This window comes from Aplidium turbinatum, chromosome 5, assembly GCF_918807975.1.
Source record: "Aplidium turbinatum chromosome 5, kaAplTurb1.1, whole genome shotgun sequence".
In the NCBI taxonomy this organism is placed as follows: Eukaryota; Metazoa; Chordata; class Ascidiacea; order Aplousobranchia; family Polyclinidae; genus Aplidium; species Aplidium turbinatum.
The window spans coordinates 22,417,126-22,544,768 of NC_137476.1; the positions used below are offsets into that span (position 1 = coordinate 22,417,126).

The window sequence follows — 127,643 nt, forward strand, 5'->3', positions numbered from 1 at the left end:
CAGTGATCCTCTTCTTAACTCGTTTTTCCAGAGTAGGCCTACTATTTTCTCTTGAAATCCTCTTTTCTTGTCAGAACATGTCAGTATGTTTTCACCGTTGCCTTGCATTTTAATATTAAGTTCATTCAAGTATTCAAATATGTCGGCTATGCATGCAAGTTTGGCAATTCAATAATTATCTTCAAGATGTTATATACAAATCATGGTTGTTCTGATTTAATAAGAATTGACTTATTTCATGCTGTAGCTCAAAAAGTCTTGCGAGATCTTTTCCCCGAGAAAGCCAACGCACAGAAATGTAGTCTAAATTAGCAGGGATTGATGTTCTGATCGCAGTTCTTCGCATAGCAATGAAAAAATTCTTAAATTCAAAGCTCTTGCTTTAATAAAGTTGACAAATTTGGATACAGTCATTCATAGTTTCTGTCAGCTCCGTTGGCAAATTTTTGACCATCAGGCTTCCCTGCGTAAGTGTGTAAGCAGCAATGCGTAAGTTGAATGGCTGAATTTGGACATTTTACCCATGCAGCACAACCTTTTCCTTCGCCCACCATTGCTGAAGCACCATCTGTGCAAACGTTGATGCAGTTATTCCAATGGATACCATGGGTTATGAAAAACTCGTTGGTCACTCTAAAAATTTCTTGGCCAGTCGTTCGATCTGGAAGTTCTTTGCAAAATAAATACTCGTTTGTTATGGAACAAACCATTGACAAAACGTACTACACAACAAAAACACACTAACCACCTTAACCAGCCTTTTTTAAAACTAGGGCGTAGTCTTCTCATTGCGAAAACTTCAATTGTGACTGTGGGTCAAAAACATCATAAATGCACTGTGGAAGTTTAGCTAGAGTTTGAGTTGTCTTGCAGTGGTAAAGGGTGAATTTTTAAAACATAAAAACTCCTTTTCAAAAAGTATGTTCTGATGACAGTTATCCCGCGGCACACCTAGCATCGCCTCGCGGCACAGTGGTGTGCCGCGGCACACCGGTTGCGGAGCACTGCTCTAAACGATCAAACGACAGTCATAATACAATGATATTTTCGCACTGGACAGTCGGACCAGTGCGAAACGATTCGTACTGGTCCGCGAGAACTCGCACTAGACATTGGCCAGAGGACCAGCGCTAAGATTGAACCCTGTACACATAGACCCTACATAAAACTCGCAACTAATAACAAATGGTAGGCATATTGTTTAATTGCCACTTTACTTCTGCTAAGGTTTTTCAAAACTGCACAGTTATGAATTATACTTAGCCAGCAAAGTGACTGCATAATCAGTTGACCAACTTCTTGTAAGAAAAAACACAATTTGTATCGCTTTCAAAGCACTTGGTACCGGTACAAATCATTAAGATCAAATCAAGTTTACCAGGAGAGGTAAAGAAGACACTAGCCACAAAGGGGACAATGTTTCGAAAAAATAAAAATAGTAAAATGACCTTCGGGAATCAAGGAATCATGTCCAATATTCAAAATAGGTGCCCCAATGCGTTTTATAGACAAATTTTAAATTTTAAAATTGCAATGAAAAAAACTCTGAAATAGCACAAAATACTGTAATTTAGTGATCAAATTCAAACATGAAAAGTTTTTACAATTTTTCATACAGTTTTTACAAGTTTTTTACAACTCATTGGGGCACCTATTTTGAATATTGGACATGATTCCTTGATTCCTGAAGGTCATTTTCCTATTTTTATTTTTTTGAAACATCATCCCCTTTTCGGAAGGCACGCGCTTGAAATGGGTCACTTTTGAAAATAAAATCCCAGTTATGACCCATTTGCAAGTCATTTTTGCTTAATTTGACCTCATTTTTGAATTCTACACCCTCAAAAATTGTACATTACCAGTTTTCGCCACATTCCTAGCATTAGAACTGCGAATTTTATCAATATTTGTATTTTTACCATATCGCGCACAGCGCCTCTAGTGGTACAATCAAATCAGTGTAGCTCCGCCATGTCTCGATGGATTTCACTGAAATTTCTTTTATCAGATTTAGCTCATTCAAGTGCACCTTATATCAAAAATTCATGAGTTTTTGAGACATTGGGTTACACCCCTTGTTGAATTATAATGATTTGACCCGGTACAAATTAGGTTGCACCTGCTATTGGATGCTAATATAGTAATATGTTAGGCCTACCAACACAATATGCCTTTAATTAGCCGAACTTCTCCACCACAAGATCTCTGCTCTCCCAAACGAGCACCCCCGTCAACTGAAATCAAAACACCCATTTGTACCAGCCGCTCAACTTCTTATCAACGAAGCTGATGTACAAGACATCTCTGCGGCTGCTTGGGCGGACCATAAATGGAGTTCTGAATGGAAGTCAACCGCCACCAGACTCTATTCGTTCATCCCCGACGCCGACACACGCCCCATCGGTCTAACACTACCAAGACAGGTATGGGTGCGCCTCAACCGTCTCCGTACAGGCGTCGAACTTTTCCGCTCAACCATGCACCAATGGGGAATGGCCTCTTACTCCTCCTGTGAATGTGGTGCCGAGGAACAGACTGCAGACCACATCATCAATGACTGCTCCATCTTCAAGCCACCTAACATAGTGGAAGATCTGCGTGTCATGGATGATGAAACCAAAGACTGGCTGCTCTCTAGCAGCCTTCCAGTGTAGTCCGGGAACATCGTGAATCTGGGGTGGTAAAAGGATAGACCCTCGGCCCCAGACGCTCACACGACGACGAGCCGAACTACGTATACCGTACTGTACTTGTTCAAAACCTTAAACTCTCTGTTACTTTGTTGTGTAGAATTGTTTGACAAGAGTAGGCTACTACAACAATGAAGCTGTAACACTCTACAGCAGTTTAAATGGAAATGCATTTGAAAAAAGACTGTGGCTATATTTACACTATATAGTGTAATAATAGCCTCAATAAAGTTGCCAGATAAGGAATTCTGCCCTAATTTGAGAAAAGTTTAAAGCTGTTGCAAACAAAAATTTGTGTACTTTAGAAATTTGTTTTAGTCTTGGGCAAAGATCAAAACCCTAATCTTATTCCTAACTCTAACCCTTACCTTGACCCTTCCTAACTTTAATCCTAACTCTGGCAACACATGATTGTAACCATGGCATTAAGTGTGGAACAATAGCCACTTCCTTTATTTTAAAACGAAACACTGGACATAGTTTTTTAAGCTCAGCGCTGTACGTTTATGCCACAGACATCTTATTATAACTAGACTGCGCTTCTCGTATTTCGATTGAAGAAATTGAAAAAAGGCGGCGGCCATTGTTAGTGTCTCAAACTCGCGTGAAAGCTGCGCTGTTAACGATAACATTTCTGAGCTGGTTGCGCTTCTGCAGAAAACTAACTTGTTAACTATAATTTAGAACTTTGGTGTAATAGAGGTTTTATTCATCTATGAAATGAATAAAAGCATGTGTTAAATTGCACAGAATTATACATACAGTCTATAATATGAAGCAAAAACACTGCGATGCGAGAGCACGTATACGATACACTGAATGCATCATTTCCAGCAGTTCAGCAGAACTCTTACCGTATTCAATTTGGCGTTACAGCTGAGCTGATGATTAGCCTATTGTAAAAACAGCAACAAACAGTTTATTACATCAAACCTAAGCAAATGATACGCTATATTATAGCGGCTATAACGTAGGCCTATAGCTCAACAAAATCAAAACAAATTAAATATTCACCAATACTGATGTGATGTCGAAAGGAAGTGGTTTATTGGTGTTTGAAAAGTACTGTTTTGTTAAGCGTTTTACGAACCAATTTAGCTTGTATTTGCTTGCAGGTTTCCTTACCAATGCTGTAAAACCTAATTTTTAAATAACATTTGGACACAGTTTTGACTAGCGTAAAAATGTGATTATCGGTAACGGTGCATTCAAACACAAGATCCGTGAGATTAGTAAATATCTTGGAATGGTTTATATTTCCAAGCACAGCTACCGCAATAGCTTCCACAATGCCTGGATGAAGAGGTAATCTCCCAGCTGTGGTAGTTAGTAACCGTTTAATGCATAATTCAGTTTCTTCACAAATATATACAACACTGAAAGAAGGTTTAAAAAGTCCACTTCTATCTTTAAATGATAAGAAGCTGGGTTGAACAGGTAAAGTGTGTGAACTCAGTTCAAAGCGGCACCTTGCACATAACGTTATCTTTGCGCACATTTTGGCAGCATAAATTAACAAATTCTAACAATATGTTTGCGATTGTAGAACAGCAAAGGTGAAATCATATAAAGATTTCGTCATACTAGGTGAATTGCGGAGATATTTATTAGTTGTTATTTCACAGCAACTTGAAACTGAAGCTATTTCTTTAAAAGTTATTGTTGATGAAATCACACGAATTTACGTCATAATGCAACGTTTTGCTACAACGGAGAAAATCGAAAGCCATCAATCTCTATTGAACAGAATCCTGGTAAAAGCTGCGGTTGTGTTGTTGCATAGAAAACTATTTGTTTTGTCAATTATTTGTTCACAACAACTGAGTTTTTTAAGAAACGCAAATATTATAGGAGAATTACATTTTGTAGAAAGTTAAGTTGTGTTCAGTCGTGTTCTCATTGCTTTAAGAATTGGCGCTCCAGTTGTTTCAGGAACGAGGAGGCGACTGATTCTTAACTAATTAATTCATCTACTTCTACTTGTTTTAAAGTATCAGGTTTGGTGGCCGTGCTTAACTACTGTATATTTATCGATTCATATACCGCAATATTAAATCCGTTCATGCACGTCTTAAACCATAATAGTTTTGCCACCTTTTCCTTTTGTTGGTTTTGTTCCTGTATTTCTTTTTCACAATATCATTTGTTTTGCATTCTGACAAGGAAAAATAAATTGAATTGAATTCAAAACAATGAAAATTCATTACGGGTCCCTACAAAAGCATTGGCAAACGCGCGGAATAGGTACACTAATAATGGCTGACGTCTGAACCTGCTTTCTTCAAAAATCGTAAACGAGAGAAGTGACGATGCGCGGTCTAGTTATAATAAGATGTCTATGGTTTATGCTCGTGTTTTTCATTTGGCTATGTAGCGTTGCCAGATAAGGAATTCTTCCCTAATTTGAAAAAAAGTTGAAAGCTGTTGAAAACAAAAACTTGTATTTTGGATATTTTTCAGTCCTGGGCAAAGATCAAAACCTTAACCTTATTCCTAACTCTCTGGAATAACTCCTAACTCTAACCCTTGGTAAAAACAGCCTATTTGTCTTCATTTTTTGTATTGGTTGTGGCTTGTAAGGTTCAGTCGTCCTCGCATAGCTTTATCAATGGCACACCTCGAGTTGATCACATAGGCTACTTCACTGCTGCCCGACTTTTACTCCACCAAGAACAGCTGGTCTGCCAACGCTGTGGCTGCTCGAGGAATACCGGAACGTTTCACACGGATGAAACGTAGTCTAAAACAACTTTCTATACAAAAGAAAAACTGGCATATTTCAAACACGCATCCTTCTGCTCCTGACAAATAAACCAGTGATTGGTTGAATTTTTCTGCAAAAACGTGTTGACATTTGAAACCTGTCAGGCTTTTCAAAAATTTGCCAGTAACACTGACAAACTTGATTCCTGCATTTTGCTCAGCTTTAATGTTTGGTCGATTGCCAAAAGACCAATGTCCACTGTTATGTAACTAGCAAGAATTGCCCGGAGGTCATTCCCTCGTTGTGTTGTCAACAGCGTGGACCAATGGACGCGATGATGATTGATGCCAATGCGCCGCGCGGAGTTTTCGCTGTGTGAATGTAGGCCTACACCTCGCCGGCAGGAGGGGGGCAGGCGGGGCAGCTGCCCCCCCAATGTTTTGGGCAACATCTTTTTTATTTTTTTTTTATTAATACATATTAATATTATTTTTTTAATATTTGGATCCCAACCTCAAGTAAGTCAACTGAAGTTGCAAGGGGGGGGGAGGGGGGTAAAAGCTCTTTCTTTAAAAAAAAGTATGGAAAACCTTGATGACTAAATTATACAGTAGGCCAGTGGTTCTCAAACTTTTTTTTGTTGCGACGCCTCTGGAAAAGTTTTCTGGACTTGCGACGCACCAGCAAATAAAAGTTAATGAGGAAACATATGATTAAAGTTTTGTTTATTGATACAACAACAAAAAGCAATGCATATTATTTAATGTGACGTGCGGGCTTGTTTGCTTTCACAAAGTTCATTGAATCTTGGGAGAATTTTTGAAATTGCCCCCCTCATTTCTCTTTCACTGTTTATACGTGATCGATATTTGGTTTTATCACCGCCAAGGCAGAAAATTTTGCTTCACATAAATACGACGTAGGGAATGGGATAATAATTCGCAGTACTTTCTTTCACCAAGCCTGGATAATCGTCATTTATTGAATTCAAAAATTTGCCAGATTTCAAACTACGAAAGGATCACGAATCCATTCGTAGTTTGGAAATTTTTCCGGAAAGTTTATTACAAATTTCAACTCGAGCTTAGACAAATGTAAATAAATATGCTTCGCAAATTTGAAGGGAAAAAAACGCACTTGCAACCTCAACTCTTTACTGTTTTCAAACTGAAATAACACCAAGAAAAATGATTCAGAGTTTTCATTTTTTTTAAAGGATAGACATCCAATACTACGTTAAGGTATCAGGCCAGCAGTGGCAATTTTTTTGGTTAATTGCGGTGTAATCGGCTAAGTGCATGGGACACATGTGTCCCAGCGGTCCTCAAAGAGCTAACCTCATTTTCATAATCTCAAACTGAGTTCAGCCACGAAACGGAACTATTCTGCGACGCCCTTGGAAAAGTGAAACGACGCACCAGGGCGTCGCGACGCACAGTTTGAGAACTACTGCAGTAGGCTAAATAAAAAGATTTTCTACAGAAGCAAAGATATAGACTTTTTAAAGTTTTAACTAACGTCACATTGATGTAGACAAATAACAACCTGTTAAATTTTTGATACCTCACACTCCCATGACTTCTTCCGCGCGCATTTTGGCATTGGTTGCTTGCAGTGATTCTTTCACTACAAAACGTTTCGTTTCAGCAGTTTTGAGTTGTTCGACTCTTAAGTTGTAAAGGAGACTCAATTTCTTCAATATTTATCATTTATGTTTCTTCTTTAATCTCAGCAGAGTATAAAACTTGTAAAGGTTTTTCATCCATACGACGTCATGAATGAAATTATATCTCAAATCGGCGTAATGACGTGACATCATCTAAACATTTTATCGAATAATAAATTAAAAAATTCGATTGTCAAAAGTGGTTTGGTGGTGGTAAATATTACGTAGTGAAAAAAATGTGATAAGGCTGGAAGACATTACGTCATGTATTTTCAATACAAATTAAAGTTTAAAATTTATTCTTTTGTTCATAGTCGTAATCCACCTTCAAAGCGGTAGCCTACTACAAAAAACAATTTTCGATAAGGGGGGCATCAAGTATAAGTCGACATGACTTTTAACCCTTAGAAGGTTGGGCTCCTGGAGTCTTGCTCAGTTTGGGGGGGGGCTATCGATTCTTCTTATGCTTTAGGAGTGATATCTCTGTTATTTTGGCACGGTTTCAAAATTTGGGATTCACTTTGTAAAATTATTCACGCTGAGCATATCCGAAAATTAAAACTATGTGAATTTTAGGACTGCTCATATACGTTGAAATGTTGAGGTCACTTTTGAATGTAATTTAGGAATAAGATCGCTTTTTGAATCAACCAAGTAGAAAATTGATAAATAATAAAACTGTAATAATCTCGCAAAAAAAAAAGCAATCAACCTATGTCTCTAAAACAAAGTTTGCCTAATTTTAAACGAAACTGCATTAAAAGAGCGAGTTTTGCCAATACCAAACATTCAAATATCTCAGTCTGGAATTAGCAACAAGAAAACATAGAGACTTAGCTTTATTTCCGAAAAATGCCGAAGAAAACATGATCTTATCGTTTTGCTATGCCACCGGACAGCACCATTTAACAGAAATATTCATACCCACAATTTTGTTGAAAATGCTCTCAGAATGCACCAAACTGAATATAATTTTTCAAAATTTTCTGGGGGAGGCCCCCCACACCCCCCGCCACTAAGTGTCGCCTTCGGCGAACACGCCGGCTGTCAACACCCCCCTTTCAAAATTTTTGATTACGCTACTGTCTTGCACTGTCAATATTTTGCCCCCCCATTGTTGAAGGTCTGGCGGCGCCACTGCTCGCCGCAGATAGCCTACAGCACAGACAAAATCGGGGAAAATACAAAACTGTAAAAAGGTTGTTTTTAATAGACAATATGGTCAAACGATGCTTGAAGTGACTGTATCAGTGTCTCTCGGTCGACGGGCATTGGAACCCAACCACCTCACCATTCCAAGATCTCTGCTCCCCCAAGACATCACTCCCGTCGACTGAAATCAAAACACTCATTTCTGCCAGCCGCTCAACTTCTGATCAACGAAGCTGCTGGACAAAATATCTCTGCGGCTATTTGGGCGGACTATAGGCTAGGCCAGGGCTACTCAACTGGCGGACCGCGGTCTGATTCCGGACCTTCTGGGTGTTAATGGTGGACCTTGAGCTTTTGGAAAAATAGCCTCATTGTTACGTTTCAGGGCTTAAACAGATTTCTACTGGGAGGAAGCAATTTTTACTGTGATTATCCTAGTTGCTGGGGGGCTTCGACTCCCAGACTCCCCAAAACTTTTTCAGAAATCCAATTCAAGTTAGGCTACATTTTACCTAAAACAGTGGTTTGGTACAGACAGGGCCGTTGACAGGATTTCTCGGGCCCGGTAACAATTTATTTTTGGGCCCCCTTCATCGACAATGTTATGAAAATAAAGGTTGTGTACAAACTTTTATTGATGTCGTTAAGCAAGGTCATTTATCAAATCTTGCGCAATCTTAAAATGTCTTGAACCTCAAAACTTACTATCTTCACCTAGCGGTTGCTTTTTTGAACTTTTATTTGTCACATGGCGCTAGAGTAGGCTATTACTTCTCGATTCCATTGATGTTTCACTGGTCATTCTTGACTCACCAGAAGAGAATTTGCAGCAAAGGGTGCAGACGGTCAGAAAGTTTTCAATTTGATTTGGAAAAGATGTTTGGGCCTCGGTCAAACATTTGCTTATTGCTGCAATCTGAAAAGCAGTTTTCGTCTAATTTTTAGAGCAGAAATAGGGAGAGCAATCTTCTTACCTGTGCCATTTCAGTTTTTGAGTTTGAGCAAATATTAGCCTGTTTATTTTGAAATTTGCGGTTAGGGAAATCACTATAGCCTACTAGACTAAATTCTTATTTTACTGTTTGGTGGGTAAAGTGGCTATTTTACCAACAGAAAGTTGAAGTGGGCTCGGTAGCCTATTGTTTGTTTGTTTTTCTTATCTTTATCCTGCATTGCGGGAAAGTGGACTTGAGCGCTATGCATCGGTGTACGGCTTCCGACGTAGCCTACACCTGACCCACGCTGCAGCCGACTGCAATGTCTGTTTACGGTTGTCTACTCTAGCCTACGTAGGCTATGACTTAAATTTGGTAGGGCAAAGTGGGGCGTGTTGTCACAATTTTTACAAATCAGCATATATCTCGTTCTGTGCCAATGGTATCGAGATGCCATATAACTTAGTGCAATTGAAAGAGGTAGGCTATCATTCGACTTCTTTTAGCTACAGCTAAAGTTTTTCTACATTATTTCGTTTTTACATAAATGCATATTTCATGCAAGTAAATGGGCTGCGACTGTGACAATACGCCCCACCCCGGGGCGTGTTGTCGCAGAGCACGGGGCGTGTTGTCACAAAATTTCTGCACATGCTTTATGATTAAAATATGACAGAAACCAATAAAAAAATGGTTTTAAGACAGGCTGAACGAATAAACAAATATGCGAAATGCAAAGAAATTGATTTACAACATATTGGTAAAGAGTTTATGCCCATTGTCAAAAGCAATAAAAATATCATCTTTAGAATTATGTGTCACTATCGAATATATGTGTGGATCATATATCTAATATTAATTTTTTTTCTAAAAAAGCGTTGTATTTTAACAAATACGCATACTAGCCTACCTTGTTGTATAAACAAAAATATTTTTTTTATGTTTCTTAACATCAAAAATGCACACCATGGGGCGTGTAGTCACAGCTGTGACAACACGCCCCGTGGTATGAAATCACGTGGTTTCAACAACCATGTGTACATCTCTACTTGCATGTCTTATCTGTTTGGTATGATGAAAAGAGCAGGCTTAAAGCAAACGAATGGTATCTTTCCTGATCAGTTATGATCATACCTTAGTTTGCCAGACCATTTTTTAGTTTAGATATAAAACCTGATTTTGCCCAAAATTCATTGGCACTCCTCATAATTTCTGCTGTGGTGACAAATTTATTAACCTTCACTGCTTGTACGAAAGAGAACTGAAAACTATGCCTTCCATTGAAAACTCGTAGTTATAGCCTACGCTTGGGTTATCACATGGAAATCGTGCTGTGACAACACGCCCCTGTGACAACACGCCCCACTTTGCCTTACTACCCATTATTACTCGAAATCGATCACTGGGTTGAGGCAATTATCGTAAAGTTTCTTGCCCAGAGAAACAACAGCAAGTGCGGGTGGCTGGAGTCGAAAGTACCGAGCCCCAGAAATAGGCCCGGTACTTTACCATCTGACAGCTGTTTTAACCAGCTGTGATGGCAATTCCTTCAGATCTGATTATATCAAGATCTTGATAATGCTTGAAGTCGAGGGGAACAATAACCGTTACAATAATTGTAAAGTTTATTTACGAGGACATAAGAAATAGTTACAGCTATCAAATGGTAGCCACTTTAACAAGTCGAAATTCTGCCACTGAAATTGACTAGAATGAAACCGCCAACCAATCATAAGCTGCGGTTTAAGTGACGTAAAAAATGGCGAAAAGAAGATCATAGAAAGCAAATTAAGTGATGGATTTTTTGTCAGCTGGTTGGCTTAGGGGTTAGGGTTAGGGCTAGAAAGTAGTCATTTCATTGACGCGTGTTCGATTCTCACCTCTGCTATTGCTCTTTTTCTTCTGTAATTTCCAAATAAAGTTCAAAACAAGCATTAACTCTCTGGATGAGTGCTATAAGGGTCACAATTGGACGGTAGCCTCTTATAACACGTTCTGATTGGTTGGCGGTTGCATTGTAGTCAATTTCAGTGGCAGAATTTCGACTTGTTAAAGTGGCTACCCTATCAAATAGAGTAAGACGAGGCTACCAAATTTTTTTTCTAGCTTTCGTCAAAGCAAAATTATGCAAAAGTTCATCAAAATTTATCTGTTTAAGTTTGTCACTCTCAATGCTCAGTGCGGACAACCTTTCTTGAGACATTGTCGACCTCAGTTTATTTTTGATGTTTTTTAGCTTTGAGAAAGATCTCTCTCCTGAGCAGTTATAGTGACCATTAGGGGAGACTGGGGTAAAGTGTGCAATGGGGTAAGATGAGCAACCCCTGTTTTTGGAAAAACGAGTCGGCGGAATTTTTTTATTTTTATTCTGGATGTATCACTCATAATGCTACTTCATTCAATGTATTTGTTATGTCCACTGAGAATCGCATTTTACAATGGCACGCAATTTTATCAGATTATATTGCTTATGTCAAAAATTCGAAATTTTTATTTTTTTGCCAAAAACTGAATAACTTTATTGTTACACTATGTAAATCAAATCTGTTTTTTTGTATTGGTAAGCATAAAGTGTGAGGATATTCAATAAAACGTTCAGGTTGGTTAGTCTTGTAGTTTTTTAAATATTCGTAATTTTGTCACAAAAATCAGGATGGGGTAAAGTGTGCATTGCTAGTTGAAGTACTGCATGTTGGAGCAGTTGCTCAACTTACCCCAAAAGAAATAGCCTTAGCTTATTTAATGTTTGAACTGTTGAATTTGTGTCTTTTTAGGTTCGTATTGGATAAAAAAACAGTGTTGTGTTGTGCAGCATAATGCCTCGCAATTATACAAACAAACTGACAGGGGAATGCTTCAACTTAATCGAATTGCTCAACTTACCCCAGGTCATTGCTCAATTTACCCCATACAATTCATGCCGGGGTAAGTTGAGCAACACGCGAATAAGTATCAATATAAAAAAATATAAAAATCGCAAGGTGATAAAACTCAATCTAAAATGTAGCTGATTCACTAGTGCTTTAAGTTCACCCAATTAAAATTTTCCAAAACAAACCGTTCTTTTGTAAAAGCGACTTAAGCAAAAAGGTGCTCATCTTACCCCACCCTCCCCTAAGCTTAGAAACAGTCTTAATATTGCTTCCACATTAGGAAAGACAGTGTTATTTTTTTCCTGGCACATAATTTCGTAAAAGGTCTCCATGAGACAAAGAAACAGATTGCTCTTCTGTAGGCCTACCGGTAAGCCCTTGGTTTTGTGTTTGTCTCACGTACAAATGAAAATGTAGAAGTTAATCAATACAAGTTTCTTGTAAAACCTACTGTTGGACGGCACCATAAGGCGAGATTGACCAATCAGTCAGCAGCAAGCGATTCACACTTCTCCTAGGAGGAGAAAATATCTCCTTAGGAGAATGAAGTTTCTCTAACCAATCGGAAGGCAGCAGTGAAAAGTTGTCGGCGCGAAAAGCAGTGGTTGAAAACTGTTCTCTGTTGAATGCGTCTCTCTGTTGAATGCGTCCTGAACAGAAAGTGCAACAGCTTTTGAGGGTTTTTTGCATGAAACATGTCATTTGGCTATGGAAATTGTGTAGTTTTGAGCGACAATAAGGATTCGAGGGAGGTACGAGTAGAGGCAAAATCGGAAGAGGAGTGGAAATGTTGGTTGCAGGAGTACAGTAAAAGCTCAAACACTGCATGGAATGTTAGGACAACGTATCCTAATGTTAAAAGATTTGCGTTTAGAAAAGACTACATATGTCATCACAACCAGGCGTTCAACAAAGGAATGCAAAAAGTCAACACAAAGTAAGTTGTTGCAGTTAACCTATATAATATAGTTCTGTAGGCTATTATCACTTGTGTATCCTTGGCTATTTTTTAGTGTTGAATGATTGAATCTTTATCCTCGGACTGGGAAAGCTTCTTGCAGAGCTTAATCTTGGAAGTTTCGCATACTTGTAAAGGCTTTGAATCATTGATGCAGGCCCGGTCCAATTGTTGAAGTCTTGTTGCCGGGGAATTATTTCATTTTCATCCATTAGATGCCGCTGAATGGAGAGCAGTCCTTAACGTGCGTTGCTCAAGCGCCCGCCCTGAGAGTCAAACCAGCGTCGCTTGATCTTGAAGCTTCTTCGTTCCAGAAGTGATGTGCTAAACAATTGAGCTATCACGGCGGAGTTTTGAGTTTTGTTACAATAGTTTTTAGAGTCTTCACAATCAAAGATCAAAAAACCTGCACTGAATTTGAATAGCTTGCAATAGAATAGCCTAGAATAAAAAGTATGTAAAAATTCAGTTTATGAAGATAATTGCAAGGGAATTTATCCTACCCTGCTTCCATTTCATTTAAATTTCATGTGTAATATGCTCCATTTTTGTTTATTTTAATAGGTGCCCTGCAAAGATGAGTGTTAAGATCAAGCGCATCACAACTGATACCAAAAAGAAAGATCCAATGGTGGCCTCTTTTCCTTGTTTTGTTACTTTTAAGGAAAAACACAACCACACTTTGGAGTCATGTGCTGCATTAGAGCAACTTACAATTTTGCCTGATACGAAAGCAACTTTTTTTAGATATTTTCAAAGTGGATTTACTGCTGCTGAAGCTTTGTCAATAGAGCAGTCAAAGCTTTCTGCAGCAGGAAATTTGTCTGACATAGCAAATAGCCGCATGAACCCAAAGCGTGACTCCGTGTATTACTGGTGGAGGTTATGGCGCCAACAATCATGTGGTACATACACAGGCGAGAAAATGTTTCAATGCATCAAAGACTTTGCACAAACATTACAATCAAAAGTACAATTAAAGGAATTTGGGAATGGTTCATTTGTTTGTGTGATTGTTACCCCTTTGAAGGAACGTGTTCATGGAATGCAACAATCTTGTGAAATGGTTTTTGTGGACTCCACATCTCATTTAGGCAAGTAAAATCTATGTATCTTCAGTTGATGCAAAGTTGGCCGTCTGTATATATCAGGTGTTCCCAACGTTTTTTACCCAAACTATACTACACTTTGAATCTGTTAATTGCATACCTAATTGTTAATGATTAAACAATTTCGACTGCACTTAATTCATTCCACTTTTTTCCAAATTCATTTTGATGACATCACATGTTGTCTTGTACGTTTCATTACAAGATTTTTTTTCATTTGTAGACCAAACAAACGCCACTCTTACTGTTTTATTGTGTGGAAGTCCTATGGGTGCTCTTCCATTGGCCGTGATCATTTCCAGTGGTCAAGATGAGGAATGCTACACAATTGGTAAACATGGTAGTGATGATACTACCACAATCATTTCTTTGCAAGAACTGTTAAAAAGTTTCAAATTTTGATAGACCTGGGGCTATATGGTACTTAATTATATGCTTATAATTAGAGGCCTATAATTTATTCCATTTATTGTATCAAGTATATACAATTAAAATGAAATTGCATAAGGAAAAATGTTGCAACACGGTGTCTTTTTAGGTTTTACAACTCTCAAAGATATGCTTGGAAACAATGCATTTTATGGGAAAAAAATTTACTAGTTTAAGAAATTTCAGGGTTAAATCAGTCAACCCCTTTGTGAATTGTGATTTCTCTTCATTTAGGTATTTAGATACCAATCTGTTCATGAGAAGAGAGCAATGGTGTCATGCCTTTCGTCAAGATAGCTGCATCACCAGGGGAAGCAACACAAACAACTGTTGTGAAGCAACAATTAAAATCATCAAAGATGTTGTCTTCAATAGGTATGTTTCCAATGGTTGTGTAACTTGAAGTGTAAAAACGAAAAGAAATGTTCATAGTAGCAAACAGCTCTGTCTACATCTAGCTGCCATACAACTAATTAATGCAATCGCATGTGTTTTCAGGTGCAAAGCATACAACCCTTGTCAACTGTTGCAATTCGTTGTTGAGATTTACAGCACTTACTTCTCAAATAGAATACTGAGCCTTGTTTTTAATAAGGCAAAACGACCTACCTTAAAACTGACAGTCCTTCCAGCCAGTAGCATCACAAAAGTACACACCGCTTCTGGACTATACGAAGTTGGAAGTGAAACTACGGAAGGGCGTTCCTACATTGTAGATGCTTTGGTAGGTACTTGCTCTTGTCCTATTGGCATATGTGGAAAATTATGCAAGCATCAGTCCAGTGTTATTTTGCATGAACAACTGACTCCAAATCATATGTATAGAGGCACGCCTGAAGAAAAGAAACGGTATGTGTATATTGCCCTTGGAGATACACACAACATCAGTTCGAGTTTCTTCGAAAGCTCAATGTTGTGTGGTGGTGACAATTCTTTGGAAGAAAGTAGTGAAGCTGTTTCTGAAGGTAGTTCGACTGCTATTCAAGCTGAACACTCCTCTGGGCAGGAACTTGCATTCGAAGAAGGTGATGCAGTACGTAGGCCAACGTGCGTGGATGCTACTGTCGTGAATGAGGAAAGTCTTGAGCGAACGATGTCACTACTGAAGAAAAAATTAGGCTATGCACTTTCCTCCAAAGAAGCAACAGAAGCTATCCAGAAATTCAATTCTACACTGGAAAAGATTAAAACTCCTGTATGGCGTATTGAGTGGCGTAGCGGTCAGTGGAGTGGTCCCTCACTCTACCGGCCCGCGTTCAATACTCGGTGCGTCACGGGAAGCCTCACTTAACTTTCTTGTTTTCTTTCCCGCGCTTTTATAAAGTAAACAGCAAAGATTTTGCTCTCCAGGTCTAAATATATAAATTGGACTCAAGAAAAACTAAGACCTGGAGAATAACTAAATTCGGTCAAATTAAGAAAGGAATTTAATTGTGATCATTTCAGTAGCAAAACTTTCGAAATTGAAAAAGAATTCGTAGAAAGAGGTCACTATAAAGAAACCTTGATTTAGGCTAGCGAGAAGCTATCAGTGAATTTGTCAGCCATTCAGTTAGTTGCATTTTCTGAGTTGGATTGCTTAGAGTTAATTGAACTTTGAAGAAAAGTAACAAGAAATCTTTTCGAACGTCTTTATATTTTACCTAACTGTTGTCAACCTTCATTCTCACCCAGAACAAGAGAAAACCCTGTCCAGGCTTGGTGCTGTAACCATTGACTCAGAAAAAGGTTGTTTATGTCTACCAAATCAAATTTCTAAAGGATTAAATCTGGACTGTTCATTGTAGGCCTACTGTATGTTACAACTCTGCTTTTTCTTTAATTTTGTTTTGTTGGCCAATAGTTTGTATTTCACCACTAACTTTTTATTGCAAATTTCTACTTAAAAACACTAACTTGGTACGTACGGTAGAAGGCTGATGTTTTAACTTCCTTGTTAAACTTTTTTATTATGACGTATTAATAGTGATTTTGTTTCTAACTTTTTTTTTCTCACACTACTTCGACTTGATTTGCTGTACTTTCTATTTAGTCTTAATTAATTACAAGTTCTTGCATTAAATTGTCTCTTTTGTCACCCATAGCCTAAGTAATTTCTCAGTTCTGTTATATTGATTATAAGCTATAAATGCAGGTGTTGGTGGTTTATTCACTTATTTGTTTTGTTGTACAATCATTCCGTTATCTTTTGTATCCTATATCATTGGTTGTTTATTTGTCTATTGGAAACATTTTCTTTCTTGCAATGTCTGCTGACTACGTAAATTCTTACTCAAAAAACTCCCTCTCTAGTAACAAAACATATTCTCATGACCAGAACACATTTACTACGCCTGCAAATTTTGCCACTGAAAACATGTCAAAAAAAACCATCGTCACCACCTCTGAGTATGCAGACGTTGCTGAAATACGTACAAGTCAAGTCAAGTCAATTTATTTTGTTTTAACAGCGCCATATATTAACAAACAATCAGAGTAAAATGTAGTTGTCAAAACAATGCATTGTACAACTGTTGGTTAGATTATGGCGCAATCAGGATGGTAGCGAAAGACCATAAGCAGTCATCTAGTCAGCCACCACCCCGTCACAGTAAATCTAAAACTAAAGCATGGATCAAAAAAAAATTTCTCAATATTTCACTTCAACATGGTTAGCTTAATAAAAAACAAATTTAAATTAGAAGAATTAATGACTCAGTTGGATTTTAAACCTAACATACTGTGCATAACGGAAACAAAATTAAAAATGGAAAATCCATTAGTTAATATTGCTGAATACAAATTCATACAAGCTGATTCTCCAACCACTGCTGGTGGCGTTGGAATGTACCTTAATAACTCAATCATTTACTCTGAAAGACAAGATTTACAATTTATAATCGAAGACTGTGAAAACATGTGGATTGAGCTGTCTCATTCCAATTCTAAAAAAATTATTATAGGCGTTGTATACAGACATCCATCTTACAGAAATTATGAAGTTTTCTTGGATAAATTCAGTGATACTTTACACATGATTCAAAAAGAACGTTGTGACTTCTTCGTTTTGGGTGATTTCAACATTGATTTAGCCAAATGTAATAAAGAATCCAGAATTTCTTCTTATTTGCAAGCTGTAACTGCTTTGGGATGCTCTAACTTGATTAATGTGCCTACCAGAATTACCGAAAGTTCGTCAACATTACTTGATCACATTTATACTAATAACAGTGAAAGTGCACAAACTAATGTATTGACTTATGATATATCTGATCACTTACCAACATTTTTATTAATCAAAACTGTACCACGCAAAATGAAAAAACGTCCGTATTTGACAAGAAAAATTGAAGAAAATAAAATTGATGCTTTTTTGAGTGAACTTTCAGATCAACTTGAAAACCTAAAACTAACCACAAGCTATAAAAATATTAACGACAGCACTAATAAATTGATACTTATTTTGCAAACATTAATCAACTCTCATTTCCCATTAAAAAAACTCAGTAGGAAAAAGTCTGGATTGTACAACAAGCCATGGATCACAAAAGGAATTCTGGTTTCAATCAAACACCAAAATAAATTATTCAAACTTTGCTACAAAAAAAATTGTCCTGAAAAAGTATCTTTTTACAAGAAATATAGAAACAAATTAACTCACATTAAACAAATGTCAAAACAAAACTACTTCAAACAACGCTTCAATGAATCGAGACACAACTCATCAAAAACATGGAAATCTATCAATGAACTTCTTCAAAGAAAGAAAGCTAAAACGAATACACTTCCCAATGAACTTATTGCAGAAAACATTTCATACAAAAAACATGAACAAATATGCAACCAACTTAACTACCACTTTACACATATTGGCGAAAAATTAACTTCACACTTAAAGCAAAAGTCAAACTTTGATTCATTCATGGGGCCTGCTTTAAAACAAACATGTGCGGTATATGAAACTGATGAAAATGAAGTCGAATGCCTAATAAACAAACTAGATGTTAAAAAATCGGATGGACCAGATGACATCTCTTCTCGAATGTTAAAGTTATCAAAAAGTATTATTGCACCTCATTTAACTAAACTTTTTAATGCATGCTTGAAACAAGGAATATTTCCTGACGCTCTAAAAATTGCAAAAGTTATTCCTATTTTCAAGAAAAACGCAAAAGCAGATCCAACTAATTACCGTCCTATTTCCTTGCTTTCAAATATCAGCAAACTTTTAGAAAAAATTATTTACAAACGCTTGATGAGCTTTCTTGACAAATTCAACGTGATTAATGATCAACAATTTGGATTTAGGGAAGGTCATTCTACAACGTTAGCATTAAGTAATCTTCATGAAAGACTAATTGAACTCAAAGAAAAACATCATTACGTTTACCTGTTATTTCTTGATTTAGCAAAAGCGTTTGACACCGTTAACCACCAAATACTTCTAAAAAAGCTTGAGTTTTATGGCCTGAGAGGTTTAATGGGAGGCCTTATAAAATCTTACTTACACAACCGCCAACAATATGTTTCTGCTGATGGCTTCAAATCAAAGCATGAAAATATCACATGTGGTGTTCCTCAAGGATCTATACTTGGACCATTGCTTTTTCTGCTTTACATAAATGATTTGCCTCTGATAACAACTTTCGATTCTCAGCTATTTGCTGATGACACTGTTTTTTTTACTTCAGCCACATCTATTTTGCAATTGCAGCAAAACACTGAAATTGAGATGCAGCGTATCACTGATTGGTTCAATGCAAACAAATTATGTATCAACTACTCCAAGACATTTTACATGTTACTTGAACGAAAAGGAGGGTCAACTTCAAAACTAAATGTAGTCTTAAACAACACAAAAATTCAAAAAACAAACAACATCAAATATCTTGGCATATTTCTTGATGACAAACTGAGTTGGAATTATCACATTGAAGATCTATCTGGGAGATTGGCAAAAATATCTGGAATATTTTATAAAATTAGAAACTACACAAACAAACAAAGCATGTTAACACTGTACTATGCTCTTGCACGATCAATAATACAATATGGCATTTTATGCTGGGGTTCAAGCACACAAAAACTGCTCAAGAAAATTTCGACAATGCAAAATCGAATCATTCGCACAATAACCTTTAGCAACAGAAGAGCAAAACTTTCACTACTGTACCAATATCTTGACATACTTCCCATCACTAACTTGCATCAATTAGAAATTTCTAAATTTGTCTTTAAATTTAAAAATATGCTATTGCCAAGCTACTTTGAACCTTACTTTAAGGAAATTACTGAAGTACATTGCCATGGCACGAGAGCTTCTCAAAAAAATAACTTTCACTTACGTAGTGTCAGCTTAAGAAAAGGCCAAGGCAGTTTGAAATTCTTAGGCCCAAAAATATGGAATGATTTACCTTCAGAAGTAGTAGGGGCTACGAGTATAAAAACTTTCACAAAAAAATGTAAAATTTATTATATGAAAAAACTTTGTCTGTGACTGTTTTTATTGCCACAACATTGACGAGTGTTATCGCAAATTTTTCGGATTGAACATTGTTGATACTACGTAGACCTAGGCCTACTACTCACAAACTGGTGCTAAGTACTATTTATTAACGGCTGTCATCTTATTAACTGTTTTCAAGTCGGCTCATAAACTGACTGATTTTGTTAAGGTTTAAAGTTATATACTATGATTAAAGTTATTAAAGTTATATACCAGCATAATTCTTACTTTTAGTGTTTCTGTTTCGTCTTTTATGCTAGCAGTTAGAAGTTGTTGTTTATGCATAGTTTTTTTTTTTTTTTTTTTCTCATAACTTACTACTTTTGTAGGGCATGATATTTTTTGATATTTGAATAAAATCACAGGAATTCACTTGACTGTCGCAGCAGTAAACAACTTTTTGTTTTCATCTTTTACGGAACTTAAGCTTATCCTGTTTTAACGCATATCTTGGTTTCAACGTAATGCCGATGTTTGACATTTGTCACATTAAAAACACGGGAAGCAGCTGACTCGATGACTAATATAGTCTTTCGCTGCTTCCTGTCTGTTGTAGATTCTAGTTATGGTGCTATTTTATTTGCATTGTCTATATTTTGTACCGTATACTTTTCTCGCAACAGACAAAATAAAAGGTTTCTCTCTCTCTCTCTCTCTCTCTCCCTCTCAGCTACTTTCGCTGTTGCATTCTTCACATGCCAATGCCGTCCCGTTTAAAAATTCAGGAAGAAAAATTCAGTGCCAACCTGCCTCCATATCTCGACGTCCACAGGGAGCCCCAAGAGGAGCTGCTCCACTTGGAAAAGGACGAAAGCCTTCATGTCTTGCATGTCCACCTTCCAAACGTCCTAGAAATCTGTCATTTAACATTAGGAAAAACCAGCCAAATGCCACCGGACATTAATTTTTACGCTTTCCATCAAACCAGGCAACAATGAGCGACTGGCAATCGCGACACCCTCCTTTACAGGGATAATATGCGTGTCTGTGACCGCAGGGGACCTGGAGCCAGCTTATATAGTGTACATGACGTTCTACTGTATATACACCCCCCTAACACCACATTATCGGCATCTTATAAGGAACTGACTGCATCAGTTCGTTAAAAAAACAACTAAACTGAGTGCACCAGTTCCAAGACATTGAAACATTACAATGTGCTTTTTGCGGTCGGAGGTTCTCGTGGGTTTCGTTTCGAGTTGCTATTCTTAATTGGAAATAGAACGAAAACAAGATAGAATTGTTGTTTCATAAGCAAATGTTTAAACATTGAACATGTTTTAGCCGGAACAAACGCAAAGTTGTTTAATAATTTTGTCAAGACGCAGCATTGCTAGGCCTATAAAACGTGGCCGAAGACCAAATTGGTATTTCAGACGTGTGCTGTATTTTAGATCAGTGCTTCCCAACCTTTTTCAGTTCGCGACCCATTTTTGATGCAAGTTTTATTGCGCGACCCACTTTCAATTCAAGTCTTATTGTGCGACCCACAATCAGTTACATTGTATGACATCTTTATTATGGGCGTACGTACTTTCTTACTATTCTTTATTATGGCATCTTTACTACTGGCGTACGTACTGAAATAGTTAATGCAACATAACACATCTAATTGTTAAGTATTTGTTACATTGTTGCATAATTGTTACGTAATGATAATGCAATAATTTCCCGATCTAGTAGAAAACAGGGTGCACAATTCATGAAAAGTCAACAAATGAAGTGAAGATTAGTGATGGCGAAGTAACCTACTGTTCAAGACCAAACTGCGGCTTGCTGTGAGTTCCATAGCAACGTCGGTATTTTTTAGAAAATGTTAACATTCAGCAACATTTAGAAATGCTTCGCGACCCACCATTTGGGAAGCACTGTTTTAGATGACCTTCAGTAAGTAGCTACTAGGAGGCTATAGGCTACTTTCAAGCCTTAAATGGATTTGAAATTCGCACGTAGGCTGTAAGCCAGTGATTCTCAACGTGGTCCAGGTGGTCCACCTGGAATTTCTGTTGGTCCACAGAGAGTTCTATAAATCCTTGATAAAAACGTTCTTTAAAATTGTATCTTTTACTACAGTAAATTATGCAAGGACTGCATAGTGCATACAGGTGAAAGAAAGTTATGTAGCATGTACGATTGTATGTCAGCGTGACGTAATAATCATGTTTACTTCGTGATTTTTGATCAATTTTTCTGGAAGTGCTAGATAAGCAAAAGCTCAGCAGTTTTTGAACTTATTTTACTACTTAACGAGTAGGCTATTGAACTGTTCAAGGCATCAGTGAAGTGCTGACAGGCCTAATCAATACATCAAATGTTGCCGTAATTGTTGTCGGTGCACGAAGATTCATGGTACAAAGTTTCTTCAGGGAGAGTGGAGCTATTCGCTGTTCCAATGAATGTCAATTAAATTATCTTCAACGTCACATGTTACATTTTTTCAGACGCTAAATGAAGAACTGCATTCTGCAGTGTTTTCAAAGCAACCAAATGTTAGAAGCTCCTGTTGCTAAGAAGGCAAAACTGAGACATTACCATGACAGCACCAGACACATACTTGTGCATGATGTTTTGTTATAATTACATTTGAAAATAAAATTATGTGTATTCAAGTAGGCTATTTAAGGTTGAGTGTGCAAACTAAGAGGGTTTGCTTATAATTAGTTCATCACGTATTACTTTATTAAAGAACTAAGGTTGAACACGCCCTTGAGTTTTTTTACCTATGTGCATTGTGCAATACAGTTTTGACTAGTGGCGTTCATGAGGCGTCAACATAACAAAGTGGTGGATTGGATAATTTTTTTTAAATATGGTCCATGGGCTAAAAAAGGTTGAGAGTCACTGCTGTAAGCTACATTGGATAAGTAATAAGTTGACAAACATTGCACTTGCAGCATTAGGCGTAGGCCTCCGCCCATTCTGGAAACTTGTAAGGAAAGCTACTTTTACGTTTCGGCAGCAAACAACACTTCAAACTTACTGCAAAAGTCAGGACTAACATGGGTATTGACAGTTGATGGGCAGGCAAATAATAGGCCTAATTTTAAGTGTTTCACAATTCATCCACGGTTGCCAGGTATTCTTCAAATTCTCAGATATATTGCGATAAGATTTAGCTCAATACTTGCACGTTCAAATTAGGCCAGGATTTCCAAAATTATGATCCATCAATAACAAAAAAGTAGCATTGTTTCAAACAAAAACCATGCCAATCGAAGCAAAATTTGTTGTTTTGGATTTGTTTCAAAGTATATTCTTCGTGCACCTGGCAACTTACTTCAGACTCAAACATCACTCTTTCTCGGAGAAATTTTCTCCTCCTGGGAGAAGTGTGAATCGCTTGCTGCTTTCTGATTGGTCAATTTTGCTTATGGTGCCGTCTAACAGTAGGTTTTACAAATACGCTACCGGTAAGCCCTTGGTTTTGTGTTTGTCTCACGTACAAATGAAAATGTAGAAGTTAATCAATACAAGTTTCTTGTCAACATCTTCCGGATACGCTAGCTTTACAAGTTCCACGCCTCGTACAATTTCTACCTCAGTTGCTTTCAGATTAGCAAGCAAAAGGAACATTTCTGCAATGTCACTGTACGTGTACACATTAGCTCTTCTTCTTAAATTGGCTTCAAGTGCGTCGAGCATAGGGATAAAGGAATTTATTTTAAACCTTTCATTTGAAGAGAGTTCACTTAAAGCGTCAGGTGCATTTCTTTGTCTCCTAGTGACAGCTCTGGAGTTAATATTCGGCAAGGTTGCTTTTGCTTGCTGATAAAACTCGTCAAACTCATCTCTAATTTCGCATAGAAAGTCTACAAGTGAACTGTAGCCTACAATTCGGCATAAGTAGGCTACTTAACGACAATTCAGATTTGAGATTTCTGAAGGGCTTTGCTAACCGTGTGAAAACGAATTAGCACTCTGGACCAAAAATGCAACATGAACACAAATTCCAATTTTTCCATTTTTTGCAAAAGATTGTTAGCATTAAGTCTGGTATCACTCTTCTCACTTAGGCTACATTGGAGTGCAAATGACTGAGAGCCTTGGTGATGGCACTGTAACTTTCCAAAATAGCTTCCGTGGCTTTTGCAAGTGCATCGCACCTACTATCTGACAAATGTTTAGGCACTTTTGATTGAGGTTGCAAAAATGATTTTAGAACTGCCCAGTGCCCACCTCTTTGTGGAAGCTGAAAAAAAGGTGTAAATTTCATTGATAATGCCAAAACAGTTCACTGCATCAAGACAGCAATCAACAGCTGAGCGGCCTACCAAATTTAAGAAGTGCCTTGCGCATGGAACAAATTTTGCAAATTTATTTCTTTCTAGGATTTTTTGCTGCATAGCCTACCGTTGTACCTACCAGCCATGTCATAAGACTGCCCTCGGCATTTATTAAAATCAAGCTGAAGCTCAGTAGTGAAATATTTATGCACTAAACCTGCCATGCCTACCCCTGAGTGGTCTTTCAACTCAAGGAAAGTTATAAACTACTTTAGGTAGGGTTTAAACTTGTCAAATTTTTCAAAGAATTACAAGCTTCAAAACCGAATTTCGAGGCCCCTGGCTTCAGCCTGCTGAGCCTTGGTAAATCCGGCCCTGGGCATAGGCAAGTTATGGTGAAGCAGACAAGAACTCATGAGCCTTTCTCAGCACTGCGGGCAGAAAATTCTCACGGACATCTAAAGAAAAGGATACGAAGGCTTTTACAACTGACAACAGAAGGGCTTCTGTTAATCCGCTTTTCTTATTGCCATTGTGCTAAAGAATTACAAACTTCAAAACCGAATTTCGAGGCCCCATTGCCATTTGACCGGCATTGCCACATTTACAAAAATCGTATTGAAGTGTCCACCATACACCAGTATTTTTCTTTATCGTAAAATGACAATAGTTTAATAATCTTATGATATTGCATTGCATTACGCTAATAGCATCAGGCCTGGATATTCACTGCATGCGCATGGTTGCTTAATTGTTAATTCAACTACGGTACCCGTGTAGGCTACGTACTTATTCGAAATCTAGCCCACAGCAAAGGCTTTAAGACAGCGAACTGGTAACCTTTCAACTGTCCTCCAAAACAAGTAGTGTATTCTTTAAATATGCTCTACGTAACATTTGCTAACTGTCTTCTGTCGCTGACTGTAGGCCAGCGTTTCTTAACCGGGGGTGCTAGCACCCCTTGGGGGTGCTGGAATAGACTGTAGGGGGTGCTAAATGCATGCAGTATAATATCAAAAAATGCCATTTTAATTTTCTGCATTTTTTTGTTATTCTGCCAGTATCAGCAGTTGTCATATCAATGATTGCTGTTTCGAAGTAGCCTACATGATTTGCTGTCATTGTAAGGAGGGAGGAAGGAAGTTTTCTTAGAAAGGCACTAGATCTAAAGGTGGATGGGAAGAGGAAACGCGGTCGTCCAAGAAGAACGTGGAAACAACAAGTGAAGGATGAATTTAAAAAAGTCGGACTGAAGGAGGAAGATGCAAGGGACAGGGTGAAATGGAGAAAAGGGATTAAAACAATTGCTGCGCGGAAACAATCGGCCACCCCCACTAGTGGGGAACAAACCGACGATGGATTATGATGATGTAGTCATCTCCCAGTCAAATACTCAAATTGATCCTGAGTAGATTGTGCGAACTTATAATATCTGGTGGGTGTTTTGTTGTAATATTGTTGCTCACCTCTCGCTTCTAGAAACCACCATGGCAAAGTATCCAGAGTGGATACAGCAGCCTTCTTGGCAGACATGAGTGATCATAGGCTAATAGACTAAAGGAGAAGCTATGATTGACATGCAGGTGAATCAGAGTTGTGGGACAAACTTTCGTCCTTCCGCTTGCTGATTTCTGGTGTGACCAGTTGACAGCACATCCTGCATTGGCACGAGCAGCAATGGAATTGGTCGTCCCATTTCCGACTAACTACCTGTGTGAAAAGGCGTTCTCCACCATGCTCCAAATCAAAACAATGGGCCGGAGCCGCCTTCAACATGGGTTGCTCCACGATATGAGAGTGGCTTTGACAAACACGAAGCCTCGAATAGAGAAATTGGTCACACATAGCCTAACAACATAAATCATATTGATACATGTGTAACTAGATACCCAGCTGGGTAACTTAAATATGCTTAAGTTTGTCCATGTTCTTTTACTATTCTCGGGTTTTCCTATTTCTTTTATCACCAATGACGACAGTAGTTTTGAAGGATAAACAAAATGATCAATTTGTACTTCGCTTTCCTTTCAATAGTGCAGGCCAAAGTTTAATGGCGGCGTCGAAATTTTGACATGTTATTTGATCACTGGCGGTATATTTTGTATATTTTGTCGCCTAACAAACGGTGCTGTTGTTTTAAGAGAGTTGATTCACTTACATATGGTAATAATTGAATTTCTGTTGGTGAATGAAAGCCAGATACCAAATCCTGAATCAACTTCGTTAAAACAACTGCTCAGTTTGTTAAACAACAAGAGACTTCATTACAAAATATATCTCCAGCGATCTGAAGGCATGTTAAAATTTCGGCCTGTACGAAACTTTTGGTCGGTATTGGTACTGTAGTAGTCTTATGTCAATGATAGTTAGGGGGTGCTAGACTGGTCAGGCATGTTTACAGGGGTGCTAAAGTCAGAAAAGGTTAAGAAACGCTGCTGTAGGCAGAGGTGGGCAAAGTTACTTTCAAAAGTAACTGAGTTACAGTAACCGATTTCAAAAAAATAACTAGTTACAGTTACTAGTTACTCATAAATCTCAACATAAAGTTCTACACCTGGCCAGCTCTGCATGTAAGTCCAGTTTAACCGCAATGTTTGATATATAGTCTATTAGGCAAGTGTTTGAGCCATCCATGCTAACATAACAGCACAAGTACAAAACCAACAATGTTTTATTTAAAAAAATTACTCAGTAGGCTATAAATATGCTTATTTCCTTTGAGAAATACGAGCATGTCAAAGTGCTCGTCACTTAGGCCTGTCCTTTTGGCTTTAAAATATCCTTGCCCAATGAAAACAACCTTTCCACTGCAGCACTTGACGGAATGGGAATGTTATGTTCAGTGCTGTAATCGTAAAAAAAAGCACAGGGTATACTGTCTCAGATTTGATCAAAATGATAAATAGTTACACAACTTGCAAAATACTAATCTTTATTCTACCATAACATGAACAGTGCTGTGTTTGTAAAAAAAGCACAAAGTATACTGTCAGATTTTCCAAAATGATCAATAATATACAACTTGCAAAATAATAACCTTTATTGTACCATAACTTGAATTATCAACATCAAAGTTGGACGAGAGGAAGGCCTACAAAACTGTTTATTTTTCTATGAATACATTCCAAACAGCCTGCCGAGAGGAATCTAATCTTTATCCTCTTTACAAATTTGGGATCTAGTCTCCTTAGCTGATCGGTGGTATAGCAGCCAGGATCTTACATATTTTTAGCGGTAAATTGAGCCACAGGTGGTCCATTGCAAATTGCAATTAATAAACATCAAACAGCTCACATTATCAATGAGCAAAGATGCTTTTAAACCTGTGATAATATTGTTCATTAAACTGAAACCACGTTCACATTCTGCTGTCGAACAAGGTAAAGTTGAAATAGCTGTCATTTTTCAGATTGCAAAGCAATATCAACCATTAGCTGACCATTGTCAGTGTCAGCAATAGCGCAAAGTCTCATTTGCATTCTGCTAACAATGCTCTGAATGAATTGATTCGCGTTAATTGGCACCATTTTAGAGTTCTGTAGTAGGCCTAGTTGTCAAGAACCAGCAAGGATAGCATACGCATTCTCTTTAGAAAAGCAGAGGGTATACTAAAATTGCTCGAAAAAGCAGAGGGTATACTGCGTATACCGCCGTATACCCTCGAATACAGCACTGGTTATGTTTTAAAAACAGTTTTTTCATCGGTCCGCTTGTGAATCTGGAACCGCTTAACTTGGGCTCAGGGTCAGCTTCCAAATACTCCTGCAACAGATTCAACGCGCATTGCTTTCCTCTTCTTGGTTTTTGCATAAAGTGGTGCAAAAAAGTCCTCTGTGGCTCTATCACTATCCACTTCAGTGTCGCTGCTGCTCTCCTCTTCAGCAGAGCAGTTTGCTTCTTCAATTGCTTGAAGCATGTTTTGTTTTATTGTGGTCTTCAATTCAACAGTGTCGCTTGTCAGCCATTGGACACAGGTAAGTCTAAATTGTGAGTGGAAAGCAGTAGCAAGCTGAAAGTCGCTGTCCTCGAACCAATGACCAAATCTGGTTTGTATTGCTTCCACAAGAACGTCCACCAACGGCAAGCACACAGCAATGCTGTTGCTGGTTTTGATGTCAGACAACCTTTGCCAATGTCAGAGAACCGAGCACCAATGTCAGAGAACCGAGCACGTGCACAATGTTTTTGAAAGTGCGGAACTGCGGATGGTGTCAGTGCAAAGAAAAAGTGAGTAAACCACACTTTTTTTCAGTTCACTGTCTCCAGCTGACAGCTTGCACAAGACTTTTAGAGTCATTGCAAGCGTGTGATTTTTAGAGTCATTGCAAGCGTGTGGGTAGCAATACCCCCAGGTATGCCTTCTCCTCTGCTTGGAGCACATCCAATGCTTGGCATACTGGGCCCATCACTTTGTGATATTCTTTCAAGAACGTCACATCACCTGAAAAGTGCCATCAAAGACCATATCATGGAGTGTTTGCACAGCTAAAAAATTCTCTACTGACTCATTTAAAATTTTACGCAAAAGCAAATCCCAATTTGAAACAAAAATTCTGGAAGCGCTATTATCAAACGCTGCAATCCAAATTTAAACAAACAATTATTTGCGGGAGGCGCCTCCATTCTCCTCAACATTTATTAGATGTGCTTATAGTCAGTTAGTTAGTTACTTTTAAGTTTTAAATTTATTGCAATTTATACATATTTTCAATTAGCTACTCCAAAACTACGGCTCCTATACACCTCTGGCAGCTATACGACAAACATGAACTGAGCTATCAAGTGTTGCCAAACACTTTTGCTAAACATTGCATAGAAAGTCACATATTGATCAATTACCAAAAGCAATTAATTTAGCCAAATCAGTTCTCAAAAAGCGCCAAAAAAGAGCCAAATCGCCAAACGTCTTAAAAAATTGCCAGATTTCTGGATTTTGGCGATGAATTCGCCAATATGGCAATCCTGCTCCATAAGATCACAAAACAAGAGCGCCGCGCATGGGCAGTGCTGCTCCGATACAGCTGCGAGAAGAATGCATTATTGCGCAACGCGCAGCAAACACGCATAAAGCATGACACAAACATGTGCAGAGAAATGGACGGCAATTAGAAACAGAAATTTCAATACAAAAGTAACTTGTAAGTGTTAAAAAAGAGCTAGAATAGGAACTAGTTACCGCGTTTCGTTACTTTTGGAAAATAGTAACGAAGTTACCGTTACAGTTACTCAAAAAGTAACTAGTTACTGCCCTCCAGGGCCTCCAAGAGCCCTGTCGGGCCCCGGTGCAGATGTTGCTGCCGGGCCCCCCAGCGCAATATGTCACCAATCACAAGCAAAATTTGCGATGCGCGTTCTTACAAAGGATAAATTAGGTTAAAGTATTAACACTCCAGTATTTCACAAACAATGCACTATTGTAAGTATAACTGTAAATTTACAGATACACACTAGTAGTAGTTTTACACAAAGATAAAATGCTAAAACACTACATAGTGTAAATATAGCCTCAATAGCGTTGTCAGATGTGGAATTCTGCCCTAATTTGAGGAAAAGTTTATAGCTGTTCAAAACAAAAACTTGTATTTTGGATATTTTTTTTTTAGTCCTGGGCAAAGATCAAAACCCTAACCTTTCCTAAATCTAACCCTTCCTAACTCTGGCAACACCTGATTGTAAAAAGTGGGTAAAATCAGCAATTTTAAACTCAAAAATTGCAATACTATCCGACATGGCTGACATAGCATTGCATTTGTGTGCTTACAGCTTTACATTAACATACAATACCATTTCTGACCTTGAAATCTGCAGAGACTAGGGCAGTAAACTTAGGATGAATGCATTGCTAATGTTCATGACATTAAGAAATACCAACTTCAATATAAGAAATACCAACTTCATATAAGAAATACCAACTTTAAAATATTAAAAAAAATTTAAAAATTGACCTTAACACCAAATTTAAACATTTTGTCGGGGCCCCCTAAACTCAAAAAATTGAAAATTCTGTAATTTTAAAAAAGGGCATAGCCTAAGCTACCCATAAGGGGGCCCCATTCGACATACGGAACTAATATAAAAACAATATTTTATGCAAAATCGTTGAAATCAATCTTTTTATGGCGTGAATTTAGACATTTTGTCGGGCCCCCTTGAACTCACCGGGCCCCGGTGCAATGCACCGGTTGTCCCCCCCTCTTGTGGGCCCTGCTGCCCTCCTCTGACTGTAGGCTACCAGCGGCACTACAAAACTGCAACTTAAAGAAAACCGCATGCTCAACGCGCTACAAACTACCGCCCTGGTAGTGTCGTGAGAATAAGGCAATGGCTACGAGCCTTCGTATCATCTTCTTTAGGTAGGCTATCTTTGAAAATTCTGCTCGCGTTTTTTTCTTAAAATGCATCGCCCAGTGAACAGTGAAACGAGTAAGAAACAAAATAAAGAGTGTGGAAACACTTGACAACAAAAAAGCAGCAAAAACGTCGTTATTTCAATTTAATAGACTATTAACCTTTAACGCGTTCATAGCCTACTGTTATTGGTTTTGGTAAAACTTCGTTAACGCCTGAAAAAGATTCTATTTGAATAAAAACATTCTCCAGCAATCGGCTCTAAGATAAAAGTCATCTTTCGTACAATTTTGATAACAGCCGTTCCAATGGTCACAAAATCTGAAACATCTATCTATAGGAATTAGGAAGCACGTTCGATCAAATAATACAGTGAAGGAACCAAGCAAGTATGAAGTAGGGTGCATCATCTCCCCCTTATTTTGGAAATTGAATTTGTTCCATTGATAAATGGTGTCCATTTAAGGTAAAATAACACCAAAAAAATTTTGGTGGTCAGGGGACTCTCCCTACCACCACCTCCTGACCCCCCTAAATCGGCTTTTCAAAAATCGCCATAACTCAAAAACCAAACAAGATAGACATATGTTGTTTGGTACCAAATTTGTTGTAACTACTTGATTTAATTCAAATCTGCAGAAAAAAACTACATTTAAAAAGTCTCACCCATTAGTTTCTTAGGAGGCTACCAGCACAGATGTGTAAATAATTGTAGTGTACCAAGAAAACTCACATGCAACAAGCAGTTGATAACTCGTGCTATTTACTTTGAGGTTTGTGCTAATTTACAGCAGACACAGTGACCATAATTACTGACATAATTTCTCCATAATGCAATTTCCATTGATGTGATTAGCTAAGTGATAGGGCAGTGATATCATTTCAGTCCTCCCACATTTCAGTTGGAATTATTTCTTCACTTTGTATTTTGTTCTCCCAGCAGTAAGCCATGTTGTTAACATAAAGTTAAATTCCAGTCAGTTAGATTTTCATGTTAATCAGTGATGTTTAGGTATATACCAGTACTAGTTATTTAGAAAGTAGTATAACAATACAGTATAATATAACGTTTTTTCATTAACAGAACTAGTTGCTATAAAGTATCTTATTATCTAATTGCTATAAAGTACCCTATTTCTAGTGATTAGTTCAGTACAGACTTAAGTGTTTGCTTAGTTAAGCTGTGCATCATGGCTTCTATGAGAGCATCAGCTGTTGATATGAATGCACTCGGTGGGACTATTGGGAGCTCTTTATAGTCTTCTCTAGGTATGTCATTGTTATCTTTTTTTTGTAAGCAGCTGAGTAGCAAGATCTGTGGCATCTTTTTTTAATACATTTAGAAAATTTATTCCGTCAGGTGAAATACAGTCAGGTTCATTTAAGCAAGGAGGAAGGCACAAACTGTTCTTGAGACACATGACTAATTGACTAAAGTAAGTTCGAAAATTTTTAAGCATTGTAATTTCTGGAGACCTGGAGGTTTTGATTCACAATACGTCAAACACACTGCCAACAATCAGCTCTCCAATGTGCTTTCTGCAGGCACACCATAGCAGTGGCTTGTCTAATCTGTTTTGCAGCTCCACACAGCCTCCTGACCACAGACCAGTGTTTGTAGATGTGGTATCGAAAACCATACTTACAGCCCCATCTAAAGAACAGTTCCGGTCAATTAGTAAGTCAGAAGTGAAGTCCCCAACAATACTCCCAACTGACTGCTCATCGTCGGGGCTAAACGTTGGCACACCAAGCCGTTTGGTCTCAAGATCTGTTGATATCAAAACTGGCATTATTTCATCCTTCTTATACTTGTCTTGAAATTGTGGAAGCAGCTTGAAATCCCAATGTATGTTATACAACAACAGTGGTGTCCAGTCTTCTTTGACGATTTCCGACATGCTATAATTCTTTTGTATCAATTACATGCCATGTATGACAATGCAAATTTTGAAAGCAACTGTGAATCAGTGAGCTCTTCTGTTCCTGCGTATGTGCATTCCATTCATGAAGCTTTGTAGAAAAGCTGATCCAGCTGCTGGTGAAATCCCGCATCTCGCCATAACTTCAACAACTGAATTTCTTGCCAGGATATTATAAGGCACATCCAGAAGTGCACCAGTTTTCAATGTTCTCCTGTGTGCATCTGATTCTGTCCTACAGCTTTGCACATTATCATCCCCTGATGTTGCACTGTCAGACGTTTATGATGACCAGGAAAAAATGTCTGAAGGCACCTTTTCAAACTGACTTCTCAGTGCATTAACTGCAGCATTCCTTCTTTGATTTAGTTAGTCTTTTTGTGCTGTTTTCGCTTACTTTTTACAAAATTTGATCTGTCATAACTTCCAATAGTTACTGACCGATCCCCAAACATCGAAATCAAGAAATTTCTATCAGCATCAAATGGAAATGGCTTGGTTAATGCATCAGCTGTTGTAATAATGAAAGTTTTGTTGAAAAAGTCTTCATGCTGTTTCAAATGGCTTGTAAATTTTACGGTTTTTCAGACTGCTGATTTGGGTTTCTTGTTAAGTTATCCTGTTTTACATAATAACGAATTATTTTTTTCTTTGCGTATATGTCTGTTATGAGTTTTTCTGACAAGTTTGCTTTGGCATAGAATACTTTAGCTTGCTTCAGTACACCTTCCGCACATGTCCCATTGATTTAAAGCTTCAATTGTTGGTGATACCTCATACAGCGAATGACTTGTTTATTGTTGGAAGCTTAGCTCCTTTCAAAACTTTGTCATCAAATCCAATCGTCCCACCGAGTGCATTCATATCAACAGCCGATGCTCTCGTAGAAGCCATGATGCACAGCTTAACTAAGCAAACACTCAAGCCTGTACTGAACTAATCACTAGAAATAGGATACTTTATAGCAATTAGGTAATAAGATACTTTATAGCAACTAGTTCTGTTAATGAAAAAACGTAATACTATACTGTACGGTATTGTTATAATACTTTCTAAATAACTAGTACTGGTATTATACCTAAACTTCACTGATTTACATGAAAATCTAACTGACTGGAGTTTAACTTTAAAATGTTAACAACATGGCTTACTGCTGGGAGAACAAAATACAAAGTGAAGAAATAATTCCAACTGAAATGTGGGAGGACTGAAATGATATCACTGCCCTATCACTCAGCTAATCACATCAATGGAAATTGCATTATGGAGAAATTATGTCAGTAATTATGGTCACTGTGTCTGCTGTAAATTAGCACAAACCTCAAAGTAAATAGCACGAGTTATCAACTGCTTGTTGCATGTGAGTTTTCTTGTACACTACAATTATTTACACATCTGTGCTGGTAGCCTCCTAAGAAACTAATGGGTGAGACTTTTTAAATGTAGTTTTTTTCTGCAGATTTGAATTAAATCAAGTAGTTACAACAAATTTGGTACCAAACAACATATGTCTATCTTGTTTGGTTTTTGAGTTATGGCGATTTTTGAAAAGCCGATTTAGGGGGGTCAGGAGGTGGTGGAAGGGAGGGTCCCCTGACCACCAAAATTTTTTTGGTGTCATTTTACCTTAAATGGACACCATTTATCAATGGAACAAATTCAATTTCCAAAATAAGGGGGAGATGATGCACCCTAGTATGAAGCTGTGCACAAACTGCACATTTAATCTAAAACAGCAATAAGTGACTTTGCCGTGACAAAGCCGCGTGCTTTAGAGCGGTGTCGAACCCACGACCTTTCGAACGTGGAGCAGACGTGTTCACCACTCGCCCAAAAATCACGGAAGGGTGAGATAGTTGTCCACATTAATTAGAAGGAGCCTATATCCGTCTATCCAACAATCTGCCGCGATAATAATCATGTCTCAAGTAAACCACTGTAACCAATATATCAGTTACTATACAATCGATGCCGAGGCAGATCCGTATGCCAGGCAACTGGTGTTCTTCCACTTTTTTTTGAAGAACTAAGTTACACACTGAAGCCCTAAACTGAAGAAAACAAACTTTCTTTTATCGGGTCAATGTTATGTGTTTCAGACGCTGCCAAATGTTTGTCACATAGCTTTACACAAACATTTTAACTCTCAATCAATCTCAATTTGAAGAAAGTGACAAACCATAAAAACATAAATGATATTGGAATGCAGCCAAGCTGAACTTTTTCATAGTCAGTAAGTTTAATAAAAATATACTAGTTTCTTTTTGATATACAGCGAAATGATCGGTGCTTACGGTTCCTTTGGCACTGGATTCCTTTAGCACTGGATTTCAGCTACCGATCTACAGCTATGAGTGGTTAAAATCATAAATAAGTTGGCGAAAAAAGTCACATTTGGAGCCATCCTGGAGAAAAATGAAGCTCAAAAACGACATCACATGATATTTAAATAACTCCTTCGGCTGTGATTCTTTCCAGGCCAAGCGCTGCACTCACTTATAAAGTATTGAAGTACAAAGGATTGTCTCAATCAGCCATCAGCATATGTTAAGTTCGAACACTCCAGCAGCACCAACAATCTTCTCCTGATATTTTAAAAGCCCTAAACGCAACAAACGCAATTTGAACAAAAGCGATCTATCGACTCCAACCAGTAGTTACTCTGCAAACTTATTATGCTCATAACTATTTTAAACAGTGAACATCTGGTAGGGACTTTTTGCACTGTTGCGGTACAAAAGATAATTGATCATCATGAGATTCGTCCAGGCGGTTAAACCTGCCTGCAATCTGCATGCGTCAAGTGGAGCTAATCTCTCTTGTCTGTGATTTCTGTTTGAAATTGGTCTCACCATCACAGGTTCTGGGGTGAGTTTCGATCAGTCTTTATTTTGATTTCCAGAGCACTTGCAAATGACGAGGAAACCGCAAGCGATAAAAATTGCATAAGAGTTTGCTGAAATCGGAATGGCCCGTTTCGGTGAGTCCGATCCCTTAACCGGGGATTTTTTCAATTTTTTTTTTAAATTATCGGGTACCGTAGCCTAATTATCATTGCCGTTTTAGGGTTAGAGGTTAGGAACTCACGGAATCAGACTCACCGAATCGGACTCATCGAATCGGACTCACCGAATAGTAGCAGACCCTGCTGAAATATGGTGACAAATACGACAGTTCTGATTCCCTCGAGAACGTCATGTGACTTTTGAACCACATCAAATAGTTTGAAATATTCAACGTACAATACAGTCACATATAATTACATATACTACCGCAATGCCACAAAAACAAAACCAGTACTAATTATCGTGCACTTCGCTCAGCTATAATTGCGGAAACGCAAACTACAGTAGCTTGATTCCAACGCTTTCATCGTAATCAATACAAGCAGCTTTCATGTAAAAAGGAATGCCAGCGCTACAAGGCGGTAGATCAACGCCTTTTTTAATGCTAAGTATCTTGTCGCCAAGTCACCTCTACCTCGTCCGTACGAAAACGTTGCGTACACCAGGAGTCGTTAAACAATTCAGTGGGGTCTGCGTCTTTGAGACCGGATTTAAACATTTCGTATCCAGCTTGAGCAATCATTGCTCCGTTATCTATGCAGAATCTTTCGTCTGTGGCGTAAAGTTTGGCATCACGTTCTTTTGCCATTATGTCCATCATCTCCTACAAACACCAAAATTGCAATCAGTGGAATTGCCCACTCGTTTACGAAAATGTAAGTTTACGAAATTCTGTTTATATAAAACGTTGGAGAAAGAAATTGGTTTTCGCTACTACCACCATTTCTTCACTGTATTTTCAATGTACATTGCACATACAAGGAAGGCTACAACCCAAGAGAGTAATTTATAAGTTCTAAGAGTAACTGCATCCAGGCCTCCGCAGTGGTTGGCAATTGAGTTACTTCTTCATACGCAAAATTTAAGTACTTGTGTCAATGACACAGCGTGATAAGTTCCCACCGCACTTGATGAACTGCTTTGATTCTAATATAATCGAAGTTATAACGGTTTCAGTCACATTGAATCTTGGATAAAACGTCAAGAGATATTTATTCACTGCCTACGAGGCACGTTTAGATTCAACTAAGTCTGGACCAAAATTATAGCATAAGTGCCTTCAGCTGTAGCTTTACCTGTAGTCTGAGGTTGCACCCAACACCGCCTACTATTAGAACCTCTTGCGATCGGCAGTGCGCCATAGCTCGCTCTGTGATTTCAACCAACATTGCAAATAGGGTTTCTTGCAATGAAAAGCACAAATCCGCTGCGGTATACTTCATCATTGTTTTTTTATTCTTAGCGGCTTCTTCAATGAATGATAGAATGCCTAAAAAGCAATCACAAAACGAAAAATTAGTGAGCAGTCTGATTGATCTGATTTGGCAAGTTGGTGCTTCAATCTGGAAGACTTACAGGCCATATAAAGGCTTGCTTTGTTTACAGTAATTTCTGACAAATGATAAATCCTAAGAGGTTTGAACAGATGAAAGCAATCGGTTTCTGACATAAGCTTAAAACGACAAAGAACGAATGTATAACACGCAAAAAACATATGAGTTTCATAGAAGAAAAATTATATTTTATAGCTTTCACAAACAGTCCACCATAGTAAGCGGCTTCAAGTTTGTCAGCATGTTCAAATAGACGAAACGGATAAAGAATTAGAAATAAAAAGTTCAATATTCAATTACACGGCCACAAACAATGATAAGTTAATATTTTCATTGTAGCTACTGGCCTGGTCTTTGGCACTTAGGAGCACAAAGTGGCCAGTCCTTTGTCCTCGATCGCCCTTTTTTTTAGAAACTACGACCACTCATTTCATCACATTTCAGGCAAAGGCGTGCAGTGTTTTTTCAACAACCAGGTTTATCCAGGTTTCTATTCAGCAGCTGCGTCTGCCTAATTTACGACATCGTGGGTACAGATGAACAAGGTCAAGCCTGGAATCGAACCAGAATCACATGATTGGCAAGCGAGCGTCTCATAAGCAGCGCAATCCCACCTGGCGTCCTAAATATGTTTGGTGTATTTTCAATTATTGACGGATATTTCAATTTGTATTTTCAGTTACTGACACTTTGCGTATAGCAGCCTCAGCCCTTGTCTACCCATCAACAAAGTACTGTTCACCCCTTTGATGCCGCAGTGCTCACTGCCACTGTGCCACAACATCGACACTGCCATTAACAGCGCCCTGCGTACAGTGACCGGATGCATTCGTCCCACACCCAGGCCTCCGAAACTACCGTGCCGGTAGACCATGTTTGGTCGCCGGCTTTATCTTTCGAATTTGGTGTCGGCAATTGCCGAGGTAAATACTGAAGCAATCGAAGACCAAAGTGTGAATTTTGTCAGCAGAAAAGTGCCGACGCAAATTTTGAACACGTGTGGATTACAGAAACCCGGTCAGCAAATCAGACTGTAGACGTTAAATCAATGTTACAAACGACTGGTTTGCTGTCTGGGTCTCCACTCTATTAGTATTTGAATCTTTCTTTTCTCCACTCGCGTTCATTCGTGCTCTACATCTACTTAGGAAGCAGTGCATTTAAATACAACTGCAAATATAGTAACGGAATTTTAAAACACGAATTTTTAACTGACTTTTTATTTTGGCTGCCTGGCGTGAGAATTTGGTCGCCAGTAAGAAGCTCTGGTAGGCCATGCTTGGTCGCCAGAAAAATAAAGGAGCATAGAGGCCTGCGTCCCACATCATTGGACAACCTCCACATTCTTGCTGGCATCCAACCTGCTGAGCTTCGTCGCAAAGAAGCCACTCTGTCTCTCAGTCGACGAACATGAAACCCTAACCACCTTCACTCCAAGATCTTTGCTCCTTCTAACGAGCACCTCCGTCAACTGAAATCAAGACACCCATTCGTAGCAGCCGCTCAACTTCTGATCAACGAAGCTGACGAACAAGACATCTCTGCGGCCAATTGGGCGGACCATGAATGAAAGTCAAGTATCACCAGACTCCATTTGTTTATCTCCAAGGCCGACACACGCCCCATTGACCTGACACTTCAAAGACAGGCGTGGGTGCGCTTCAACCGTCTTCGTACGGGCGTCGGACCTTTCTGCTTAACCATGCACCAATGGGGAATGGCTTCTTCCTGAGAATGTGGTGCTGAGGAACAAAACGCCGACCACATCATCAATGACTGCACAATCTTCAAGCCACTTAACGGTGTGGTTGGTTTGCATGTATTGGATGATGAAACCAAAAACTACCTGCTTTCTAGTAGCCTTCCAGTGTAGTCCGGGAACATCGTGAATCTGGGATAGTAAAAGCATAGACCCTCGGCCCCAGAAGCTCACACGACGAAGAGAAGAATTACTGACGGTGATATGTAATTAATAGCGGCAAAAGCTCAAAACACAATTTTTTATGTTAATAAATTTGATGTTCTATTCCTTGAAACTGGACAAGTAGACAGGCGGGCTACATATGAAATATGAGTCTTTATTTGTCTTAAGTGTTTTTATCCCACAAATCAGAGCTGAGGAATCATATTTATTATTTTTTTACTTAGAAAAAAAAAAAACGAAGCATGAACAGTAACCTACTATTGTTCATGTCGGAATGGCCCGTTTCGGTGAGTCCGATCCCTATTCAGTGATTTTTTTCAATTTTTTTTTAAATCATCGGGTACCGTAACCTAATTATCATTGCCGTTTTATTGTTAGGGGTTAGAGGTTAGGAACTCACCGAATCGGACTCACCGAATAGTAGCAGACCCGTTCATGTAGCTTACCCACAACCAGGTATTCAGCATTGCAAGTTATTTTGTTTTCACCTAACACAAACTTATTACAAAATGATATTATATATAGCAATATAATCAATGGAAATGACATTGATGAAGACCATTACCTGAAAAAGACACATCCATTCCTTTTACAGTGTAAGGTAACTGAAAAAATTTAGTCCCATTTTTAGCCAGTTGTTCAATGTTGTATCCTGGACTTGGGTCATTTGAGATGTTTATGATCCTTGCAAAACGATCTAAGCAGTTTCCAATCGCTATATCAATGGTTTCACCAAAGATGCGATACCTTTTTTCAGAGTAAGCAATTACCTAAAAAAAGTTAAAAAATTACATATGATGCAGAAAATGTTCATTAACAAACAAGTTGAAACAACACACTAACCGCAAAATGTAAAGCAAAAGTATACTAGACTTAATGCTTCTATACATGATGCTACAGCCATCTTAGCATAAAAACGTTTTTTAAGAATAAAACGCATCTCACAACAACATGAGATCCTCATCTACAGAGTTACCGTAAGAAATATGAAAACCAATATATTTAAATTTTAAATCGCGTTGATGATCATGGTAAACAGTGCTTGAAAGATGGGAAACCATAAACGAAAGCGGATCAATACACAATGCTACATTAAGACATAATTGCTCAAAGACAACTAGTAAAGTAGCCTACAATGGTAGGCTACTAATTTTACTTGCAAATTGTTGCAATTAATTTCAGAGTTGTAAGGTAGACCTATCCCACATATAACTATCGTACCTGTGTATTACCACCTGACACGTAAAGAACAGTCGGATTGTCTGCTGATGTTACGAGCCGACCCATTTCAATGTGTGCAATACAGTGATTAACTCCAAGAAGTGGTTTATTCCATAACTGAGCTACAGTCCTTGCACCGACTGCTACAGATACAAGTGGAGCCCCCATGCCTGGTCCTTTAGTGTAAGCAACACAATCTATTTCCTTCCATGTAATCTTTGCTTCACTCAGAGCTTGACTGTAAAGCAAAATAAATGCTACTAGAAATGCAACAGTGGTCTTTATCAATATGCACCAAAATACCTAAGAGATACGGTGGGACAAAGAGTAAGGTATTCACTTTCCAATTGTACAATTCTGGTCTGATTCCCAGCTTTAGCTGTTTGTTGAAAGAACACTGCTCACCTGTACCCATGATGTGATAAATTGAGCAGGCATAGTTGCTGAAAGGAAAGCACATAAGAAAAAAAAACTGGCTACAGTAACATTGTTGATGCCGAAAGTTTAATTTCATCGGAACCATATTCTCTGATTCCCTACTAATGCTTAGCAAGAAGAATGGGACCATCTTTTACTGCTACAGACAAAACCAAACTATTGCATAATTTTCAACTTTTCAAAGATTTTTATACGTTCTACTGAGAAATGTGATTCTCTAAAATAAATCATCTGATTTTGGAATATCTTAGCTGAATTTGGCTGTCACGAATACTACAATTTTTTACCCAAAACAAAAATTCCCAAGAAAGCAACACTTGATAAAACAAGATGAGCAATGAAAACTACTATTTTATGAAACTAGCCTATTCATGCAGTAGGGTAAAAAGGTGGTAAAAGTGAGTCCCATACTTGAATCCAAGCATCGGGGGATGAGAAGATAAGGTTCTCATTATACTAAGCCTTTGGCACTAACAAGAGTAGGGTGGCCAGTTCCTTTCTCTCGGCCGCCTTTACTTCAGCAACTACGCCCACCCAATTTATTACACCCTGGGTAGAGGTGAGTAGTGATGCAGTAGGGTACGTACCATAAAACTTTCAAAAACCATTCTCTGTGATGCTTTGCTGTTTCTCGAGGTTGAAATCCTTGTCCAGGTGGCGTTATGTATGTGTGTCTTGGATTGGATAAAACCACACCATCCCTTATGATACCAATGCCCAATTTGTTTGCAGAGCCTTCAAATCCAATGACAGTTAATGGCATTGTTAGTTAGAATACATTAGCATCTGCACAAAATTACAGTGCTCTGAAAAATCAAACAATAAGTTGGCAATATTACATCGAGCATGAATTTTAGACCTGCTAGTTATACACCCACAATGTTGAGCCAAAATGTTTAAGTTCTGCCTCACTGCGATGCCAAGCAATTTAGACGTTACTCTAAGGACAGTGCATTTTACTAGACTCTCTTTGTTTATACATTATTAGGATATTTTATTTATATACATTGTATATACATCAAATGCAGTTCTCAGTTCAATTGCTGTTTAGTTTTTATGTATCATATATAACTGAATTTGATATAATTCGCTCTGCTTGGTTTATTTCCTTGGCATTGAGCACCTTTTTGTAGCACATAGTCTCCACTTCTTAAGCCCACCTCAGAACTGGACGATATTGAACTAATTAAGCGAGTGGGCCTATGAGGCGGGGGATAAATTTCCACCATTGCCATACACATAATTGACTATGGCCAACTGAACGATGGCTAGAAGTTGTTAAATCTGTTAACAATTGTACACAATAATCGATTATATGTGGTAATTGTATTTTTTGAAAATTGTGTCAGCAACGAGCCATGTTTTGTACATTGAACAACCCAGAGAAATGAGATCCAGATTAAACAGTTTGTGACAAAACAGTTGAATTAAGAACTGAGAACATTATTGAGCATGAAATCATCCACAGCAAGATAAAAAATAGTAATTTGTGACTACACAAATTCAAGCAAATGCAATCAAAAATAGGGCAAAGCTTATTAAGCAAATATATAAGCGAGTTTTGGTCTTAAAAAGCGGCATTTCTTGTTACAGAAATGAATGGGAGTAATTCTGGACCAGACCAAATGGGGCTTTTAAACATGGCCAATCATATTTATTATTGATGTTACAGGCCTCGAAATTCGTTTTTGTTGACGGCGGACAAACGTGTCCGGTCTGAGCAGCTATCTCGGCGGACAAATTAAGTCTCATGGCGGACACACGAGTTTTAGCATCGATCGTCATGCTTAATCAGTTTATCTTGATAATTCTTCGCCATTTGAGATCAACGACGTGCGTTTGAAGAGTCAAAGCGCCGTGTGTCTGCTTAATATGCCGCATATCTGATTAACTTCTATCGAACGAGGTCGTGTAGCTTCTTGCGTCACAATGCTCTGGGCACGAGTCGGAAAACTTCTACACTAACGCTACTATTTTCTGCTGTGCAAAGTTTCACTAGGATTTTTTCTTTAGGTTCATTTTTGCGTGTCATGTGAGCGAAAGTGAATTTTCCCTGGACCTTTTCTTTCTTACTGTAATATCAAAACTTAACAAATTTTGCTGCATCTTGCTGTAATAGCCTACTTGTATAATCTAATTTTGTAACCAACCTTGTCTTATCATTATTACTCGGAGATCAAAGCCAGATATGGTGACGTAAGACTTGGACTAAGTTGCACGTGATTGCTGTAGAAAAACCGTACTCCTATCGATTCTTAGCAAAGAATTCACCTTTGTTACGCTGATTCGATGTCATCAATCGTTGAAGCAACGTAAAAATCGAAAGTTTTCCTGCTTGAATGGAAGCTAAGGATATCATACAGTATTTACATTTTCTAGATGCACTCTAGAATGCGCGGGAAATTATATTCTCGCAACAATATTGTTCGTGCAATGCAATGACAATTTGTATTGCTAGTTCCTGTGTTATTTCTCGGCGGACAAATATGACCGATCTAGATGGTACTTCCCGCGGACATCACATGCTGTGACGGCGGACATGACCGACATGAATTTCGAGGCCTGATGTTATATGTTTTAGGCCTTACCCTTACATAATGAATCCACGTAATGTAAGAATTTACAGGACGTATGGTATTGACAATAAAAATAAGCCTAACAAACACTAAGCAATAGACCTTTTCATTCTTGCTTAAACTGTTTATCATTAACATTAAAAATAACAACCAAAACATTTAGTCCAAATTCACCCAACTAAAAATAGCTTAGGATTATGGAACATGAATAAACTGAATCTCATGATTAAAGTAGCATTAAAATCTCGGCAGCGAGACAAAGTAGCTTCTTCACCACAATCAAGTATTTCTGATGATTATAATTTGACCCACCGAGTAGCAACTAATTTGACCCATAGTGCGTGCACCTATTTGGCAAACATCTAACTGTCTGCGCCTAAAAGACGTGGACCCCTGCAATATGCATTTCCAAGAATAAAATTAAAGAACATTTTTTGAGAAAATAAGTTAAACGTAGGCTATCAATTAGATAATCATATTTAAACATCTGGCAAATACGATAGATGATACAATCAACTGATTTTGTCTGTATATTAAAGTTTGGTGGTTTAAAACCTACAAGACTTGTATGAAACAAAACATGTACAATGTATGAATGAAAACACTACCATGTATGAAAAAAACACAAACCAAAATTGAGACATCATAAACCTCTCCGTGCAGCAATACGTAAATAGTAATCAACTGATAATTTTTAGTCCATTTCGTCAATGTCTAACATATCATCCAAAGCTAAATTTGTGTCTTCATCAAGAGATGCTTTTTTATCGTCATCTATAGAGTTCAATAAAGTTTCTGAATTAGAAGAAACTGAACCAGAAGCAATGGCTTTCATTCCATATTTTGACATAAATCGTTCTGCAGCATAATGGATTTGTGACTCTGCTTCAATTTGCTTCTTGTGGATATCCCAACATTCTTCCATAGATATGACAACAGTTTTCTTCTTTGGATCTGAAATAGTGGCAGATGATAACACTTGAGTAGACGTTTGCTTGTACTTTTTAGGTGAGGCAGATACTTCTTTGTCATCGCTAAAGTCAGGAATGTTTTGTGATAATGTGATCTCAGAAAGGTTAACACTTTTTTTTGCAGTTCTAGACCTATCATCCTTTTCTTGCTTCCTGTTAAGGGTAAATTTTGATTTCTTTTGCCTTTCAGCTGCTTTCTTAATGACATGATAGTGTGGTCCTTCATGAATTTCTAAATTGCTAAAATCCCTTTCCATTATGGAAAGATTGGCTTCTGAAAACGTTTCAGCTGATGTTTCATCATCATTGTTAACTTCATGTTTGTCAGACATGTCATCGTCAATTACATGTTGAACAGATTCATTTCCTTTTTTCTTGTCTTCAGGAATACTGAAATTACTAATATTTTCAGCTTCTTCAATTTTATTTAATCGTTTTCGAAGACTAGAAGAAAACCGAATTAATTTTGCTCCTTGATCAGGAAGTTTTGCAATGAAGGTTTTATTTGACAAAAGTTTTTCTTGTCTTTGAAGTAAATCTTCTAACTCTATTTTACTTTTAGTGTTTAAGTCACCAACGTGACCTTGTTGAAATGAAGGTTTGTGTGTTGGTAATAAATTTGAAAATAAAGATTCCTGTCGCTTTTTACCATTTCTTGGCTCCATGTCATGTCAGATAAAATTCATTAGCCTACTTGGTAAGCTAATCATTTAAAGATCAAAAGAAAAACATAATTTTAAGTGATATTGAATCTACATAAATTTCAGAGATTTATCATACCGAGGCCGTTAGATTCATGGTTAAGAAAATCTTTGCACATTTCTGTGCTTATATTATCATATTTTGCCTGCACTGTGTAACATTACTACATTACATTTTTAAGAGTAGCAACCAGCTTTCAGGATTCGTCCTGAGTGATCGCAATAATTAATGCATTGGGCGAAAGCTTCGTTGGGGGCTGTCTTCGAACAACGATTGCTCGCATATTAAATAAGATATAAACATGAAAGTTAGTACTTCAATGCACAGTAACATGTTCTTTTATTTGGCTGTCCTTTAACGTTTTAATCATTTAAAGTAAACTTTTGATAATGGTTTGAATTTGGTCAAGTTTAAGTGGCCACCAGATGGAGCTAGTAGTATTTTGGGACTTACCGTAGTATTAACTTAGTTGGTTAGATCTATGCTTGTGCTTTCCAACGATAACGAATTTGTTAAAATTGAACTACAAATCAATAAATGGGAGACAATTTCCTTCAGGTGTTTTTCATTGCATTTCCACACTTTACTTTTTTATAATAGTTCATTCCAACGTGTGTGACGTATGAAGACGTCTTCATTATGTCCAGTTGACCAATGACCAACAGGGCGTATACTGAAAGAGCACCGCTTTCTCTATATTGAACAATGAACAACTGTCAAAAGGTAGTAGGCTAGGCTGGCTAGCCTACATGATGTTATTATACTTGATTCTAAAGTAACCGATCACATCAATAGGGTAGGCTAAGAAAATTTCTTCCAAGATGTATTATACATAACGAGTAATCTCTTTTCATAAGGACAAGTTTACATTTTGTCAACAACGCATTAAGTTTGCTGGATGCGAATTATCCCAAGAAGGTTATAAAGTTGATAGATCCCTGTGCAATACAGTTAGGGAGCTGGTGTACAAGCTCCCCACTTGGTTAAAAAAGCGATGACGTCACGGAGGAGGTATCCACCAAAAAAATAGTACAAAAGTGGGGTGAAATCAGTCAACCCTGACGATAAAAAGCATGCAAGTGTCCGCCTTTAGTAAATTAGTTGTGATTTGTTTGTTTCTGCTTCAATTTTTACAATTGAACCAGCCCTGCAAAGCAGAAAATCTCACCTATGCAAAGCAATGTAACACAGGCCCGAAAAACACCACATATCTCCTTAGAAAAGAGTTAAACTTGACCAAGTTTAACTATTTATCCAAAGAAAACTTCTAAAGATACCAGCATTTAATCAAGAACATATCTCTGTCGTTTCTGCTTCGATTTTTACAATTGAACCATTGCTGGTAAGCATAAGCTATCGTCTATAGGCCTATAAATGAAGGTGAGCCAGACCCTAAAAGGTAAAAATATTTCTTAGGTAAAGAGTTGAACTTGACCGAGTTTAACCATTTATCCCACAAATATTTTTAAAGATACCAGCATTTAATAAACGCTAATGTAAAGAGCATATCTCTGTCTATTTACAAGCAAAAGTTGAGGTTGATAGCTTTTTCACAAAGTGAGCAACCGGGCTTCAAACACAAGCAAATAACGCCCGATGACTCGTTGCATTTCCGAATCGAAGCAAGTAGGCTATAGGCTACAAGTTTTCCTCGGTCCTCGATCATTATATGGCTTTATTAAATTAGTTGTAAGTTGCTTGTTTCTGCTTCGATTTTTACAATTGAACCATTGCTGGAAAGCAGAAGCTATCGTCTACCCAAATAAAGCTAAGCCAGACTCTAAAAGGTAAAAATATTTCCTAGGTAAAGAGTTGAACTTGACCGAGTTTAACCATTAATACGAAAAATACCTTCAAAGATACTAGCATTTAATAAACGCTAATTTAAAGAACATATCTTTGTCTATTTACAAGCAAAAGTTGAGGTTGATAGCTTTTTCACAAAGGGAGCAACCGGGCTTCAAACACAAGCAAATAGCGCCCGATGACTCGTTGCATTTCCGAATATAGCCTATCACGAAGAGACTTTATAGCCTACTCGAGCTCATTGAATGTTTGTGCCACCAACTACAAAACAACACAACTATTGTCATGACACCTGAGTCAAGTAAACGCAGGAAATGCTATAGATTCTAGAACATAGTATAGAAGAGGCTGTAACAATGCAACGACATTTACGTGTTCCAAGTGTCAGAATCCTACATGTGGAAAGTGTTCTCAAAATGATTAGAAAGTTATTTTCCTGAAATTCAGCGGGTGTTGCAAATGATACTGTGATGCATTATATATATGGCTGGTCACAAGTGTACTCATTTATGTTTCTTTTACATCTGTAGGCTAGTCAAAGATTGCTAAACCGTGTCCCATGGAGTGCTTATTTCTTATGCTTTTTTGTTCGAAATAGGTTTTCAACAATACCAGTTGCATGCAAATGTGTTTCTTAGGAAACTGCATTCATTTAGAATGCATAATAATAGTTAAAACACTAGCAGTTAGACAGAAAAACGCTGCAATACTGAAGGTGTCCTATAGGACACCGTGGTGGTAATTCTAGGGTGTAAAAAATCCTGGTAATTCTAGTGTTAATACAATGTGGCCCAAAACACTGGTCACAATTTTTTTATTTTACTTTTTGTGCTTTCCGATTTCTTTCAATGAAAAGAAATTGAATATGTGAATTCAAAAAGGGCCCTCCAGTTGTTTTTTTTTATTTCACTATTTGTGCTTTCCAATTTCTTTCTATGTCTTCTAAATGATACTTAAAAAAAAACAGCCAGATTTTTCAAACATATCGGTAAACACATAAAAAATACCCTATCAATTTTTCCATTGATTTTGAAATGGGCCCAACTACAGCAATTGCACTTCAACTTCTCTATAGTTTCTCCACAGAATCCTCACTGAATGAACTTTGTAGGTATGATGCTTCTTACCAGTATGTTTAAGCATAGAATCATTATCGAAGTTTCACCACAAAAGTAAATGACCAAAATAATTAAAACAGTTGTGCCAAAAACAATTTGTGGCAATTGGGCCCTTTTTGAATTCATATATTCAATTGCATCCAACCTGTTATAATATATGTTAAATACATTTCTGCAGATCATGTTACTAACGTTATCGTATTTTAACTTTGTTTTTAGGTAGTAATGGTGTTTTTAGAGATGTTTCAGTGTAGTTAGGGCCCAAATTTGTATAATAGGCCCCAAATTTGAGATGTTTTAGTATAATAAGGGCCTAAATCATATTCTTAATGGACAAGTACATGCAGTGAACTTTAGCAACTCAAAAAACACTTTTCTGAAATGCAAAAATGTATTATTTGTGGGCCCCTTGAGATGGTGGGCCTGGGATCTGGGCCCTCCTTGACACGGCACTGCTTGAAACCTATAAAAGTATTGACGCCTACGGTACCAATGTAAAAAAAATTGGGGGCCCCCAAAACCAGGGGGCCTGAGGCCTGTGCCTCGTGTGCCTCATGGTTAATCGGGCCCTGGCCTACTACACATAACACACAAAAGACCCGCACTAAGGGGAAGGAAGCAAACGTTGGTGAATGTTCATGCCATTAAACAGGATACAGACAACCATGAGATCAGCAATGCGAAGTAAATATTGATTTTCGGAAATTTTCTGAATCGGTTCAAAACTAAAAACAAAAAATAAAATTTTTGGAAATTTTCCACTTTTTCTGATATTTCAACTTCTTTGGGGCACCCCAAAATATTAAAATTTTTGAAATTTTTTTTTGTGTTGTGCTTACAATGTCAGTGCACAACTTTTCCGCACTATTAATAAGCGATTAAGAAAAAAAGTTGAAAAACGATCCACCCTATTGTATAGGTAGCCTACTTGCTTCGATTCGGAAATGCAACGAGTCATCGGGCGTTATTTGCTTGTGTTTGAAGCCCGGTTGCTCGCTTTGTAAAAAAGCTATCAACCTCAACTTTTGCTTGTAAATAGACAGAGATATGTTCTATTGTTCCAGACAATTGTTCACCTAATCAAACGTCATATATAAACCGTTCAGGTCTACTGAATCTTAGCGTATTACGTCATGAAATTTTTCCTAAAAATGAGCCAAAATTGCACCATCGTTCGTAAGACTTGTGTCAAACCTGTTTAAATATGAAACATTGGATCAACAGCTTTGAACACCTGTTTGAATGACTTCATAATTGTCTTTCATTATTGTGTCACAGTACTGCGTACGTGAGTTTGAGATATTGATATCTATTCTGGTCATTCGTGAAATGGTTGCTTGAGAGTTAGTCGCACATTTAACTGTTTGCTTAGTGCTTGCTAGCTGGACAAAAATTCCGTCTTTATCTAAGTAGTTTGTATTGTAGCGACAGGTTTTAGTGGCGTACCGTGTTGCGTCCCATTTCGACAGCCAGGTGGCTAATTTTACAGAAATACAATTTTGAATAGACGTTTCAGAAGAATGTTTCTCTTTCGGTCATTACATACAGATGAACGGATTCGGGAATCTTATGTTACAATTTTCCCACGAAGAGATTATGGTTTACCGCTGTGACCATCTATAAATTAGCGTTTATTAAATGCTGGTATCTTTGAAGATATTTTTCGTATAAATGGTTCAAGTCGGTCAAGTTCAACTCTTTACCTAGGAAATATTTTTAACTTTTAGAGTCTGGCTCACCTTCATTTGGATAGACGATAGCTTCTGCTTTCCAGCAATGGTTCAATTGTAAAAATCGAAGCAGAAACAAGCAACTTACAACTAATTTAATAAAGACATATAATGATCGCAGACCGAGGGAGACTTGTATAGGTACTTGCTTCGATTCGGAAATGCAACGCTTGCTTGTGTTTGAAGCCCGGTTGCTCGCTTTGTGAAAAAGCTATCAACCTCAACTTTTGCTTGTAAATAGACAGAGATATGTTTTTGGCGTATGGGTTGTAGGTGGTCGAATAGTGTACGCTAAGTACTACCGACATGCGACTCCTAGCTCAGAAGGGGCGATGTTCTAACCTTATCTCTTCTAGAGTGCACTGTCTATTAATACCACACTAAAGTAAGCATTGTAGAAGTAGTATAATAATTCAAAGTAAACACAATAACATTAATTAACAATGGTAAAAGCTAATACGAATGAAGGTCACCAGGGCAGACCAGGTTACACACACAGTAATATTACTTAATAGAATAAATGTCCTTAATCAATAGTCCGGGTTCAACCTTGTAGCCATGTTCCGATTTCCGAATGTCATTTCTTTATTGTCTTTTGTGCATCGCTTTCCTTCACGTCCGATCGCTGAGTTGTTGTTTTCAAAAGTCTCTGTTTAGTATTCATCCGCGGCCACGTTCTAACCTTGGCGCCTCTAGCGGACAGAACTATTCAGACGCAGGCAGAATTGTAAAGGGGAACGCCACATCACTTGGCGCCAGATGATTAGATCATGAGTTGATGAAATGATCAAACATCGACATGCTTCTTGGTGTGACTTCTCGATGAGGATGCCGGTGGCTCGGACTGATGCGTTTGCAGGAATCTTTATAACAGTCTTGTTTGTAGCACTAGTTTTCTTTCAAATTATGCGGCCAAAACTATGTGTTGTCGGTTGATCATTAAACGTGCACAAGATAGGTAAACAAATGCAATTATCGACGGGGTTGCTGCCCAAGTCTACCCTGGTAATGACGTAGTAGTTAACTTCGAATGGTTCAAACATAAAACAATGACTTATCATACCATAATAAAAATGATGCTCACAAACTTACTCAAAACATAACAGCATGACGGCTGCTGGGTTAACAATTATTGCGGTTGCTTAGAGTGAAAACTACTCCAACACAGAAGTGTTGCAAACATACAAAAAAATAAACGAATCAACTGCTACAACATGATGCGTGACAGTGTGTGTTCCATGTCAATGAAATGTAATATGTGTACAATGATTAGGTAATTGTACGTGCGAATAGACAAAAGAAAAACAAGGCAAGATTCTGTCAAGATGAGGTTACTCAGTCAAGATACTTCTGGATGAACGGTTCTCAAACAATCGTCAAAATGGAGTATGGCTTGTACACGAAAAAAATGGAAGAAAACAATGTGGAAGGGAGAACTTGATGCCTATTGAGGATCTTAGTACTCTCCAAACGTCGAATGGAACTCCGGATGTACCAAACAACACCACAGACATGCAGAGTGGTACAATTATGCTCAAGTACATGAGTGAGTACAACAGAGGACATAATGATATCATCACTACGAATGGTTGAATGCATTGTGTGCACCGTTAAAGAGTTTAGGAAAGTTACATGCTTGACTTAGCCCACAGACAGATGTCATGGCTGCGTTGGCCACAATCCTCTGCAAAGAAAACTAGAAATAACATGCAGCTATCAGACACAAAGTGTATATAAAACAAGTGAACTGTGTATGCAGTCCTGTTATATACAACACATGTTGAGTCTTTAGAGAATTGGTCATCCAGAATAAATACCTGCTGAAAGAGAATCTACAACTGCCTGAAAAGAAAAGAGCTGATATATTCCTCGCACTGGTTCTAATCTAGTTCCTACTACAAGCAAAGAAACTATGGCATGTAAAAACATACGATGGGAGGACAGACTTTACACTTGCACATAATCATTGAGGTGTGCAGGAATACTTACATTACGACCACACCTTGTGCGACGAACTGTCGTTGCAGTCGGTGTCACTGGAGTCAGAGGTGGTGAAGATTTAGGTGTAGGCTGATTGTTCAGCTCTGGCATATGTGCAGCTTTTAAGCGATCAATGGATACAGTTTTCCTATTGTCTTTAATGTCTAAAGTAAAATATTTTTCATTTCTAGAGATCACCCGGTAAGGACCTGTGTAACGTGATTGCAGAGGAAATGCATTTGCATCTCTTCTAATCCACACATACTCACATAACATAAGCTCTGGGTCAATATGGCTTTTGTGTTGTGGGTGGGGTCGAGTTGGTGAAGGCTGAATGTCTTTAAAATGATTTTTCAGCGTCTTTACAAACTCATGCTGAGGAACAGCAGCAGCAGTTCCTTCAACCTGAAAATCTCCTGGCATGGCCACGGAGGCACCATAAAGAAGCTCTGCTGGAGAACATTTCAACTCTTGTTTGACTGTATTGCGCATAGAGAGTAGCACAAGGGGTAGATTATGGTACCAATCACCTGGGTTGTTACAACTACGTAGAGCATCTTTCAGTCGTCTATGCATGTTCTCTACTAGGCCATTGCATTGCGGATGGTAGCTAGTAGTTCTATTTCGACGACAACCAAGAAAATTCATGAGCTGACCCCACAAATTTGATTCCAACTGAGCTCCTCTGTCAGAAGTGACAGTTTTGGGCACTCCCATCTGTGAAACAAAACCATACATATGTTCTTCAAGGGTACTGCCACTGGCCAACGAGTAAAACGATCTACTGCTGTAAATAGGTATTTATAGCCGCTTGATTCCGGTAAGGGACCTACCAAGTCAATGTGAATGTGTTCAAACCGTGACTGAGGCATTTTGAAATCCTTTAACCCTTTGAGGACCGTTGGTACATATGTGTACCATGAACTTTTTCCACGATGTCTAATCATTTTCTTGTAGTTATCAAAAAGTATTTGTCTCTAAACGTTTCTTAAATAGATAATCTATTTATAAATAAAAAAAATTTGGAAATTGTATTTTGTTTAAGCTTTGTTTTAACTGGTTTTGTATGGTGAATTCGTCAGGGTTTGAAGCGGTAAACTTTGAAAGATCAACAAGACAAGAAAAAAATGTAAAAAAAATATAATTTTTATTCTACATCAATATTTAGTGAATCTGACTTATCCCATCAGTAAAACTATAAAAAAAATTGAAAAAAATGTTGCTAGACAATGCTAAACTTTTGTGGTACACATATGTACCAAAGGTCCTGAAGGTAAATTCTATTAGTCTAATAGGGGGATATAGTGATGTGGGAAAAACATAAAAATTAAGACTGTTGTTGTGAAATTTTAATATAAATAACGTAATATTTTAGGAATGTATTTTAGATCTACATACAAAGGTAAATTTAACTGATAGCATTACTTCCGGTTGAAAATTTTTGAATAATTTGGCACGAATTATGTCAATACTGTATATACAAGCAATTATGATTTTCATCGTCGTCGTCGCCGTGTGAGCCTCTGAAAACAGTCCCACCTAACCAAATAACTTTACAGACTTTTTGAAGTTAGTTTTTATTTTGCAGAAGTAGCGATGAGCCATGAATGTAGAAGTGTTAGCTGTAAATTTAGGGTATTCAACAGGTTATGGGAAGTGCTAGTCCAGCCTAGGGCATCTCAAAATCAATTGAACCTTGTATGCAACGGCTAGGCTAGTCAAGACTAAGCTCAATACTAGTAAAGTTTGTCTCCAAAGCAATACTGTTGGGTTTTTTTAAAATACAGCTTGAAATATCAACTTTTCAACAAAGTTTGTAAGCATTTTTTCAAAATTTGGGGTAAAAACATGCTCAGAACGCACCAAATTTAATGCGATTTTTCAAATTTTTCTGGGAGGAGACCCCAAGACCCCCCGCGAAGTCGTTCGCCTTCGGCGAACTCAGTGGCGGGCTTCGCCCCCCCTCCACTATTCATTGCAGCCCACTGCTCACAAACAGCACCAGCCGCCACTGTGTAAAACCATACCAGCAATGATGCTAAACACATTACCCTTAAGGACCAATGGTACACATATGTACCACAGCGTAACTTCTATTTGAAATAAAAAAAAATTAATTTTTTTTCAAATACCTCTTTAACCCATTAAAAGCCGCCACGAGTTCCCGTTGCTCTTTTTAGGAAATATTTCAGCCACAAAGTTGTATTGTCATAACTTTTGAATTAGTTTAAAAAAATTTGATGATTTTTACTTTTTTGATGCATTTTTTTGTTTGCCTTTTAAAAGGACACCGGCCACATAGTCAAATGTAAATCTCGCGATACCTTAACATAAGAAGGTGTTTGTTTCGGTAGAAATTTGTCAGATCTTACTTGAAGGACGTTTCAAAGTTATTGTATGAACATATTATATTCACGGTAACCATCGGCGTAGCTAGTGGGGGGGTGTCCCCCCCAGTGGGCAGTCTCCCCCTCGGTCGTAAGCTTGTGGCAGTAGAATATTTTTAAACGTAAACGAAAAAGCATAGTCAAAATCTTTTTTGAAATGGATTTGGCTCGTATTCTAATTGCTGGTTCCTACTTCACGCGTTCAGGGGTGTAAAATCATGGTCCACCGCGGGCGGCACAAACCATAGCGATACGCCACTGACAGTCGTCGGCTCCAGCTCGTGTCTGAGCATTGGTTTCGTCATCAAATCGAATTTGGCTTTGGATGGTGATGTCATATATGGCTTTGGAGGCCAGTGTATGATGGAAAAGACGTGGGCAAAAGTCACATTGTATGAGGGGTAAGGATTGTATGGAGGGAGGGACGTGGTAGTTTTAACTTTTCTAGTGTTCGTTTTTCTTGGGCTTTTTGTATCCTTTTTTTCGAAAATTTCCGTGCCTTCCTTAGATCTTTTTCTGCAGAGTAATCTGTCACTAGCAAGGTTTTCCCATGAATCCAGATCAATGTTTGCATGGTTGAGGGAGACTTTCAGCTAATCTTTGTATCTCATTTTTGGTCTTCTGGAGGGGGGTTTCCTGTCTCTAGTTGTCCCTCCTCGTTGTTCCTTCTCATGACATGTCCTGTCCAGCGAAGGCAGTGTTGCAATATGGTGACTTCTGAACTGGGTAACCTAGCGCGATCAAGGATTGCATCTTTGGTGAGACAATCTTCCCAACGAGTGCCTAGCATTTGACCCAGTTTCCTCTGCTGAAAATTTTCAAGACTTTTGATGTAACGGCGGTATAATGTCCAGGTTTCACAAGCATAGAGAAGAGTGGATAGAACGACTGCCCGGAGGACCATAATTTTTGTGCGGATAAATATAGCATGGTTGTTGAAAACACGATGGTTAAGTCTTCCATAGGCATAATGTGCTGCTTTTACACGATGTTCAATATTCTTTGACAGTGTTATAAACAACCAAAAAAATGTGGCCATGTGGCCGGTGTCCTTTTAAAAGGCAACAATAAATATAAAGCAAAATAAACAAATAAAAGAAGCAAAACCTTACACAAATTAGAGTGTAGTAGGAAGCACAATATTACAGAGTGTCAAACTATGAAGAAACATAATTCATATCTATTACCAATAGGCAATAAAACATACATGTTCCTCCTCACTTCACTTTATCGGGCTCTTCTCATTTTTCAACAATTTTCAAACTTTCACAAAATTCAGAAAAAGTACGTTGTTTGCAAATATTTATCAACACCTTCCAAAACAGACCCTAAACAACTACTAGCAAGTCCAAAATGATTCAATCAAAATAAGATGATGCAATACTGATGCATTCAAGACGATGTCCTTTTAAAAGGACACCGGCCATGAATGGGTTAAAGTGATAAACTTGTAGTAAAAATCATCAATATTTCAATAAAACATGTCTCAAAAGTTTATGGTCCTCAAAGGGTTAATGGAGCAATGTTGTGGCGAATGACTTTGCTTCGTTGACAAGACTGACACTCTTTTACCCAGCTGGCAATCTCTTTTCGCATGCCTGGCCACACAAAACGCCGCGAAATAAGATCATGAGTAGCCCTTACTCCAGGGTGACTTAATGAATGCAACTGGTCAAAGACCATCTTTCTATATTTTAGTGGAATTACCGGTCGAACCACAGCAGTTGAAGTGTCACACCATATGAGTTTATCTTGAACACCTGGAATAGCATACTGGTCTAAGAACAGCCCAGATGCCTGTGGATTGTTGAGCATGCTCTGAACAGCTTCATCACACTCTTGGGCTGCAGCCACTTCGGAGAAATTAATGCCACTTTGCACATGCAGCACACCATTAATTTCAATTCGAGAAAGAGCATCAGCAGTAAAATTTACAGACCCTTGAATGTGTTTGATGTTTGAAGTAAATTCTGTGATGTAGCTCATCTGTCTGACTCGCCTCAAGATAGATTGATTAGATTTGGAAAGGAATGCACTTACTAAAGGTTTGTGATCAGTGAAAAGAGTAAAATCCTTTCCTTCTACATAATGATGGAAATGTTTAAGAGTACTGTAGGCCGCTAATAACTCCCTATCAAAGGCAGAATAAGATTTCTGTGTCTTATCCAGTCGTCTCGAAAAGAAAGCTACAGGAGACCAGGACCCATCAATTTTCACTTGCAACACACCACCTATTGCTGTGTCACTGGCATCAACCATCATACTTAAAGGAGCATTTTCCAGTGGATACACCAAAATTGATGCTTCAGCCAAAACTACTTTGCTGTCGAAAAAAGCTTTTTCTGCACATTTAGTCCAAACAATCTTTTTATCCGCACGTGTTTTACCAGAAATCAAGTCATTGAGAGGTGCTAAGCATTGAGCTGCATGTGGTATGAATCTGTGGTAGTAGTTTACCATGCCCAGATAACGTCTTAATTGTTTTGTTGTTTCAGGCAAGGGAAATTCAGAAATTGCCTTGACCTTGTCAGGGGTGGGTCGCACACCATCCTTAGACACCAGATGCCCTAAAAACAGTAATTCACTCTTACCAAATTCAGATTTTGTAGGATTGATGATTATTCCATACTCATCCAGCCTGCGGAATAACTTATGTAAATGCATTTTGTGGTCTTCCTCATTTTCAGAAAATATAATTATGTCATCTACATATGCCATTACGTTGGTTAAACCATGACAGACATGATCAATGAAGCGTTGAAAGGTGCTGGAAGCATTTCTTAATCCGAAAGGCATAAAATTATATTCAAACAGACCTAAAGGACATGTGATGGCAGTCTTATGTCTTGACTCGGACAACAAAGGGATTTGGTGGTAAGCTCGAACTAAGTCTATTTTACTGAAGATAGAAGAACCTTGCAATCTGTGCAACAACTGATTGATCGAAGGTGTATATGATATTGCAAATCAAGAGCTTGTATGCATAGATCAATGGCTATCAACAAATCGATTGTCTCTAAATGTCACCAAAACCAAACATGTATTATTTTCAAGTCAAGGAAGCAAGACACTATCAAGCCACCCACCCTTAAATATTCGAAAAAGCAACATAGAACAAGTTGCCTCAATAAAGTTTCTGGGAATAATTGTAAACGAGCATTTGTCATGGAAATCTCATATGGAAATCTTGCTTCAAAAAATAAGATCAACACTTTGCGTGACAAAAAAAATTAAGCCTTTCCTAAACAAACAAGCACTTCTCTCCATTTACCATTCTCTAGTTGAGAGTCAGATATTATATTGTATCTCAACATGGTGTCATGAAAACAAAACTACATTGCAAAAGCTACAACGTACATGCAATAACTTTCTTCGTACTGTATTTAACATTGACCGCAGAGAAAGCGTAAAAGGTGTAATGGAACTCAACAATTTAAAATCAATTAACCACATGAAAACTACAGAGATTGCAACTTTCATGTTTAAATATTCAAAAAGGCTACTTCCCACAACATTCAATGATATAATTATGTGTAAACAATCAAGTAGCCTAACAACAAGAAGTAATTCTCCTTATATTCCGATATATTGTAGAATTAACACTTGCAAACAATCAATACGGTACATGGGGCCAACAGTTTGGAACAATCTTCCCCCTACTATAAGAAATGAATGCAAAACTGTAAAAGGCTTTAAATTAAAAATGAACAAGCTAAATCTTTCTTAAAATGATCCTATCTAAGTATTACATGCACCAAACATACTAATATTATTTTTTTTTGCCCAGAAATGATAGGCCAATGTGTGTAGATTCATTAGCAAAATAGTAAGGTTGTAAGTACTCCTACTGGCCTTCTGGTTCTTGTGTTTTTTGTCCACAGAAGTTCTACAGAGTCTTCAGAAGTTTCTCCATCCTCTTCGACCAATCGCCATCTTTCGGTGAAGCGGTGGCCATGTGCTCCAACCAGTTGTTTTTTATATCAATATCTTGGACTGGATCGTCATGCTATTGTCTGATTATTTATCTATTTTTCTAACATGCCAAATTGGATTTCTTTATCACTTTTGTTATGGTTTAACGTGTAAAACATATACACGGTAACCCAAATTTATCATATTACTGTGACATGCCACTACTACTTCCCAGCTAGCGATGCCTGTCGTTTTTGCATTAATTCAACGTTTGCTAACGTTGGATCAGTGTGGAAGTGACGAGTTTAGCTGACTGGGGTTTAAAATTATCGCTTTATCAACGCAACTTTTATCAAAGCACGCTTGATATCTTCAAGACATAACTTTCCTGGGTATAATTGAATTTCCGAAAGATGATGATGTTGTTTTGCTAGTTTGTTTTATTTGTTTTCGTCATTGTTTTTAGTGTCGTCAAGTTATAGCCTATCTATTTGGTGAGTCGTGCAAGGCCTATGGTGCGTTGCGCTTGAAATGGCTTTGCCCGTGGTAGGATTTCTTTGTGGGGTTTTCTTTGCCTGCCTTGCTCTTCTTGCTATGAGCTAAACGCATCAAGACGTGTTCCCCTTAAGACCATCAGCACTCTTGATAACGCACCATGGCCGATCTTCATAGCAACTGTCCATACAAATCTTAAATATATCAGCTAAAGCTATGTGGGCTAATAAAGCTATAGCCTAAATTTATTTGTTTTTTTTTGTTTATTAACATTTTCTTTTTTTTATTTTCTTATATCTTAAATTTTTCTGAAGGTGTTGCGACCGTGCCAAATTTTTTTTTCAACTCAATAACTTACTTCGGTCACAAGCACGTTTTTAACGTTCGCGTTTTGTCGCTTCTACCCTTTTCTCGACCTTTGCTATGTTGACGTGTATTGTTTTGATATGATGGTCAGAAATAAAAACAACTGAACTGAACTGTGTAGGATACATATCAGGCACTGTTTGGACGTTTAAGGAACGATAGTCTCCACACAGACGAAAACACCAGAGTTTCCTTTAGGTACCATATCGCTCACCTAGAACCGAACTATGTTATGTCCAATTTTTGCAAAAATCACTTTTTCAACTTTTCTTGGGTTTTGGACATAGCTCTATCTGATGGCATGCTCAGATTTCTCTTATGTCAATTATTTTAGCTTTTAGCCTATGTTAAGTCCTGCAGAAATTTCAAAATTTTCAAACAGAACTGTGCTATGTCCTTCCCTGGACTTAACATAATGTCAACCTATTAACTGTGTCTGGACATAACATAGTATGTTGGACTTAAACTAGTTGCTACTTTTGACTGATTGAAAATGCCGGACATAATACATGTTGTGAAAAGGTGATCTTCTGGTTGATGTATTGATGGTAAATTCTCAGCACATTTTTGACATTGTGTCACTCAGAGATGACACAGGCTGTGTAAGGCTGGTTGCTATGGGTCATTTAAAACCAATCCTACCATAGAGACAATCACTGATTTTAGCCAAGTTGTTGACTTCAAAAACAATGTTTTTCAGATTTATACGGCCTAACCAAGCTTATTTCAGCACCACTGTCTATCATGAAGCATAAACCTGACTTGTGATCCCTAATGTGAAGAAGTGGACTGTGACTTTTATGAAATGGAAGTTTTGTTGCACTGCGCACAGTCGATCTCGCAGTGCAACCTACCAGTTTCCCTGGAAAGAGCAAGGAGGGTTACATTTGCGAGCATTTGCACCAAACCGTTGGTGATAGAAACACATCATATTGTGTGTTCTAGCCACGCGAGAATAATTTGAGTGTGAAGCTTGTGGTTTTGGTGCATAGTGAGCAGGTGGAGGACCGGCTCTCTGGGAAGAAACTTGGCTTGGAATAGTCCTCATTAATTCTTGCACTGACTTAGTCAATGACTCCAGCTGTAAATTTACCCTAACCATTTCAGACTGCTGGGGCTCTTTGTTTACAGCACCCACAAAAGATAAAGGGGCAGTATACTTCATAGCATGGTCTGCTGCTATTGCATACTCCTCCAGTGAAGCCTCATGAAGTGGTGCCAATGCAATTTTAACTTCTTGCGGAAGTTTGTCGACCAACATGGACTTCACCACAGAGTCGGACATGTCTGACTCAGAGATATTTACTCTCATGTTAGCCACAAACTCCGAAGGTTTTACATCACTTAACTGCTTGACAGAAACTAACTTCTGAATTTGGTCACATAAAGGTTCTGTGAATTTGCTTATCAGAAAGCTTTGGATGTCCGGGAATTGCTTTTGTCTTGCCAAAAGTGGTTGCACTGCAATCATAGTTGATGAATCCAGACAAGACATTAAAGCTTCAATCTTGTCTGAATCCTCAACTATGCTCCACTTCTGGCACACTCTATTGAAATTAGCAAACCATGCCTTAGGGGCAGATTTGCAAAATTCTTGGGTGACTCGTTTACCCGGTTTTAAAATGGAAGTTGTTGGGTTATGCTCTGTCATCACGCTGTTACTAGTGTTTGGTGAGATATAAGAGTTGTTTTGTGTAATGCGTGATTGGTGGCGTGTATTGTAGGTGTGTGTAGCCACAATGATAACAAAAAATGATTAGAAAAAAAAATTAAGTTAGTCTACACACATTATGGTATATAAATTTACACAAAACACTAACAGGCAATGCACTGCTAGAAGAAGGCTTTGTCGGGGGTCACCAGTTTGACGTATGGGTTGTAGGTGGTCGAATAGTGTACGCTAAGCACTACCGACATGCGACTCCTAGCTCAGAAGGGGCGATGTTCTAACCTTATCTCTTCTAGAGTGCACTGTCTATTAATACCACACTAAAGTAAGCATTGTAGAAGTAGTATAATAATTCAAAGTAAACACAATAACATTAATTAACAATGGTAAAAGCTAATACGAATGAAGGTCACCAGGGCAGACCAGGTTACACACACAGTAATATTACTTAATAGAATAAATGTCCTTAATCAATAGTCCGGGTTCAACCTTGTAGCCATGTTCCGATTTCCGAATGTCATTTCTTTATTGTCTTTTGTGCATCGCTTTCCTTCACGTCCGATCGCTGAGTTGTTGTTTTCAAAAGTCTCTGTTTAGTATTCATCCGCGGCCACGTTCCAGCCTTGGCGCCTCTAGCGGACAGAACTATTCAGACGCAGGCAGAATTGTAAAGGGGAACGCCACATGTTCTTTAAATTAGCGTTTATTAAATGCTGGTATCTTTGAAGATATTTTTTGTATAAATGGTTAAACTCGGTCAAGTTCAACTCTTTTCGTTTTATTTGGATAGACGATAGCTTGTGCTTTCCAGCAATGGTTCAATTGTAAAAATCAAAGCAGAAACGACAGAGTTATGTTCTTGATTAAATGCTGGTATCTTTAGAAGTATTCTTTGGATAAATAGTTAAACTTGGTCAAGTTTAACTCTTTTCTAAGGAGATATGTGGTGTTTTTCGGGCCTGTGTTACATTGCTTTGCATAGGTGAGATCTTCTGCTTTGCAGGGCTGGTTCAATTGTAAAAATTGAAGCAGAAACAAACAAATCACAACTAATTTACTAAAGGCGGACACTTGCATGCTTTTATCGTCATGGTTGACTGATTTCACCCCACTTTTGTACTATTTTTTTGGTGGATACCTCCTCCGTGACGTCATCGCTTTTTTAACCAAGTGGGGAGCTTGTAAGTTGTAAACCAGCTCCACAGTTAGTAGCTTAACTTGGATGCAACCTAATTCGTACCATGAACAATTCGTACCTTCAGTTCGTACCTTGAAAAGATCGAGAGAAAAATTTAAAAAAAGTCGAATTCGCTGATCGCAGTTTCGGCAAACATTTAAAAAAGGTTAGGGTTAGGGTATCGGAGTATCGGTATCCGCAAACATATCTGCAAACAAACAAACTGAAAAGGCGAGAGAAAAAAATAGAACATCGCTGATCGCAGTTTCCGTTTTTCCGCAGTTTCCGCAAACATTTTAAAATTTCCGGTAATGATCCTAAAAGTTTGCCGAAGTCGCTGATCGCAGTTTCCGCAAACATTTTAAAAGGGTTAGGTTTAATGTTGATCGGAGTTTCCGCAAACGTTTTAAAATAGATAGGGGTTAGGGTGTTTCCGCAAACAAACAAACTGAAAAGATTGAGAGAAAAAAATAGAACAAAGCCGAAGTCGCTGATCGCAGTTTCCGCTTTTCCGCAAACATTTTTAAATTTTCGGTAATGATCCTAAGACTAAGAGTTTGCCGAAGTCTCTGATCGCAGTTTCCGCAAAACATTTTAAAAGGGTTAGGGTTTAGGTTGATCGGAGTTTCCGCAAACATTTTAAAAGGGTTAGGGTTGATCGGAGTTTCCGCAAACATTTTAAAATTTCTGGTAATGATCCTAAGAGTTTTTGTTTGTTTGCGGAAAGTTTTAAAATGTTTGCGGAAACTGCGATCAGCGACTTCGGCTTTTTTTAATTTTTTCTCTCGATCTTTTCAAGGTACGAACTGACGGTACGAATTGTTCATGGTACGAATTAGGTTGCACCCGCTTAACTTCCCAATACCTTCTAGGTTTCTAAAGTCACTGACTTTTGTTCATTTTTTGGTTTTGCTAACCAGTTGTTCAGCAACAGCAAAACCGTAAGCAAGTAGGCTACTTATTGTCTTCAAGACCCCTCCTCAGCAATAAAAACAAATTTATCTGAACTCCAGAATTTAATAAAAAATTTAAATAAGCGAGACAAGCGTTGTCCGAAATCCCTCTTCTTGCTTGTTACGACGTTAACAAATCAACACAATTACAGACTGACAGCTCGAACAGTGGTCTAGGCTTTTTACTTCAACAATGCAGTGACAGCAACTTACTGGCGTGGGCTACCATTCAAGCTGGATCGCGCTTTCCGACGAATACAGAAAATGGAATCAAGTTCGCTAACGCCTTGCTCCGTGTCTGACCCACTGGGCAGTGACCCTACATGCAAAAATAAACCTAAGGAAAAAAGCCTAGTGAAACGTTGCACAGACGAAAACAGTAACGTCAGTGCAGACGTTTTTCGACTCTTGCCCAGAGCATTGTGAGTTGTGACACAAGAATCCACACGAACTCATTCGGTGGAAATTAATCAGTTATGTGGCATGTTAAGCAGCTACACGGCGCTTTAACTCTTCAAGCGTTGGTCTGCTGAAAGCCTTTCAGAGTGACTTTCCTGAAAATTTTAAAAGCCTTCTAAACCGTAGCTATAGTTCTCAAATGGCGACGAATTATCACAATTTATAAAGTGATTAAGCATCACGATCGACGTTAAATTTGGTGTGTCCACTGTGAGACTTAAATTGTCTGCCGAGATAGCTGATCAGACTGGACACGTTTGTCTGCTGTCAACAAAATCGAACTTCGACCTATTTCGTCCCCTGAAAAGAAGAAAAACATTTTGAAATATTTGCGGCAATTCCGATCAGCGACTTCGACTAGTGTTGTATTTTTTCTTGATCTTTTCAGGGGATGAAATAGGTTGCACCTTGGTACTGATGAGTAGGTTGTTGAAAGCAACAACTTCAATTACATTAAACTGTTCAAAATTCTAGCAGTACTTTTAAGTAGCATAGAAACCTAAGTTGTCGTGTTGCTATTTTTTTACATTTCAAATAATGAGCTCTGTGGCTTCATCAAACTCTGGTTCGGGTCAAAAATGGAATCCTAAAAACTTGGAAATTCGAACTCTTTCTGTCGAAAAGACATTGGAACCTTTGGTAATACAAGTGACTACTTTAGTAAACAACAAAGGACCATCAAACAAGAAAAAGGGAAAAAGCAAAAGACCTAAGGTATTTATATCATTTAAAGTTTTCATGGAATTGATCTTTAATAAATAACCGGTTCTTGTTGCTAAGTTTTAAGATATTGTATACATATATATATAATATATATATGATATGGTATAGAGTTTCAGGCAAGATTTCAGATTAATCACATGGACTGAAAGAAGTTTCGACTGCTGCTACTAGCTGGATTGTATTAAGTGCAGAAACTATGTTTATAATTTAACAACAGTTTACAAATCTCTTCCAAAACATATGCTGTAGTTCAGTTCATAGGCGACGACTTTTCAAAAAACCTTGGGGGGCGAGAAAGGTGATGACGTCACAACCATAACGCTATTTTACTCGATTAAAATAGTCTTTGATTAAGCTTACTGTCTTGTTTATATTGACACCTAGGTCGCAAACCGAATTTATTAGAACCGCTTCTTGAAACGATTAGTTTTCGCATGCAGTACGCCTCGTCGTAAAAATTTTGATATTGTTAGCTCATAAGAAAACAAGCCCATTCATTTCCTTTTCGTGCGAGTGAATAACAACGACCAAGACAGTGAAGTTATCGAAATAAAACGCAAAAAATCATGATCTCAAGCAGAGTGGAAACCCGCTATCAGTTTTATTAACCTCGTTTCGCTCGTTTTGCTAATTACTTACCTTCAAAGCTTTAACAAAGGCGAAGTGCCACTTAAAACCTACACGGGAGAAGGAAATATCACCGATATTCAGCTTAAAAGTAGGGGTCGACTTATACACGAGATCGACCTATGAACCTACACACGGTAGTGCAGTTTTCTCATAATTGTTGATATGCATCAATACAGTGCTTATTGAAGCAAAACACGGAAAACAGTTTTAAAAAATGCATTTTTTCTTTAAGTTACGTAATTGTTCGTTGTGTCGTAGTTTCAACTCAATAAAGTTTGCTACAATCGATTTCATGTTTGAAGTCACAGAAAATCTAACGGACGTTTGGATAACTGGTGAAATGAGAATAAACATTCAACCTCGCATTCGTTTTTCGCTACCACGCGTTTTGACTTTGAAGTTGCGCCTCACGCGCGGTGTGTGACTGTGATGCTGTGAGCGTGCGTACCGTACGCATCTCAGTAGTAGCCTAGGCTAATTCACGTTCCAGAGAAAGCCATGCGATCAGCTGCTGTTTTGCGAGCAAGAGCAACGTAGGCTGTTCTTCGCTTTCGGCAATCTTTAAAAATCTCTCCTCTCGAAGTATTTTATCTTTGAAACACCATTGTAATTGCCATTTTGTTGCCCCTCAACCATAAATTTACGGGGGCGCCGGCCCCCCCAGAAGTCGGCGCGTATGGTTCAGTTAGTTCATGATATGAATGGAACTACAAGGCATGCATATGCTTTTTGAATCGAAACAAAATGAAAACAAATTAAAAAAACACCGATTTACTAATTATAACTAGCAAGTTATATTGTATAAGATTAGCCTATCATACCCAGCTTGCATTGATGATATTTTGTTAGTTTGCAACAGCTAGGTTATGCATTTGGTAGATGTTATATTTAAAACTAAGTGGGTTTTTTGGCTGTACTTACATAGTCAGGCAGTGCTGCACACTGATTTGTTTCAAACTGAAATTCACTTTGTAACACAGTGGGGAGAACTGTCACATAATCAAGCATTTATGATAAATGATTATGAGTGTAATTTGACACACTGAATTTGAATAGCACATAAATATCCTGGCGCCACAGTGCATACACCTATTTGGCAGGTACCTAACTGTCTGCACATAAATTTGCAGCCATTTTTTTGGTTTGATTTTTCTTTTTACTGTCAGTAGTGGATAGCTATTTTCTTTGCTGTCCACACTGTTCTGATTATATTGGCACTTTTTTTGTTTTTGGCTGTGGCACAGAGTCCATTTAAATTTATTACCAGAAACAGAATGTGATATCTTCGCAGACGATCGGAATGCCACTCACACAACACTCGCCAATCATCCAGTAGTAACTATTTTGTATCAAGGGTGCGTACTAAATTGGGTAAAAAGCAGATGTTAATCAGGGGTCCTAAAATATGGCATGAGGTTCCAGGCGATCTCAAAGGTCTTTCTCCAACTTTTTTAAAAAGAAAATTTAAACGCTACCTTCTTGATTTAAACGACACTGTATAAATAATCACTGTTTTGTCTATGTAATAACATTATTCTATACATATTTGCTCAATGCTCACCTCGTTGGTATACGTTACTTTTGATTTTTTACTGATTAAAATTGTCAATTGATATCTCTTAAACTCCACAATTAATTCATGCAGTAGCACGGTAGTAAACCTGCTTAGTTTTTAGTTTTTTTTTGCCTAGTAAAAACATGTATATCTACATCAGCAAATGCTTGATTTTTTGTATGATTGTTTGTGTAGGCCTATGTTATTTAGACCTACATCACCTAGCTTGAGGTGGCTGCTGACTAAGTGACCGCTTGGTCTTTTCGCAGTCTCCTCGTCACATGACACACAGCAGATTATTGCATATTTTGTATGCTTTTCATGTTTGTGTTTGTGACAAATAAATAAACTGATTGCTTGATTGATTGTGGCTATATTTACACTATATAGCAGGGCTACTCAACTGGCGGACCGCGGTCTGAATCCGGACCTGCTGGGTATTGAAGGTGGACCTCGGGCTTCTGGAAGAATAACTTCATTGCCACATTTTAGACCTTTTTTTCTACTAGAGAAAAGCATTTTTTTGTGATTATCCAAGGAGCCTGGGTCCCCCAAGACCCCCTAACGCTTTTCCGTCTTCTCTGATATACAATCCACACAGCTACAGTATAAAGAAACACAAAAAAATTTTGCTTTTGTATTTCTTTGTTTGTGTCAGACAAAAATCCAAGTGGTGTTACATTCTCCCTGAAAAGTGTTTCAGTGCTCGTACTGGTTGTTTAATTTTCGTGGTTGCATGTAAAATATTCACTGGACCGTAAAAATATTCAACTTGTCAAGCTGGACCTTTCCTAAGATTACTTGAGTCGCCCTGCTATATAGTGTTATAATAGCCTCAGTAGTGTTGCCAGATAAGAAATTCTGCCCTAATTTGAGAAAAGTTTAAAGCTGTTAAAAACAAAAACTTGTATATATTTTGGAAAATTTTTTTAGTCCTGGGCAAAGATCAAAACCGCAATCTTATTCCAAACTCTAACCCTTCCTAACTTTAATCCTAACTCTGGTAACACCTGATTGTAACCATGGCATTAAGTGTGGAAAAATAGCCACTTCCTTTGTTTTTAGACATTGTTGCAAGCATTGCTTGTGAAATCTTAAATATTGGTTATTGGGATATCAGTGAGTTAGGCCTAGCCACTGCCTGGTAAGTGGTGATGTTGTCATTGAAGACTAGGCCATCCACACTATAAGGGGGTTTGTAAAACAGATAGCTCTTGATTACATGGTGTGTCATTTGTGACCTGTGCGGGATCAGGCACAGGCAGCACTTTCAAACAACCCCAATGCAACATGTCTGCACTATTGCTCCCAACACCAGGTGGCTGTGCTTTGATGAAGGAAGTCTAGAGAAGCCATTACCCAATTGGATCTTACATGGGTATTGGGTGTCCGTTCACCTTACAGAGATGATGTGCTGCCTGATCACACTCCACACGATGCTGCATGACACCATGTGTTAACTAGAAACTACCAGAAGGTCCCTGTCTGCTATTCAGAGAATCCGATTCCTAGCAAGTAATCCAATTTCAGAGTAAGTCTTTTTCGGAAAATTCTAAAATTCCACAGCAGCATCGTTTTATTCAAAGGAATTTGCTTATAATAGGTTAACCAAGTAAAGTTTCAGCAAAAAGTCTCAAAAGAAAAAAAAAATAGTCAACAAATGGCGTTTCATGATTAACAAGTAGGTTAATTAAATAAACTTTCAGCCAAAAAAAGCATTGGCCAAACAAAATGTGAAGTGTCAACTAAAAAGTCTCAGCAAAAAAAAAAGTTATCAAACCTTAAATGGCCTTCTAAACTACTGTACCGGTAGTGGGTCTGCTACTATTCGGTGAGTTTGATTCGGTGAAAGCCTTTTAGGTGAGAGCCTTTTTAGGAGAGTTTTCTATTCGGTAATCTTTTGAAATTTTTTTTGAAAGTTATTAGGTACCGTAGCCTAATTATCATTGCCGCTTTTACATCGTTTTAACGTCGCTAAACGTTGAAATAAGACCTTAAGCCCTACCCCTAACCCCGAAACGGCAATGATAATTAGGCTACGGTACCCATTAATTTAAAAAAAAAAATCACCGAATAGGGAACTCTCCAAAAAAGGCTCTCACCGAATAGGGAACTCACCAAAACGGGCCATTCCGACCGGTAGTCCATGTTAGGCCAGCTTCCACAAGCCAATATTTCTCCACTTTGTTGGTATTTGCAATATTTTTTTACCAACAAGTCAGAGTATGAGTGTTGCTGTCAACCTAGCATGGGAAGCAGTGCATTTAAATACAACTGAAAATATGTTTCTGGTCCTTGTTTGCGTTCAATGAACACAAAAACACGGATTTTTATAAACACAAGTTTTAACGGATTTTTTGTTTTGGCTTCCGGGTGCGAGAATTTGGCTGCCAGAAAGCGGCTCTGGCAGGCCATGCTTGGTCTCCGGAACCTACTACTTGGTCTTGGCCTACAGTACATTGAATCCGATTCGATTTATTTTCACCATAGGAGATGAAGTAAACGCAAAATAAGTCATGTTTTCTTTGCGACAACAGATTATAGTCTCCCCATTAAAACGTACACTTTTTTGCAGTTGTACACCGAGTACATTTATTTTTCTTTGTCGGAATGCAGAAGAAACGATATTGTAAAAATAAAATACAGTGACAATAATGACCAACAAAAGGAAAAGGTGGAAAAGCTGTAATGGCTTAAGGTAAAGGTGAGTCCCATACTTGAATCCAAGTATCGGGGAATGAGAAGATAAGGTTCTCATTATACTAAGCCATCGGCACTAACGAGAGTAGGGTGGCCAGTTCCTTTCTCTCGGCCGCCTTTACTTTAGCAACTTCGCCCACTTAATTTATTACACCCTGGGTAGAGGTGAGCGGTGTTTGTCAACAACAAGCATAAGCCGGGAGTCGAAAATGGTTTAAGACATGCATGCAAAGATCCCATTCCAAATTGCCCATCCATACTTGTTACGCATGAATCATTACCACGGTCGACATATCAGTGGCTAATCAGGCAATCACTTCCTTAAAACGTAATAAATTAACTTCATTAGCCCAGGCAAGCTTGTGGCTGCTGGACAGCTTTACAGAATCAGAAGATAAATGTGTACCTAATCTCTGCATATGAACCAAAAATTTGTTACGATGTTCAGTCAACTTCGTCTTGAGTTACCGTACTTGGTCTTGCACTCATACTTGTTGCAGTCGCTCTTTCTAGCTATGCTAATAACAAAAATACAGCAACTTGAAAGCTACCTTATGCAATACAGTTTAAGCTTCCAAAAACAATACTAGTAATTTTGACCAAGCATAGCACTGACTGCGTATTAGTATTGAATCACTTAACTTGGGCACCTGAATTACTTGGAAATGATTGTTAGTTTGTCTTGTAAAACTTTCTTGTTGACCAGTATTATAGGTTTAGAAGTCAATTGCCTAATCTTTTGCATGGGTACCGTATGGAAAAGTAAACACAAAAGCCGCCTATACCTAAGACCTAAGTAATCCCTACAAATTCTTGAAATCGGTTTTTCTCTGAAAAAGGATGTCTCTGAAATGGTATTTCTTCGTATTGGATTTGCCGAAACGGGGCATTTCGAGAAGGTTCTATGCAGGGGTCGAGACATTCTGTTGTTAAGTTGACGCTAGACAATTGATCACTGCTGACCTGCTGCAGGAACATCTCACTGCAAGATTATTCAATGCAAATTCCATTCTATTTTGTGTCGTGCAGATATTTTTGTTTACCAGCGTTGAGATTCCATCATAATTTTTGTCGCTAGACCAAGAGCTACGAACAAACATAAATTAAAATAGAATGTGCTGAGATGTAGCCTTTTTGTGTTTCACATGGTGTTTGGTTAATATTGGTACCGGTATTTGGTTAATATTAATATTGGTTAGGTAAATCATAAAACAAAAAATTGTGAAAGCCACTGTTTTAGTTCATTTATTGTAACTTTGAGGTTGCATTAGGATGAAAATATCATGTTGGCCAGAAGAACATTTTTCATTTTTTACAGAGGTTGAGATGTAAAGATGTAGATGCATAATGACATTTGTTTACGATGAGAGCACCTTGGTTCTTGAGTAGAATTTATTTTCCTATTATATGTTGTTTGGTGTTTTGAGCTTTACATTATTGGCAGTCATGATTGTTTGGATTGCCACAACTTCTAAGGAGTTGAAATACAATATTTTTTTATTTAACCGATTGTCTTGACATTTCACTTTGATACTTGGTTTCACAAATGTCCTCTTGGTATGAAAATGAAGTAGAAGCAAAATGTGGACACTTTACAACACGCTTCACTTCTTTTTTATGAAGTGGTACTTGTCAAACTTATCAAGAGCTTGGTGAAGCAGCAACTGTTGAAGAACATTGTTTTGTGAACAAAAAATTCCTTTTGTACTAAATACTACACTTTATTTTGACTTAAACAATACGTTGTCAATTTATCTTTAAAATTTAAATTGTGCCTTTGTTCAAGAATGAATATGGTTTATTGGTTTAGTTCTGTAATGCTACATTACAACGCGCGTGACGACGACAGTTATCGTAATTTTTAAAAAATAACGTGAATAACTCATTCTTTGTTATGACGTAGCATGCCATATGGACATTTAATAACTGAAGATGGGAGGTGTGAACATGAAATTCTAAGACGGATAGAAATTGCAAGAACTATATTTTGAAAAATGAAAAATGTTTTAATCAATCAAAATTCGTCAAAGAATATTAGAATGCTATGTCTGGTCAACCCTTATATACAACTCTGAAACTTGGACAGTGTCACAAAAAATGGAAAAACGGATCGATGCCTTCGAGCTCTGGTCATACAGGCAAATTTAAAAAATTTTATGGACACAAAAGATCACCAACGATGAAGTATTATCCAAATTTAATTCAAGCAAAATTTTCTTACAAATAGTCAAAAGAAGAAAATTAAAGTATTTTGGACACACAATAAGGCAAAACTCGTTACAAAGATCATTAATAGAAGGGAAGATAAACGGTAAAAGAAGCAAAGGTAGACCAAGAGTGATTTGGACATCAAACATCACTAAATGAACAAAATTAAGTTATGAAAATGCAGTACGAATAGCTCATGGTCGAGAACAATGGCGCATTGTATCCAACCCTCAATACGAGGGTCGAGGTAGGAACGTAATGATGATGAGCATGCCGCTAGAAAATCAGTTCATGTGCTCACACAGTAAAGTCTTCTTTTTGGTTAGTTTTCAACTTAGATAATGAAACATAATTTACTTTTAACCCTTTTTGTAGGTGTTGGTTTGTGCTGTTGAGGCTGCCACACAATCGTTCATTGAACGGGGTTCGGAAATTGCGCGGGAAAACTCTCAACTTCGAAATGAAATGGAAGAAGCGATAGAGGATACGAAAAGGGATGGTGAAGTTATGTCAAGGACGTCACATGTATTTGCTGAGGATCCATGTTCCTCCATGAAGGTGATGGACTTTTGTTCATTCTTGTACGTAATATTGTACGTCTATTGAAGATGTACAACACGTGTACGTCGCGTAGGTGGTAAGGAATAAAAACTACTCTGTTTCCTGCAGTTTTGCTCTGTAGTTGATACACAGCTTTCTAACCTGAAGCGGTAGGACAATATTATACTATAAAATTTATCCAACACAGCCATTTGTTCGAAATTTTTATAGTATATATATATAATATGGTTTGTTAGTCTATAAACCTATGTTAGTTAGGGTATTAGGAGCAATTCGGATTGTGGGTTTTCAATGTTCTTTCAACAATATTCAAAAACTTTGATTTTGAATCTTCAACTTTGTACTATTGCAGCGTGGTAGTATGGTCAGGGCTGCTCGAGCGCTGTTGTCGTCTGTCACCCGTTTGCTCATTCTTGCTGACTTGGCCGATGTTTACAATCTTCTTCATCGCTTGAGGATTGTGCAGAAAAGTGCCACTATGGTCAAAGAATCAAGTAATCCAGACGAATTAGTGAAAAACTTTATGGTAATTAGTTAATTCAAAGTTAACTTTTACCGCTGACATGCGTTTTACTAAACAAGTGTTTTTAATGCGCATTTTGGACTGAAGTTGAATTACCTTGCGTCAATTTAACGTATTTAAACCCTACTACATAATTAAAGCTAGTTTCTCGTTATCTACATTTCTTGTTGCGTTCTCGAACTTTCAATTTCATTTGCGCTGCAAGTATTGCATTTTAAACAGCATTTATCAAACATTGTTACACATTAAACAATGCATTTTAAACAACATCAATACTTCTGCACAGGCATTCGGTACAGACTTGGCAAAGTTAAACCACTCCACTCTTCTGCGCCAGAACGATCTGAAGGACATGCGCAGGCGGGATGAACTTGCCTCTGCTCGCGCCGACCTGAAAAAGAACAGCATGATGCTATATACTTCATCATTGGTAAACAGGGCTTGTATTTTTTGAAAGTGAAAGTTTACAGATTGTAAAGTCACATTAAGGCAGCTGAAGTCACATGAAAAGACAGGACAACTAGAAACTCATCATCCATGTAGTTTTGATATGTAAATGGTGGAGACACGAAGCTCTTACGACTTCATAAATGTATCGGATACATTCCTACTACCTTACGTTTGCTGAAGCGTCTCCGTGTATTGTGTATTTGTAACATAACGGGTGATTTTGTAATAATGTCATTCATTGATTCTGCTAACTGTGTTGAAATACTGTGTATCAATCGACTGACCTTGCAAATAACTGTTTCCAGGCAACTCTTCAACACCCAGAAGTTGCTGCAGCTAAAGCAAATAGAGATTTTGTGTATAAGCGGGTGCAAAGTGCTTTGAATCGCATCTCAACTGCAGTGCAGGTAAATATAGCATATAGAGTTAATAAACCGAAGGTTTGGCATTATCTTTTTGGTTCATTGAACTGCTGATTTGTTGTACGTCGTACTTCTTGTTTTATGTCCCGGATACTTTAATGCGGAAAAATAAAAGCACGTTCTAATACAAACTCCAAAAGATTTCCATACAGTGTTACTGCTGTAGCGACCATCAGCTATGTGACTGATGCTGTGAGATTCAATTTAAAAAATTTCATATTCCATGAAGGCATCTGGCCCGTCTGACCCAAGAGCTGACGAAGGCGCAGGTGAGCTTGCATACGCCTTGGACGAGTTTCTTGATCGTGTTGACATGGAACCGCTCGATTTTAACGAAGTGCGTCACCGACCTTCGCTCGAAGAAAGGCTGGAAAGCATCATCAGGTCAGTGATAGTATGTTGCACAACCGACGAGATTGGTATGCACAGGAATGTGAGTGAACGGCATGCTACACCGATCGTAACGACAGTTTGTACATCTTTGTCTTTAAATTACTTCAAGTTATTCAAAATGTATTTTCAAGTTGTAAATTTCAACCATTTTCACGTTCTCAGTGCAAACCCAAGCCTGCGTGTACAATATGCGTATACGAATTGGGTATAACAATGTTTAGCTGGGTGCATCATATGTTCTTAACTTTAGAAATTCTACTTGCGTCATTGATAAATGGTGATCATTCCATATCAGATACAACCAAAAAAATGTGCGGCTTACCAAATCCTCTATCTCCACCTCCGCACTATCGTAATATTTTACATTGTAGAAAAACATTCTACATGTTCTTCTGCAGCAAGAAAAAGTCATCACTATTGTTAGTGACTGCTGAGCGAGGAATCAAGTTGACGTCAAACGACCCGAAATACTCACTATTTTTCAATGGCACAGGTTGAATTTCTAAAGTGAGGGGATGGTGCACCTTTATATACAGTATTGCATTGGCAAGCTCAACATGTAGCGTTCGCTGTGTGGAGTTCAGACATAACATTGTATTTGCATCACGTTGTGTTGCAGTGGAGCAGCATTGATGGCGGATTCATCTTGTACCAGGGAAGACAGACGGGAGAGAATTGTGGCAGAGTGCAACGCTGTTAGGCAAGCACTGCAGGTACCTACATTACTTCGTAGAATTTTACACTAGCTGTAGACGAACGAAAGTGATTTTGTCATAAACAATTTGACAAAAAAGCGAGTCACTTTGAGAAATCACACAATTAAAAGTTTTGTAAATTGCTAATTACCGTGATAACTTAGCTTTTCTTTTTTTCCGTTTACGCCTTCAATATAACGTTTGATGAATTTTTCGTCGTGTGATATGATTCTTATCTTTTGTTAATCTTTCAATACGTTGTGTCTCAGTTGACTAGGTTAATGTTTTCCGAATCCTTTTTAGTCGCTGTCCGCAATTCACTACTTTTTTACTGAAATCATTTGCAATCTCATTAATTTTAGTTTTAGCCCATTGTTTAACCACTGCACGAGGCGGCTAAGCAAATGTACCAACTCACCTCATGCTTCATCACACGATGATGTCTCATTTAGTTTGTTTATTTCATTTACTTTTAATTTTGCTTCCAACTTCCAGGATCTACTCCAAGAATACATCAACAACGCAGGGAAGAGAGAAAAGAGCGATGAGCTGGAATCAGCGGTCGATCATATGACAATCAAGACAAAGGATCTGCGGAGACAACTTTGCAAAGCTGTCATTGACCATATCTCGGATTCTTTTCTTGACGCAAACGTTCCCATCCTTGTCCTCATCGACGCCGCTAAAAGTGGAGACGAGAAGCAAGTGAAGGAATACGCGCAGGTGAAGTTGCGGCTCTCAGTTAGAAGCTTAGCAATATTTCGGAGATGCTCGTCAGCACAAGACAATCTGTAGTTTTTGAATATCTTTTTTTAAACAGAAGTGTCTAAATCTATTGAAATTTTGTTTATTACTGCCGAAGAGATAGTTTATGAACATCAGTAGTTTAAACGGAGATTACCAAAGCACAACAACAAGGGCTGATCATCTTTTTTGGCGTCTTCTGGGGCATCAAAGAAACATCTGGTAGCTATATAGTTAGCACCATATAGCCCTGGATCTGGCTCCCTGATCTTGTATAGAAAATGCAAATGTTTCTTCATAATAATCACTTTAATAAGCAACAATATAAAGAAAAGAAACTTGTTAAACGGTTTGTGTGCTGAAGTTATCATCAATCTTCACATATTTCTGAACAATGCCACTGTCTGTTGGATCAGTTCACGAACTATCTCTATATTGTCCAATGTCCATACGACGTTTTCATATTCGGACCTCAGCATTCTATATCGAACGTAATCAATATCTTGTCCACTCAGGTGTTCCGTGAGCACGCTAACAAGCTGGTGGAGGTGGCCAACTTGGCATGCTCGATGTCCAGCAATGAAGAAGGCGTCAAAATGGTGAAGACGGCAGCAAAGCAAATTGAAATTCTTTGTCCACAAGTAGGTTAACCACAGTTGGAACTTAACACCCTTCACTTCCTTCGGGGGAAAGTTTTTGTAAATTTTTTTACTTTGATAGATGCGGTCTTTGCTGTATAGTTTTCTTGATTTTTGGCTTTGAAATTATTTGATCAAATGAATAGTTCAAGTATACACAAACACAACTAGAGTGTTCACTTTTTAGTGTTTATGCTTCAATTGATGACGCTTTTGTGAATAGAGATGCCAAAGCATAAGAGAAAGGCCCTCGGCTGGTTCAGCTTTGTTGTGCTGGATATCGTTCGTTTTCCGTTGATTCAACGTCCGTTGATGACCAAATCACGAAAGTGCTTGTTTAGGTGATCAACGCTGCATTGACTTTAGCGGCTCGACCAACCAGCAAAGTGGCTCAAGACAACATGGAAGTCTTCAAGCAATCCTGGCTCCATCAGGTAACAAATGTCATCACTCACTGAAATTTACATGGAAGCAACTGTAATGTCCCAACTAGTTCTTCATTGCAAATAAATAGTTTTTAAGTGTTGGCGACGACGAAAATTGGTACTGAATGAAGCGTTTGTCAAATTTAATCATTTCCTATAATTTTTAACTGTTTTGCTTCAAACTGCGTAGAACATTCCACCCCTCACAAAGAATTAGCGTGGATTATTTCAAGGAACCCTTGGAAAGTTGTGTTCCTTTAAAGGTTAAAACTTATGTTAAACTAAAAAATATTCGCTCATTGTCGGTGGTATTTGGTAATAATTAGAAAACAACGTTACATTATATTGTATTTACTTATGACGTATTCTCTGTTTTTGCTGCGCGTCTGCATTGATCGTAATCTTATTAATCATGAAACCTCCAGATACAAACACTGACCGACGCCGTTGACGAGATCACATCCGTCGAGAACTTTCTCGCTGTGTCAGAGGCCCACATCCTGGAGGACGTGACCAGCTGCGTGGTGGCTCTGCAGCAAGGCAACGCGGAGATGCTGGACAGGAAGGGTGGGGACATCAGAGGCAGAACCACCCGGATATGTCAAGTGAGTTTTTTTTACTCCGTTGTTCGTTTGTAATAGGCCTTGTTGGAGATGTCCGTCTTAACCTTTTCAAACTTAGGCTTGAGTGCACTAATAGTGGATTGCTCACCTGGTCGGACACTTTTCTCTAATCACAATAGTATCCGTGGAATCAGAGGCCTGTTAAGACTATACTATTTGTGATCTACTGTAGTCTGGTATTGTTGCTGAAATTAAAATGCTGATCTGTCAGAAGAAATTTATGCGCAATTACACAATGAACAAACAGGGCTATTCTCACGCAGCAATTCACCGCATAATGAGAACCATTAAACAAATGAAGAAAACATTGAAGTTTTTTGTGTCATATTGTAAGACAACGTGTATTTCATCTTCACACACAATAATACTCTTTTTATTAACTTTGTTAATCGTTGAATGACATTATTTTACACCAGAGTAAACACTTCCAATAACAATCAAATTGTTTCCTGGTTTTTTAAATTTTATGTGATGCACCCTCAGCGACCTATTTTCTCTGGGAGTGGCGATACCTCCACTTTCCCTCACTTGGAGAACCGGTGTGTACAAAATGTTCCTACTTCCAGGTTGTAGTCAGCGAAATGGAAAAGTACGAGCCAGATTATTACACGGAGAAGGTCATCGAGACTTGCATGACACTGAAAGAAAAAGTAAGTGGTTATCATGACATGGCAAGCTCTATGGCATCATGGCTGATTGCAGCTTCCGCCTAATGTTTGTTCCAACTTCAGTGAAGTGAAACATACGCATTACGCAAGCATTGTGCGTGCTTTAGAAAGTGACAAAAACCCACAGCGTTTTACGTTTTTGAAAACTGGAATACTTCATAAGGCTTTCCTGCGTGTTTGGTTTCTGCTGATTTCGCAGTTCAAATAATGTGAAGTGTTCTTTCGGTTGCAATATGTAAATAGTTTTAATGTTGTCTGAAAATCCCAGGTATTTTTTTTCTGTACACGTTTTAGTTTTCTAATCTGCAAAATGCATTTTTTAAGTTTTTATTTTATATGTCAAAAACTCTGCTTATAGTTCTATGACGTTTCACATATTTCACTGGGTTTTTCCGGATTAGAAGAACTCTGCATCCACCATGTTCTCCGTAGGGCCTCACATGATCATCATTTTACCAATCAAGATTTTGTTTCCTGTGATCTTTATCTGATTATCATGTCATCACCAGATGATGCCAAAGTTCGAGGCTCGATTAGAATCCACTGTGGATGCGCTGTCGAAAGATCCCCAGGAAGATCCTCAAGAGAATGAATTTATTGATAACTCCAGACTGGTTTACGATGGAGTCCGAGAGATCAGGTGAAGCTCACGGTCACAAGGAGCAACACTTTGTCTCAGTTTTCCATTTTTTTTTATTAATATTAAGGATACGCCTAGCCGCTGTAGATTTGAAAACAAGGTAAAATCAAGGACGTGGATATTGTTACTCCTCTGCAAATCGAAGCCTCATGGGAAGTTTCGAGTTATGTTTAATATTCTTTTTCGTAATAAACACCTTGATTTGCACAGGAGAGCTGTCTTAATGTTGAGGAATCCTGAAGATGTAGATGATTCCGACATAGAAGCGGTGATGGATGGTGAAGACACACTGAGCAGGATCAGCGGGAAGGTGATTCAATGTTTATGTGGATAGCCTACTAATACTATTTGCCGAGCTCTTAGTTGAAGGATGTTCGTGGCGAAATTCATCAGTTAGTCAAAACGAAACCAAGACAAAGGAAATTCTAATCGCAAATTTTTTTCGAAACACTGATTTTAAACACATTTAAGCCTTGTAAATTGGTAAATTGTTGAACAACATGACTCAAGAACCATAATTATGAAACCGTTGAAGAAAACAGTTTATGATTTTTCTCACTGCATGCCAAGTTGTCAAGGGTTTAGTAGACGCAGTTAACAAACATAGCCGCAGTGTTCGGGTTACGATGACGTCACGTATGCCCTTTTTCAGACCACAGAGACGGAATCAGGTCCGTCGGATCAGGCCATCATGCGGAAGCTTCCTGAAGCGGAGAAGACCGCCATCTTGGCGAACGTGAAAGAGTTCGTGGAGGAAAAGAAACTGTTAGACCTCGAGATATCGAAGTGGGACGAGTCGTCGAATGATATTATTGTGCTAGCCAAGTCCATGTGCGTCATTATGATGGACATGACCGATTTCACTCGAGGCCGAGGTACATTGATTTGCTGATGATCTTGAACAAACCTTTATTCATTCTTTTTCATCTTGATAAGTTTTTAATTGGGACTATGGTCCTATCTTTACTGTTTGCTTTTCTTGATATGAAATGTAATTGTATGTATTTTCTTATCGTTTCGGTCGCCAAGACCTTGACGTTCTACCTGCAACATAAAGAGTTCTATTTATTTTTTGATCTTATATCGCCAATAGTTTGAAAATCGCGACATGGTGTTCTGCGTTGCAATATGCCTCTGCAGCGATGGTCCGGATGCTAGGCCCTCTCTTTTTCTCACATTCGTCTCAGAAAAATAATTGAGTGGACGGAGAAACGAATTTTGTGTCTACCTTCATGCGTTGCATTGAGTGTCCTACTAAGACACCAGCACACTTTATGAGCGTGGTGCTGACAACTTTTTATTGTTCTCGGCAGTCGAGTTTAGTAAGAATTGACTGCAATAAACACGTGTCAACGCTGTCAATTTTTGCTACACTCGACTGCAGAGAAATGAATGTTTTGAAAAAGTTTTGATAGCTGGCTTGGAGGCTACACCGATATGGTTATCAAAACGCAATGCTCGCTGTTCTATGATGAGTGGTCACTGGTCAGCCATCGGCTGCATAGCCGAGTGGTGATAGCCCTGCTACGACACTCGAAAGGGCGCCGCTCAAGAGCATGCGGCTGTGTCTCTAACAGGACACTTAAAGGCATGTCTGAAGGTGGACACAAAGATTGGCTTTCTTGCCTTCCCGTCCGCTTAATCCAAATGTTCAACCACCAGGCGTAAGCTTGGATACTACAAAAAGCCTTGTGGTGACGCAATGAAGTCCCCTCTTTCTAAACAACTTTTTACGCGTCGGACTGACCACGCAATTGGCAGCTACTTTACAATGCTTTGTTCTTCCAGGTCGTTTGAAGAACACAAGTGACGTGATTGACGCTGCCAGGCACATCGCTGACGCCGGATCCCGTCTCGACAAGCTGGCCAGGGCAATCGCTGAAGTCTGTCCCGACTCCACTGTGAAAAACGTCAGTGTCAACAAAGCAGCAAATCATTGCATATTTAAACAATGTGTTGCACTTTGAGATACTCAGTTTCATGCCTGACTTTGCAAATAAAGTCACAAGATGGAACAAGGATAGTTCGAATCTCGGGATGTGCAGTCGGCCAGCGCACTTCAAGAACAACTTTCCATTCAGTGAAATAATTTTTTCGATAACAAACTTCACAACGGAAACTCCACATTGTCAATCCCTGTCAACGTTTCTGCATGCGTGGTTTAATGCCTCTGCTTTAACTGGCATGTTGTAAAACTTTTAAGACTTACCTTCAGATGAGGCTTTCTCAGTTTGAACATTGACTGATTGTGGGAATCATGATTCTCGAACTGAAAAATCGGAGATGGCAAGAAGATCTAGCAAGCTTTATCTGTTGCTCTGTTTGGTCATTACTAAAAAACTCGTATGTTAAGTCTTTGACTGCTTCATTCATTGCACTATGAGAAAATATAATTTTGTTTATGCTAGCATATAATTCTTTGCAGGATCTCTTAGCCTACCTTCAGCGTATTGCTCTGTACTGCCACCAGTTGAACATGTGCGCGAAAGTGAAAGCGGAAGTACAAAATATTTCTGGAGAAATGATCGTCTCGGGTCTCGACAGCGCCACCTCTTTGATTCAGGTTTCAGCCCAGTCGCATGCTTGTTATTAAACGTAAAACGGTCACAAATTGAATGAGGCTGTTCACTGAGCACCTGATAAATAGCGAGTAAAAAGTTTAAATGAGCTAATTAATTTGTGTTTTTCGTCATGTTGTTCAAGCAAGTTAAATATTTCACCAGAAAATGTTATCAAATAATTTCAAAAACATCATTAACTTGAAAAGGATGCTTGTGACTTCAAACCCTTCATTTTTCACGACGATATAAAACACTTTTGTTGTTAACTTTTACTTTGTGGCAAAGTATTATTTTATTTGGCAGGCCGCGAAGAATCTCATGAACGCAGTTGTTTTGACTGTCAAATCTTCATACGTTGCTTCTACCAAGTACAGAAAGCCTGGCCATCACGGTGCGGATATTCTATGGAAAATGAAGGTGATGTGCTGTTTGAAAAAACATCTCTTAAAAAGGATTCAGGTTTCCACTATTGGAAAATTGACTTCGATCCTCAAAAGTTAATTTAAGTTTCTAATTTTTGTTATTATTGAGTTAATTATTTTTCATGTTTATTTAGAGAACAATGCACTTGAAAGTTTATTGGGAGCTTGTATTTTGGTCAGACGTATTTTATTACCTGCTGCTGCTGCGACTCCGATTTAAACCATTTTCCTTTTTTTTCAATTCAATTCAATTTATTTTTCTTTGTCGGAAAACAACAGCAATGATAAATTTACAAATAGTGAACAGGAACAAAACCAACAAAAGGAAGAGGTGGCAAAACTACAAAAGTTTAAAACGTGCATGCGATGCGAAGTTAAAGGTTACGTACACGAACGTAAATTAAGCACGGCCACCAAACCTAACAGTTTAAAGTAGATGAATTAGTTGGAAGAACCAGTTGGCTCCACATACCTAAAGCAACTGGTAACTTTAGCAACTTTTCCCGTAACTAAACACACGACACAAATTTTAAGTTGCGATGTTTATGTTAATCTTGGTTCTGCGTCTGAAGAAAATATTTTCTATCTTCTTTACGCGTATGCCTGTAGCCTACCTCTGATCCAAGGATGAATATTCCCCACTTCCAAATCATTTTCCAGAAACAAATCATGTCCATTTTTTTAATATTACTTTAGAAGATTAACCTCGAATATTAGATGTCGAATTCATTTTGTGAAGTTGAATTAAAGCAAGGCCTTGTTTTTTTTTACTTGCATTCATTAAACAAGATCGCACGCAACTTCGCAGGCTCCCGAGAAGAAACCGCTGGTTCGTCGCGAGGCCGGTGACGACAGACGAGCTCCAATCCGTCGGGCTTCCCAAAAGCGACACGTCAACCCAGCCCAAGCGCTCAGCGAATTCAAGGCGGATATATGATTAATAATATCTTCGCGGTGTCTTCAAGTATTGTTAGTAGATTGAACGTAGTGTTAGTTTGTTGTTTGGTGCTGAGTGTGTTTCTGTAGTGATTTGTTAATGGCGCTGTACATGTATTTTTCTTCATCAATGTCTTTTGCATTACATGTGTTTATGTCTATGTGGACTTCATATTGCCCACGCATATTACACAATTACATCTTCATATTACAAACTTTGCTCAAAAATATTGCTGAAACGGTACTCAAGTCGATACTGTGTTCATTTACCTTTCTTTAAGTCAAAATCAATGTTTTTGATAATCACAGAACAATTTTTTTTTACCTATATTTTGTATTTGCACATTGATGCTTTGAAATTATTACGTTTAGTGACTGACACTACTGTGGCTAGACCTGATATGTCAACAGCGGACCAAGTGTACGGTGTGGTGCAAACGTTCTGCAGCCATTAAAGTGTCAACTTTACCAACTACGGTACACGAAAGTTTATAGTAGCCTAAAGTATTCCTGCACACAAATCCAAACGACTGTAAATGCTTGTATCATGATCTCAAAATACACCAGAACCGTAAAAAGTGATGCACAAACTTAGGTTATTCTTGTGAGGATCTCACAAACTTGTTGCAGAACATTTCTACCACACTCTAGCCTATGTTTTTGACCAAGTTTTGTTTTTGCTTTTGTATCACATGTGATCATGTCTTCAGTAAATAAATACAACTTTCTAAATATGGTGAAACCAGAAGTTTGTTCCAAGTGAAGTAAGGTTGAGGTCGTTGTAGAAGTTATTGTTTTGTCACCTTAAGATTTAACCAAAACTGGCATTTAGGTTACCGTATTGTTAAATATTATAAAGGCCTACCTATTCATTCATTCAAACATGTATTTTGGTACAAAAAATATCTGGTAGAAAACAATAACTTAAACTGGATATCAAACCTCAATCGTCTTAGGTTACTGTGTGATGTGCAGTCTAACCATAGAAAGAGCTCAACACCTGCTCTCCTGGGCCACATCGAAACGGGCTTTTGCCTGAGGATGGGTTTCTTTTATGTTCGGTTTTCTTTCTCCATCCTATTATTATTAATTAGACTGCTCATCCACATCAATATTGGAACTGGCAAATTTAATCCACAACACTTTTCATTAGGCTGTCATTCATTACTACACGTGTGCTTCTCTCTGTTTTTGTTTTATTTTTTGCTATTTGTTTTTTGGGTTTTGTGGCCGTGCTAACTACTGATAATAGCCTGCTACATAATTTTTCATTCAGGCACGTTTTAAACCTGTCAAGGTTTTGCCACCTTTTCCCGTTCGTTAACGTGCTGGTAGGTTTATATCGATTTTTGTAGTTAGTATCTTTTTCGTCCCGGACGCGTTAATGACAAAAAATAAAATGATTGATTGGATAGATTATTACAGAAAAAGAGCGAACTATGTCGTGAATTTTTTTGCATGAAGTTGGAAGCATAGCCTACAAATGAGGATGGCAAATAACTTCGGCTACCCTTCGGTCCACTACAAATAGGCCTACAATGTCGAAAAAGAATTACGTAATTTTATGAGACTTTGATCTCTGAGTGACAAGTATTTGAAACTGACACAGAAAAAGTTATAAAGAGTTGTTTAATGTAGTCTATTGTGTCTTCTGGATTATATTAAGCTTTAGGTAGGCTACAATACGTTTGGGGTGGTAGCGGAAGAAAAATATTTAGAGGTGGGCCACCAGAGTTTCAAAAATATATAAATATTTCCCTTCTAATAGTTATAATATAAAAGCTGTCAGGCAGGGCCGTTGAGAGGATAGCTTGGTCCCGATCCTAATGAGAGCTTCATGTCCCAAATCAAGACATTTCTGAAAAAATGTCTTAAAGACTAAGTTGAGGTTTTTCAATTTTTCGGACTCCTTGGAAAGGTTACGAGCCCCTAAATTCATCTCGGGTCGAAAAGCACCCCCTTGTCACGTTTTAATAATAAACCATTCAGCTTTTTGTGCTAAAAAAACTTTGTATGAATGTAGCAGCTTCGATCAATTATTACCCGACTTATTCTCACTGCGTAATGCAAAAGAGAACACAATCGGAACCGTATTTAAAACACAATCAGTTTGACCGGACCAAGAATCGATCTCAGCTCTACTAACACTAGAGCCGAAAGCGAAACCACTCGGCAACTGAGCTGTTATCTACCTGCATCATGCAGTTGCAATTTTTCATTGAAATTTAGGCTAAGACTAATCCGCTTGGATCTGCTACTATTTTGAGGAAGAAGCACGAAAATCTTTTTAAACCTTTCAAGGTTTTTGCCACCTTTTCCCGTTCGTTAACGTGCTGGTAGGTTTATATCGATTTTTGTAGTTAGTATCTTTTTTGTCCCGGACGCGTTAAAGACGAAAAGTAAAATGATTGATTGAATCACTGAAATTGTTTTCCAAAAGGAACATTGCCGCTACCAAGCGGATTATTGCAATCTAGTTTGCAATCTAAACAATCATTTTGCATTTTGAAAGCTGCTTGCTTTTGCTTATGACTGAATCTATATAAAAGAAACGAATGACTCTGAAATTGCCTTTCCTTTTTCAGCTTCTAGATTACGCAATTGCGATTAATTTGGTGTTGTGAGAATTTTATCACTCTCGGTGAAGAATTTTGTTCTGTTTCATAACGTTGTTTAGTACTTAGCTTGTATTTTTGTAAAAAATTACTACATTGTGAGATGGCAAATAGGCTGAAAAACTCAGAAGAATATTTGAGTTTTAGAAGTTCTGTTCCCAAAAGAAAGATTGCAATAGACAACGACTTATCAAAAGTAAGTTGTAAGTTATCTGGGTTGTCTATGCAGTGGGCTAAATGTTATTTTTCTCCAGTGCAATGGTGTTCACATCACTGTGTCCATAGAAAAATAATCTTAATATGTTTACCAGGAATATTTACATTTCTAGCAGTTACTGCAGTGTTTATGTAATCATGTAATGAATCAGAAACTAAAAGCGTTTTATTGTATATATTCTTTGCTAAATTTTGAGGATCAGTTTGTAGTAGCCTACTGTGTAGTGTGCACTTGCTGTCTGACCATTGAAAGAGCTCAATTTAATTCAATGCTCTTAGGCCAAATCAAAATGTGCTTTTGCCAAATGATGGGTTTCTTTTCTGTCTAGTTTTCTTTTTTTGTCCTATTATTATGGCAATTGCTTATCCGCATCAATACTAGGACTAGCAAATTCAATTGCTTGCTCTATTCCTTCAATCTTTTGCAAAAGGCTTGGCAACTCAAAAAGGATCTCTGTTTGGCTTTGGTCCTGCTGCAAATGAGGACACAGGATCGCTGTTGAAAGTTGGATCGGCAAGTGATGATGTCCTACAGAAACTGGATAATTTGCCAGTTCACAACCTGGGTGAAGATGGCTGTCTTTAAATGTAGCAAACCTAGCAAACCTCGCAAACCTAGCAAACGTCGCAAACCTAGCAAACCTCGCAAACCACAAGGTTGCCAGATGGTATTTTTTATTGTATTCTTTTATATTTCTTGGCTTTTTATTTATCGGGTGCATGTTTTTTAAAACCCTTTTGAACAAGTTACTTGTTTAGTGTTGATGTTGGAGAAGTTCTATTCTCATCTATAAAAAGATATCAAAATCTCTGCTTTGTTGGTTATGGTTAGTTTTGATATAAATACATTTAAAGCAATGCCTTTGCGATCAACATTTGTGAGATAGCCTATTGCAAGTTAATATTAACGCAATATTTGGTAGTCAGACATTCGGGAATCAGTACTCCATCCCTTAGTTAGACCATGGTTGGGTGAGTTCACTAATTACTGGTTTTCTAAAAACCGGGCTGCAGACGATAAATAAAACTTAACTTTTGCAGACGACCGTAGTTCCAGCCCTGGGCTACGCGTGTGACACAAAACGAATAAGTGCCTAATGACAAGTTTTTGTGTGTGTTTAGAAAGTAAAGGATATTTTGTGAACGAAACCGGTTTTTCCAAGGTTTGGTCATTTGAAGTGTGTTTAAAATACCTATATGCTTTGGCTCTTTTTTGGGCTACTTGCAAAAAAATGGTTTGTTTTTGGGATTGGTTTGAAACGTGTTTTGGTTGGGTAATTTTGTGGAATCTGGCAACTCTGCAAAGTTTGCTTCTTTAAATGTAGCAAACCTCGCAAACCTCACAAGGTTTGTACATTTGTACAATTACAGGAAAATATTTTTTGTGTTATGAGGTTTTCTCAGCGGGCGTCTTTAAATGTCGCGAACTCCGAATTCCTCGCAAAGCTTCAGAAGGTTTCTGCATTTGAAAACCTACCGCAATAGGTTTTCATAGTCTCCCTAAAGAAGATAGATTTAGACTAGCAGCAAGTAATGATAAGGTTGTCTGTAGTCTAGGCCTATCTATTTGGTGCAAACTATGAACAGTTGAAAACCTCATCGGCCATCAATTGTAGAAACCTTTCTCAAGATTTGCGGGTTTGCTAGGTTTGCTATATTTAAAGAAGCAAACTTTGTAAAGTTGCCAGATTCCACAAAATTACCCAGCTAAAAACACATTTCAAACCAATTTTTTTTGCAAGTACCGTAGCCCAAAAAGGAGCCAAAGCATATAGGCATTTTAAACACACTTCAAATGACCAAAACTTTTGGAAAAACCGGTTTCGTTTACAAAATATTCCTTACATTCTAAACACACACAAAAACTTGTCATTAGGAACTTCTTCCTTTTGTGTCACACGGCGTAGCCCAGGAACTACGTTCACCTGCAAAAGTTAAGTTTTATTTATCGTCTGCAGCCCTGTTTTTAGAGAACCACTGATTAGTGAACTCACCCAACCATGGTCTAAGGGATTAAGTACTGATTCTCGAATGTCTGACTACCAAATATAAATTGCGTTAATATTACCTTTCAAGTTTCAACATCTCACAAATGTTGATCGCAAAGGCATTGCTTTAAACGTATTTATATCAAAACTAACCATAACCAACAAAGCAGAGATTTTGATATCTTTTTACTGATAAAAATAAGACATCAACACTAAACAAATAACATAATCAAAAGGGTTTTAAAAAAAATGCACTCGATAAATAAAACGCCAAGAAATAAAAAAAAATTAAATTAAAAAAAATACCATCTGGCAACCTTGTGATTTGCGAGGTTTGCTAGGTTTGCCAGGTTTGCTAGGTTTGCTACATTTAAAGACAGCCGTGAAGAATGTAGTGTCGGATTAGTGAACTACAAGATAAATATTTATGGTAAAAGATATCTTGATACAGTCTCCAGAAGTGTAGTTCTCAATAAAAGCACGGGTTTACTTGAAAATATTCAGAAGGAAATGGAAAAACCAGTACAAGACAACAAATAAATTAGACTGCAATGGAATGAAAAGATGAAAGCTTATGAAGAAAAAGGTTACTCTGAAAAAGAAGCTCTTAATATCAGAGCAGACCAAAGTAAACTTGCTGATTTAGATTTCCTAAAAGCGAAAAATCCACCAGGGCCTTTTCCCACTTCTGAGGAAGTGAGTGCTTACCTTCAAAGTGATGCTGTAACAGATCACATAAAGAACAAAAGACTTTGCACTGAAGTTCGCTATGCAGAAAAGACATACCTCTCCCTAAATTGTTTCTCTTTTGTTTGGTGTTTTTTGTGATTAGTGTTAAGAATGATTTTTCCATTATACAGGGCTTCCCAACCTGTGGTACACGTACCACTAGTGGTACGCGAAGGTTTTTCAGGTGGTATGCGGGAAGCTTCCGTTTTTTTCACCACTTTATATTTTGTTTATCTGGTGTTAACAAAAAAAAAATTCCCAAAGCCTATTCTTATTGTTTCGTAACTATTCCCGTTGTTTTGTATCATTACGATCTTCAAAATACAGGTCATGTCAATTTTTAACAAGGAGCACAGTTGCTTTGAAAAGCCGTACAACGCTGCGGGACAGTGTGCGTTAATTATGTCAAAAGATTGCTCTTGATAGAGAGCATCTACTGTTTTATAGCTTAAGCTGCAAATAACGTTGAATAATGCAAGTTGTAAGCTAAAAATAGATCAAAATAAAATGTTCAATAACGGTTACAAGGGATTTTCTCCAATAAACTTCTGGCTCAGTTTGGCCTTTTCATGTTCAACGCTAGCTTCTCATGCTGTTTCACAGCTACTGATTTTCCCTTTCTCGTGGAAATGCAAGCAGGGATTTTTAATCATGATGAACATCAAGTCAAAAAATTTGAAACCGACTGGGTGCGCCCGAAAATGACTTTCGATGCGCTGTAGGCAAATTTACTTTACACCGCGCATCGACCAATTGGTGGACAGTAAACAAAAATCTCATTAAATTCAGTTGTGGTGCTTTAGTGTTATTTTAGTAGGCCAATATTATTCCTCTGAATAAAATATGATTTGATCAAATTAGTTGTTCTGCAAGAAGTGGTACGCTTGGCAGTACAGAGCGTCCAAGCGGTATGAGATCGTAAAAAGGCTGGGAACCCCTCCTTACAGCAACCAATGCATAAATTTTCTTGGACTGGTTTGTTGCTTAAGAACTTTGTTGGTAACAAATTTTTCGTAGTTGATATATATCGGTTGAAATATATCGGTATCGGCCTAAAAATTTCATAAATATTGGTATCGGCATCGGCCTGAAAAAGTGATATCGGTTGAGCTCTAACTTTGACAGAGAAAAAATACAAGATTTGGCTATTTGTTCATCAGTGATCAGGTGAAACTCAATTTTTTATAAAAACTTTGATGTTGCAGGCATGGAAACTTTATGATGCTGGCCCACGGAATATAACTTGTCCTCTGATATGTCTACCACCATCATGTGGCAACGCTGATGTATTTTTTCGACAGGTATGTATGGGCACCACTACTCCACTAATCTGCAAAAATGCAGAAAATTCCCTGGCGTAAAATGGCGCATGTCCGATTGTCCGCAGATTTGAAGTATTAATGTCGATGTAAAAAAACGCAGAAATCAGGTCTTGACGTACAACACAGAAATGAAGTCATGTTGAAAAAATAAACATTGTTTTATGGCTTCATAGATTTATTTAGGCTATACTTTATTGTGAATCGTCGGCAGAACCAGGATTTTATTTCCTAGACAACAAAAACCATACCTTCCTTCTTTGTATCTTCTGATTGACTTTTTTGCCCTGATGAATCTTCTTGAATTGCTTGTTGTTACTGAATCTGGCTATATTGCTATATGTTGTACAATATAACCTAGAAGTCAAGAACAGATGTCCGCCTTTTGTACATCGCATTAATTATTTACTTTTTTGTACAATATGCCAATTCATGCTGGAGAAATTTCCGCTTTTTAGTGGTGCCTGGTATGTAACATATCACTATATACAGCAGTGGTTCTTAACCAGGGGGGCGTGCCCCCCAAGGGGGCGTGAAGCATCTCTCAGGGGGCGCGAGCTCTACAACAATTTCAATCTTTTTTAATTACTTTAATGTCCTAGGACCTATGCTGTTCGTCATATTTTGCATAATATATCATTGCATACTTCATCGTGAAGCCTTAGCATCTAGAACTATGCCTCCTGAAATGAAGGATGTCCTGAACTTAGCTATCGAGATGGTCAACTTTATAAAAGCCGGAGCCCTTAACAGCCTCCTTTTCAAGCTACTGTGTAAGGATATGCAGTCCGATCATAAAGCCTTGCTTTTCCACACGAATGTTGGATGGTTGTCCAAAGGTAACATGCTGAAAAGGCTTCATGAATTACGGTACAAGAAGAAGTCGCAATATTTTTGGAATCACGACAGAAGGCGGAACTTCTAGCTGATCGAAATCGATATTTAGCTATGTATGATTGAACTGACTCGTGTGAGAATAAATTTCTTTGCATACCTCCATGTGACATTTTCCCATTTGTGGTACTTAAACACCAGAAATGATACTACTGCCAACCTTGCCAAAGTGCTCAAACTGCAAGCAATGAGCCTTGCGCAATGCATAGCAAGGTGCTAATTAACTTGTCTTTGGAAAAAAAAATCTTCACTTGGCTCCAATAAGGAAAATAAGTGTATTATTATGAATATTGTCTCATTCCTATCATGTTGTTACGTACACCATTGTTTAACTTGAAAAATCTGTTTAAGTTTTGGTGTTAATATTTGTTTAGGTAATGTCTCTATCGTCTCTTGGACATCGTGTTATAGCTGTGGACTACCCGCCCTACTGGAATGTTGACCAGTTCTGTGTCGGGTTTCGCAAACTCATAGATGAGCTCAACTTAACAGAAGTGTGTTAAAGATTGTTTTTTCAGCTATCAATGGTCTTTGTAATACTGTAATAGTGTCAATTATTTTCCAGCATAAAACTTGTTTTTCTTGGTACCGTACAGTACGGTACATGATGTATTGATATAATAATATGATTCTAAAGTCTAAACCATTGCAAAGTTTTCTTTGGCATTGCAAAGCATTTTTGGAACCGATAGCATAGACATTGATTACTTGACAGCAGGGAGCGGCGCGCCCCTTGGATCTGAGACAGAGGAGGGGCAAGATATGTTTGGTTCCCTCAGTGTTTAGTTAATATTTGAAAATGCATTAACAACTTTGCCAGAAAACTGCCTGTTTTACGCTGTGTTACTCGAATGCATATTGCACAATGCACATTAATGCCCAAGCTGCCTTGTTTAAATTCCAAAGTCGGCTTCACCAAACGTTTCGCAGCAAACGTGGCAAGGTGGATCGTGCTTGCAAGTTTAACGTTGAGGCACGACCCTGTCTGGTTGACCTGTTTGAGTGTAATATTTTTTATTTTTAATATTTATATTTTTTCTATTTATATTTTTTAATATTTATATTTTTTCATTAATATTTTTTCAGGTTCATTTGTTTGGATCTTCCCTGGGTGGGTTTTTAGCTTTAAAGTTTGCAGAAAGAACTAGTGTCAAAAAGTACGTCAGCTCTCTTGTCTTGTGCAATACCTTTACGGACACTTCGGTGTTTAAGATGCAACGTGCTTCTGCTGGGTTGTGGACACTTCCTTCGTTTATACTGAAAAAGTTTGTTCTTGGAAAACTGTCTTCAGGTACAAGGATTGACTTTAATTTGATTAAATTTCGAAAATTAAAGATTGAAAGCGAGAATCTTTATCTGGCGAAATCTTGTCTTATCAGAGTACTAAATTTCTCTGGAAGGTCGCAGCGATTCTACTTGCAAATCGATTGTTGAGCCTGGGCGTAGGGGCGAAAAACTAATGAAGCGTGCAGTAGCTGGTTTCCTTCGAAGTTTCCCTTGATGAAGGCCTTAAGCCAAAATGGTTAAGGCCTGAGGTTGAGAAGTTTATGTAAATAAATTGAGAAATTTAAGTAAATATCTGAAAAATTTGATATGCCGATGTGTCATCAACCTGTTTTCAAACTTGATCGGTACCAACTGCCAGTTGTTGCTCTTGCTCAACTGACCAGTTTAAGGCAGCGCCTTGTGGTGGTTGTTGTTATATAAGATTAGCAATTCGAAATAAAGCATAAATTTAAATTGCTTCGTTTAATTATGGTGAAAAAGTTGATCGCTGCTACTGATCCTGCTGCACACTGATAAAAATTGGGAAATAATCCGTGTATAGTGTATACAAACTCAATGCTTGTTTCTAACTGTATACCTCTTCTAGTAATTGATTCTAGGATGATCAACTGCACGTGCTGTTCTTTCTTTCCAGGCTATGTTGACACCGAGCAAGCGGATGGTTTAGACTTCATGGTTGACTGCTTAGATTCATTGACCCAGAAAGAACTCTCTTCCCGTTTGAGATTGCAGTATGGTGGAGAATACGTTCGCTATCCTCAGCTGCTGCAAGAGATGCCCATTACCTTGCTCGACGTGTTTGATGACGTCACTATTCCTCAGGTATGGCCTCACCCTCGCTGTTTGCAAGTAAAGTTGATAATTCATAAAAAAAAGTAATGTTCATGGTTGGCCTACTAAGATATTCAAGTATCTTATTTACTGTAAGTAGGCCATGGTTCATCTAAGTCCTTTCAGAGCAGCAGTTTCCAACGTGGGGTCGACGGATAAGTTTTAAAAGGGTAAGTAGATATTTCAATTTCAGAAAGAAGTAAGGCACTAACACCAGATACTACAAGTAGAACACAGAAATTCGTGTATTTAAGAATAGCCTAATATTGTAAAATTTTCGTTTTGGGTCGCTCTTAGAAGTGTATTAGTCCGCAAACTTAATAATTTTATGAATTGGGCCTGTGACCTTAAAACGGAAAATTACTAGTTCAGAGAAGCTTTGCTATGATACGATTTATGACCCAGAAAGTGAGATGTTCATTGCGTAAAATTTTATTGCACAGTCACATCTCATTGAGTAAATCTTGTTATCACAGATCGTGAAGGAACACACTTATAAATGCTTTCCCTTTGCCAAAGTTGCTTACCTTAAAAACGGTGGAGACTTTCCGTATCTAAGTCGCAGTAACGAAGTCAATCTTCACCTTCGGATTCATTTACGTAATGTTAAGGTATGTACGCAAACAATTACGCATCCTTGCTCTTAGTTTTTACGTAAGGCGTATGCAAGTCAAACTTTTGTGAACGAATCTGCGTCAGTTCTGTAAGATTTGGCAACGTAGGAAACTGCCTGGGTTTGGATTCAGCTTGACATGTTTTAACACTCTTTCAACAAGAGTAAGTCAAACGTACGAAGTGTGTGGTAGTATTTAAATATCTGATGTAATCTCTGTACGTTGTTGTGTTGTTAAAGCGATATATGACTTGATTTTCAAATGGCACAAAGTGGTCACATGGACAATTGGACATGTAGCCTACATAAACAAGAACCATAAAGATTCCGGTAAAGTTGATGTTAGAAGTGGAAGTTATTAACACCAAAAGTTAGTTTTATTGTATCCAGGCTTACAACTAGGTTAGTTGATGAGTATGAAAGATAGTTATGGATTAATTTTATAAAGCTTTTTCAGTCTTGGGCTAGGTTTAATTGAAAAGCTTAGTTTATTCTTGATCTGTCTAAAAACAGCGTTTCAACTAAAATGATCTGGCAACATTTTTGCATAACTCACCTTACTCTGAGCAGGCGCTTTCGCATCACGAACTTCTAGAAATCCCTGGGTAAAACAATTCGTTGAAGTTTTGTTCGACAATACGATATATCTTCTTAAGATTTTGGCTTTATAGCAACCAATGATGCGATAGTGTATCGAAACCGCAATGTGGAAGTTTGTGGAGTTGTGCTCTGCAATGACTCAATAAAATTTCAGATCTAAACAACACTTACAGAAGACTATATCCAAAACATGAAGTTAGAGATAAGCCATAAATAATTTGTTAAAGGGAAAAGGAAACGAACTAATAACTACGCAAAAACAGAAATACAGACACTTTCATGTAAATTAATATAAAAACTTCACATGCATCCTGTGAGGCTGTGAAGTATAAAGTAACGCCAACGATGGCAAAAGCTCTAAAACCACATACCGTCGGTGAAAGACTATTTGTGAATTCGCACATTGTCAATTTGTAAAACCAAGATTAGGCTTGATATTGTCAGTCTTTTTTCGTTAGAAATGTTGACGGTACGCTGAATGACAATAAGACATCTGCTGGTACGCGGAATTATAAAGTTAAAGTAACTTAACACTGGTGTAGAAAATCTTTTTTGCCTTCTTGTTCATACAATCGTAGTTTTTGTGGCTTCTAATCGGAGCATATCAGTTCGAATATGCCATTGAAGATTTTCCTCGAAAAGTACAAAAAGCGACGAGAATTTAGATGAGATTTGTCGTTTATTGCGGAAAATTGTTTTCTGAAAATAACCCGTACCTTTGTATTTAAGGATGGACTCTCCGAAGATTGATCCGAGAAGTTTCATCCTTTTCGCCATCGAAACACACAAACTGTCGTATGCACTTTTACAAATCATCAAACTTTTTGCTGTGATCAACTCGACAGTCACTTTGCTGACGTTAAATAGAGCAAATACTGAAAAATTTGTTACAAAGTTGTTGTGTATTTGATAAGTTCCTGTTACATGCTGGAGTTTTTGTTATTTTGTTTTGTTATTCCGTTCATTCACCAATCGATTGAGAATTTTCAATCTTTTGAAAAACACATCGCCTTTATCATGTTCCTCAGCGTACGTTTGGCCAATAATGAAGCATTAAAATTTATCTCGGTGTTGGAAACGACATTATTGAGAAGACAACGATTGCCCCTTCCACAGTTCCACTCCAGTGTTTGTGTTGTACTTGATCCCAATAACTCACTCATATTTTCATCAGAGTGAGGGTGCAGACTGATTTCAAGAAGAGTTTCTATAATCCAATATGGATTTGTGTCATTCAATGCGTTTGATATTAAACTGCATATTGGGCCTACTGTGATAAACCGTTTCTCTGGGAAGCCTACACCAGTGCACCATTGGTTGCATGAGCAGTGAGCACTGCCCTACTTGTCAGTGTTGCGTCATAGTGATCAGACTTGAGAGATTTTCTGAGCGTAGCATTCTTTTGCCAACATTAAGTTCTCTCAGATTGTGTATTCCATTTCTGCATTCGTAACATGCACTACGTGCCATTTTTCACGTTACGGAAAATTCTGAAAATAAAACGTGCTTTTAACTTTGCCTCCCTTTCCTGCAGACTGCTCAAGCAAGTAGCGATTTCCGTCGTGATGGTCGTTTCAATAGACGTTTTCTATGGTAGTGCAGGCCCTTAGGGGAATCTTTAGGCTAAACGTGTTACACGTTGTTTTTTTGCATATTTTTGCAGTTGATCAACCCAACTTTGATTTTAGTGGGTGCCGCAACTTTTTGGGTCACGTGATCACCCCCAAATCGGAGATTTCCCCAAAAATCACGTTTCAGCTCTTTTTACGTCATTTTTGTGCAATTACATATTTGATTTTTGTATATTTTAACTTAAAAAGCACATACAAATAAGTGAGACAAAATAAACACAAAATAATTTGATTGATGACGTGATTGTGACGTCATCACATATATTTTTTTGCTTTTTTAACCTATTTTGGTCGTTTGCTGTTGGTTTTAGTTGGAGTACCGGTTACTAAAACCATTTCACAATTCCTAAAAGTAGTTTCGTCATGATTGCATCTTTTATGACGTCATCATTACATTATTAAAACTAGACAATTTCAAATTCAGGAACCAAAGGTAAGTTTATTCCGAAAAAAGCGATCAAATACTCTCATTATAAGTTTTACAAATGCTTAAAATTTTACAATTGCAAGCAATAACAATAATTCCAGTACAGTATGACGCAATAACGACGTCATCAAGGGAATAACCAGAAGAGCAGCTACCAGGGGTGAATTTCCCTTTTGGTCATGCCACTTTAAAATTTAAAATAATATGTAGGCCTAATTATGATCTACAAATCAAATTAATACACGACCCCAAATGATGCAATGTCAGAGTCTTAACACTGTTAATTCAAGATGAAAAAACTAGCGGTTTTCGATGTTAAATTCCTACCATACGTAATTTGATGTTAAAAAAATTCGTGTACGACAAGTTTTTTCAAGTTACAAGATAGAGTTTAGAAAGTCAAAAGCATTTCTTGAATGATCAGTGTGGATTGGAGATGAAACGTCAATGTGGATTGAAGATGAAACATCAGAGAGGATTGGATATTTTGTGGTCGAATTGCATGTTTCGTACTCGCATGAACAAAGACTTGTGCATTTTATGGATTTTTTCTTACAGGAACATCGAGAGCCACAAGTAGACTGACAAAACGGAACAAGCTGATTTGCATCATTATGTTTCCAACCCCAAGCTAAAGGAGAAGGTAGTTGCTGAACATTTACGAGGCTTGATTTCCATATTTCAGCTTGATGTATCGCTCTGCGTGTATGTTGCATCAGAGCAGCTGACGTTGGTGGCAGCTTTTCAATAGTGCAACCATTGGTAAACATCATATAACGGCATTCGTCTACATCCGTGATAGTAGGACCATTGCCATAAAGAGCTACGACATACTTTTGTATGTCATTTATAGAACTAGGTGAGCTTGAGAAATTCAGAGAGTTAAATAAGCCACACATTGCGGTAAGATTAAGCATCCAACAATCCCAAGCCTTTTTTTCCAAAGACGAAACAGTAGGCTATCACAGATTGTGATAGCATAAGACAAAGGTAAAGAAGCGCAAATCATCGGAGATTGAGGTAAAGATGAAACAATATCATGGATTGGAATGAAGCGAGTTTTTTCTCCAACTCCAAATTCAACCCATAGTTTACAGATTTCTAACTTGTCAAAACACGAAATTGCAATAATTACCACATTAGTAGGCTACCTACTGCTTTGACTATGGCATCGGATTTTCCATGTTTCACATGGAGAAACATACGGGTGTCTGCCTCTTCGTGATCACATGGGGAAACCTCAGACATGTCCAATGTTTGATTGTTAAGAGCTGTATTTAACGATGTTACAACAATCGTAAACAAGTTTGGGTCGACTGAAGTTATCACAGCTTGTTGAACCAGTTGATATAACGCAGTTTTGTTGCTGTCATTTCCCAAAAACTCAGACCAGTTGAGAGGAAGACGAGTATTACTTGTGACAGCCACGTAACATCCAGACCCTGTTTCTTGCAGAAGATAAGCCTCAAATAGCTACTGCCATCACAGAACATGCCAGCAGTGTGATGTCAGCCGATTATGAAGTAGTGAAAGAATCTGCCTCGAAAACCGATCACTACGTCCTTGATGGAGGGTTCTTGTTGCATCGAGTACCATTGAAACTGGAGACAGTTATGGGTCTATTGCACACTGCACAGTCGTATGCAGATTTTACCATTCGTCATTATCGCTTAGCAACGTTGGTCTTTGATGGATATGGTGGTCCGTCTATCAAAGACAATACCCATCAAAGACGCGGCATGAACGTCCACCCGGTTGTTCACTTTACTGTAGACACCAAGTTCATTGGAAAGAAGGAGCAGTTCTTGCCTCGAGTTTCCAACAAGGAAGGATTAATTTCTGCTCAACTGAGGAATAGAAGCTGCAATGTGAGGAACGCTCCAGGTGATGCAGATGTTGACATCGTCAAGACGGCAGATGGACAGCCCTCATCGACATAGTACGACTTTAATTGGTGAAGACACGGACCTTTTAATATTGATACTACGCTATGCTGACACTGACCCAGACATTAAAGACCTCTACCTCCGCTCCGAAAAGGCTTACGCAACCAAGATACACGACATCAACAAACTTAAAGCAATCATCGGACAGGACATAATTATGGTTACAGCTCCTCTTCATTCATGCATTCACCGGTTGTGATTCAACGTCAAGGATATTTGGTATCAGGAAGAAGACGCTTTCAAGAAACTAGTGAAAAGTCAACCAATAATCAAAGAATGTGCAAATTGCTTTATTCTCCCAAATCAGACAGACCACATCATTAAGGATCTTGGAAACAAAGCTATGACCGTTATGTTTGGCAACGATGGCAGTAGTAACCTAGAAACACAGCGATACAATACATTGGTCAAGAAAATTAAAACAGCCAAATCCTTTGTTCACCCTGAACGTTTGCCACCTACATCATCCTTTACCAAATTCCACTGCCTCAGAGTTTACTACCAGATTATGGTCAGGATGGGTAGGCTACTGACGATGGTATGGATGCTCTAGACTGGGGATGGAAAATAGACAATAATCAGATGGTTCCAATCATGACGGACATGAAAGCTGCCCCGGACAACCTACTGAAAATGATCACTGCAATTGCGAATCGTGTTCACCTCACTGTAGGTGCCGGAGATATGTGCTACCATACCATGCTGGATGTGGACCATGCCAAACTGGTTCATGTGTCCATACAGCAATCACATAATTACAGACGATGACATCGAGAGTGACAGCGATGAGCATTAGTAATACTTGATCCATTTGCTTTCTTTACGCTGATTATGCCAAGAGTCTACATGACCACATCGTATGAGCTCTTTATGCCTGCTCAGTTAACTCAAATATATATAGAAATCCCTGTGATAGAAATTCACCGGGTTTTTTAATAAACAATACATTGTTATTGTACATTTTTAATTGTTTTGGCAGCCATCTTGGTTTGCCATATTGAATTTATAGGCTATCAGATAATTTAACAATTCTGAGAATGGTCTCATTGACTTCACAAGGTATAAAAACCTAGATATAGACACCAAAACTACACGTTTTGGTCATATGATAACCTAGTTATGGTCAATTTACTATGTTATTTTAATAGTTTGGCGGCCATCTTGGTTTGCCATATTGAATTTATAGGCTATCAGATAATTCAACAATTCTGAGAATAGTCTCATTGACTTCACAGGGTATAAAAACCTAGATATAGACACCAAAACTACATGTTTTGGTCATATGATGACCGAGTTATGGTCAATTTACTATGTTATTTTAATGGTTTAGCGGCCATCTTGGATTGCCATATTAAATTTATAGGCTATCAGATGATTTAACAATTCTGAGAATGGTTTCATTGACTTTACAGGGTATAAAAACCTAGATATAGACACTAAAACTACATGCTTTGGTCATAGGATGACCGAGTTATGGTCAATTTACTGTTATTTTAATGGTTTGGCGGCCATCTTGGATGGCCATTTTGAATTTATAGGCTATCAGATAATTCAACAATTCTGAGAATAGTCTCATTGACTTCACAGGGTATAAAAACCTAGATATAGACAGCAAAACTACATGTTTTGGTCATATGATGACCGAGTTATGGTCAATTTACTGTTTTGTTCAATGGTTTGGCGGCCATCTTGGAAGCTATTTTGAAAATAACCACTTTCCGGAAGTTGGATTCCTTAAGATTTTGAATATGTTAGTACTGACACTCAATACTAATCAAATCAGTTGAAAAACCATTGGTAACTTATTGTAACCAAAAAAGTAACACCAACAACAAACAAGCGACTACAATAAGAAAAAAACAAGCAAAAAATTAATACATGACGCCACAATGACGTCATTAATAACATAATTTTGTGTCAGTTTTATCTCGTGTATTTTTTAGTGGCAGTCAGTCCAAATGTAAAAAAATAACGTATCTAATTGCATAAAAATGCCGTGAAAAGAGCTCAAAATTGACTTGGGGGGAATCCCCGATTTGGGGGTGATCACGTGACCCAAAAAGTTGCGGCACCCACTAAAATTGAAGTTAGATTCATCAACTACAAAAAAATGCAAAAAAACAACGTGTAACACGTTTAGCCTAAAGATGCTCATTTTTGCCCCTAAGGGCCTGCACTATGGCTCAGTTGTATAAACGTTCGATTGAACAAGAACATTGCAAGATGAAGTAACGCTGGTTCAACTCTCGGAGTATGCGCTTGAGCAACGCATTTAAAGGACAGCTCCCATTAGGCCTAAACGGGACCTAGTGGGTGAAATTATTCACAAGCAGGAACTTCACTCTGTCAATCTTGGTGACTACGCTTGAGTTAGTATTTAAAGTCTCTGCAAGGATGCGAAACTGACAAGATTAAAAATAACTTCCAGATACGTGTTGAGTTTTTCAAAACAACCGTTTTTCAAAAATTGATAAATTATATTATTATTCAAGCTTGCGAGTGTCCAAAACAAAATTTTCAGAAATAATACGAAATTTTTCTTTCGACGCAAAGCACCTTTGTCTTGAATTTTGCTTGTGAGTCAAACATTTCTAAGCTTCTTTTAATTAAAGAATGAAACTTTGTTTCTGCCAGAAAATAATTTTGTTTCCAATTTTAAAACTTCCCACTTAAAGCAATAGGCCTAATTGAAAAAGCGGTCGTATTTAAGGTTGCGGTTTCTTCGGATAGCCAATTTAAACGCCGACAGAGATCAGGGGCGCCGGAAGCGGGGGGGCGAATGCCCCTCCTGCCCTCAATTTTTCTGTGGATGGGGGGGCAATGGTGCCCTTTCAAGGGCATGTAAGCTACTGCACATTTTGCAATACGATATAACAATTTCAACTATTAGCTTAACTACAACAGGCCTCAAAATTCATTTTTGTTGACGGCGGACAAACGTGTCCGGTCTGAGCAGCATCTCGGCGGATAAATTAAGTCTCACGGCGGACACACCAGTTTTAACGTCGATCGTCATGCTTAATCACTTTATCTTGATAGTTCTTCGCCATTCGAGAATTATAGCTGCGGTTTAGAAGGCTGTCGGTTGCATAGCCCAGTGGTGAGGGCTCTGGAACGGCAATCGAAAGGGCGCCGGTTCGACACCGCTCAAGATCATGCGGCTGTGTTTCTGGTAGGACACTTAAAGGCATGCCTGAAGGTGGACACGAAGATTGGCTTCCTTGCCTTCCCGTCCACTGAATCTAAATCTTCAACCACTGGGTGCAAGCCTGGGTACGACAAACAAAAAAAGAAGGCTTTTCAAATTTCATCGAAGTCACTCTGAAAGGCCTTCATCAGACCAACGACGTACGCTTGAAGAGTCAAAGCGCCGTGTAACTGCTTACGACGCATAACCGATTAACTTTCACCGAAACGAGGTCGTGTGGCTTCTTGCGTCACAATGCTCTGGGCACGAGTCGGAAAACTTCTACACTAACGCCACTATTTTCTACTGTGCAAAGTTTCATTAGGCTATTTTCTTTAGGTTTATTTTTGCGTGTCATGTGAGGCAAAGTGAATTTTCCCTGGGCGTTTTCTATCTTACTGTAATACCAAAACTTAACAATTTTTGCTGCATCTTGCTGTAATATAGCCTACTCGTATAATCTAATTTTGTAACCAACCTTGCCATCAATACGACTTGGAGATCAAAGCCCGACATTGTGACGTAAAACTTGAACTAATTTGTGCGTGGTTAGTGTAGAAGTAAAAGTATTCCCATCAATTCTTAAAGAAAAATTCATCTTTATTACGTTGATTCAATGTCATCAATCGTTGAAGCAACGTAAAAATCGAAAGTTTTCCTTCTTGAATGGAAGCTAAGGGATACAGCATTCACATTTTCTAGATGCGCGCTAGAATGCGCGGGAAATTATATTCTCGCAACAATTGTTCGTGCTATGTGTTACTGCCAATTTTCTTAAGTTAAGCCCTCTGCGTTCATTTGTGACTCGTTTGTTAATATTTGGATTTTTTCTCTTTTGCCGACCACTGTACTAAAAAAGCCACCTGTTTTTGTTTCTCTTTTATATTGTTTGGCCTCTTTCGCATATGCGTTTGGCACCTGTGGTCTGTTTTCGTTAAATCAGTAACTTATTAGTCGACGATACAACGTCAGTTTTCATTGAATTATACAACCATTATGACCTATTCGTTTTTCAATAATTGTCAATCCTTGAGAAAGGGAATTCGTAAATTGTACTGTAAATCGATTTGTTTCATTCTACAAAATTGCTTTTCTCTGGACGGTCGCAAATTAAGAAATCTCAAAGTTACCTGTGTTTAAAAGATTGTCTAAAAACGCACATTAAAAGAACACGTGAAAACCAATTCAAATTCATGTGTCGTGTTGTTGGAAGCAATCTAGACAGAAGAAACTGACCAGGCAGTTCAATAGAGCAAAGGTCAACGACAAACAAAATACGTCACTGTAACGTAGCAATCAAATAGACAAAGCGGACGTTACATTCAGTTTTTAGACATTTCAATCAAGAAAATCGTCGTTGTTGACAGTGAGCGAAGTTGAATGCCAAGAAAATGGCAACAAATTCTGTAAAGGCGACAGACGTGGCAGATAAATCAAATGCCGAAGAATCAACAAATCCAGAACCCCAAACATCAAAGGTGACAACAAGATCACAATCAAAAATGCTCTACCAAGCAGAAAATGGCAGTCTGCACCCAAGCGACAGCACCAGCAAAGTTTCCAGCAAAAGCCGCTCCTCTACAATGAGCGCTAAAATTAAGAAGGCGGTAATATTAGCTCGATTGGAATCACAAAAAAGGATCTGCGAGTTGGAACAAGAGCAAGCGAAAGCAAGGGCAGAATTTGAAACAATGGTCCTAAAACAAAGTCAGCTACGTGAAGAACAAGAAAGAAAATTCCTGCAACAAGTCCAGGAAGCTAAACTAAAGGCAGAGCTCCAAGAGACAATTGCCCAACTTTCGGAAGAATCGGAAGAAGATGCTGGTGAGCGCTATAAAATGTCTAAAGACAATGTTGATATAAACGGACAATTTCAATCGAATTTAGCAACTAATGTAAACAATAATTCTGTGTATCCTATGTTATCCCAATTAACGTTGAGTGGCGTAGAAGCCAGGTCTAACATTCACGAATCTATTGTCGTTTCAAACAAAATTAATCCTTCACAAACAGTAACAAATAAATCGTTTGTGAGACATGAGCCGAGTACGTCGTATGCCCAGACCCCTGTACTAAATCAAATAAACAATAATCAATCAGTAAACTCGAAACAAATTCCAAATATTACTATCAACCCGTCCCCACTGTTGTCTGTAGAACCCCCAATCTTTGATGGAAATTCTGCTGAATACTGTGGTTTTATAGACGCATTTGATACGTTAATTGATTGTAATTTCACAGAGCCTAAACGTAAACTTTTTTATCTGTTGCAATACACCAAAGGCTCTGCGCACACTTTGGTAAAAGGGTGTCAATACATGCTTCCCCACGAAGGTTACACAAAAGCAAGAGCTTTGCTACAACAAACCTTCGGTCAAAAATTTCAAATAGCTCGCGCATGTGTTGATTCCGTCATAAACGGCCCATCTCTTCAAAATTCTAACAAGGATTCTCTAATCAAGTTCTCTTCGGAACTAACTTCCTGCATATGTACTTTGTCTGGCATGAATTACTTACAGAAAATGGACAACATGGATACCATAACAAAAATAATAAGACGCTTGCCAAGTGGCTGGTATTCTGGCTGGTTACGCGAAGTTGACGTAATTTTGCATGAAAGAAATCAAGAAATAAGCCTTTCAGATCTCTCACGATACGTCTCGCGCAAAACGAGAGAAACGACCAACTTGGCATGCAATATTCTAAAATCTACTAAAAAACAATTCGATGATTCCAACTCCAAACGTAGGAGCAGCGTAACCTTTGCAACGCAAATAAAATCGTCGAACCATGAAAGGACATGCCATCTGTGCAGAGATAAACATTTTCTCAATCAATGCAAACAATTTCGAATGATGAATATTGACCAAAGGCTTAAATTTGTAATCGACAACAAACTCTGCAAGTGCTGTTTAAATGCTGGTCACTGGGCATATCAATGTAAAAGGAAGGACCCTTGCATAAAACTAGGATGCACTGAACGCCACACTACTCTCTTGCATCCCCCAGATGCAACACAAATCACCACAAATATCACACCTAAAGACACAACTCAAAAAATTAATATCAATCAACCTACACAAGCAATACGCAATGGGTTTGTCAACACACGAACAAATTCTCGCAGTCTGCTTCCCATAATCCCAGTAAAGGTTCGCCTGCAAGGAAGTAATCAAACTATCACTACACAAGCGTTTTTGGACAGTGGAAGTACAACATCTTTCATAACAAATGATTTGATAGAAAAGTTGCAAATTGCCGACTGTCAAGAAACTAATATTTGTACCATCACGCTAAACAACACTGGCAAACGTAACAAGGTAAAGGTGGTCACAAATGTCGAAATGTCAGATTTTGACGAAAACAAATACATTTCTCTTAAGCTCTCTTTACTCCACTTTTCAAATTCCTGTTTCAAATACAGATATTCCTACCCTAGAAGACACTAAACACTTTCCAGAATTTGCAAACATCTCGATTCCCGATGTTGACGCAGAGGTAGGACTTCTTATCGGCAATGACAATCCGTACGTTCTCCAACCGCAAGAAGTAATACAAGCAAAAGGTGGCTATTATGCCATCAAAACGGCCGTTGGTTGGCTAGTGAATTGTCCTAACAACAAACAGGATCAAAGCAAAACTAAAAATTTCTTTACCAAAACTTCTACCCATCCAATGTGCGACATGTGCTTTGACGCTGTTGACTCAATTGTTAACTGTAAACCCGAATTATCTGTTCAACAAGCTCAATTCATGAAATCTGTTAACTCTAGTATCAAACTTTTGGAAGACTCGCACTACCAAATCGACTTGCCCGTTCGAAATCCGGACCTAAAATTACCCTTTAACAAATCTCAAGCTCTCCAAAGAATTAATTGCTTGAAACGAAAGTTTGAAAGGGACGCTAATTTCTACATGGACTATAAAAGGTCTGTTGATGACATGATCATGAATCAATACGCCGAAAACGTTAGCGATGTCCCTGGAATACATGGAAAAACTTGGTATATTCCACATCATGGTGTATATCATCCAGAAAAACCTGAGAAACTCAGAGTAGTATTTGATTGCTCTGCCAAATACAAAGGTATCTGTCTCAATGATACTCTATTACAAGGCCCAGACATCACAAATAACCTGGTCGGCGTTCTTCTTCGTTTCCGCCGTGAAACAATTGCTATTCAAGGAGACATACAGTCTATGTTTCACCAAGTAAAGGTTCCTCAACAAGACCGTGATCAATTCCGATTCTTATGGTGGAAAGATGGGAATCTAGAAGCGCCCCTACAAGAATACCGAATGAACGTGTATATATTTGGCACTGTCTGCTCCCCAAGTTGTGCAAACTTTGCTTTAAAACGCACAGCTGAGGACAACTCATCTCTTTTCAGTGCAATTACTGTAGATACAGTAAAAGAGTCTTTCTACGTAGACGATTGCTTGGCTTCAACAGCAAATGTTTCAGAAGCAGTTAAATTGGTAAGGGAACTTCGTGAGCTACTGGCCAAGGGAGGCTTTCGCATTTTAAAATGGATAAGCAATGACCGAGAAGTGATCCAATCAATTCCAAAGTCAGAGCGCTGCAAGTCAATTATGGATATGGATCTCTCTCGAGATGACCTACCTGCTGAAAGAGCTCTTGGACTTTATTGGAACGTGGAAAACGATACCATACGGTTCAAAATAAAGAAAAAGGTTAAACCAGCTTCACGTCGAGGCATTCTTTCAGTAATCAATTCTATATACGACCCCCTTGGTCTTGGTGCTGCTGTTGTACAACCACTGAAGGTGCTTTCTCAAAAGCTCTGTAAACTGAAATTAGATTGGGATGAGCCTATTCCACAACCAGAGTTAACCACATGGACAAAATGGCTAGAACTTCAGCCAATGCTCGAATCATTTAACGTTCCAAGGTGTTATAAGCCTTTAAATTTTGGTGCTGTCGAAGACGCCCAAGTTCACCATTTCTCAGATGCATCGGAAGAAGCCTATGGGGCTGCTTCTTACCTCAGGCTAGTCGACACAACAAACAGTATTCACTGTTGCTTATTATTGGGAAAAACTCGACTTGCACCAATGAAGGCAATGACGATTCCTCGATTGGAGTTATCAGCTGCTACAATCTCAATTAGCTCTGAAAAAATACTACAAAGAGAGTTAAAGGCATCTTATCTTAATAAAGAGTCAATTTTTTGGACCGACAGCACAACTGTCTTGCGCTATCTCAACAACTCAAACAAAGCGTTTCATACCTTCGTCTCAAATCGAGTTCAACAGATTAAAGATGCTTCAACAATTTCCCAATGGAGATACGTTCCCACTAAATGTAATCCTGCTGATCATGCTTCAAGGGGTCTCTCAATTCCAAACTTTCTTCAATGCAATCAATGGAAAAACGGCCCTGAATTTCTATGGAAACCACAATCTCAATGGCCTAAGCAACCAAAATTTCTCGAAGTCGTGGACAATGACCCAGAAATTAAACAACCAAAGCAAACGTGTTTTGCAACCCAAAGCGAATCCCACTTTCTGGAAGATCTTTTGGGTAAGTATTCTTCTTGGTACAAGCTGAAAAGAATCGTTGCTTGGCTTTTCCGTTGTAAGCATAAATTTCTGACTTTAAGACTGACTAACCTTGCAAATAAACAAAATGCCCCAGCACACAATCTTTGCTTGTCTCCAGATGAGCTCACAAAGGCACAAGACTTTATTTTTACCTTTGTTCAGTCAAAACACTTTGCCAACGAAATCAGCCAACTGAAAGCACAAAAGCCATTAAACAACTGCAGTAGCTTAATAAAATTCGACCCTTTCTTAGAAAACAATTTACTAAGAATTGGTGGCCGCATCAAAGCTGCACCTCTCAAACACGATGCAAAACATCAAATTATCCTTCCAAATCGCTCCCAAATAGTTCCTCTCATCATTCAAGAAATGCACGACACACTTGGTCACAGTGGCAGGGAACACGTCCTGTCTGCCCTGCGCGAAAATCTATGGATTATAAAAGCCAATTCAGCAGTCCGCAAGGTTTTATCCAAATGTGTTGATTGCCGCAAAAGAAGCGGAAAACTCAGCACACAAAAAATGGCTGATCTTCCTAAAAACAGATTGACACCAGACAAACCTCCATTCACCTATGTTGGTGTAGACTATTTTGGCCCATTTATTATTAAAAAGGGTAGAACAGAACATAAAAGATACGGTGTCATTTTTACTTGCCTTGTAATAAGAGCCGTACACATTGAAATCGCAAACTCTCTTGACACTTCATCTTTTATACTCGCTCTACGACGATTCATCGCAAGAAGAGGGCAAGTAGAAGAAATTAGATCTGACAATGGTTCAAACTTTGTTGGTGGTGAACGAGAAATGAGAGAAGCCATCAAATCATGGAACAACAGTCAAATCGAAGATGCTTTAACACAGAAAAGCATCAAGTGGATCTTTAACTCTCCAAGTGCATCCCATCATGGAGGTGTGTGGGAAAGACAAATCAGATCCATTAGGAAAATCTTATCAGCTATCTGTAAAGGCCAAACTTTAACAGATGAAACGCTGACTACCTTCATGTGTGAAGTAGAAAACATTATTAACAGTCGTCCACTTACAAAATCGTCAGACGATCCTAATGACATGGAGGCTCTCACACCGAACCATTTGCTTCTTCTAAAACAGCAAATAAACCTTCCTCCAGGCTCATTCACAAACAAAAAAGAGCTTTACTCTCGAAAACGCTGGAGACAAGTCCAATACATGGCCGACGTCTTTTGGACACGGTGGGTAAAAGAGTACTTACCTTTGCTCCAGCAAAAACAAAGGTGGACCAAAAAATCTCCTAATCTGACTGTGGGGGACATAGTTTTAATCGCAGATAACACACCCCGAAACAATTGGCTCATGGGTCGCGTAATTCAAACGTTTCCCGACAAAAATGGCATTGTCCGTAGCGTTAGCGTTCAAACTAAACAGTCCTTGATTGTCAGACCAATTCAAAAGTTATGCTTGATCGTTCCTGCAAAACCAATGTAAATTTGTGCTGATTTTGTTTTCTCATGTTGTTTATACCTGTGTATTTGAACAAATGTACGAGGCCTTAAAGGGGAGGGAATGTTACTGCCAATTTTCTTAAGTTAAGCCCTCTGCGTTCATTTGTGACTCGTTTGTTAATATTTGGATTTTTTCTCTTTTGCCGACCACTGTACTAAAAAAGCCACCTGTTTTTGTTTCTCTTTTATATTGTTTGGCCTCTTTCGCATATGCGTTTGGCACCTGTGGTCTGTTTTCGTTAAATCAGTAACTTATTAGTCGACGATACAACGTCAGTTTTCATTGAATTATACAACCATTATGACCTATTCGTTTTTCAATAATTGTCAATCCTTGAGAAAGGGAATTCGTAAATTGTACTGTAAATCGATTTGTTTCATTCTACAAAATTGCTTTTCTCTGGACGGTCGCAAATTAAGAAATCTCAAAGTTACCTGTGTTTAAAAGATTGTCTAAAAACGCACATTAAAAGAACACGTGAAAACCAATTCAAATTCATGTGTCGTGTTGTTGGAAGCAATCTAGACAGAAGAAACTGACCAGGCAGTTCAATAGAGCAAAGGTCAACGACAAACAAAATACGTCACTGTAACGTAGCAATCAAATAGACAAAGCGGACGTTACACTATGCAATGACAATTTGTATCGCTAGTTCCTGTGTTATTTCTCGGTGCACAAATATGACCGATCTAGATGGTAGGCTACTTCCCGCGGACATCACATGCTGTGACGGCGTACATGTTCGCCGTGAATTTCGAGGCCTGCTATAATGTTTCATTTCTGCCTCAAAATAATATTCACGAGCCTACATCATCATAACTAGGGATGCGAAACTTCATACGCTTTTGGCTTATCCGCAACACTAGAAGGGTTACGTTTTTTTCTAATTTACAAAATATTTTACTTTTTATGGGTTATATAAGAAGAGTTAAGTTGGTTTTAAAGTAATTTAAGGTTTTTAGTTGAAAGCAAGCCTGCAGTAAAGCGTAAAAAAATGTCAAATTGGCAATTGACCCTTCTAATGTTGAAGGAACAACGGAATTGCGCGTCCCGTAATGTACCGTCCCTACATCATAACATAGCACGATGCTCTTCCGTGCCATTGTTCTTTTTATACCGGACACTTGTACCATTACTCGATGATGAGCTGATGGATGAGCATTATTGCTATATCTTATCTTAAAACTGAAAAAAAATTGGCCTTTCAGCAATAAAAGTGCCCTTTTTTCATAATCCTGCCCCCCCAGTCAAAAACCGTTCCGGCGCCCCTGGACAGAGTAACCAATATGAAAGTAGTTGAAACACAAAGAGTAGGAGGCTATGAAGGGAGCTGTTAATCAATCATCATGAAGAGACAGTCAATTGTTGGATAGATTGAAATGCCTATTAGCTTAACCAACTAAAAAAAAGAATTGAGAGACAATTTTCATCAATAGAATCAAAGAAGTGATGGGAATTAAATGTCCAGACTAAATTTTTAATCACGTTTGTTAGGTTGGAGAAACGTTTTCGCCAAAGCTTGCATTACCTACAAAAAGACGATTTTTTGCGTAAGTTTTATTGTATTTCAATTTTATGCAATGTAGGATAAACATGGGTTTATTCTTTCATACTTCTCTCGATAGCTTAGTTGGTTAAGCTCCAGAAGAATCCATCCTTAAGCGTAGGCCTACATGGACTAGGTGCCGCTGAACGACAACCAGTGCTTAAAATGCTTTGTTTAAGCGCGTACCTGGAGACTGAACCAGTGCTGCTTGATCTTGCGGTTTCTTCGGGCGCGTAACCAACTGAGCAATCGAAAGAATAAACCCAGATTTTTTCTACATTGCTTAATTCACAGGCAATAACACTTCAACAAGCGGATTTTTTTTTACTCTGATAACGTTGGTTTCTATTTGATAAGAGTACTGATGAAGCCGCCTTTACGGCGGCGAAAGCTCTAATAATAAAATATTTGTAGTTACCAAACCTGGTTGCTTTTTTACTAATGTTGGTTAACCCGGGCAGCGTCTGTGGTTTGTCGACTCTGTAAGTATGTAAAACTGCCAGGAATAAGCTAACAGGGAAGAGGTTTTCCAAGTTTGAAGATTACCTCAGCCAAATCTTGTATCATCCGAGAGCAAAAGTTGTAACTCGTAATATGCACTGACAAGCCTTTAATAGACTGATAGATATCGGAAAAAACATTTAATTCCCAGCCATGGCTACCGGTAGGCTATTGTAATGTAAACACACCTATTGTTTAACTTTTCCAGTTACGGTATTTTTTTTTCCATTTTTGATATTGTTTAGTGTTTACCTTATACCAGGGATCCTTCGCACAACTATAAGCCTAGCCTATAGCCTAACGCATTCAAGTAGGTAGGGCTAGCTTCGTTTTTCATGCGATTACAAGATGCATATAGGCCTAATCACTAATGTTATGTATTTGAAGTATTTTTATTGTTTGCTGCGACAAAGTTGTCTGGAAAGTCACACAAACATCTCGGGAAGATATAGGCAAAACTTTGTCATCGTATAGAAAAAAACACAAACTAACAAAATGTTTTGTCACTACAATGTTACAGTGTGTAGCGTATCACATTCTTTGTACAGTACAATAAAACTAACACGTTAATACTGAAGTGGAAATTTTTTAAACAGCAGTGCAGCACAAATAATGGCTCATGACTTTAGGCTACAACACGGCAATGGCTACAGACAACATCAGTGAGATAACAAGCATAGGCTGGTGGTGCTTTTTTTAAAACTAGGTAGTGCAGATGGTTAAGTGCTTTAAACATGCATAGTATGCTCAAATCAATTGTGAAAAGTAACAAAAATCATGCTTGCCAATCGCGAGCAGTACAAAAACATCAATTCAGGTTTGTATAGCAAACCATGCGTGATCTTCGCGCGTGAAAACGCCCTTTAAGTAAAAAGGTCACAAATTAACAAAACATGGGTTTAAAAAACAGCTCACAGTAATATATAAAATATCTACGTACATAGCTACGTTTGCATAAACTTCCAACTAACACTGAGTGCATCTTCACGATTTAATAAACGCATCACCTGGCTACATCAACACAATCGAAAGAAATTTCAAAATAAAATCATCTGGAACTACCAACCACTGTGGCAGCCCTTGATATATTTTCCTAGTGTCCCCATTGGTAGGGAGGTGCGATGAAGGCGTCCATAGTCAACCAAGTGCTTGTCTATCTTCTTTGGAGTGAAGTGAATATCGTTGTTAGTGGTGAATTCCCTTTCTTTTCCAAAAGGTTGGTCGAAGTGGGTGGCACGCACATCCCCCAAGTCTAAACGAATGCGACTCCCCTTGGTATCAGGCAGTTGAAAGTCACTGACTGTTGTGGAATTGTTTTTCAAATTACCTGTTAAAAGCAGCTTTTCAACATTAAACTTATAAACCACCGTTCCTCAATGATTAAATTATTTCATTTTTAATTGGTTTTAACATAAGTAGGCCTACAAATTGCCACATATTGGAGACCAGGGATAAGCTGAACGTAGCTACAATAAATCGTGACACCGTTGATAAAGTCCGCATGAGGTCATTCAACAATGTAACTGCTTCAAGTGTTTTACCATGCTGTGTTATTTTTCAACGTGCTTCAAATTTATTGCGTACACTGTGCTGCACAATAATGTATTTTAATTTGTTTTACTTGTGCTGGTTTCTTTTTTGTTCCTAACCGCTTTATGGCTATTATCAACCCCAACTATTTTTGATAGATAAAGTCTACAATTTTTCTAGTAGTTGAGTCAGTGTCACAACTCACGCAATTTTCGATCTAATTTTTAACACGCACAAACAGTTGCAATTAACTATGCCTATCAATTCATTCGAAGATCACAGCTTGTGCTTCAAAGGTAGATGAGAAGAAACGGGTACGACCAAAAAGATGGAAAATAAAGTGCAGAATGAATGAGAAAGATAAAGTCGGAGTGAAGATGCGATGCAAAAAATGAAATGGAGAATAGGGGTAAAGACAATAGCTACAAATAAAGAAAGAACCACCAGTACTAGTGGGGACAAAGCAGAGTTTGGATGATGATGTTATTGCTTCAGAACTCAACAAGCAAATATGAATATTCTTTTATAGCAAACAACAATTAGAACCTTTTTTCACCAATTAGAAGAGGACACTGGAGTGCAGAAAACTAAACATTTATAGCAAATTTGGTGAGGGACAGAAATTTTTGAAAGGACTGGATTGTTGGTATCCGGGTACGCCCGAATGGATGACCTTATGCTAGCAGATAAAATCTATGCTATACTCACTGTTAGTAGTAGCCTGTACCGACTGCACAATATGATGCTGGTGTATGAATTCATACACCAGCGTCATATTGTGCAGTCTGTACAAGCCTACCCGATACTGATTTATAATGCAAATAGTGCCTTAGTGCCTTTGACTTTAACGAAGCCGGCCAGCTGTTGTTTTGCTTACCGTAGTAATTCAGTGGGATAACACTTTCAGGGTGGGACGCTGCCTTGATGTACGGAACATTGGTCACCTTGTACGTTGCATTGCAAGTTGTGTGGTAGAATGCAGCTTCTTGTTCTTTGTCTCCAAACGTTACGTCACTGGCTGTACGTTTATCAGATCCACTAACTCTGGGTGCCATGCTTTTTTGAGCGTCATACTGAACAAGGAAATGTGCAACATGGTAGAAGTTCGTATCGCCTTCGGATGTTTTTGAAACGTTTCACAAAGATTAATGACATCATTGACCGAACTTATCCAGTAAGGTGACATTTCTCATGTTATTAGCACTCTGCTTAACCACTTCAGGTAAAGCAGTTACAATGACAAAAATTAAAAGATTTCTTTTTTTAAATGTCCAAAATAATTTTGGCTGCACTGTTCTTGAACAAGTTTTACAGGTTGTAACTTAACTAGCAAAACAGCGAGCTTTTTACACCGATTCAACATTTGTAGAAATTTTATTTTTGTATTTTTTAGAATTTTGTAGAATTTTAGTAGAACATTTGTAGAATTTTTTATTTTGAAAACAGATACAGGGCGAATTGCAAGACTTAAGAAAGCACTTCGGAGCCGGAATGATTTCTTGAAACTATTTGTAAATTTTCTAATCTTCGTTAAAATACATTTTTTGCAATGAACTTGAATCTGCTTTGAATGAACTTAACATACTTAACTTATCGTACAACATTTTGTGAAATGCACGTCATATATGAAGAGAGATTAGAAGATAGATATAGGCTACGTATTGTAAGAGAGATAGCCTACACAACAATTCAGGACTCGATCAGTTTCATCTAGTCTATCCACTTGGTAACTAATTTAACATAACATATGCGCTTTGTACAAACAACCAAGTAGCTACGCAGCATGCAAGTTCTACCGGTATGTGATGAGATCGGGCAACGGTTGTGTTGATCCTCATCCGCGATCGGTACGAGTCAAGATCTCCTTGAGGGAGGTCGCTCGCGTTGCGATCTTTGCTTGTTTTAACTTTTGAGTCTGAAACATTTTCATACAAATGCAAGCGGATGATTTTTATAAATAGATTTCACATTAAAGTGTAGGCTCCGTGGTTTAGTGAACAGGTTGCCAGCTTCGAAGTCGGTAGATACGAGTTCGATGCATTGTTAGCTCATACCGAAAACATTAAGAATATGGCGCTATATTTTATTGCTGCTTATTGCTATTAGTAATCACCATTGAAGAATGGGTGGTAGGCTAATGCACCGCATGGCTGCACTGACACTGTCTGCTTTGTAAAGCACTTAAGAAAGCAACCAGGGTTGTAGTGCGTAGCTATTCGGTTACCAGAGGTGTACAGAGTCAGGTTTTTTAGACCCCTGCTCCACTCCGACTCCTGCTCCAAATATTTTGAAACTATTGACTCCAAACCTCAACCTGACTCTAAACGTAGCCTAAAACATAAATCACAATCCAAACTTTTTTATAGCCTACTACATACTATATAACACTTATATTTTCTCTATCCCCTGTCATGAAAATAAAAGCATATTTTTAAATGAAAAGATTTCTGTTTAAAAAAAATAAAACCATAGAAGTAACCTACAGGTAAACAAAACTAACAACTGCACAGTGTAAATATTTGTAGCCTACACTCAAAGTAATAACTGGAAAATAATCGGACTCTGGCTCCAATCCAACTCCTGTATTTGCCAAGAATTTAGACTTCGGCTCCACTCCGAATCCGGCTTCTAAATACTCCAAAACTCTGACTCCTGTACACCTTTTTCCGGTTACCCGGGTAGCTACCCTGGGTGGGCTGGGTTTTCTAAAAGGGCGTGGCTAGACATACAAAACTGGTGTTGCCAGATGAGGAGTTCTGCTCCAATTTAGAAAACTTCAAAGCTGTTCAAGAAATAAACTTATAGCAACACCTGTGATGGAACAAAGCTTTTTCTCAAAACTTTTAAAAGTGTTATATTCAACAAGTAATCAAAAATTTTGCAAAGTTTGGGTGTTTATCGTAATTGTTTTGTTTTTTTCTAGCATTAGTTTTGTTGCAACTACTGGTAGAATAAAAAAAGCTAAGTAAATTCTTGTTATATTTAGCAGACTTAGCAATCAGCAACTCATAGCCTAAGAGCATGATTTTTCACATGAATGCATAGGCTATTGCATATAATGGTCAACTTATTCTTAGACCAATAAACAAAATCCGCAAAAAAATTTTTGTTCGGTTATTTTCATGTGATAAAACTATTTTTGCCCATAAAACCCGGGTTTGTTACCAAAAATCCCGTTGTTAAACATACATTAAAATTACCCAGACGGTAAATCAATCGTTTTTTACACTAATTCAACGTCTGCAGACGTGGGTATTACTGTACTACGTACTTTGGTCACTACTTATCGCCAGTAGTGGATGAGAGTCCATTTGGGTGCTTCTATACTTGTCAAGGATACCATGGCGGTCGGTCAAATTAAAATTTGTAGCAAAAAGCTTGGTGTGAGCGTCTGTGCTGTGCTGGGGACGATGGTTTCCTTCATTTGCTAGGTACGAGTGTCTCATTGTCGTTGTTTTTTCCGTCACCTTTTTCTTGTCTCCTTCGGGAATCGAAGAAAGCGTGTGCTGAAAGGAAAACACGTATTTGTCAAAATTTAACTTTAAACAAAACGCATGTTTTTACAGAAATAAGCTGTTTTGCAGGTATATATATAAAATACTTCCTGGTCTTGAACTTCAACACTACTTTTTGTAATAATCAAACAACCATTTTCTGCCAGAGTCATACGTACTACGTATGTACCAACAATAGCTATGGCTTGATGTATTTTTCCATCGTTAGATTAGCAATTATTTCAGACAGGAGCCCATAAATTTTTTTTCTTTTTTGAATATTTTCTTGATCTGTGTGACATTAAGAAAAGATTTGCATAAACGAAAAATTATGAACATTTTACATGGTGGCTTTTTACAATATTGGAAGGACGCTAAAGATTAAGAAAAATGACCATAAGTGTTGCTACTGTTGGCTTATTGTTTTCCAAAAAGACACTTTCTGTCATTTACCTTAGGCATAGGAGTTGGTGGCTTCAATGAAGAGCCAAGAAAAGTTGATTCATGAGTAGTTTCAAACCTTTGTTGCTTATCTCCTGTAATCGTATTCGTCGTCCGTTTCCCCGATGGAGATTGCTCTTCAGCTATTGCTGTAACATCGTGACCTGTGAAGCTTCTCCTGAAAACACAATGTTGTGCATACGTCGATCAATTGTATGTTCATCATGGACATAGAAAGTGTTCATATCCGGAGATGTTTGATTTGGTTTTGAATCTCTATCCTCGGAATGAAAAAGCCTTTGATAGGTTATTCCTGACAGTTTCGCAGAATTGTAGAGACTTTTGAACCACTGACCAGAGCCAGTTACTGAGATTGGCAGAGTAAAGTTTCCATAGTTGTTGAAGTGCCATTGTTTGTGAGCTAGTCCACTCGGTGCCACTGAATGGAGAGCAATCCTGAATTGTGTTGCTCAAGTGCACACACCAAGAGCTGAACTAGCATCGCTTGATCTTGAGTGGGAAGCTTAACCACTTTTCACCTTGATCGTAGCTGGAATTCAGCATTGTCCCCATACCGTATAAGTGGGTGAGAGGCATATGTGTGTATTTGCAGTTGAGTGGGCGCTTTTGACATATTGAAAAATGAAAAGTTTGATCAACTTGACCAAACTTTTCTATTTTCACAAATAACGTTATAATCAGTCACTTAACACAGAAGAATTATTCTAGAAGTTCGTTCAATCTTGTATTTGTTTCATTTATAGTGTAAACAAAGAGAGGCTCACTTGTAGTTTGAAACAGTTTCATTGGCTTTATCTTTATCTCCTTGGGGCAAAGAACTTCTTGTCCAGTACTTTCCAAAATCTGATGCAACTGCTTTGGCAGCAGGTTTAGGTTTGAAATGCGCATCTTGAGTAGTGTGATACGTTGAAATTCTAGAATCAGAATTCATCTTAAAGTTCGTTTTGTACAGCGAAGAATACTTGTCTCTTGGATCATCAAGAGTAGACCGTTTTTCAAAGTAAGTTTCAGCCGTTTCTGACACATTCAGGTTAATCTTTTGTTTGTCTTTATGCATAAAATTTGATGGAATTGGAGGAAGAGTTGAGTGTTGTTTAAGTCCTGCCTGAGGAGGTAAGTAATCTCTCTGAGTAATGCTTTTGAAAGAATGAGGAGTAAAACGTTCATCGTGAGAAATCGAGCAATGAGATGCAGAGAGAAAATCTTGTCCAGAAAGTTGAGCTGGAATTAACCTTGTGCCTGCCATGGTAGAGTTGTTTTCCTCTGAAATATATACACAATGATTAGGCGGCATGCATCGCATTGACAGTAGGCTACTATTTTGAAAGTTATTTCAGAAAAAGACAATCTTTCACGAAATTGAATGATTAGGCTAACAGCAGGATAACTTATTTTTGGTTAGCTAAACTAAAAAAGAATCATTAGTATGTTTATTTTTGTTTATATGTCTTCCTGGTACCTTGTATTATTTTACAATATACTTAAAGTAGCTACAAGCTATACATTTCACTATCATGGCTTATCACACACACATTAGTGTCATCACCATCATGGCAATCATAAAGTTCAGTTCAATTTATTTTGTTTTGTTAGCAAAAAAGAAAGAAAAAAACAACAATATACAAAACCACAGTAAACACAAATAATTCGCGCAACAAGGATGGCAGCAAAAGACCAAAAGGTCACCAACACAAACATTTAAACAAAAGACCCAAAATTAAAAACATCAACACATATAGCACAATACCAGTACTTTACATAATACATTAGCAGTGGAATAACACAGGGCAACATAAAAAAAAAAACTGTGCAGAGAAAGATACATCAAGATTTAAATCAATGAATTTCTTCAGAAAATGTCTTTTTAATATTTAGTTTGTCAAAAACCTGCTGTATTTGCATTAGAAGTTTTTAGTGATCAAGAAAAACGTTACTTGATCAAAACAGTTTTTGTTATACCATAAAGCATAATTTAATAACTTATACGGAATGAAAGAATATTTCATTAAAACTAAAAAAAATTGTTGCAACTTATGCTTGTTTTTCTTTAGGCTCTGCAAACAAGTTTAACAGAACAAAAATTATTTCTGAAATAAAAGCAACGTCACTGTGTAGTACATTGCTTCTTAATCAAATGGTTGACTGTTTGATCAAAGGTGAAATCGTCTTTATGATTGATTAGGCCTAATCAGAACTGTTGTTGTTAATGAACTAAAGAACTAATGTAAGTTAAAAAACTAATTCCAAAACAAAACTTCGTTCCAAAATTTTCATCAAATTTTCCTATACGTAGAAACTAGTTTTATAGTTAAAAGTTCTCTTTAATTGCAATTTTAATAGAAATGCTTTTTTACATGTTTATAATCATCTTATTATCTTATCTATTGGCCTACAGTCTTATAGTCATAGAAAAGTCTATTGAATTCAACAATCCCGTTCATATCACCTTCATTGACTTCAAAAAAGCGTTTGACAGTGTTAAATTACCCTACCTTTGGCAACTTCTGGATAAAACTTCCATCAACAAAAAATACATCAACCTCTTGCAAGCAACGTATGACGACTCAAAAGCACTAATCAAAACAAACATCGGAACAACCAGACGAATCGATATTATAAAAGGTGTTAAGCAAGGAGATGTTTTGTCTTCTATCCTATTTTGCATCGTAGCTGCTGCAATAATCTCAGAAACAGAAAATGAGTGTACAACTGGATTCACCATCGGCGGTCATGTAGTATCCAACTTACGCTACGCAGACGATATGGCCATTTTGAATAATTCTAAACTGAAAATGCAGGAATACCTAGATGCTCTGTCAAAAAATGCTGCTAAATTCGGCCTCCAAATAAATGTGTCCAAAACCAAATGTATAACAACCGACACAACTAACAACACACTCAATCTCACTCTCTATGGAAAACAAATAGAACAAGTACCAGAATTCATATATCTTGGCCGGGTCTGCTACTATTCGGTGAGTCCGATTCGGTGAGTTCCTAACCTCTAACCCTGACCCCTAACCCTAAAACGGCAATGATAATTAGGCTACGGTACCCAATAATTTAAAAAAAAAAATTGAAAAAATCCCCCGTTAAGGGATCGGACTCACCGAATGGGACTCACCGAAACGGGCCATTCCGATCTTGGCCACCGACTATTCGCGACCAAGGATGGAAAGACTGCAGTGCAACACCGAATTGGCTTAGGCTGGGCAGCATTTGAAAAGAACAAAAAGATTCTAACATCCAATAGACTCCCAATCGAACTGAAAGCAAAAATCTTCAACACCTTCGTTTTACCAGTCGTGCTGTACGGTCTAGAATGCGTAAATTGGACATCATCAACAATGAAAAAACTCACTACCTTCCAAAATCACATCATGAGAAGCATGACCAACAAAAGGTTACTTGATCACACGAAAATAGAAGATCTTCTAACTATGACAAAACTACATCCAATTGCAGCAATAATAAAATCAAAAGTTTTAAAACTGTTCGGCTACACTAAAAGATCACAATTCGGAATCAGCAAAGTTTGCACAGAAGGCAAAGTAGAAGGAAAAAGAAAACGTGGCAGACAACCAAAACGATGGCAAGACAACATTCAATCATGGACCGGACTAAACTTGACGACACTGGGCGAGTTGGCTCAAAATCTCCACTCTTGGAAGCAAATAAGCCATGTTGATGCGCAATCTGCCGCAGGCGGAGATAACGACTGATGATGACAGTCTTATAGTTATGTATAATATTTGATCTTTTCCATTATTTTTTTATGCTATATTCCCTACTTTGAAATCTTTTAACACTTTCATTAAATTTTATAATCATCTTAATAGTATTGCATTCTTTATTATTGTTGCAGATTATACTGAAGAAGCCACACTTGTGAGACAAAAGCTCTATATTTTAATAAATTGATTTTTCTGAGTTGGTGTGATATTATTGTTTACTTTATTTTAAAGAACTAATGTTTGATGATTCTATTTGAACAAGGCACTAATGATGCTCTACAGTTGTAAAGCGAAATGCGTACCGTATGCCATAAATAGGGCTCTGTTGATTCTCCATGCATTTTTAATAAAAAAATACTGATTAATCAGACATTGCTTCAACAATGCTTTGAAGCATGCAACTGTGTCTTTGCAAGACAATTAATGGCATGCTGAAATAATGAGAGCAGCTGACACAATGAATATATACTACATACATGTCTCTCTACTACTTCAACTGGTCTGTTGTACTGCATTTGTGATGACGGTAAGGTATAAGGTACCGCATGTTAATGTTTGATCATTATTATGATTGTCATAATTATTAGGGCGAGATTTAGCTTTTAATAGACCTGGGTCTTTATGGTAGTTAGAGACCTTTAATTTATTCCATTTATTGTACCTACCACAATTGAAATGAAATAGCAAAAGTTACACCCAAGTATTTAATTATTAACCTACACATATTTAAATAACTTGTTTTTTGGTTTTGGTCAAAGCAAAGCTATTACTAGAACCACCAGTGCATATTTTTCCTTAAGTTTGTTTTCAGTGCAATGCATAGTTAAGGATTGTAACTTTTTCGGGTCTGTAGATAAACACAGTTGATTTTTTTACTTGTTTGAGAAATGAAAATGAGCGCTCGATTAAGCTTTTGATAATCAACAAACAAAGATACATTTTTAACACTATGAATACATTAGGAAATGCATGCATGAACTCATTTGACTGCATGCAATTATTGACTGATCAGTCATACGTTTGAACTTCTGTGCTGCATTCACTGTGAAATTGGTGCTGTTATAGCAGTGTAAAAAATGCATCATCTCTTTAGGCAGTGATTCTTCTACAATCTATATCAGCTGGATAGTAGTACGGCCACACCAACATTTTCGGGAATTTTTTGACTGTTTTTTTTTTTGGTACAGGTAGATCGAAACACTTCTCCAATCCTTCTGACTATTTCAACTTTTTCATCCAGAAGAGCTATTAAGTAGATTTACCAAAGAATATACACTCCACAACAATGTTGTTAGATTGAAATAAGGCATATAATATGAATACTGTAGGCTACTGTACTGCACCTGCTCCAAATACTGTACAATCCAGTCACTGCCTGCTTAAGCATGACAATGAGATGCCTTTATGTGCTCTGTCTGGAAAGGTTTTTCTGGGTTGCTTGTATCTTCGGACTGATACTTGTAGATGCTTTGAATCACTGACGCAAGCTCAGTCACTGAGATTGACTGAGTGGAGTTTCCGATAGTTGAAGTCTTGTTGCCGGGGAATTATTCCATCCATTAGATGCCATTGAATGAAGAGCAGTCTTGTGTTGCTCAAGTTGCAGTCAACGTGTGTTGCTCAAGTACACATCTCGAGAGTTGAACCAGTGCTGTTTGATCTTGAAGCTTCTTTGTTTCAGTAGCCATGCGCTAACCAATTGAGCTATCGACGCGGATAGCCTACACTTTTAGACCAACTTCATACAAAAATAATAATAATCATGTTTTTATTTGCGCCCATTGCGATAACGTACAGTACACTGCGATCACAGATGCGATACAACAGATGCAGGAAGCAGCGAAGTAACATATAGCAGGGGTCAATCTTAACTTTTTTTTTCACTTGCCCACCGGACTAGTTGCTCCTCGTTTTCACTAGCCCGCACAATTTTTCACTAGTCCGACCAGTTTACTGAGTTTTCACTTGTCTGATGATGCATTAAGATAAGTGTTTTGGCTTAACTGAAACTAACTATACAGTAAAAGCTTTCAGATTTCAGTACGCACAAAAGAGCAACAATACGCACAAAAACACCTTCTCGTACTAGAGACGCAAACAATACAATTTTAAAACAAAAAAAATAAATGTGGCATGCGGTGTGTGCTTAGTATTTATTTATGTTGTAATATTACATTGTGTGCATCTGTAGTACGAGATGACACGCCACTCGCCAAGGTGGTACAATGCATAATATTCGTTCACTGTCAAAAGAAGTGAACTATTGGATGGATTGCGTTTGGTTAAGCCTCTACCGTCAGACCTGTCTGGCTTGTTGGGTCAGCATAACTCTTTAGGTCACGGAGGCACACGAGCTCTTCAACTACGACAAGGTAGCAATCCAAAGAAGAGGGAAAAAACGAAATAAAAGTCAAATAAATATTGTTTGTAAAAATGTTCAAGCTTGGGGACGTATTAATATTACACAATTACACAGTGACAACAAGCTCTTCTTCGCCGGTGAATATTTTCACTAGCCAATCGGACTAGTACTGCAACATTTCTACTAGTCTGCGCAAATTTTCACTAGCCATTGGCTAGTGGACTGGCATTAAGATCGAACCCTGTATAGTCATCGAGTTCGCTGCTTCCCTTATTTTGGCTTGCCAATAAGTGTCTTTGCTGAGACACAGTCGCGTGCTCTGGAGCGGTGTCGAACCCACGTCCTTTCGAACATCATGCAGACGTTCTCCCCACTCGCTAGGCAGCTGACAACATATACTGATTGTTCTGTGAACTAGAAATCTTTGACTAGCTAAACAAATTAATTTTTGTTGCAAGAACTTGTCTTTTCACCAAGAGACGTTGCTATATTTCTGTCAAAATTAGGTAAAGGTTTGCATTTTCTTCCAAATTTTCAAATTCTTTTCACCTCCATACCTTTACTATCTTTCATTTTTTTCCTAATTTGATTAATGTAGTGGGGTTATTCTGCTTGTTTAAGGGAACGTTCAAATATTATGTAATGATTTTTTTCCAAATTTAACGCTTTGCATAAACCCCCCCTCCCCCTCGAAAGAGTTACGTAATATTTGCACATTCCCTAACCTTACGAGTTTGTTTTGTTTTAAAGTAATATCTAAGTATCAATCTAAGTTTTATCAATCTAAAGTAGTATCTAAGTTTTAAAGTAATATCTAAAACAATATCTTCATTTGTCCCTAGTTATGAGGACTTTAATTAGCTAAATGTGATTTTAAGCTTTTTAGAACTGATGACTGCAAAGGGAACTGTTCAGCGTAAAACTTAAATACGACTTGCATGTATAAGTGTATAATATTATTGCATAGCCATAGTATCTTACATCATTTATTTTTAAAGAACAAAGTATAGTCAAAAATAAAACTCATTTAAAACATAAAAATCATGTAGGCTAGCCTACTGATCAAATGAAACAAGTAGAATATATGATACAGGCTTATTATTTCAAGATTTGCTACATTGTTAGAATTACTGTATACTAGAAATATTTAAAGCAAACTTTAAATTACTATTTACTTTGACATACCTGGTTAAATTATTTTGTGCTTAATTTCTAGCCAGAGGTTAAATCCCACTCGCAGCTTTTGCACCAGAAAGGGCTTTGTATATTGTCATGGTGACAGTTGAAAATAACAGTACAAGGAAAGGACTAACTTGGAATTTAATTGTGAATGTTGGTTTTATGTTATCTAACATTCCGCTATCGCACCCCTTGTTTATTATTTAAGGTTCACACCCCTTGTTCATTATCCCTTGGTTATTATTTAAGTGTGTGTATCATTTTTTCTTTTGTTTGCTACCGCACTGTGGCACTGTTTTGTGGCTGTGCTAACTACTGATATTATTATTATTATTTATTTGCAATCAGACTCAAAGTCCATAGAATTCAAATTTTTAACAGTCATCACACAAAATATCAGACTAACACAACATCAAGCAGGCTACATCAAACAACGTACAAAATACTGTTGTAGTGAATATAAAATGTAGAATTAAAGTAGTAATCAGAAGACATAACATTGCGCAAAAGTGGATTAATTGATCTTTTGCAACGTTCTACAAATGCATAGCGATTTTTTCTTAATAGAGCATCAAATGTTAACGTCGTTCTGTACCTGATACACTCTAGCACTGTCGCATCTCGACAAATTGTGGATAATTCTGTACGTTGTTGTAGTCGTTGTAAGCAACTCGTATGCGATTTAAAGTAGAAGTTTTATAGTTACACCATAGTTGCGAACCATACATTGGCATACAATATGATTGGTACCGGTACATTACATTTTTAACTTCGGTAAAGCAATTTCCAAACTTGGACCTAAGCTGATTGGCAGCGACATAAAGAGATCGCACTTGCCTTTTAATATCTGCGTCATCACTGATGGTATCATCAATCAGTATACCTAAATATTTCACTTGTCCAACAAATTTAATTTGTGTAATTGTAGCCTACAGCCGCATGCATGGAGAAGTCAAAACTTTAAATTTGCGACATTGATGTACCAATCCAACAGTTTTGTTACAGTTGAAAATAATGTCATGTCTAAAAGCATAGGATTCACACACATCAATGAGTTTTTGGGTGCCTTTAGCACTTGGACTAAATACACACAAGTCATCTGCAAACATTAGGTGATTCAAGTGAGATGAACCAGTATTACATCCGACATCTAGGGAATTCAATTCAGTCGATAAGTCATCTATATACAAAGAAAACAGGTAGGGGAGGGTGGGGTAAGATGAGCACGTTTTTGCTTAAGTCGCTTTTACAAAAAAACGGTTTGTTTTGGAAAATTTTAATAGGGTGAACTTAAAGCACTAGTGAATCAGCTACATTTTAGATTGAGTTTTATCACCTTGCGATTTTTATATTTTTTTATATTGATACTTATTCGCGTGTTGCTCAACTTACCCCGGCATAAATTGTATGGGGTAAATTGAGCAATGACCTGGGGTAAGTTGAGCAATTCGATTAAGTTGAAGCATTCCCCTGTCAGTTTGTTTGTATAATTGCGAGGCATTATGCTTCACAACACAACACTGTTTTTTTATCCAATACGAACCTAAAAAGACACAACTTCAACAGTTCAAACATTAAATAAGCTAAGGCTATTTCTTTTGGGGTAAGTTGAGCAACTGCTCCAACATACAGTACTTCAACTAGCATTGCACATTTTACCCCATCCTGATTTTTGTGACAAAATTACAAATATTTATAAAACTACAAGACTAACCAACCTGAACGTTTTATTGAATATCCTCACACTTTATGCTTACCAATACAAAAAAACAGATTTGATTTACATACTGTAACAATAAAGTTATTCAGTTTTTGGCAAAAAAATAAAAATTTCGAATTTTCGACATAAGCAATATAATCTGATATAATTGCGTGCCATTGTAAAATGCAATTCTCAGTGGACATAACAAGTACATTGAATGAAGTGGCATTATGAGTGATACATCCAGAATAAAAATAAAAAAATTCCGCCGACTCGTTTTTCCAAAAACAGGTGTTGCTCATCTTACCCCATTGCACACTTTACCCCAGTCTCCCCTAAGGACTTAAAACCCCTCCCTGCCTTACTCCGTTGGTGACATGGAAGGGGTCAGAAATTTGATTCCCCCACTTTATTCTCATTATTTGTTCTTTATACCAATGTTTCAATAATCGTACAAAGCACATAGGAACATTCCGTGAAACTAACTTGTTAAATAAGATATTGTGATTAACTCTATCAAATGCTTTGGATGCATCCAGAAATACACTAAACACAGGACTATGGCTGTGTAATGAGATACTGTTTGTTTATAAAGATAAACACATAAATCTGTGCCATGTTTTGGCTTAAATCTAAACTGATTGTCAGATGTATTTAAAAACGGTGAAATATGCTCAAGGATATAATGTTCAAATAATTTGGACACTACAGTTGCCACTGCAATGGGTCTGTAATTTCCAGCATCCTGAATATTGCCTTTGTTGTTCTTACAAACAGCCAAACAGGGATAATTATGGTATTTAAACAAGGTGAAGGCAGCATACCATAAGAAAGGCATATGTTAAACCAGGGGTGTGCAACCTTTATTACAGGAGGGCCAAATATAAATAATTGGGTGAAACCGCGGGCCGCACGTTTATTTAACATATGATTTCTAGTAGTTGCAGGCACAAAAGAGTAGTTTTTTTGTTATTCATGTTATTCTTATATTAGGGGTTATCTCCTTCCAGAAATAATAAGTTAGGACGCATAAATTTCTGAAGAAAACTGCTATTCAAATTTATTGTCACACTGTCTTTAAACAAGCTCAGTGAGAAGTTTGCTGCTGGTTTCTTTTCCCGACGGCTTTTCCAAATTTACTTTAATGGAAGTGATCGCAATTCGAAGTCCATTTTCCAAGTGTTCGTCTGTCAGAACCGATCAATAGGGAGATTTCATGACGCCCGTTTTAGAAAAAAAAATGTTCGCACAAATACGTTGAGCCAAAAAGTGCCATTTTTGAAGCCATGGATTTTTCAAATGTGAAAATTAAGTCATCTTAGTTGAAATGTTTTCGATAAAAATCGCCAAGATTCATTTTTAAATACTTTGCTTTCAAATCCGTTTTCTCTTGAAGATCAATCAGTTCAAGTTATATCTTCTGGTGCTTTGTTAATGTCTGTGTTGAATGGCGAAGAGAATATACCTGGTTACAAGAGTAGGTGCTCACTGCCTACCTACAATCCCTCCTCGGTCTGCCTCAATCATAATTGCAATTGTTTCTTGATTTATTTATTGAGTTAGTGAGTTGGGATAAAAACTTGATTTTGTATAAACTTACATTGGCTTTAACACGACAACTTAAATCCGTGGTACACATTCATTTCTCTAGCTTGCTTTTTTCGATAATGAAATGAAACTCAACACAAAGGCAGGCAAAATTGTGTCCAGAAACAACGGCTCCCGGCACGCAGCAAAAGGCGAAAATCAGTTGTGAAATCTCTTTGCCACCAGGCAAGCCACGTCACGCAGAACACAGAAACAACGCAAATTCAATGTCAACAAATTTTCATCACAATTTCAATTCTAAACAAGATTTCATCACAATTTCAATTCTAAACAAGATTTCATCACAATTTCAATTCTAAACAAGAGGGCAATTGACCCGCCGGAACATTGCGGCCCCTAATTATGGCACATAATTACAAACAAAGTTGAAGTAGAAGGGTCGATTCCCGAAATGCAATACACAGAAAGTACGTACATCAAAGCTACACAGAAACGGTGACTATCCTTTTATAGCAGTGCAAGGCACTGGGATACCCTGGCCACAATGGCCTGGCGAATACTTACACGATTAACGATTAATATCTACGTTAGTTTCATGAGACACACACAGTAGCAAACAAATCAAAGGCACTACACAGTAACTAACTAGCTACTTATGATGACGCAAATCACTGAGATCGCTGGCGAATACTTACACGATTACTATTTACATCATTTTCATGAAACACACAATAGCAAACAAATCAAATGCATTACACAGTAACTAACTAGCTACTTATAATGAGGCCGATCACTGAGATCGCTGTAGAGCATACATTACTAGGACATGTTGTTGAGTTACGCATATTGGGGCCCTGCGGATGACACATAGAGATACGCAGGTTAAAAACAGATTTGCGCGGTACATATCTACAATACACTACAAATTTAAATGAAAGGCAAGGGTGGTACAGATGTCTCCACGACACCCGCTAACAACCGACCAGGGCGGGGCCGGGTCCAGAACGCAGTCAAGCACCCCCCACAGGAGCAACGCACGATATATCCCTTAGGACCAGATCCACTTTGACCTCACCCGATGCCTCATCCACCACTGAGACTGCCACCCTGACGCGCCGGACAATCGGTTTTCCTTTCCTAATTTGGGGGATGATCTCATGGACTCTCCCCAGACGGTACCTCCCTCTCTTAGTTATATCTTCTGGGGAACCAACCACCACTAATTGGCCAGGCTGTAGGTTTTCCACCAAACTGGCCCACTTTTTTCTACCCTGCAGGGAAGGTAAATAGAAAGAGATCCATTTCTCCCAGAAACTGTGAGATAGAGCCAGGTTATACCTATAGTCTCTCCGTAACTCATCTCGGTCATGAGGATTTCCTACTGATGAAAATGGGCTCAAGAAGGGGTTAAGGAGTGCGGCTGGGGTGATAACAGTAGAATCCTTAGGGTCATCACAGACAGGGACTAAAGGTCTTTCGTTGACTATTCTTGTGGCACTACCCGTAAATGTAAGAAGTTCAACAAAGTTGGGTTTCCGTGATGAGTTCCCAATAACGTGGGAAAAGGCAATTTTGAATTGCTTGACCATTGCTTCCCAGGCCCCTCCCTGGGCCGGGGCATACGGAGGAATGAACTCCCAGTTAATTCCCTTTTTTCGCAAAGAAGTTTGAATTTCAGAATACTCCAGAATTTCTGGTAGTCTTTTAGATGCCGCTTGAAATGTGGTCCCGTTATCTGAGTACATGTTACGTATAGATCCACGCAAGTCTACAAATCTGGTAAATGCTAAAACAAATTCACTGTAAGATAGTGACGTCACAAGTTCCACATGGATTGCTCTACTCGCAAGGCAGGTAAATAACAAACCCCATGCTTTCTTTTGGCTTCTTCCCTCCACAAACGTCATTGGACCAAAATAATCTACGCCACTGTTGAAGAAGGGTTTGTTATAGGCCGTGGTTCGTGGTAATGGTAGATCCGACATAAGCTGCCTGATAGGCTTTGCTTTCTCTAAGGCACATGGAGCGCAATCATGCAAATAATGTTTCACCGAGGAATTACCATTTGCAATCCAAAAACGTTGGCGAGTAGATAACAGTGTCTGTTGCACACCACATAGCTATCACAATGAGCGTCAAGGACAACTAGCCGTGTCAATGCGTGCCTCGAAGGCAAAATAAGAGGATGCTTCGCATCGACAGTTATTTCGGGAGACTTACTCAAACGACCTTCAATACGAAGTCTCCCCCGTGTGTCCACACAAGGACGATACTTTTTTAGAGAGCGCAACTCTCTCAGGCACTGTTTATCAGCGCCAGCTTCGCTCGAAGCAAGACGTTTTGTTACCACATCGATCGACTCTGGCAGACCGTCACAACTTAACAAATCTCTATACACTACTTTCTGTACGTAGGAAACAACCCTATTTAAAGCGTCCTCTAGATAAGATGCATTTAACTTTGGTTTTACATACCCATGTTTCTTGCATTTGGATACAATGAACTCCGTGAAAGCTACAAGATAGGCGGCTCTCTTTTTCAACACGTACAGAGTAGGTGCGGTTTCGATCATCTTGCTAATGGAGCCAGTTGCATTTTCTCTTACCGTCATCTCCGGCGACAGTTCCATTTTACGAATAGCAGCATCTGCTCCATTCACCGTTGGGACCTCGCCTTCCTGCATGAGAAAAGATGGGCCGCTCAACCACATCTCTCTGGAACCTGTTTTGGTGATGGCGTTCGGTCTGGTTCCAACGTCTGCAGAGTTGAGATGTGTCGGACAGTAATGCCATTCGCTCACCTCTGACAAGAGTAAAATACGATTTAACCTACGAGTAACAAACTTGCATAATCGTAAATCAGGGTTTCTGATCCACTGAAGGACAGTATTCGAGTCACACCAGAAATGTTTTCTAAGATCAGGCAGGTGGAGTGCATTAGCTGCCTGGTTTAACAGCT

The 127,643-nt window shown here is 38.0% G+C and overlaps 8 protein-coding genes across 10 annotated transcripts; 3 read left to right on the forward strand and 5 right to left on the reverse strand.

The window, feature by feature from the left end:
- Nucleotides 1–35,363: 35,363 nt before the first annotated feature.
- Nucleotides 35,364–41,278, reverse strand: LOC145770081 (tRNA N6-adenosine threonylcarbamoyltransferase-like). The gene is made up of 5 exons (XM_082581671.1): nt 41,064–41,278; nt 40,039–40,276; nt 39,383–39,587; nt 36,636–36,829; nt 35,364–36,163 (listed from the first exon to the last, which is right to left on the reverse strand). The coding sequence occupies exons 1-5, from the start codon at nt 41,237–41,239 to the stop codon at nt 35,945–35,947; spliced, it is 1,032 nt and encodes a 343-aa protein (XP_082437797.1). The 5' UTR covers nt 41,240–41,278; the 3' UTR covers nt 35,364–35,944.
- A 3-nt stretch (nt 41,279–41,281) lies between these two features.
- Nucleotides 41,282–44,771, reverse strand: LOC145770082 (uncharacterized). The gene has a single exon (XM_082581672.1). It carries the CDS (start codon nt 44,686–44,688, stop codon nt 43,747–43,749), a length of 942 nt encoding a protein of 313 aa, XP_082437798.1. The 5' UTR covers nt 44,689–44,771; the 3' UTR covers nt 41,282–43,746.
- Nucleotides 44,772–59,369: 14,598 nt separating this feature from the next.
- LOC145771035 (uncharacterized) lies at nt 59,370–60,170 on the reverse strand. The gene has a single exon (XM_082582777.1). It carries the CDS (start codon nt 60,168–60,170, stop codon nt 59,370–59,372), a length of 801 nt encoding a protein of 266 aa, XP_082438903.1.
- Nucleotides 60,171–63,257: 3,087 nt separating this feature from the next.
- LOC145771315 (catenin alpha-2-like) lies at nt 63,258–82,866 on the forward strand. 2 transcript variants are annotated; one of them, XM_082583060.1, is made up of 19 exons: nt 63,258–63,491; nt 70,969–71,151; nt 71,507–71,680; nt 71,964–72,107; nt 72,433–72,534; nt 72,779–72,933; nt 73,562–73,655; nt 74,133–74,360; nt 74,897–75,022; nt 75,361–75,453; nt 75,870–76,049; nt 76,634–76,717; nt 77,245–77,375; nt 77,586–77,685; nt 78,028–78,250; nt 79,164–79,285; nt 79,801–79,938; nt 80,240–80,353; nt 81,167–82,866. In XM_082583060.1, the coding sequence occupies exons 1-19, from the start codon at nt 63,315–63,317 to the stop codon at nt 81,293–81,295; spliced, it is 2,697 nt and encodes an 898-aa protein (XP_082439186.1). In that variant the 5' UTR covers nt 63,258–63,314; the 3' UTR covers nt 81,296–82,866. The 2 variants fall into 2 exon arrangements, with proteins under 2 accessions (XP_082439186.1, XP_082439187.1); XM_082583061.1 differs by lacking the exon at nt 63,258–63,491 and adding an exon at nt 68,319–68,389.
- A 1,019-nt stretch (nt 82,867–83,885) lies between these two features.
- Nucleotides 83,886–93,904, forward strand: LOC145770523 (maspardin-like). Its single transcript, XM_082582196.1, has 7 exons — nt 83,886–84,105; nt 88,048–88,143; nt 89,430–89,549; nt 90,142–90,346; nt 90,977–91,164; nt 91,650–91,784; nt 93,116–93,904. The coding sequence occupies exons 1-7, from the start codon at nt 84,013–84,015 to the stop codon at nt 93,134–93,136; spliced, it is 858 nt and encodes a 285-aa protein (XP_082438322.1). The 5' UTR covers nt 83,886–84,012; the 3' UTR covers nt 93,137–93,904.
- Nucleotides 93,905–100,968: 7,064 nt separating this feature from the next.
- On the forward strand, nt 100,969–106,609 carry LOC145771036 (uncharacterized). Its single transcript, XM_082582778.1, has 2 exons — nt 100,969–102,889; nt 103,002–106,609. Exons 1-2 carry the CDS (start codon nt 100,969–100,971, stop codon nt 106,607–106,609), a joined length of 5,529 nt encoding a protein of 1,842 aa, XP_082438904.1.
- Nucleotides 106,610–109,056: 2,447 nt separating this feature from the next.
- LOC145770441 (uncharacterized) lies at nt 109,057–121,498 on the reverse strand. Of its 2 annotated transcripts, none has more exons than XM_082582090.1 (7): nt 121,442–121,498; nt 114,925–115,423; nt 114,152–114,317; nt 113,476–113,710; nt 112,001–112,119; nt 111,082–111,277; nt 109,057–110,001 (listed from the first exon to the last, which is right to left on the reverse strand). In XM_082582090.1, exons 2-7 carry the CDS (start codon nt 115,404–115,406, stop codon nt 109,733–109,735), a joined length of 1,467 nt encoding a protein of 488 aa, XP_082438216.1. In that variant the 5' UTR covers nt 115,407–115,423; nt 121,442–121,498; the 3' UTR covers nt 109,057–109,732. The 2 variants fall into 2 exon arrangements, with proteins under 2 accessions (XP_082438216.1, XP_082438217.1); XM_082582091.1 differs by lacking the exon at nt 121,442–121,498 and adding an exon at nt 119,238–119,259.
- Nucleotides 121,499–125,695: 4,197 nt separating this feature from the next.
- Nucleotides 125,696–126,592, reverse strand: LOC145771037 (uncharacterized). Its single transcript, XM_082582779.1, has one exon. It carries the CDS (start codon nt 126,590–126,592, stop codon nt 125,696–125,698), a length of 897 nt encoding a protein of 298 aa, XP_082438905.1.
- Between the last annotated feature and the right edge of the window lie 1,051 nt (nt 126,593–127,643).

What these genes read in the sequence shown, in the direction of transcription:
- LOC145771036 (XM_082582778.1), top strand. Translation starts at nt 100,969, where the DNA reads ATGGCAACAAATTCTGTAAAGGCGACAGACGTGGCAGATAAATCAAAT. An exon ending in GCTAAACAACACTGGCAAAC is followed by an intron (nt 102,890 to 103,001) that starts GTAACAAGGTAA and finishes TTTCAAATACAG; the next exon opens with ATATTCCTACCCTAGAAGAC.
- LOC145770441 (XM_082582090.1), bottom strand. Translation starts at nt 115,406, where the DNA reads ATGGCAGGCACAAGGTTAATTCCAGCTCAACTTTCTGGACAAGATTTT. An exon ending in CACCAACTCCTATGCCTAAG is followed by an intron (nt 113,711 to 114,151) that starts GTAAATGACAGA and finishes TTTTCCTTTCAG; the next exon opens with CACACGCTTTCTTCGATTCC. An exon ending in TATCCCACTGAATTACTACG is followed by an intron (nt 110,002 to 111,081) that starts GTAAGCAAAACA and finishes TGCTTTTAACAG; the next exon opens with GTAATTTGAAAAACAATTCC.
- LOC145770523 (XM_082582196.1), top strand. Translation starts at nt 84,013, where the DNA reads ATGGCAAATAGGCTGAAAAACTCAGAAGAATATTTGAGTTTTAGAAGT. An exon ending in CTGATGTATTTTTTCGACAG is followed by an intron (nt 88,144 to 89,429) that starts GTATGTATGGGC and finishes ATATTTGTTTAG; the next exon opens with GTAATGTCTCTATCGTCTCT. An exon ending in ATGAGCTCAACTTAACAGAA is followed by an intron (nt 89,550 to 90,141) that starts GTGTGTTAAAGA and finishes ATATTTTTTCAG; the next exon opens with GTTCATTTGTTTGGATCTTC.
- LOC145771035 (XM_082582777.1), bottom strand. Translation starts at nt 60,170, where the DNA reads ATGACAGAGCATAACCCAACAACTTCCATTTTAAAACCGGGTAAACGA.
- LOC145771037 (XM_082582779.1), bottom strand. Translation starts at nt 126,592, where the DNA reads ATGACGTTTGTGGAGGGAAGAAGCCAAAAGAAAGCATGGGGTTTGTTA.
- LOC145770081 (XM_082581671.1), bottom strand. Translation starts at nt 41,239, where the DNA reads ATGCCATTAACTGTCATTGGATTTGAAGGCTCTGCAAACAAATTGGGC. An exon ending in TGTCAGGTGGTAATACACAG is followed by an intron (nt 39,588 to 40,038) that starts GTACGATAGTTA and finishes AACTTTTTTTAG; the next exon opens with GTAATTGCTTACTCTGAAAA. An exon ending in GGTGCAACCTCAGACTACAG is followed by an intron (nt 36,164 to 36,635) that starts GTAAAGCTACAG and finishes TGGTGTTTGTAG; the next exon opens with GAGATGATGGACATAATGGC.
- LOC145771315 (XM_082583060.1), top strand. Translation starts at nt 63,315, where the DNA reads ATGAGCTCTGTGGCTTCATCAAACTCTGGTTCGGGTCAAAAATGGAAT. An exon ending in GCATCTCAACTGCAGTGCAG is followed by an intron (nt 72,535 to 72,778) that starts GTAAATATAGCA and finishes TATTCCATGAAG; the next exon opens with GCATCTGGCCCGTCTGACCC. An exon ending in AAGTGAAGGAATACGCGCAG is followed by an intron (nt 74,361 to 74,896) that starts GTGAAGTTGCGG and finishes TTGTCCACTCAG; the next exon opens with GTGTTCCGTGAGCACGCTAA.
- LOC145770082 (XM_082581672.1), bottom strand. Translation starts at nt 44,688, where the DNA reads ATGGAGCCAAGAAATGGTAAAAAGCGACAGGAATCTTTATTTTCAAAT.